At 43.1% G+C, this 115,611-nt stretch overlaps 1 protein-coding gene across 6 annotated transcripts; it reads left to right on the forward strand.

The window, feature by feature from the left end:
* The first annotated feature begins 3,858 nt into the window (after positions 1–3,858).
* On the forward strand, positions 3,859–104,995 carry RASL10B (RAS like family 10 member B). 6 transcript variants are annotated; one of them, XM_075853017.1, is made up of 7 exons: positions 3,859–3,937; positions 46,603–46,723; positions 47,072–47,164; positions 87,917–88,362; positions 90,013–90,359; positions 92,477–92,601; positions 103,575–104,995. In XM_075853017.1, exons 5-7 carry the CDS (start codon positions 90,144–90,146, stop codon positions 103,843–103,845), a joined length of 612 nt encoding a protein of 203 aa, XP_075709132.1. In that variant the 5' UTR covers positions 3,859–3,937; positions 46,603–46,723; positions 47,072–47,164; positions 87,917–88,362; positions 90,013–90,143; the 3' UTR covers positions 103,846–104,995. The 6 variants fall into 6 exon arrangements, with proteins under 6 accessions (XP_075709132.1, XP_075709134.1, XP_075709129.1 ...); XM_075853019.1 differs by lacking the exon at positions 47,072–47,164 and having other exon boundaries at positions 87,917–88,159; positions 88,252–88,362; XM_075853014.1 differs by lacking the exon at positions 47,072–47,164.
* Positions 104,996–115,611: the final 10,616 nt, after the last annotated feature.

Here is a 115,611-nt window from a genome sequence, read left to right on the forward strand (position 1 = left end):
ACAGCTGTACCCTCAGATTTGTATTTTTTAAATGCCCTTTTTTTGTCATGTATTGCCCCTTTCACAGAAGGTGTAAGCCATGTGGGGTTTAATTTGAGTCGTTTATACTTATTACCTGTAGGAATAAATTTTGCACTATAATAACTCAAAGTAGATTTGAAAATCTCCCATTTATCATTTGTTCCATTATTTGACATTAGTTCTTCCCAGTCCATATCCTGAATTGCAGCCCTCATCCTGGGGAAATTGGCTTTCTTAAAATTAAATGTTTTTGCCCTCCCAGCCTGCGTTTGTTTTTTACAGTATAGGTAAAATGTAACTATATTGTGATCACTGTTACCGAGGTTTTCACGAACATTGACATTCCCAACAAGATCTGCATTATTAGAAATGACCAGATCCAACAGAGCTTCACCTCTAGTCGGGTCTTCCACAAACTGGCCCATAAAATTTTCCTGCAACAGGTTGAGGAAATGTCTCCCCTTTGCAGTTGAAGCCGAACCATGACACCAATTAATATCCCGGAAATTAAAATCTCCCATTATCACTACAGTACCCGCCTGTGCAGCCCGCTCCATCTGTTTATATAGCTGAACTTTCATCTCCTCAGTTATATTGGGGGGTCTATAGATTACACCAAAAGTAATTTTTTCAGTGTTTACCTCCCTTTCTAGTTCCACCCACAAGGTTTCAACCTCCTCACAGTCTTCACCCACTATTGTCTCTTTCACACTCGCCTTCATATCACTTCTCACATACAGACATACACCACCACCTTTCCTATTTGTCCTGTCTTTACGAAAAAGTGTAAAACCCTGTAGATTTACAGCCCAGTCACACGACCGATTTTTTGACGGCCAGGGAAACCTGGCCGTCAAAAAATGGGACATGCCCTATTTTCGGCCGTTTACCCGGCTGCCCGGCTCCCATAGAAGTCTATGGGGCTGGGTAATACACGGCCATCACCGGAATGTGTCCCGAGTGACGGCCGTGTCTTCCGTCGCTCGCGCTCTCTCTCCTCCTCCTCCTCCTCACAGTGCAGAGTGATTGTGAGGAGGAGGGTCTTTTTTTGCTCCCTGTAGGAGTCGGAATCCCCAATCCCCGGCCAGGGATTGTGGATTCCGCTAAAAGAGAAGTGAGTGACTACACTGTCCATATATGGACACAGCGACGTCACTCACTTCTGAAGCGGAATCACCAACCCTGTGGCCGGGAATTCCTCTCCAGGAGAAGTGAGTGACTACACTGTCCATATACACTACCGTTCAAAAGCTTAGGGTCACTTAGAAATATCCTTATTTTTTAAAGAAAAGTACAGTTTTTTTCAATGAAGATAACATTAAATTAATCAGAAATACACTCTATACATTGTTAATGTGTTAAATGACTATTCTAGCTGCAAATGTCTGGTTTTTAATGCAATATCTACATAGGTGTATAGAGGCCCATTTCCAGCAACCATCACTCCAGTGTTCTAATGGTACATTGTGTTTGCTAACTGTTTTAGAGGGCTAATGGATGATTAGAAAACACTTGAAAACCCTTGTGCAATTATGTTAGCACCGCTGTAAACAGTTTTGCTGTTTAGAGGAGCTATAAAACTGACCTTCTTTTGAGCTAGTTGAGAATCTGGAGCATTACATTTGTGGGTTTGATTAAACTCTCCAAATGGCTACAAAAAGAGAGCTTTCATGTGAAACTCGACAGTCTATTCTTGTTCTTAGAAATGAAGGTTATTCCATGCGAGATATTGAAGATTTCCTACAACGGTATGTACTACTCCCTTCAGAGGACAGCACACACAGGCTCTAACCAGAGTAGAAAGAGAAGTGGGAGGCCCCGCTGCACAACTGAGCAACAAGACAAGTACATTAGAGTCTCTAGTATGAGAAATAGACGCCTCACAGGTCCTCAACTGGCAGCTTCATTAAATAGTACCCGCAAAACGCCAGTGTCAAAGTCTACAGTGAAGAGGCGACTCAGGGATGCTGGCCTTCAGGGCAGAGTGGCAAAGAAAAAGCCATATCTGAGACTGGCTAATAAAAGGAAAAGATTAATATGGGCAAAAGCGCACAGACATTGGACAGAGGAAGATTGGAAAAAAGTGTTATGGACCGACGAATCGAAGTTTGAGGTGTTTGGATCACACAGAAGAACATTTGTGAGACGCAGAACAACTGAAAAGATGCTGGAAGAGTGCCTGACGCCATCTGTGAAGCATGGTGGAGGTAATGTGATGGTCTGGGGTTGCTTTGGTGCTGGTAAAGTGGGAGATTTGTACAAGGTAAAAGGGATTTTGAATAAGGAAGGCTATCAGTCCATTTTGCAACGCCATGCCATACCCTGTGGACAGCGCTTGATTGGAGACAATTTCATCCTACAACAGGACAATGACCCAAAGCCCACCTCCAAATTATGCAAGAACTATTTAGGGAAGAAGCAGGCAGCTGGTATTCTATCTGTAATGGAGTGGCCAGCGCAGTCACCAGATCTCAACCCCATAGAGCTGTTGTGGGAGCAGCTTGACCGTATGGTACGCAAGAAGTGCCCATCAAGCCAATCCAACTTATGGGAGGGGCTTCTGGAAGCATAGGGTGAAATTTCTCCCGATTACCTCAGCAAATTAACAGCTAGAATGCCAAAGGTCTGCAATGCTGTAATTGCTACAAACGGAGCATTCTTTGACGAAAGCAAAGTTTGAAGGAGAAAATTATTATTTCAAATAAAAATCATTATTTCTAACCTTGTCAATGTCTTGACTATATTTTCTAGTCATTTTGCATCTCAAATGATAAATAAAAGTGTGAGTTTTCATGGAAAACACAAAATTGTCTGGGTGACCCCAAACTTTTGAACGGTAGTGTATGTACATTGAAGTCAGTGACTTCTCCTGGAAGGGGGGGGGGGGTGAATGCAATCTACAGGGGGCTGTTTGGCATTACCTACAGGGGACTTGGTGGCATTTCATACAGGGGGCTGGGTGGCATTACCTGCAGGGGTCTGCGTGGCATTACATACACGTGGGCTGGGTGGCATTACCTACAGGGGGTTGGGTGGCATTACCTACAGGGGGGCTGGGTGGCATTACCTACAGGGGGCTGGGTGGCATTACCTGCAGGGGGCTGCGTGGCATTACATACAGGGGGCTGGGTGGCATTACCTGCAGGGGGCTGGGTGGCATTACCTGCAGGGGGCTGGGTGACATTACCTACAGCGGACTTGGTGGCATTACATACAGGGGGCTGCGTGGCATTACCTGCAGGGGCCTGGGTGGCATTACCTACAGGGGGCTGGGTGGCATTACCTACCAGGGGGGCTGTGGAATTATCTACAGAGGGCTGTGTGTGGCTACAAATTGAAATGAAATTCATCCGATTTTAAAACGGACAGGGAAAAAAACGGATGCAAAACAGGTCAAAATCGGCCGTTAAAAACGACAACACGGCCCGGAACGGATGCAAACCGGCCGGAAAAAACATCCGTTTGTATCGGGCGACACTCGGACCCTGTCGTGTGAATAATTGTAAGGACGACCATCCCATGATATGATGGGTTAGTGCCATCCAGGTCAGTTGTTGTCAAAACCACAGTTGCTACCGCCTACATAGGATGATACATTGCACTTTGCAACTGGTCATCGTGTTGACAAGATGTCATTGAGCAGAATCCTCCACCATGGATACCATAAGGGCAATGCGACCTGAAAGGCAAAAGCTTATCAGTGTTTACCAATGCTCTGAGAGCTGACACACACCATGTGGTGGAAGAGTTGTCAGGAATTCAGCGCCTCCATAGGACCGCGCGCCCTAGGAGGCTGATCAGGCCACGCCCCTTTGCCTGCCTCGTACTCAAGGGTGGGCGGGGGCTCAGCTTAGATGGTTAAGGACACACAGAGGCAGCAGGTGCGGCTGGAGCGGGGCTGATGTGACTGTTCCAGGTAAGAGCGGGGTTAACCCCTTCGCGCCCTGGAGGGGCTGGTGCAGAGCGCGGAATGAATGGGAATATTTAGCTAGATTTCTAGGACTTTAACCTTACAGCAGTGGCTATGTGTGTACTAGGGATAGTGGCGCTCATTCCCGGGCGCTGCAGTGCGTGTAACCCTTGCAGTGCTGGACATCCCCCCGCACACATTGCTGCCTGGCTGGAGCGGTACATGTGCAGCCTTGTGTCGTTATCCGGAGGCTCTGGCAGAAAACATTGATGTGTAGCTGTCCATGTAGCCGTGGTGCTGATCGCTACAACACTCATCATCCCCATAGCGATCACTTGACGGAACCTATAGTGTGGTGTTGTCGTTCTGTCCCTACGAGCAGTATATAGTGTACGTGCCTACTGTATGTGTATACTGACTATTGTTTACATAGGGGCTGACATGGCATCGTATATTGTTGTTAGGATCCTTGTGATGAGCCCACAGACCTGCGCTCGTACATCACAGATAATGTCATGTGTAAGCATCCTATGTGTAATCCCTTCTAGTAGATGAGCTGATACATCTGTGCCTCACCAAGTGCAGCATAGCCCTCATACACCAGTCAGTGCCACCTGTCTACAATGTCACAGAGCTCTGGATGACTGGCTCACCTGCCCCATAGCAAAGTGTCACCTTATGATATATGATGCCCACTATTTACACCATAAACAATGGATCTCAGTAGGTTGCTTTATGTTCTGCAAGTGGCTGTGCTTTATACCTAAAAAATACTTTCAGCAGCAAAATGGTTAAATTATAACCTAACTAATTAATGACCAATGACTGCCAATATTCATTTTTATGGTGGTCATTAAGGGGCTGCCTAATGACAGATGGGTTCCTGCTTTAACGGCCGGGATTGGACAAATCTCTGATTCCAGCCATTCAAACTTTAGATGCCACAGTCAATAGAAACCACGGCATCTTAGTGGTTTCAATGGGAAAGGGCTATCTCTGTTACCCCCCGCAACCCAATTGAATGGTTTCCATGGCAGCCAGGTTCCTAACAAAGCCTTGAGTTCTGCCTATTAGGCCATGCCATTTGATCGCCATAAAGAAAAAAAAACTACAATGCCTGTTGTTTTTTTATTTGTTTACCCCGCCTTCCAAAAAATGCAAAAAGTCGTACGTACCCTGAAATGGTACCACTAAAAACTTCAAGTCGTCTGGCAGGAATATGGTGACACACCAAGAATTTTTGGTTTCCTTGTGGAAAAGTAGTAAAACAAAAAATAAATGTAGTATCCCTATAGTCGTATAGGCATCAATTTAAAAGGAAAAAAAAATTTGAAATTACACCATTCTTTTTTTGCAATTTTCTCCCCAAAAAAGTTAATAAAAGTTAATCAATAAATTATATGTACCATAAAATAATGCCTTATAAAAAAAAAATGTCGACCAAAAAAATGTTTCTAAAAGTATGAACCAGTGTTTATCTTTTGGGGCTGTGCATAATATCCAGCATGGCGGGCACATAAGCACTTTCTGTATATAAAATATATACAATAAACTAAAGCATACTTCTATGGGGATCTAGGGGTCAATTTTTTTTTAAATTGTAAAGTTATAGTTCTGCTATTATATTTTAAACTATCGTGTGATGTAGTTGATATTTAATGTTGCATTATAAGACCTCTATTAGGCCACATGCACTCCACCATGCCTGTAATCACAGTCCGTGATTACGGGCACTGACGGCCGCGGACAGCCACCCGTGCCGTGCTCCCGTATAAAGTATGGGAGCACGGTCCGTAAAAAGCAAAAAAATACGACATGTCCAATCTTTGGTGAAGCCTTTCTACGGAACGAACACCTTAAATATACAGGAAGGTGTCTGTCGGCCGCAGAAATGAATGGGTCCGTCATTACGGACGATATCTACGGTTGTGTGCGTGGGGCCTTACACTCTGCAGCGGCTGTACTCTAGTGTAGACAAGCAAAGGTTTCTATGTGAATATATTACCAGATTCATTAATGATGATACACACTCCTATTTGCGGCTGTCAGTGATCCATCACACATGCATGCGCTGGATCATGTGTTGCTATGCATAGTTGGAAGCCGTGCTTTGATGGCTGGAAGCTGTTTTCTTGTTATAAGGAATATTCTATGAAGGGGATGAGCTGTGATAAAACAGTCTTTTTTTTATTTTCCGTCATGTTAATTCATGTAGCTTCCAACAATATCACTTGTGTTATATATCTATAAATGGCTGTCTGATCAGGATATTTACACATAGTTCATAGTATTTGCTGAATTGTACACACTATATGGACAAAAGTATTGGGACACACCTCTTAATCATTGAATTCACGTGTTTCATTCAGTCCCATTGCCACAGGTATGTAAGATCAAGCCTCTAGCCATGCAGTCTGCCTTTACAAATGTGTGAAAGAATGGGTCGTTCTAAAGATCTCACTGAATTCAAGCGTGGTACTGTAATAGGATGTCACAGTTGTAACAAGCGGGACGAAACACGCTTCTCTATCTGGCAGTCTGATGGACGAGTCCGGGTTTAGCGAATGCCTGGAGAATGTTACCTGCCCGACTGCATTGTGCCAACTGTAAAGTTTGGTGGAGGAGGCATAATATTATGGGGTTGTTTTTCAGGGGTTGATCTAGGCCCCTTTGTTCCAGTGAAGGGAATTCTTAATGCTTCAGCAGACCAAGACATTTTGGACAATTTTTTGCTTCCCGCTTTGTGGGAATAGTTTGGGGTTCAGCCCTTTTCTGTTCCAGCATGAATGTGCACCAGTGCACAAAGCAACGCCCATAAAGACATGGTTGGTTGGGTGAGTTTTTGGTGTGGTAGAACTTGACTGGCCTGTCCCTGACCTGAACCCTATAAATCACCTTTGGGATGAACTAGAACAGAGATTGCGAGCTAGGCCCTCTCATCCAACATCAGTATCTGACCTCACAAATGCGCTTCTGGATTGCTGGGTGGGTGGGGGGGGGGGGGTAAGCCTTCCCAGAAAAGTGGAAACTGTTTTAGCTGCAAAGATGTGACCAACTCCATATTAATGCCTATAGATTAAGAATGGAATGTCATAAAAGCTCCCATATGTGTAATGTGTAGGTGTCCTAATACTTCTGTCCATGGAGTGTATATGCAACCCAGCCATAAACAGCAGAGATACTACTATACATGTCTATGCTTTGCTTTGACCAAATAGCCCTTTAAAACTCTCTATAAGGGACTCCTTGTATAAACTACCTGTATGTACTATGTAAACAGGTCATTCAAAATGGAACAATAGTAAAAAACACTTTTTGAACTATCCTTAAGAAACTTTCTGAGCGTACTGTATATATTGCCTGTTTATAGAGTCTGTATCTGCTGTATGTACCTCCTATACTGTACTGTTTATACTGTGTGTTTGTATTACGTAATCTGATTACCCAAACTGCAATATTGACAAAGAAATACAAAATTATTACAGAATTCCGATTCCTCTAGTCTGTAAATAGTCTCTTTCTGTTGGTTTCATATTGCTATGTGCCTGTTAGATACAGTAATAGAATTTGTTTATTCATCATGTGAATGCTGACTACTACCGTGTATAATCTGTATGCATTCTGGGCTGAGTAGGGAAATCTTTGCTATTTCGTACCCGGTCCGATGTCTGTATTGGATGAAAGTTCTGTGTATCAACCTAGTGATTCACATGCTTACGGCTGGAGAGATGCTGACTCACTATTCCGTTCTCCAGGTAAATGAAGTCTGAGTCATTGCTCAGGTAATAGCCATTGGTAAGACAATCTGGATATGTTCTACGGGACTTTTCTAGAGCGTATCTGACCCAGAAATCGCAGGGAAGTTTGGCTGAATAGTCGCACCTAATGGTGCTTTAATCTGTTGTGGATATTCAACCGGATTGACTATTGCGGAGAGCCAGCGAACGTACAACCGGCCAACGTACAGCCGGCCTCCTTTGATGATGTTTCATCACATGTGACCACTGTGCTTGTGATTGGCTGCAGGGGTCACATGTTATCACGGGACGCTGACTGCACATAGAGCAGGCGGCAGTGCCGTACGCCATGGGAGTACCAGGAACGGTGAGTAAAGTATTTTTTATTTTTTTTTGAACATGCAGAATGCAGAATTTTCTGTAAATGCGCAACGTAATCGCAGCAAATTTGACAACTATTAGCATTTGTTACAGATCAATTTATCTACATATTCTGTGCAGAATTTTTCCACATCGTGTGGATGAGATTTGGGAAAATCTCATCCATTTTTCGTCTATTGTAAAAGCTGCAGAATTTCTACAAGAAATATCCGGTCGGAAATTTCACAGCATATCTGGCCCTTGGGTACATGTCCTTAAGGTTTATGTAGAAGAAAGCATAGTGTCCTTTAGAGCAGCGTAGACGGAATCCAAGTATTACTATGTAGACACTGGGAGGTAAAAGGAGCTAAAGGTTTATGGAGCTGCAGACTGCAGAGATTAAAAGCTGCATGAAGAACAGCCTGGTGCCTTGCCCCTAGAGATGGTTGTTTTCAGGGAAGGAATATGTATGTGAGTGGCAATAATAGGATTGCATTGGCCCCTGATAAGCATACTGTAATACAGTCTTCCCTTACCTGGGGTAATTTTCCTAAATCAAAACTTAAATCTTTCCTGACAAGTATGCTCCAGATCACAACATACTGAACTAGGGTGAATGAATAATTCACCTCCTATCCCTGTATTTAAAAGACGGAGCCTTGGCATAGTCTCAGGGGGTCCGTTGTTTCTCTGTGGCACAGTTATGCAGCTTGGATGCCATCTACAATGTGTTATATTGTTATGTATTGATCTGGTAAGGATTTCTTAATTTATTGTTTCTCTGAAGGTCAATCTAAGGTTGACCTGTAACAGGCAAAATGTTCGGGTTATTTTCATCTAAAGGATACATAAACAAAATCCAATATATCATTATAAATTTTCCTTCGTACTCACCTACAAAACGAATGTTTACGATGTTTCCAGGGAGCCACACTGGATTTGGGTGACGGGCCCATCTGGCCTTCGTTGTCATACGACACCCTCAAATAGAAAACTGAAATGACAAAATATATTCAATATAACATACAAACATATCAACCTATTCTAAAAATCTCAAACACACATCAAGATTCCATATAAACCACCCAATCCAAGAAAAAATTAGCCCTCTAATAAGATCAACACTCACTCGCAAGTTCTTATAATTACAATACAGGACCGGACTACCATTTCCGGCTTGCGTTCCAACAAACCTCAACGATGACACGCACAGAACAATCAGCTGACCACATTGACTCAGTACAAAACCTGACAGCGCGCGCTATTCAAAATCATTACAGCCAAGTTTAAGGACGCGGCAGTCGTCCGAAACGCGTAGGCCCCGAGGACATTACCTATACTTCTTACCTACCCAGGACTATCCACAACTGGACTTCCTTTTAACCATATGCCATTAAACTTGGAACAGAATATCCATTTTATACATTCACTCAGCGCTGGATCCTACTCCTTCCCTTGTCTCTTCTAATTCACCGTGTGCCGACACGAGAATCCGAGCGCTATCCACAACACACCGGAGTGTGTCAGGTGAGCTGGAGGCTTCCTCCCCTGGTTCCATTGACATAACTCAAGCTATGGCAGCACAGGTCAGGGGTTGCTGCTTACTTATCCATTGTTAAAATTCCTGAATTTTTCTTATCAATAAACTCTTGTTCATAGTATTTGTCATAATGCCAATATTTCAGTCTAATTCATTTTGTATCCTATATGATATGAGTGATATATAGGTACACTAATATAAGATATTCAAACACTCCACATATAATTTTAGTTTGACCTGCAAGTGTATACATGCCCTAGAAAATCGGCATAGCTAGGGTTTGGCTGGCGGGTGGGCTCCAACAAGCCACTCTGCCTTGCCCAGTGCATTGAGAAACTGGTCTAGGGCAATGAACTGAATCATTGCCCTAGGTGAAGGCGAGCCTGGATGCAACTGTCCTAGAAGCAGACCATGCAGCTGCTTTGGGGCTTGTGGAGACGGGCTGTGGTCCTCAACTTCTCCTCCATCAATGATGTAACATGCACAGGGCCCCCACTTCCACAGGTGCCACAACATTAGATATATGAGAGGTTTTCAAAGGGATGGAAATGTAAAGATCAACAAGCATCAGGTGGGGTGATGTAGCACCATAGGAGGCCTCTCTACTCTAATTATACCCATGCTAAATAGGCATACTTGCATCAAGTGTTACCACCCCATTAAGGATTTAATTTTTCTTTACTTTGTATTTAATTCCATGTACTGTACTCAGGAAAAATCAGGAGTAATCATTTCTTTCTTATTTTTAGTATAGGGAATTGAACAAATGTGCAACAATCTGATATCATGCAAATGGAATATAGTTAAGCACATCAGCAGAGGCATAGCTTAGAGGGATCATCGAACTTGTTAATTTTAGCTACAAATGTGCTGTCTGTGTTTATTTATAAGTGGCCAACATGCGACCGCTGCACAGAGGCCTCAGCGGTAAAAGAGCGATGGGCGCCCTGATGCCATGGATACAACACGTCACCACTGTGGCCTCTGATTGACTGGAGTGGTCACATGCTGCTCGCGTGTACACAATACCTGGAGGACTGCCAGACCGTTAGCAATGGATCGCCGGGGGAAAGGATAGATGAGTAATATTTTTTTTTCTTTTAGGACATCCACGTAGGATAACCCCTTTAAATAGGTTGTCTGAGAGTTTTACTAATTAAAATAAGTGCAGAAAAAGGGATCAAATAAAAAAAACAAAAGTTACTGACCTGTTAAATTCCCCACCGATGCTCTGGTGGTCCCCACTGGTCTTTGTTTACTTTTCCTGCGGTGATGATGTGCCGTACATCCACGTGACGGCTGCAGCCAATCGCTGGACGCTAAGGCTAGCATGTATGGTACGAGACAGCTAAGGCCAGTCACTGACTGCAGTGGTCACGTGGATGTATGGCTCGTCATCACTGCAGGAAAAGGAAGCAAAGACCGTAGGACCACCAGAGCATCGGCACTGGAGTGGTGGGGATTTAACAGTAACCTTTTGTTTTATTGTTTTATTACATTTATTAAACCTTTATTAACGTTTAATTAACCTTTGTTTTACTGCAATTAGTTTCATTTGTAAAACTCTCGGACAAGTGGTAGGTAAAAGTCTTTCAAACTGAAGCTGGTGGTCTGACCCTATCTAGAGTAGTCTTAAAAAATAAAGACTGGCAGCACTTCACATGCAGTAAAGAAACAGATCCAAAATGTACATATATATAGAAATATTTATAATATTTTCCATGAAGTTATGTTAAGAAAAATATATTTCACCACTTGATTACTATTCTAAGTCTCTAATGTAGTACATAGTAAATTATCATGTTAAATAACCACTTAGATCAGTACTGATATTTCCACTTAGATCAGTATTTCCCAGATCTGTCATTTAGGAAGCCCAACAGAACATGTTTTGAGAAGGTTGCACATATGTTTTCTCTATGGAAAATCCTCAAGATATGGCCTTTTGGGGTTCCTTGAGGACAGTTTTGGGAAATACTACCTTAGTTTGTTCAGTTGTGCTGTGGGGAGCTTTACTGGTTATCCTATGAGACACTAGAAAGTGCCCTGCATGGCTGAAGGTGAAGTCTCATCATAGTGAGTAAAAACAACAACGGGTAAATACTGTTGATAGATAGATAGATAGATAGATAGATAGATAGATAGATAGATAGATAGATAGATAGATAGATAGATATGAGATAGGTAGATATGAGATAGATAGATATGAGATAGATAGATATGAGATAGATAGATATGAGATAGATAGATATGAGATAGATAGATATGAGATAGATAGATAGATAGATAGATAGATAGATAGATAGATATGAGATAGATAGATATGAGATAGATAGATATGAGATAGATAGATATGAGATAGATAGATAGATAGATAGATATGAGATAGATAGATAGATAGATAGACAGATAGATAGATAGATAGATATGAGAGAGAGAGAGATAGATATGAGAGAGATAGATAGATATGAGAGAGAGAGAGAGAGAGAGAGAGAGAGAGATAGATAGATAGATAGATAGATAGATAGAATAGTAATGTATATTACTCCAGTGCTATGTATTTAGACCAGTGTTTAATTTGCTTATGTATAGTGGCTTTTTATTTTCATTATGATGAACTTCTAGACTAAATCCTATATGTTTGTGCTTACTGTGTATTTTAGATATACATAAAATGTGCTTATTTTCCAATGTGCTACTGATATTTATTTGTACGCACAAAGCAACCATTTTACTTGCTGGGATATCGTGTTGGTTTACAAAAAGCGGCTCCCAGCAAGAGCGAGGACAGCTGTGCATGCTATCTCAATAAGCCTTGTATCCCGGCACAGCTTTCGGTAGGCTGGTGAAGAAAACTTTTGTCATGTACAATGCAGGTGCACTTATCCTGCAATTGCACGTTATTGGCTTTTGTGATACTCTTAGGTATGAAAAATTATTACAAACTAGGTCATCCCCAAGTGGAATCTTATTTCTATTGTTCCCTATAGTATTTGAATATTAGAACTCTGGGAATATGAATACAAAACCAATTATTCTGATTTTCTGAAATACAATTCATAAGTGACTTTGGAAAAAAAGACCTAAATAACATTGTATCCTTACTACAAGTTATACATATCCTCTCTTGTGTGCAGAGTCACTAAGAAAGGTCTATTTTTTCATTATGATGATTATTATTATTTATTTCTCAAATGTGTTTTTATTGAAAAATTGTAGCACAAGCAGTACTAAAAAAAAAATATATGCAGTTTTTGTAATTGAGATGAGGTTAACCACTCAGCCACAAGACTAGATCCTGAGAGTAAGAAGAGATGGTACACCGGGGTATGCTAATGAAGTTAAATTAGAGGTGCGTTGCTTCATGTGAAATTCTCTCCAAGGCCTCCAAGTCTCCAAATGTTTAACATGGCGTCCCGATTCCAAACTAGCAAGCTCCTCCATTCTCGCGAGCTGATATACCCTATCCCTCTATTGTTCAATCATTGGGGGTTCAGCTGATTTCCATTTAGAGGAATAAGTAGTTTTGCTGCCGTGAATAGAATAGTGGGTAGGTTATTCCCAGAGGGGTGAAATTGAGAACTAGAAAGCCATAACAATATTCAGGAGAAAGCGAGAACGTGAACTTGCATACTAGTGAGATATATTGCTGTATTTCATTCCAGAAGGGCTTAATAGAATCACAGTGATACCAAATGTGTGATATAGTGGGGCCGTGCAGACAGTTCGTGATTTTTACGCAGCGGTTGTCCGCTGCGTAAAACTCACGTCATGTCCTATATTTCTGCGTTTCTCGCGCATCACGCACCCATTGAAGTCAATGGGTGCGTGAAAATCACGCGCAGCACACGGAAGCACTTCCGTGGGACGCGCGTGATTCGCGCAACAGCAGTAAAAAGTATGATTTACAAAGCTGGGCATGGCACCTGGACCACGTACACGTACCAAAAGTGCAGAGTTCCCGAATAAAGAAACGTACAGTATTACATCGCTATTTGGACGCAGTAATGTTGTTTTTGAGAAAGTCCAGTAGGTTGTTAGGGCCACCACTTATCTTAGAGAGTATAGATAAAAATTAGAGCTGTGCTCTCCAAAACAATGCAGATTTTTATGCTGAGTTATTAGTGTGGTTTTGCATTATCGCCAAACAGTACAAAAGGGGGGGGGGGGGATGATGTGTGGCACTTACTTAATAGTTAGAGAACGCCGACATCAATAGGCACTGTTGACCAAGAGTTGTGGGTGTTATACAGGGTCTGAAGCAGAAACGTGGCAGTTGTGACTGAGGCGTTGTCTGCTAGGTAAGTCCGTTTGCAAATTTGATCCGGGGATCCGCGCCTCCACCGGGCTGCAGAGTAAAAGGGAGTTATCCGGATTACCTATATTGGTACCTGGATGCCGCCGTCAGCATATATGGGAAAGTTCGTCAGAAAATTGAGGCAGCGGCTTCTCTCCCCCGTAGGCCGCCAGTTGGAATGGCCGGATTTTAGGTGCCAAGTACTGGAGAATGCGAGTATCTCGGCAGGACTGAAGGAGCGGTATGGTAATCCACTCTTTAGAAACTTGGTCCGTGCAGCAAGCGAGATTGGGCAGAAATTGAGGCCGCGGTCTCGCATCTTCACTAGGCCGCAAGATGGATAGGCCGGTTAGTGGCGCGAAAAAGTCCCAGGACGTCTCCACATAATTAGCGGGACCTGCTGAAGCTGAATCCATTGGATAGATGAGCTGGATTTGTACAAAATCATGCAGATTCACTCGGATGGGAGTCGTTGCAAATAGAGCCGCCGGTCAGTACGTCTGCTGAAGTCGGCATTCAAGCCACCCCCCGATTATTATTATTTTTATCAGTGTGCCATTAAATTAAACAAAAATATATATTATATTTCATATAACTGTTCTTTGCATCAATTTTTACATTTATTCAAGCATCCTCCATTTGCAGCAATTACAGCTGCAGTTGTTTTGGCATTGTAATTGTCAGTTTTTATTCATATAGATATGGGCAAATAAAAAACACTAAAAACAGTGCAAACAGAGCTGCTGTTTGACCAAGGCCCCATGCACACGACCGTGTCCGTAAACACGGCCTGCGACTGCGGTATTACGGTCTGCGGTTTTACGGTCGTGTGCATGGGGCCTGACACTGGTTTCAGATAGCCATAATGTTGTCATATGTCCGCATCCTTATTACAGCCGCAACACCTGAACCTCCCATGGTTCTATTGGACCAAATGTAGATCACCATCGAACCCTATAGTAGTTTAATATTAGTTCACTAGAACCATCAGTGATCCTACAATGGGAAACTGTCCAAAAAAAAAGAATTCAGTTTATTTTTAAACAAATTTTAGAAAATGACAGTGGTACTTGTACTGTGCTTAGGTATTTTCCTATATAAACTATAAAGAACTCTATTCAAGCATATAAAGAAAACATTCATTTTTATCGCCTTCCTCTGGGTCAACAAGGGTGAACCAAGTTTCCTTTTTTGCACCTTTACTCTAGGCCACTTTCCCCTTCTCTGGTTATACTTGATGGACTTATGTCTTTTTCAACCATAATAACTATATATCTATAATTATTAAAACCGGTATCAAGCTGTGACCCTTGTTTTGTGTGCTGGTCACATCTTAAACCCCATGGGTTTCTAAATGTTGGCCATTTTTATTCATAGTGATCTATCTCTACTGAAAGTCTAAAAAGCACAAAGAGATAACTGTTTGGTAATATGTCCTTGGTTGACCTGTGCAGTTAATCTAACTTTTGATCATTTGTTCATGAGATCTACCATGCTGAAGGTATAGCTGCTTTATCTAATGACAGAAGCAGCCACTCTCCCTTTTATTAACGGAGACTTCAAGGTGGTCACATCCCTGCCATTTATTAGCAGTACTGAAGAATTCATGTGCTCGGCCTGTACGATGGCACGTGTAGTCCTTTATGGCTTTACAAAACCATAGACTCTGTGTGTCGCCGTATGGTGCCTCTGTACAGTATCGTATTATGGTGTTATTCACCTCTAGAAACAATATATAATTCGGTATATGGCATATTTTTTATATGAAACTCTGCAGAGGAACTGTGCAGCCAAAGACAACTCTACCAGCCGAGAATCGAAGGAAAGGAACCTGCATGACTTTACCAATAATCCAAAGCTTGGTCTGTCAATGAAAGTGCTAAACATTGTAAATTCTCTGGCACCATAGTAATAAGAAACATAGGACGCGATAGCAGAAAAAATGTGGGCATGCTTAGCGGTCTCACAGAAGCCCATTAATAAAGTGGATCAAATGATAGGTCTTCTACCCAAATTGTGTTATGATATCATATTAGATGTGTGTTATGGTTTTATAATTAGTTCTAAGTTGCTGCTAGAATGGAAATGAATTTCTGATGACCTAAGCATTTCTGATCTATTCAAGTCATTACCATTATATGACATACCCAGACTTCTGAAAAACTTTGATCTGTAATGTTTAAACAATCCTGATAGCAACGATCTCCTTAAACAGTGGATAAGGGGCAAATGTCATTTTGATTTGCATTAAGGGACTAGTAAACATTTAATGTATGTTTTCACATATAGATATAGTAGTAGCAGCAGCATTTATAGGTATAAAGCCTCATGGCATTGCGCACCTACAGCCTCTGATGGAAGAGATGGAATTTATTTTCTCACTGATTCTGTATGAAGGTACAGTATAACCCCATAGATTTCTATGGGTGTCATATTTTACAAATTCATACTACTTGGATCCGTAATAGGGCCATTTACATGAGCCCTAAGGGTGCGTTTGCTCTTGAACTTCTTATATGCATCTTGTTATGTTAACAGAGCATATTATGACACCTGTCTTCCGCATTTGCATCTCTAGGATATGTAATTTTTTGTAAATCAGTGGGTATCCGACTTCTGGGACCCCCAACGAACCTCAGAACGAGAGGATAGGGGCTTCAAAGTTTTGCCCTGCACAGCAGGTGGTCGCGAGCACCAATGAATTATAAAAAACGGAAGGGTCTTTTCTCTTCACTCTCAGATCACTTGTGGTGTCGTCTGTACAGCTGAGACCTCGCTCTAATGGCCGGATCAGTGTAATACTGACAGGTATAATACATTGTAATACAGAAGTATTGCAATGTATTTTAGAAGCGATGAGGGGATCTCATGTTCAGGTCCCATAGAAGGACTAAAAAAAAAACTTTTGGCTCTCCCAGAGGGCAGGGCATAATAGAAGTCGGTAAGAAACACCGTATAATTAAATACATCAGTATTGCAGTATATTGTGCAAGTGATCCAAAGGCCACTGGTTCAAGTTCCCTAGGGACGCTAATAAAAAAATAAAAAATCATTTAAATAAAGGGTTTTTTTTGTACAAAAAAAATATTAAAAGTATTAAAAGTAAAAAAAAATCATTTTGCCATTTTTCCTCAAAAGCAATGTCATTTTTTAAAAAAAAATACATAATTGGCATCGCCGTGTAATTCAACTTGGACAGTGAACGCTGTAAAAACAAAAAAGTGATCAAAAAGTCTTATATAGCCCAAAATAGTATCAGTAAAACTTCAGCTCGCCCTGCATAAAACAAGCCCTCCCACCGCTCAATTGACAAAAAAAAGTTATGGCTCTCAGAATGTGGCAACACAAACATTTTATTTTTAACAATTCAAGGTTTTTTTTCATAAAAAATTTTAAAATATAAAAAAAAAGTATATCAATTTGATATTGCCATAATCAGATTGACCCACAGAATAAAGTTAACGTGTTGTTTTTACCACCTGGTAAACACGGTAAAAACGAAACCCAAAAAACAATGGAGGAATCGGTTGTTTTCCAGTTTCCCTGTGCATTATATGGTAAATAAATGGTGCCGTGGAAAACCTCTAACTTGTGCTACAAAAACAAAAACAATTTTATTTAAAAGTTATGGAAGGTGGGGAGGGAAAAACAAAAATGAAAAAAACTAAAAATGGCTGTGGAGGCAAGGGGTTAACAAGGCTATAGACAGTCTATGAAAAAGGAGCACAGTAAACAAATATTTAAATACATTTCTTTAACCCCTTAACGACATGTCACGTACTAGTACGTTACAGTCATTAGGGGGAAGTATGGAGCGGACTCACTGGCTGAGCGAGCACCATACTCAGCGGGTGACGGTTGTGTCATACAGCCGACACCTTACTGCAACGGGCGTATTCAAAGATCACTTGGATTCCGCCCGTTTAACACCTTAAATGCCGCGGTCAATCGAGACCGCGCCATTTAAATTGTTAGAATCAGGTGGTTGTCATGGCAGCCTGGCGGCCTAATGAAGGCCCCCAGGTCTGCTATCTTTGTACTCCTTTGAAAGAAGAGTGTCAGTATCACGATATACTGCAATACATTAGTATTGCAGTATATGCAGTATGTCATGCAAACAATCCAATGATCGCTGGTTCAAGTCCCCTAGGGGGACTAATAAAAAAAACACTTAAAGTTTTTTTAACGTTCCAAAAAAAAAGTACTAAAAGTTAAAAAAACAAACCATAGTTTCCCATATTTCCCCTAAAGCAATGTTAAAAAAAGTTAACATAACTGTTATCGCCTCGTCTGTAAAAGTCCAAACTATCAGAATATAGCATTGTTTAACCAACCCGGTGAACGCCGTAAAATAATATATAAAGTATGCAAATTTCTGTTTTTTGGTCACCTTAGCGCTCAAAAAATATAGAATAAAAAGTGATCACAAAGTCAAACGTACCCCAAAATGGTATTGGTGAAAACTACAGCTCACACAGCAAAATTTCACACTGCTAAATTGATGGAAAAATAAAAAAGTTATGGCTGTGAAAATGTGGCGACACAAAACATTTTTATTTTGTTTTAGCAAATAGTTTTATTTTTCCAAAAGTGGTAAAACCTAAAACAAAACATATAATTTTAGTATCGCCGTAATTGTATCCACCTGTAGAATAAGGTGCACGTGTAGTTTTTACCGCCTGATGGACAACGTAAAAACAAAACCCCGCCAAAAAATGGGGTAATCACAGATTTTTTTTGCCCATTTCACCCCACAAATAATTTTTTTCAGCTTCCCAGTACATTATGTGGTATAATAAATGGTGCCATGAAAAAAAACTACAACTTGTTCTGCAAAAAAACAAGCCCTCATACGGCTATGTCAACGAAGAAATAAAAAAGTTATGGCTTTTGGAAGGCGGGGGAACGAAAATGAAAAGTGTGTTTTATTTTGTAACAGTGTAAAGAAAAGAAAAATATATATATGTATGGTATTGCCATGATTGTAACACCTGAGGAATAAATTTAACTTGCATAGTGAAAGACGTAAAAAAATGCAAAACTAACGTGGAAATAGCTTTTTTTTCACCCTGCCCCCACAAAATATTATTTAAAGTTCATCACTAAGTCCCTTATACCCCAAAATAGTGCCCGTGAAAATGACATCTTGTCCCACAATAGTACTAAAACATAAAAAAAACAACATATTTGTTATTTCTGTAATTCTACTGACCCATAGAATAAAGATAATAAATTATTTACATCACTCGGTGAACGGTGGAAATTGAAACCGCGAAAAACAATGGAGGAATCGCTGTTTTTTTTTCCATTCCTTCTTCAAACATTTTTTAAACTTAATAAAAGTTAAATTCTATGTATCCCAAAATGGTGTCATTTAAAGATACAGCTCATCCGGCAAAAAACAAGGTAGGGGAAAAAAATAAAAGTTATATCTCTTTGAAATAGGCAATTTTTTTAAGCCTTTTTTAATTTTTATCTTTTACAAAAATAAAATTTAAAAAAGGCTTAAAAAAATTGCTACGATTTGCACAGTAGCGCCGAAGGGGGAGTTTTACTAACTCATTGGTGTAAAAATGCAGATAATTGAGAACATTAGATTGCAGTTGCGCTCTGTTATACTGGGTCTAGAAGGTTATATCTAGGTATGCGTTTGTTCGCATATATTGTAGGTTATTACTAGTCGTTATTATATGTAATACTGTAATGTTTATTGCAGCTATACTTCTCTTAGTTATGAACACATATGGATCTGGTTACAAAAATTGGAAGCTCAAGTTTATGAACTTGGTTTAGATTCAACTTTTTTGCTCTTGGGCTTGAAGTCTCTGAGGGACAGGTACGTATGGGGTCAAAAATAACTGTACTGTTGGGTCTAAATTTTGTAAATTACTTTAAGTCCCTGCTCCAGTCAAGAGAGAATATTTCCTAGTTACCATGGAAACTGGGTAACTGCAGTTTGTCCGGCTCTCATTAAAACTATAAAACAAGTGGTGTTTTTTTTTTTTAGCATCATGTTTTTTAAGAATGCACAATTAGAATGGGCCTCAATACAAAATCAAATGCATTATATAAAAGTATTATTTGTATGCGCAGCGTTCACAAAGTTTGGTGTTTTCTAAGGCCTAATGCACACGACCGCGGTGATTTTGCGGTCCGCAAAACCACGTATCCGTTGTCTGTATTAGAGGTCCATTTGTCCACAAAAAATCTTTTATAGTGCATCTGTTTGTCATCAGTATTCACGGAGCCACAAAAAAAAAAAAAAGGCTGGAATTGATGTCACCAGTTTGTCCCAACCACCCCGAGTAGGTCACATGATTCGCAAATATGGACAGTAAAATTACATCTCCTAAGTTTTTGCGGCCGGACTCGTAGCCGTCACGTGGATCTGTGAACATCACAGTCCATATAAATGAATGGGAACGTGTTCTATGCGCAAAATTGCGGACAGCACATGGACAAATATACCACGATTCTGTGCATTAGACCTAAAAATTTGGGTATAACATTATATCTAAAGCCATTGGGTCTTATTAGTGTCGCTAGATGATTTATAAGCAACTGTAGACCTTCTGAGAGCCCTGTACACCCTGCCGGAAATCTCTCTTGTATTCTGGCATGTGGTAGATCTGGCTGCGCTTTTGTTGATATTAATGCTTACAGGTTCAGTTTCATCTATGGTTGTGTGCCATGTAAACACAAGGGCACCTGTAGCTGCCATCCTTAAGTTTTTCCCCCAGGGACTGATTTGTTATTCAAGGTGTTCAGAGTTTTCACATTTCAAAAAATTGCATTTTAGTGACATTTTCTGGCACTGAGAATCTAACACAACGTTCTGAGCACATTGCCATTGATTTGAATGGTTCTTTGCTTAGAATGTTGTGACAGATTTTCAGGTACGGAAATCTCTGGGCAGTTTCAAAGGGGTTTGAGTTCTCAATAAAGCTTTTTTTGTTCTGGAAATCAGTGGGTGCCCACAGTGGCGGATTAAGTGTACCATGGGCCCTGGGCTGTTGACACAACTTGGGCCCCCTCCTTCCCGCTCACACGCAATTCAACCCCCCAACCTGCTGACACTGTACCCATCAGTGCCACTGACCTGACGGATATAGGTTTTAGCACTAGATACAGCTGCTCTGTATTCAGGATATAAAGCAGCTGTATCTCAAAAAGTAAAAATCATTTTTAATAAAAAGTATTTAGAAAGTTGCACCAAACACACTGATGTTTCTGTAACTACCATTCAGTTATATGGGACTTACGGAGACAGTGTAGCTCAGCGTGCTACGCTGTTTTCGTAACTCCCGACCATGAAGTCAGAAAGTGGGCGGGAGGCAGCGAGAGCAGAAAGAGGTAGAACGGGGTTTGGGTGACCCTGTTCTAGAGATAGGTGTGGGCCCCAGAGGTGGGACCCGCATCTATCTGACATTTATATGGATATGTCATAAATGTCCCTAATGGGAAAACACCTTAAAGTATTCAGACACCCCTCCCCTTGTAATAAAATAACTACTGAGGGCTGTATGGAGAGATTATATTGCAAGAGGAGGCCAGATTGTCTTACTGACAGCTGAGGGCTCTATAGAGGGTTTGAGTGTCTGACTCTGACGTCTCCGTGTGGGGGGGGTTCCCTCCCATAGGTACCTCTGCAGTTAGTCGCTCAGACGCCCCCTATAGAGCCCCCAGCAGTCAGTCAGACAACCTCCCCTTGCAATATATTAGTAACTACTGAGGGCACTAAGGGAAGGGGGGGGGGATTATACTGAAAGGGTGTCTAACCATATAAGAGACTGCAGAGGACTCAATGGAGGGGGGAGTAATCCCCCCTCCCCATAGAGTCCTCAGTATTTATTATACAGCAGGGGGGTTTGAGAGTCTGACTGCTGAGTGCTCTATGGGGGGATATTATTATCCCCCATAGAGTCCTCTGCAGTGAGTTAGGTGGACCCCTACTGGCTATATAATTAATCGAATCCCTCCCTAGCGTTGGCTGATCAGTTTAAAGTTGGCTGCGGCAGGAGGCGAGTACCACACTAACCTCACCACATGACCACCGCCCTGATTTCCTGTTCGTCTGTGGCGGTGCGTGCATCGTCAGAGAGGCGTGTTCTAACTTCTACCACTATCAGACGTGCCTATTGTGATGCACGTCTGCTAGCCCTATCCTGCCCCTGCAAATGCTGTCCCTCCCCCCGGGCCGATTCTAGCTTTTCTGCTGCCTCAGGCGAAAATTGAAATGGCCCCCCTCCCAGATTTTGATTGACATCCCCCTGGCTGTTCTACATCACTAGCAGCCTCCTCCAACTCTTGCAGATGTGCCGTTGCCTTGTACTGGCATGCGCGGTGCAGCCGCGCAGAGTACACCTCGCTGCACGTTGCGTGCACAAGTAGTACAAGGCAATGGCACATCCCAGAAAGTAGGAGGAGACTGGTAGTGATGTATAACAGCCGGGGGGATGTCAACCAAGCATGGAAAGGTGGGTTTGGACTATGTGACTCTTCAGGATAGCGGTACCGCCCCATTACCCTTTAATGAGTAATTAACACATAGTGTGTGCCATTTTAAAAGTTGATATTATAGATTTTGCTGCATTTGAAAAAAACATACAGCAGAATGTTTGGAAATATTGTCAGGTTATGTATCACCACATGGTGGCGGTTCAAGGGCTTAAAACAACCCCTGAAAACCATTCCATCTGCCCTGCAATTTTGTTATTATAAATATATTCTATATAATTACAGCTCCAGAACCAAGCTCTGACATATATACAGCACCCGAACCAAGCTCAATACATGTCACGTAGGGTTCATGGACCCACTGGGCCGTACTGCCTTGGCGGTATGGCAGCTGGCCAACAGGGTGCAGGTCAGAGTCTATAGTTCATATTGGGTACCTGTGGCAGCTCAGACAGTAGCAAGGCAGGCTTGGCTCGGACTAAGCAGCATGTAGACATCAAGCGGGGAGAGGCAGCACAGACGTGGTATACAGCACAGCACGGCACTAGATCAGGATACAGGATACAGGAACAGGGAACACTGGGAGCAGGAAACACTAGGGGACCATTTGCAAGACAAACTTAGAATATAACAACAATGCTCAGGCGTGGGAGGATGGGGCTGGGACCTTCTTATAGCCCAGGGTGCTCTGGGAGCAATCAGCTCAATCTCCAACATGCATGCGCTCTGGCTTCTTAAATCCGGACTGAGCTTGCGAGCGCACCCTGGTGGTCACTGTGGAACAGGACGGCCATATGTGCAGACATCTCTGGAGAGAAGGGCGTCGACTGGATGGAAGGAGTTCGTAGTCAGCGATCACGGACGTTACAATACATGTATACAGCCTCAGAACCAACCTCAGTACATATATATAGCACCAGTACAAAGCTCAATATATATATATATATATATATATGTGTGTATATATATATATATATATATATATATATATACAACACCCGAACCAAGCTCAGCACATAAATACAACACCAGAACGAAGCTCACTACATATACACAACACCAGAACAAAGTTTAGTACATATATGCAACACCAGAACCAACCTGAGTACATATATACAACACCAGACCCAAGCTCAGTACATATATACAGCACCAGAACACAGCTCAGTACATAAATACAACACCCGAACTAAGCTCAGTAAATAAATACCGCACTAGAACAAAGCTCACTACATATATACAACACCAGGTCCAAGCTCCGTACATAAATACAGCTCCAGAACCAAGCTCCCCACATAAATACAGCACCAGCACAAATACAGCTCAATTTAGTGCAACCCCTGACGTATAGGTTTGTACGGATAAAACTATTTATGGCTTGGCCCGAACAATGGTAAGGATATGATGGGAGTTGCTGTTTCCCCCAAAAAAGTATCATACCACCCATCATCACGCTGCAGATCATACAGTGGCTACATTACTGATTAGAGGCAGAATAAACATTTACATTAAGTGACTTCATTTCAGATTCTAGTTCTTCTTTTTCTCTTTTCTTCTCCATCCGGTCCAGACCTCTATGATGACTTCTACTGGCCACGACACATTTCTGCAGTTTTCCACTCAGATGGAAAACTGTTCGTCAGCTTCCCACTTTTCAAACATTTCTTCATCTATAAACAAAGATAAAGTTATCATGGTGCCGCACAATACATCCCTACATATAATAGCCCCATACACTGCACCTCTAATTATAATAATAAAATACACTGTGTCCCTGATTATAATAGCACCATACACTGTGTCCCACACACAGTGCTCCCTGTAGATAGTGCACACATTGAGCCCACTGTAGATACTGCTCCCATAGATAGTGCCCCCATAGAGCCCCCTGTAGATAGTGCTTCCATAGATAGTGCCCTCATAGAGCCCCCTGTAGATAGTGCCCCACATATAGCTCCCTGCTGATAACGCTCTACATATAGCCCCCTGTATATAGGCTCTACATATAGCGCCCCTTGTATATATTGCCTTACATATAGTCCCCCTGTAGATTGTGTACCACATAAAGCCTCCCCTGTAGATATAGCGCACCCTGTATATAGTGCCCTACATATAATCCCCCTGTAGATTGTGTCCCACATAAAGCCTCCCCTGTAGATTAGGTCCCACATAAAGCCTCCCCTGTAGATTGTGCCCCACATATAGCTCCCCCTCCTGTAGATAATGCCGTCCACACTTTTTAATTGAAAACAACAAACTTTACATACTCTCCGTGATCCCGTTCCCACGCCGTCCTGTGTCAATGCAGGCGTGCTCTCTTCTGAGCAGGTCTGCTGGGGCTGAGCGAAGCAAGCGGTGCGATGTTGCATCCGCGCCGCTTGCGTCGTTGAAAGGCGCTGATTGGCATGGCAGAATGACATCCCCCATCAATCAGCGCCCTTCAACAAGGAATTTGACGTCATCGCGCTGCTATCGTCGTTGATTGGCAGGGAGGAATGACTTCCCCCACCAATCAGCGCCTTTCAACAAGTGTAAAGGCGCTGATTGGCGGGACAACTCATTCTGCCCTGCCAATTAGCGTCATTGTAAGGCGCTGAAAGCTTGGGCATGGAATGTACCCGCCCATTCAGCGCTTATGCATGTAATTGTACCTGCGTTCTATAGACGCAGGTACAATTAGTGCATGAGGGGGTGGCGGCGGCTGGTTTCGGATGCGCCATCGCCCCCTCAGAGAGGCAGCAGGACGGACGGTGCGGCCCTGCCCTCCCCATTAGCAGCGGCCCTATTCCCTCCTCCCCATTAGCGGCAATAGCGCACTTCAATGTGATTTTTTAAAATTATGTGCGGCTGCCCGAACCGCCCATATGATGATCCGCCACTGGTTGCCCGAGATTATACACTTTGCTAATGTAATTTTCTTTTATGTGAAAAGATCATTTTGACTGAATTTCCCCTTTAAGCAGGTTAGAGATGTGAAATATAGCACAGGCGTGGGTGCTCCTGAAAACAATCCTAAGGCCCTTTTACATGGACCAATTATCGGGCAAACAAGTGTTTATATAAACGCTCCTCCCGATCAGCCGATGAACGAGCAAACGCTCATTCATCGACTGATTGTATAGTATAGCTGTAATGTCGGGGTAGGGAGACAGACAAGTGAGCCCTAATCTACCCGCCACTCAGTCCCTGCCTACTTGCAACGACCCGCCCTAGGCGACGGGGTACAACTGGGTGACGGTCCCTACACTCAATAGGTGCACGACAGACAAACAGACAAGGGTACAAGAAGACAGGGAAATGGGAAAGTTGCCCACGGGGACACCGTGAGCAACAAGCGAAGTGAACGAGTCGAGTCAAACCAGGAGATGAGCGAGGTACAAAAACGCAGAGCAGAAGAGTGGTCAGTAAAGCCAAGGTCAAACACAAGCAGAGGATAAGTAGATCAGAAGCTGCAGCAGGGCCAGGAAACCAGCAGAGAAGAATCACAAGCAAAGGAGGAACAGGAAAGGCAGGTATAAATAGACAGAGGGCGGGAGCTAGCTCCGTCTGGCCAGGCTGCGATAGGCTCTCCCACTCCTAAGCCTGCCATCCTGAGTGGTGGAAGATGGAGTCAGTCTCACAGACATAGAAGCAGGTGCAGACTGATTACCTATGGGCGTCGACACAGAAGTTGTGTCTGGCAGATCCTTTACAATAGCTGTATAGTTTATACTGAAAGAAATATTATTGCAGCGGCAGATGTGCTGTCAACATGATAGAAATGTATGGGGACGAGCGATCGGAGTAACGATTACTCGTCCCAAAAGTGAAAGGAGCAAATGAGTACCGATCATTGAGATGTCTTGTTGATCGGCGCTCGTTTACACAGCCCGTGTCGTGCCGTGTAAGATGACCCTTAGGATCTTCTTTATTGCTGGACCTATACCACATATACAGACTATAGGTCTAATTATCAGTTAATCCGGGTGAAGGCAATAACATACCCTTGTAAGACAAAATACAATGTGCTTTAGGTTTGCCATGAGATGTTTGCTTAAAGACCTCATCAATTTAGCCCTTGACATCTGCATGGAGGAAACATGGATCAGACATTTTAGATTTCAAGTCATTGTTTTCCCCGAAATAATAAGTACCCCACAGGTGTCTTAGTGCACTGCAGCCCCTTGTCCTGCGCTTATCAAGTTAGCATGTCTGCTTGGTTGACCCCTGGTCTTCCTCATAAACATAAAGCTTGGATCAGCCTAGTGTGCATTTTTATTGAGGTAGGAAGCTAGGGATAAACAGCTGCCGGACACATCTGTAGAAACATAAGATCGGGCATTTTAAAATCCAACATGCCTGATGTTAGCTTCTCCCATCAGCAGATACCAGGCTGCCCCCATACGCAGTTGGAGGGATCCCCAACAATTATCCAATCTGTATGGCCAGCCTCAATGTAGAATTTTCTCCCTGACCCTCTTCTGGCAGTTGGACACATCCCTGGTCAACATTCTACTTTTACAGATTTCTTTTGGAGCATAGTCCATACCTTTATGGTATTCTAGGTAAGGTCACACTTCACACTTTACTATTAGTGACAAGTAGTGGACTTCCTCTGTGTGGACGGAACTGTTTCCAATGTCTGAGCATATACCATATACCCATTCTTCTAATAATTCTGAATCACAGTCTGTATCATGTGTCAACTGTAATGTCCGTGGCTGCGGGCTGTCAGCTCCAGCCTCCCGCTGACAGCCGCAGCCACGAGTCGGAAAGCGCTGTCCCCAGCCTCCTCCTCAGGAGACGCCAGCGCTTGCATCCACTCACCTCCGCCGGAGCCCGCAGGAGTCTTGAACGACCTTTGACCCGTGAGTACCCTGGGCTATAAGAGGGGTCCAGCCCCCTAGTTCGATGCTTGAGCATTGTTAGTTTTCCCAGTCTGTCTTGCAAATGGTCCCTTAGTGTTTCCCGTTCCTGTTGTTACCCGTACCTTGTTCCTGTTTCCCGTGCTTTTCCCTAGTATCTAGTCGTGCCACGTCCTGTGTCATCTGCCACGTCCAGAGGAATCTGCCACGTCCTGTGTCATCTGCCACGTCCGGAGGAATCCGCTACTTTCTGTGTCATCTGCCACGTCCGGAGGAATCTGCCACGTCCTGTGTCATCTGCCACGTCCGGAGGAATCCGCCACGTCCGGAGGAATCCACCACGTCCTGTGTTATCTGCCACATCCGGAGGAATCCGCCACGTCTGGCGCAACTTGCGGCTCCTGTGTCATCCGCCATGTTTGGCGCCATCTGCTGCACCCATCTCATCTGTGCCAGAGCTGCGGCCACCATCTGGACTATTCAGGTACCCTTGTGCGGGACATTGTATTTCTGAGGTGTCCTGTTGTTTGGCCAGCTGCCTCCCCGCTGCGGCGGTACGGCCTAGTGGGTCCACTAACCCGCTTCGTGACAGTACGCTCAGGCCATGGACCCCGCTGGTCAACCTGAGACGTTGACTACACAAGCCATGCTGGCTGAGATGGAGGATCTCCAGTCACGACAAGACCAGCTCCTCCTGTCGGTGAACGCCATAGCCCATCGGCTGCTTGCTCCGTCCACAGTCATCACCGCACCCGTTCCTGCGGTTCCGCCTGCTACACCTCCTGTCTGTACCGGTACCAACCCCCTGTGTTTCTTGCCGCTACCTCCACGCTATGACCGAGATCTGAGGTCCTGCAGGGGATTTTTGAATCAGTGCCTGATCCATTTCAGACTACATGCCAGGTCCTTCTGCTCGGATGACGTCCGGATCGCCTTTATCATCTCTCTCCTTACCGGCAAAGCCCTGGCATGGGCCAATCCTCTGTGGGAACATCAGGGACCTGAGACCCGGGACTTGCAGTGCAGACCTTCCGCTCGATCTTTGAGGAACCTGGGAGAGTTTCTTCGGCTGCTGCATCCTTGCTGACCCTACACCAGGGAGACCTCTCCGTGGGCGAGTATGCCATTCAGTTTCGTATCCTGGCTGCTGAATTGACCTGGAACAACGAGGCTTTGGTGGCTACATTCTGGCAGGGACTGTCTTCAGGGATCAAGGACGAGCTGGCTGCTCACGATCTGCCATCTACCCTGGACGATCTTATCCTACTCGCCTCCCGTGTCGACATGGGGATCCGGGAACGTTCCCAAGAGGTTCTCCGGGAGAGAGAACTTCCTAGGCTGGATTCTGCTGTCCCGCAATCCTCCTCAGTCGTCCCACCAGAGTACCCGATGCAGAGTAACTATGTTAAATTGTCTACCCAGGAGAAACAACACAGACGCACTTCTGGACTTTGTTTGTATTGCAGCCATGGAGGCCATATTGTGCGTCTGTGTCCCCAGAGGCCGGAGAAACCCCATTGCCTAGGATTGGTTGGAGAGACAACACTAGGTGGAACAGAATCTAACAGAGGATTCGCTTCCAAACTGACTATTCCTGTGACCCTGGTATCCGGCGACAGGACGCATCAAGTCTCTGCCTATCTTGACTCTGCTGCAAATTTCATCCAGAAAGAGCTTGTGGATCATCTTCAGCTGCCCACAGTTCCCCTGGAGACATCTTTGGCTGTAGCCTCAGTTAATGGACTGCCTCTGCCTGATCCCATTATCTCTAAAACCAAGCCGTTGAAGCTCCAGGTTGGAGTACTTCACTCTGAATTTATTTAGTTCCTTGTTTTGCCCAAGGCCATCAATCCTGTTCTGCTGGGCCTGCCTTGGCTTCGACTTCATGCCCCAGTCCTGGACTGGAATTCTGGAGAGGTTCTCCAATGGGGCTCCAAGTGCCATGGTCGTTGTCTGTTGCAGATCCATCCTGTCAAGCCTTCTCTGCCTCAGTCGCTGTCGGGACTGCCTCCCCATTTTGCTCAGAATGCAGATGTTTTCAGCAAAAAGGAGGCTGAGACGCTGCCTCCACATCGCACCTATGACTGCCCCATTGAACTGGTTCCTAATGCCTCTCTTCCCCGTGGACGGGTATATCCTCTATCCATGTCGGCCTATATAAAGGAGAATCTGGAGAGGGGTTTTATACGAAAATCTTCCTCCCCGGCCGGGGCTGGATTCTTCTTCGTTAAAAAGAAGGATTGATCCCTTCGTCCCTGCATTGACTACAGGGGCCTCAACCTGATCACAGTCAAGAACAAATACCCGTTGCCACTCATCTCTGAGCTATTTGATCGCATACGAGGGGCCAAAATTTTTTCTAAGCTAGACCTGCGTGGGGCTTACAATCTAGTCCGGATTCGTCGGGGTGACGAATGGAAGACAGCATTTAACACCCGGGACTGGCACTGCGAATACCTGGTGATGCCCTTCGGACTGTGTAACGCTCCAGCAGTGTTTCATTAGTTCGTTAACAACATCTTCCGAGATCTACTCTATGTCTGTGTTGTCGTTTATCTCGATGATATTTTGATTTTCTCCCCAGATCAGACGACTCATCGGAGGCATGTTCGTCAGGTTCTACTACGATTGAGGGAGAATCATTTATACGCCAAGCTGGAGAAGTGCGTCTTTGAGAAGAGTTCTCTTCTTTTCCTGGGCTACATTATCTCGGATCAAGGCCTCAAGATGGATCCTGAGAAAGTGAAGGCTGTCCTGGAGTGGCCACGTCCCCAAGGCTTAAGGGCCATACAGCGGTTCCTGGGATTCGCCAATTTTACCGGCAGTTTATTCCTAACTTCTCTTCTCTGACGTCTCCCATCTCGAACCTTACCAAGAAGTGTGTGAACGCCAAAGTGTGGACTCCAGAGGCAGAGTCTGCATTTAATAGCCTGAAGAGTGCCTTCACTTCAGCCTCGATCCTCCATCATCCTGACGTATCTCGGCAGTTCTCACTGGAAGTGGACGCTTCCTCTGTCGGTGCAGGTGCACTTCTGTTCCAGAGGAGCTCCAAAGGAAAGGCTGTAGTATGTGGCTACTACTCTAGACTGTTTTCTTCTGCTGAGCGCAATTATTCCATTGGAGATCGGGAGCTGCTGACCATCAAATTGGCCCTGGAGGAGTGGAGACATCTTCTGGAGGGCGCTGCTCACCCCATCCTGATCTTCACCGACCACAAGAACCTCACTTACCTTCAGTCCGCTCAAAGACTTAATCCTCGTCAAGCCAGATGGTCGCTGTTCTTCACCCGTTTTCTGTTTGCGCTCCACTACCGTCCCGCGGACAAGAATGTGAGGGCAGATGCCCTGTCCAGATCGTTTGAGACGGAAGACACGGTGGAGTCCCTTCAGACCATCATAGACCCGTCCTGCATCGTCACTGCTAATCCTCTGCAGGTTAGAGACATCCCTCCTGGGAGGACTTTTGTTCGGTTAGCAGGCAGGAGAAGGATTCTCCGCTGGGGACATAGTTCTAAACTTGCTGGGCACGCCGGTGTCCGTAAAACCCAAGACCTGATCGCTCGTCACTTTTGGTGGTCCACGCTACATAAGGATGTTCTGGACTTTGTCTCTTCTTGCACGGTGTGTGCCTCTAACAAAGTGACTCACAGCAAGCCTGCCGGCCTTCTTCAACCTCTGCCTGTACCCAATGCCCCCTGGCAGCACATTGCGATGGACTTCGTCACAGACCTTCCCCCCTCAGCAGGATGTAACACTGTCTGGGTGGTGGTGGACCGGTTCTCTAAGATGGCTCATTTTATCCCGCTGACCGGCCTACCTTCTGCTCCTCGTCTGGCAAGTCTCTTCATCCAGCACATCTTCCGCTTGCATGGCTTGCCTCTTCACATTGTGTCCGACCGGGGGGTTCAGTTTACCTCTAAGTTCTGGAGAGCCCTCTGTAAACTCCTGGATGTGAGATTGGACTTTTCCTCTGCCTATCACCCCCAGTCCAATGGGCAAGTTGAGAGGATCAACCAGATCATGGAAAATTATCTCCGCCATTTCATCTCTTCACAGCACGATAACTGGGTACAGCTTCTACCATGGGCCGAATTTTCTTACAACAACCACACAAGTGAGTCCACCACTTCCTCTCCGTTTCACATCGTCTACAGTCAACATCCCAGAGTCCCTCTTCCTGTGTTGACTTCATCCCAGGTTCCCGCTGCTGACTCTGCATATGGGGACTTCCTGCAAATCTGGCAACAGACCCGGTCCTCTATTTTGCTGGCAGTAGATCGCATGAAGCGAAAGGCAGATACTAAGAGAAGAGAGCCGCCTCAGTATCTTCCGGGTACTAAAGTCTGGCTGTCCTCTCGGAACATTCGCTTGAAGATGCCCTCATACAAGTTCGCTCCCAGGTTCCTTGGACCATTCGAGGTCCTGCAGCAGATCAACCCTGTCGCCTACAAGCTTCGGCTGCCTCCTACCCTCAGGATTCCCAACTCCTTCCACGTCTCCCTCCTGAAGCCTGTGATCCTAAACCGCTATTCCAAGACTCCCAGCCCTGCGGTTGCTCCCAGCGGCTCCTCGGACATCTTTGAGGTAAAAGAGATCTTGGACACCAAGAGAGTGAGAGGAAAGACCTTGTATTTGGTGGATTGGAGGGGGTTGGTCCCGAAGAGAGGTCCTGGGAGCCAGAGGAGAACCTCAATGCCCCTACTCTTCTAAAGAAGTTTCTCTCTCGCTCCGGTCCCAAGAAGAGGGGGCGTAAGAGGGGGGATACTGTAATGTCCGTGGCTGCGGGCTGTCAGCTCCAGCCTCCCGCTGACAGCCGCAGCCACGAGTCGGCAAGCTTGCATCCACTCACCTCCGCCGGAGCCCGCAGGGTGCGCGCGCACGCTCGTCCCCGCTCTTAAAGGGGCAGCGCGCGCACCGGACATCTTGAACGACCTTTGACCCGTGAGTACCCTGGGCTATAAGAGGGGTCCAGCCCCCTAGTTCGATGCCTGAGCGTTGTTAATTTCCCCAGTCTGTCTTGCAAATGGTCCCTTAGTGTTTCCCGTTCCTGTTGTTACCCGTACCTTGTTACCCGTTCCTGTTTCCCGTGCTTTGCCCTAGTATCTAGTCGTGCCACGTCCTGTGTCATCTGCCACGTCCAGAGGAATCTGCCACGTCCTGTGTTATCTGCCACGTCCGGAGGAATCCGCTACTTCCTGTGTCATCTGCCACGTCCGGAGGAATCTGCCACTTCCTGTGTCATCTGCCACGTCTGGAGGAATCCGCCACGTCCTGTGTCATCTGCCACGTCCGGAGGAATCCGCCACGTCCAGAGGAATCCACCACGTCCTGTGTTATCTGCCACATCCGGAGGAATCCGCCACGTCTGGCGCAACTTGCGGCTCCTGTGTCATCCGCCACGTTTGGCGCCATCTGCTGCACCCATCTCATCTGTGCCAGAGCTGCGGCCACCATCTGGACTATTCAGGTACCGTTGTGCGGGACATTGTATTTCTGGGGTGTCCTGTTGTTTGGCCAGCTGCCTCCCCGCTGCGGCGGTACGGCCTAGTGGGTCCACTAACCCGCTTCGTGACATCAACTACGTACTGAACAGTATATTCATACTTCTTCTTACATTACACTGTTTCAATGTGAAATATTGTTTACGATTTATCTCTATATAACATATTATCTGTTGGAATAAGAGCATATTAACTGTTTTTGGTAAATTTTTAGAAGCTGCATTATGCTTTAGAGCTTGGCAGATGACAATTCAGAAAAACTAGGGCAGACTGACTAAAATGCTACACAAGTAATCTTCTTATATTTTTCCGCTGTATTATGTTGTCGGCCAGCACACAAAAGGTTGATTGAAGGATAAATAGACAATATTAGTGGCTTTATTTATGAAAGCATTTTGATGTACTCTGCCATGTTCAAGTGTATATTTCTGAGAGCGCAACCATTCAAAACAATATATTTAAAGAGGCTCTGTCACCAGATTTTGCAGCCCCTATCTGCTATTGCAGCAGATCGGCGCTGCAATGTAGATTACAGTAACGTTTTTATTTTTAAAAAACGAGCATTTTTGGCCAAGTTATGACCATTTTCGTATTTATGCAAATGAGGCTTGCAAAAGTACAACTGGGCGTGTTGAAAAGTAAAAGTACAACTGGGCGTGTATTATGTGCGTACATCGGGGCGTATTTACAACTTTTACTAGCTGGGCGTTCTGATGAGAAGTATCATCCACTTCTCTTCAGAACGCCCAGCTTCTGGCAGTGCAGATCTGTGACGTCACTCACAGGTCCTGCATCGTGTCGGCACCAGAGGCTACAGATGATTCTGCAGCAGCATCGGCGTTTGCAGGTAAGTCGATGTAGCTACTTACCTGCAAATGCTGATGCTGCTGCAGAATCAACTGTAGCCTCTGGTGCCGACACGATGCAGGACCTGTGAGTGACGTCACAGATCTGCACTGCCAGAAGCTGGGCGTTCTGAAGAGAAGTGGATGATACTTCTCGTCAGAAAGCCCAGCTAGTAAAAGTTGTAAACACGCCCCGATGTACGCACATAATACACGCCCAGTTGTACTTTTACTTTTCAACACGCCCAGTTGTACTTTTACTTTTCAACACGCCCAGTTGTACTTTTGCAAGCCTCATTTGCATAAATACGAAAATGGTCATAACTTGGCCAAAAATGCTCGTTTTTTAAAAATAAAAACGTTACTGTAATCTACATTGCAGCGCCTATCTGCTGCAATAGCAGATAGGGGCTGCAAAATCTGGTGACAGAGCCTCTTTAAGAATGTAAACTCTTATGATCTGGGCAATAGCTGGATAAATCTCGTAGCTATGAAACCTGTGCTTTAAGGAAGTGCTTCTCAAACTCGGTGACCATAAACTGCACGAGCCTTAACATGGCTGCACCAATCCCTGGTTCAGCAACATAACTGACTTTGTTTGTGCTTATTTTAATTTTATACTGTGTTCAGGAAAAAAAATAAAAGGTAAATGGATTAATATTTTTTATTTTGACATGGACTTAGACCAGTGTAGAGGCTAAGTTGTCCCCTTGGTAACAGTGTGGATTATAGGGTGGGAAAATAGGGCAACATCCATGGTCCACTACCTCAGTGCCTGTGGTTAACCAAATAACTGAAAACATTGAAAACTATTGCCTAAGGTCTAATTACCATTAGACTTTATTGATGAAATGTCCTTTGTGTACAACGATTACAACAAGGACAATGAGTAAATGAAAAGTGGACATGTACATGTTCTATATGGATGGATGGCGGGCCCACAGAATCATCACCTCTGGTGGGCCTATGGAACCTCTGTTTGACGCTGCACCAGCTTGTTAGGGGCAGTGGACCACCATCTGGGAACACATTTTTTTGTTCTACACTATGATTTAGTGTAAAAGGTCAGATATATATATATATATATATATATATATATATATATATATATATACATAAACTGTTCAGCCTAGGGTTTCACGATGCATCGAAATATCAATACTATTTCGATGCTGTGTACCCTTACAGCTTAGTATTGTAACAAATGAATGTAGTCAGGACAGTGCCGCAGCTGTGTATTACAGCCATTGCCCCACTCCTGACAACAAGTGTGCGTGTGCGGTCAGCATGATGTGATGTGGCCGGCGCTACACTAATGAGCTCCGGCACTCAAGTCCGAGAACATCGCACGCTCTACAAAACCCCTGTGACATGATCAAGGCATATACCATATATGGGCAGACAGCCCAGGGTCCATTAAAGGACCCCGGGGCTGATTTACCACATTTCCTGTTAGGTCATACTTAGGTATGTCCTATCAGCTGCCTGTATACTATCAGTACACAGGCAAATGTACTGGCATATAAAATATATATGCCAGTACATGAAAGTTTTAAAAAATAAAAAGTTAAATAAAACAATGTAAGAAAAAACTATTTTTTTTAAATATTCACATATTTGGTATCGTCATGACCGTAATAACCTGTACAACAAATTTATAGCGTCATTTATGATGTGAATGCTGGAAAAAAATAAATAACAACTGCATTCTTTCACTTATTAACCCCTTCAGGACTATGCCATTTTTTGATTTTTGTTTTTCACTCCCCGAATTCCAAGAGCCATAACTTTTTTATTTTTCCATCAATAGAGTGGTGTAAAGGATTATTTTTTGCGGAAGGAGTTGTAATTTATTTTGGTACCATTTATCGTTCCATATAATGTACTTGGAAACTGAAAAAAAATTCTTTGAGGGCTGAAGTTGGTGAAAACTGTGATTCCTCAATTGTTTTTTGGGATTCGTTTTTACGGCTTTCACCGTGCGGTAAAAGTGACAACTTATCTTCTGTGACTCAATACAATTATGGTGATACCAAATTTATGTTGTTTTTTTCTATTTTACTACTTTTATTGCTAAAAGCCTTTTTGCTAAAAAAAAATAAATTTGTGTCTCCACATTCTGAGAGCGATAACTTTTATACCGATTGAGCGGTGTGAGAACTTACTTTTTGCGGGATGACTTGTAGTTTTTATCGGTACCATTTTTTGGTACGTAGAACTTTTTGATCACTTTTTATTACATTTTTTTTAGAGCTAAGTTGACCAAAAGAAACAGCCATTTTGGCGTTTTTACATCTTTATTTTTTACGGCGTTCACCGTGCGCGTTAAATAATGCAATATTATAATAGTTCAGACTTTTACGGACGCAGTGATACCAATTTTGTTAACTTGTTTTATTTTTTACATTACTTCAGGGAAAAATGGGAAAAGGGGGGTTTTTTGAACTTTTCATATTTTTTATTTTTTTTCCACTACTAAAAACTTTTTTTCACACACTTTATTAGCCCCCCTAGACACTTTATTAGCCCCCCTAGGTGACTTGAACCAGCGATCGTTAGAATATCATCATATTTACAGGCTTCTGTTAAGCCACAGGCAGGGCTTAGCAGAGACAGAGTGAAGGCAGACCTGGGGGCTTTCATTAGGCCCCTGGGCTGCCATGACAACCATCGTCACCTCCCGATCTCGTTGCAGGGGGATGCGATGAGCTGTTGGAGGGGGCCGCCCCCTCTTTTCAATGCCTCAGATGCCTCGGTCCCGATTGACCGCAGCATTTAAGGGTTTAAAGCACGATCGCTGCTCCTGGCTGTTCATCCCGGGTGTCCGCTGTAAAATACAGCCGACACCCGCAGCATCTGGAGCGCGCTAAGCGCTTGAGCGCGCTCCAAATAACATCCCCCGCACCCAGATGTATTAGCACTTCTGGGTGCACGAAGGGGTTAATGTGAGGCACCAGGTGTTATGAATTTAGTACCAAGTGCCTCACATTAATAGTAATTAACCTAATCATGTACCTCACGCTGTCACATTAACCCAATGTTGTCCATTATGACTATGGCAAACACCTCGTGCCTCACATCAGATAATGAAAGAACTTTTATTTTTATTGTTGGCAAAGTATCGCTTTGTTATTGAAAATCAAAATACTACACAAAGTATCACTATGGAAGTCCAAATTCTGGTTTCGTGACAACCCTAGTTCAGCCATAACTTTAACCCCTTGGAGACGCAGCCAATTTTCATTGTTTCATTTTTGGTTTTTCATCGTTGCATTCAAAGAGCCATAACTTTATTATTCTTTCTTCTACATAAGAATAAGCGCAATTGTACCATTTTAATCTACCATATAATGTACTAAGAAACTTTTACTGATTATTTTGTGGGGTGAAATTGTTCACTGTGCATGTTAACATGTTAACCTTATTTTGCGGGTTAATGCGATTTCGGCAATACCAAATTAATATAGCTTTTTCTATCTCTTACTACTTTTACAAAGTTAAAACACTTTGTAAAACAAAAAAAAGTATTAATTTACTATGCAAGTGTCACGTTGCGGGTTTGTGGACCCACTAGGCCGTACCGCTGTAGCAGGGAAGCATCTAGCCAAACAGGGAACCCCAACAATACAATGTCCCGCACAAGGGTACCTGGATAGTCCAGACAGTGGCCGCAGCTCTGGCACTGATGGAGATGGGTGCAGCAAGTAACACCAAACGTGGCGGATGACACTGGTGCCGCAGGTTGCGCCAGACGTGGTGAATTTCTCTGGACGTGGCAGATGACACAGGACGTGACATGACTCCGACACTAGTAGGCACAGGAACAAGAACAGCACGGGATACGTGAATAGGTAACAACTGGAACAGGAAACACTAACGGACCATTTGCAAAACAGACTTGGGATAACTAACAACGCTCAGGCAAGTATCAGAAGGGCTGGGGCCTTCATATAGACCAGGAAATCATGGGCAGTTGATGATGATGATTTCCTCTTGTGCGCACGCTGGCCGTTTAAGGCCGGGCAAGAGCGTTAGCGCGCACCCTACGGGACACAAGAGACCGGAGCGGAAGTGAGCGCTGGCGTCTCATAGGAAGGAGATGGGAACCAGCACTCACGGATCCATGGCTGCGGGCGTCGGGAGGTGAGTAAACCCAACGGCCCGTGCCATGGACGCTACAGCAAGTAGACCATCTCAAGTTGGCTGTCCAGGAGAAACAACGCAGAAGCACTTCGGGACTCTGTCTGTATTGCGGCCTCAGAGGCCATTTTGTGCATCTGTCCCAAAAAGCCAAAAAACTCCAGCGCCTAGGATTGGGAGAGACAACCCTAGATGGACAAGAACTAAATAGTAAACTCTCTCCAAAATTGTCCATTCCTGTGACCATAGTTTCCAGTGAGAAGACGCACTGGGTCTCTGCCTACGTGGACTCCAGGTCTACGGCAAACTTTATCCAACAGAGCCTAGTGGATCAGCTCCAGTTGCCGACGGTTCCCTTGGAGACACCCCTGGCTGTTGCCCCAGTGAATGGACTTCCTTTGCCCGATCCTATTGTGTCTGAGACCATGCCACTGAACCTCCAAGTTGGAACTCTTCACACTGAGCAAATTGTATTCCTCATCTTGCCCAAAGCTGTCAATCCTGTGTTGCTGGGTTTGCCTTGGCTCCGGCTTCATGCCCCAGTCGTGGACTGAAATTCCGGAGAAGTTGTCCAATGGGGCTCCAAATGTCTCCACCGCTGCCTGTTACAGATCCTTTCTGTCCTGCCTTCTATGTCTCAGTCGTTAACGGGATTACCCTCTCATTATGCGCAGTTTGCAGACGTCTTCAGCAAGAAGGAGGCTGAGATGCTTCCCCCACATCGGGCGTATGACTGTCCGATTGAACTGGTTCCTAATGCTTCACCTCCCCGTGAACGGGTATACCCCCTCTCCTTGCCAGAGACTCAGTTCATGTCGGCCTATATTAAGGAGAATCTGGAGAGGGTTTCATACAAAAATCCTCCTCCCCGGCCGGGGTCGGTTTCTTCTTTGTAAAGAAAAAGGATGGATCTCTTCGATTCTGCATTGACTTCCATGGTCTCAACCAGATCAAGGTAAAAAATAAATACCCTTTGCCACTGATCTCTAAATTATTTGATCGTATACGAGGAGCCAGGATCTTCTCTAAACTAGACTTGTGTGGGGCCTACAACTTGATCCGAATCCGTCAAGGTGACGAGTGGAAGACGGCATTTAACACTCGACAGGGGCACTATGAATACCTGGTGATGCGCTTCGGCCTGTGTAATGCTCCCGCGGTCTTCCAAGAATTTGTGAATGATATGTTCCAAGATATCCTCTATGTCTGTGTGGTTGTCTATCTCGATGACATTTTGATCTTCTCCCCGGATCCAACAACACATTGGAGGCATGTCCTTCAGGTTCTGTTGCGACTAAGAGAGAATTGCCTGTATGCCAAGTTGGAGAAGTGCATTTTTGGAAAAAAAGATCCTGAGAATGGCCACGTCCTCAGGGTCTGCGGTCCATACAGTGTTTTCTGGGATTCGCTAACTTCTACCGGCAGTTTATCCCAAATGTATCATCACTGACAGCTTCCAACTCTACCCTTGCCAAGAAAGATATGAATGCCAAAGTGTGGACTCCAGAGGCAGAATCAGCATTTAATAGCTTCAAGAATGCCTTCATTTCAGCATCGATCCTCCATCATCCTGATGTGTCTCGACAGTTCTCGTTGGAGGTGTACGCTTCCTCTGTTGGTGCAGGTGCATTTCTGTTCCAGAGAAGCTTTAAAGGAAAGACTGTAGTGTGTGGCTATTATCTAGACTTTTCTTTCCCGCAGAGCGCAATTACTCTATTGGGGATCGGGAGTTACTGGCCATCAAGTTGGCACTAGAGATATCTGCTAGAGGGCGCTGCTCACCCCATCCTGATATACACCGACCACGAGAACCTTACCTGTCTCTAGTCGGCTCAACGGCTAAACCCCCGTCAAGCCAGGTGGTTGCTGTTCTTCACCCGTTTTAAGTTTGTGCTCCACTACTGTCCCGCTGACAAAAATGTAAGGGCCGATGCCCTGTCCAGGTCGTTTGAAACCGAGGAGACTGTGGAGAGCCCTCAAAGTATCATAGACCGATCCTGCATTGTTTCTGCTAATCTCCTGCAAGTTAGAGACATTCCTCCAACTTTTGTTCGGTTGGCAGACAGGAGAATAATTCTTCGCTGGGGACACAGCTCCAAACTGGCGGGGCATGCGGGTGTTCGTAAGACCCGAGATCCATTTCTGGTGGCCCAGGCTGCCCAAAGATATTGTGGCTTTGTCTCTTCTTGCACTGTCTGTGCATCTAAAAAGGTTGCTCACTCAAAGCATGCCGGTCTATTTCAACCTCTGCCTGTAATAACGGGGTAGGGAGACAGACAGGTGAGCCCTAATCTACCCGCCACTCAGTCCCTGCCTACTTACAACGACCCGTCCTAGGCGACGGGGTACAACTGGGCGACGGACCCTACACTCAGTAAGTGCAAGACAGACAAACAGACAAGGGTACACAGAAGCTAGGGAAACGGGGCACCTGCCCACGGAGACACCGTGAGCAACAAGAGTAGTGAACGAGCCGAGTCAAACCTGGAGTGAACGAGGTACAAAACGCTGAGCAGGAGAGTGGTCAGAAAGCCAAGGTCTATAACAAGCAGAGGATGAGTAGTACAAGCAGTAGCAGCAAAGCCAGGAAACAAGCAGAGCAGAATCACAAGCAAAGGAGGAACAGGAAAGGCAGGTATAAATAGACAGTGGGCGGGAGCTAGCTCCGTCTGGCCAGGCTGTGATAGGCTCTCCCACTCCTAAGCCTGCCATCCTGAGTGGTGGAAGATGGAGTCAGTCTCACAGACATAGGAGCAGGTGCAGACTGATTGCCCACGGGCGTCGACACAGAAGCTGTGTCTGGCAAATCCTTTACACTGCCTGTGCCCAATGCTCCCTGGCAACATATTGCAATGGACTTTGTCACTGATCTTCCTCTCTCAACAGGATGCAATACTGTCTGGGTGGTGGTGGACCAGTACTCGAAGATGGCACACTTTATCCCGCTAACCGGCCTACCCTGTGTTCCTCGACTGGCAAATCTCTTCATCCAGCACATCTTCTGCTTGCCTCGTGTCTGATCGTGGGGTTCAGTTCACCTCAAGATTCTGGAGAGCCCTCTGTAGACTCCCGGATGTGAAATTGGACTTTTCCTCAGCCTACCATCCCCAGTCCAATGGGCAAGTCGAGAGGATTAATAAATCATGGAGAATTATCTTCGTAATTTCATGTCCATGCAGCATGATGACTGGGTACAGCTTTTTCCATGGGCCGAGTTCTCATATAACGACCACGCAAGTAAGTCCGCTGCTTCCACACCGTTCTTCATTGTCTACGGCCAACATCCATGAATCCCTCTTCCTGTTTTGGCTACATCCTAAGTACCCACAGCTGACTCTGCATTTGGGGACTTTCTACAAATCTGGCAGCAGACCCGGTCCTCTATTTTGCTGGCAGTCGATTGCATGAAGTGAAAAGCGGATACAAGAAGAAGAGAGCTGCCTCAGTTTCTTCCGGGTACCAAAGTCTGACTGTCCTCAAGAAATATTTGCCTGAAGTTTCCTTCGTACAAATTTGCTCCCAGGTTCCCTGGTCCTTTTGAGATCCTGCAACAGATTAACCCTGTCTCCTATAAGCTTTGGCTGCCTCCTACCCTCAAAATCCCCAACTCCTTTCATGTGTCCCTCCTGAAACCTGTGGTGCTGAACCGCTACAGTAAGACTCCTAGTCCTGCAGTTGCTCCCAGCGGTTCTTCCGATGTGTTCGAAGTAAATGAGATCCTGGACTGCAAGAAAGTAGAAGGAAGGACTTTTTATTTAGTGGACTGGAGAGGGTTTGGTCCTGAGGAGAGGTCCTGGGAGCCGAATGAGAACCTTAACGCTTCTACCCTCATTAAGATAATCCTCTCTCGCACTGGTCCCAAGAAGAGGGGGCGTAAGAGGGGGGGATACTGTAGCGTCCGCGGGGTCCTACTCACCCCCCGACAGCCGCTACCGCAGACTCTCTCTACTGCAGGCCGGCATCTTCTTCCTAGGAAACGCCAGCTCTCACGTCAGCTTCGCTCTGCAGTGCCCTCTAGGGTTGCGCGCGCTCATGCCCGGCATTAAAGGGACAGTGCGCACATGAAAAATTGTACTAATTAGCCCTAATCACTTTGGACTATAAAAGGGGCTCTGCCCTTTCACTCCTTGCCTGAGCGTTGTCTGTATTCCTATGTTAGTCTTGCAAATGGTCCCTTAGATGTATCCTGTTCCCAGTGTGCCCATGCCCGGCTACCTGTATCATGTATTCCATGCTGTATTTGTTCCTGTGCCCTCTCTAGTGTTGGAGTCGTGTTGTGCCATCTGCTATGCCTACTGCCATACGCCATGTCTGGTGTCATCTGCCACGCCTGGAACCTCCTGCCACGTTTTGCATCATTGCCATCAAAGTACCATGTGTGCCTAAGCCTCTGCTACTGTCTGGACTATTACAGGTACACTTGTGCTTGGACTTTGTATAGACTTGGTACACTATATTGTTTGGCCAGCTGCTACTCCACTACGGCGGTGCGGCCTAGTGGGTCCACATACCCACAAATCGTGACAATAGGAAAGCGTGGCCACCACTGCTGGACCGCGAGGTGGCCGTATACATTGGTGATGGAACGAAACAAAGAAGGATACTGGTTTCCCAAAAACACTTGCCCTATTTGTTTATACTCTACCCCATGAAACATTGAGGATCATGGTTTGACCTGAGTATAGAAAAGAGTGTTTAAAGGGGTTGTCCATTTTATGAAAATTGATGACCTATACACCGGATAGGTCATCAGTATATGATCGGTGCGTGTCCGACATCCGGACCCTGCACCGATCCGCACCTCCGGCTCGTCCGTGCACCGGATGGTTGAAATGGTATGCAGTAGTTGGAGCCGGAAGCACTTGAATAGGAGCAGAGCTGCAATACCGCCGAACAGCTGCTACTTTTTGACAGGAGCCATCTGCTTCCGGCAACATCGTGCGGCGCCAGGAGGCAGCCGGAGTGCCGGATCGGTCCGGGGTCTGGGTGTCGGACACGCATCGATCATATACCAACGACCTATCCGGTGGATAGGTCATCAGTTTTCAGAAAGTGGACAACCCCTTTAAGATAATTGTGCCATGGTATAATTTATTTTTATTAATCCCTGACTAAAATGACCTTGTTGACTTCACTCCATGAAATCTTTTCATGTGTGGGCAGCTTCATCTAGATAACAGGCAGCTTCTCTGCAGACATGACAGCTACAATACTCTTATTTCGTGTCTATTTCTCGCTCAGTGGTTCCCAGGAGAGAACTGATACTGATTTTGAAATATGTTTTACGGCAAGAAACAGGTGCAGGTAACAAGGAGGAAAACATTCGACTGACATATTGATTATATTGAATCCTGAATGCATATTTGTTATACACATTTTAATATTGTCCGTACATATGTAAATTGTTAAAGCTTTGCTCAGGATATATGATATTCGCCAGTGTCTATTATCACTATTATGATATTGGAATGACCATAAGTCACCATAAGCCATTTGAATCTGTAAATTATAAAAACATGGCGAACAGGCATTTGCAAGGTCACCATTATCAGATTTTTGGTTTTACAACGACCAACATATTTTATTAGGGTATGTTCACACGCAGTGTTTTCTGACGTTTTTTGTGCCGTAAACGTCCCGAAAAACGACTGAAAAATCGGAAGCAGAACACCTCCAACATCTGCCCATTGATTTCAATGGGAAAAACGGCGTTCTGTTCCGACGGGACGTTTTTTTTCGTGGCCGTTTTTCAAAACGGCTGCGTAAAAAAACGGCCGCTAAAAAGAAGTGCCTGTCACTTCTTCAGCCGTTATTGGAGTCGTTTTTCCATAGACTCTATAGAAAAACAGCTCCAAAAACGGCCGTAAAAAACGCTGCCAAAATCGCGGGTGGCTTAAAAAACATCTGAAAATCAGGAGCTGTTTTCTCTTGAATACAGCTCCGTATTTTCAGACATTTTTGAGTTTGTGTGTGCACATACGCTTACTCTTGAGACAATTTTAAGGGTGCAATTGACTTTTTAGATATTTGCAACCAATGACTGCTTCATGGTATAGCCCCATAAGAGAGATTTGTTTCAGAAATTTCTGCTACTGAAAAATCTGTCCCATACATGGAACTGTTTCTGCAGCATGCGCATGGATTTTTGCAATCCCCATTAAGATGAATGTGACAGTCAGAAATTCCTCCAATAAATCTGCCGTGTGTAAATAAATCTTGACTATATCTTACCTAGACATTAATGTAAGTTTGATTTAAATTGTGAGTCTGGTTCAGGGGTACTCAGACTAAACTGTTAAAGAAGTGCGTGATCTGCAATTGGCAAATACACTCTTAACTGCAAGATCTAAAATGTGAGTCTGAAGGTAGAGCAGGAAAGCCACACAAAAATCGAATCTTGCAGACCATCAACCGACTAGACTATTTTATAATAGAAGAAGCGCTGTGCGCGCGAAACAGGCTGTAACCCAAAGCTCTCTGCATTGTCCTCCCTCGAAAGCTTCCTTGTGCCACAATAATGAAGAATTTTATACTATTTGGGTGACGCTTTTTCAATTTCTCCCTCCGTTCAAACTGATGATTTACATTTTTGCTGAGCACCACCAAATAAATGGATATGGAACCCTTGTTATTACAATCTGTTGATGTGAATGGACAGTTCTCCTTGCAGTAGTGCCAACTCCGTCTCCCCTCTAGACTATTTTATAACAATATAAAATAGTTTGTCAATGCGATTCAAGGTCAACTGCATAGAATTAGATTTTCCTGTGGTTGTCCTCTAGTTTGGAATCATTTCAGCTTGCAGCAGAAGCAGTTGTTCTGCTAGAGAGATGTATTAGAAAACAGCAGATATTGCAGTTCCCGTAAAGGGTCACTACCATTGAAACTTTTTTTTTTACGCTTGAACTTCTTATTTATAGAATGATCTCTTTCTATTATAAATTATTAGAAAATTCTGACTCGGTAACTTCTATTTTTTACTCTGTATCCTCTGTTGCTAACTGGCATTCTCCTAGTAAACAAATCCTCTGTTAGCCGTCTCTATGTAAAAGCTGTATACAGACTAGCTATCAGGGTATACAGATGTCTTGCTCTCCTCCCGAGCATGCGCGCTCCCGTGCTTTCCCGAAGTACTGACTTCTTGTGCTTCGGAAATGTCTGCCATTACTCTGTAGCCTTCTGACATCATATTTAAAGGCGGGCTACTCACGCTCACCCTTCACTTGCTGTCATTGCAGTCCTCACTCCCGATCTGGTGCAAAAAATGCTGGGTGCTAAAGGAGCACAACGTACTGGCAGAAAACTGAGAGAGTTCCCACCCCTCAGACATTCAGCTACAAGCCTTTTTCAAGCTCCAAACTGCGTTTGCATATAAGTAAAAAAGTTGTGAAGAACAGGAAAATAGGTAGTACAACTGGGCAGAATGCATTGCGCCAGAATAATAAGAACATGGGTGTCCTTTTTATTTTTTGGGTGGAAATGATAGGTACACTTTTATATATTAGTCTATGACTTGCCAAACCGTAGTCACATTTTAACATCACCCAAAAAATATCCCACAAACACCAATTACAACGTCTTTAAACTTTTTTTGTTTCCAGCCCATAAAAAGGCAGCAATTTTCCTACATTTCATGTCCGTATGCCATCAGTGTGTGTTGCATATTGGCGCATCAGTGTGCTTTGCGTGTGGCATGTGTTTTTCACGTCCATGCAAGCACTTCTTTCTTTGCATTTCTTTGTACTGATGCGTGAAACACTGACAGCACACAAATGTCGTCCATATGCTCTCCGTGGTTTTCACGCACCCATAGACTTCAATGGGTGACCAGGTGCGCAAAAATCGCACCAATATAGGACATGCAGCGAGTTTCACACAACAGACTCTCGCTGCGGGAAAACTCAAAGCATGTGTGAATAGCCCAATTGAAATGAATGGGTCCGTGTGTTGTGAGTTATTTCAATGCATACCACACGGACGAGGAACACGCTCGTCAGAATGAACGCTAAGAGAATTTTATTACATTTATAACCCAATTTATGAATTATGACTGCATTTATGTAAAAAGTTATCCAATACACATATCACCGGTATGAAATAGTAAGGCTGTGTTTATACGGTGAGGATTTGCACTAGGTAAATCCTCTGTCGATATTCAGGATAACTCTTGGCTGAAATCTGCAGCTCAAACTCAGATTTCTGCCGCAGTTTGGCCTGCGGATCAATAGAGATAATTAACGGCTTTCCAGCGTGGAATCTGCATCACTAGAGAGCATGCAGTGAATTATAAATTCTGCGACACGATCATTTTTTTGCAAGTCATAAAATAACCAATTAAAATGCATTGCTGGTGGAATTGTTGCGGACTCTGTCCAGATTTAGGCACGGATCCCAACAGAATCTACAACGTGTACCCATTAACTGTCCACTAAACGTAATAAATGGTTGTACCTTCATTGTCAGTAACTGCAATTAAAGGATTGCTACTTTCATATCAGTATGTAATAAGTCTTTTCAATTTAAACTTTATCGAGCCGTAAGCTTGATTCACACTTTGTTTGGAAATTACATATGGCGTCACATTTCAAATGGTCCCGCCGAACGTATTCTCCAATGTAAGACACTGTATGTCTAAACTGTATACCGCACGGTATAGTTTTTTTTTTTTATACAGTTGTATTAAAAAACATTGCCAATTACCTTTTTTAACACAGTTGAGGTTGCGGGATCTTGACATATCCAGCCATAAGTTTGATTATTACTGTCTATGAATGCTTTAGCGTGTACGTCAGTTTTTGGTGTTTGATTGAAATTGCTACTGGTAAGGGCGTGCAACCAATTATGTTTAATGTGGCAGCTACTTTTTTCGATTCTTGATATGGTTGTTCTATAACTTTTGTTGCTTAAACACATAGAGTAGTATTAAAAAAATCTGTTTTGTGTTTCCTCAGGTTCCCCTTTGTTTTACATGACATTTTTCAGATCAGAAACCATTCAGCATGGCATATATGCAATAACCGGATTTCCACAGCACTCTATTCTATATAAGAAACGCAATTTAGCTTCATTGAGGTATGATGGTACAGATGTTTAGTTACTGCCGTCTGTAGAGTTTGCGTATCAAAATTCACTTTGTGTAATAGAACAGACAAGAGTGTTTTCTAAAAACTCAGCAAATCTAGGGCAGTGTATTTAAGCGCAATTCCTGCTCAACGCTGAACATTGAACTGTCACATGGCATATCCCAGTTATGTAACTAATTCTTAGAGTCTAATCTAGTGAGAAGAGAAGCTCCTTCCTGCTTTTATGTACTATTTAACTTCAAGTGTGCCAAACCGCTTTGCAAAATCAATAATTTTGTAAATATATACATTTATGTTCCTGATGTTGTTTTTTTTTTTTTTTATGTTTTCACTGCAGGGGTGTCCTGTATTTTCAATGCTGCCTATGATTTTACAGCTCATTAAAAAAACAAATTGTCCATCTCCGCAGGGTTTCCATGTTACTGAGAAGGTAGGCGCTGGTCTTGCCTTGCTGCAATAGAGGAAGGTGGGCTCTGGTTAGTAGGGACAAGAACAAAATGTTAGATCGGAAGTGTGGGCAGCAAGTGCCTGCTTAACCCCCTCCCGACAGTTGTCTTAAGTATACGTCATGGAAAGCTAGTGCTTCCTGCAATTTGTCGTATCCTTAGACAAATTGATGACACAGGCCCAGAATGCCTTGATGGGTGCAGTTTCCAAAATTGGGTCACTTCTCAGGGGTTTCTTTTATTATTTCACATCAGAACATCTGCAATTGGGAACCAATACTTTGTAAGACGACAAATTAGGCTTCAATTTCGCATGGTACTATTTTACTCCTGAGCCCTGTCGAATGTCCAGGCAAGAGATTAGGGCCACGTGTAGGGTGTTTTTAAAATTGGGAAACACTGCATAATAATCAGAGAGCTGTCTTTTCATGGTGACACAGGCTGGGCACCACATATTGGCATATCTATGGAAAAAATCCCATTTTCACTCTGCAACATTGAGTGCACACTAATTTTTGAAAAACTCCTGTAGGGCCAAAATGCTCACTACACCCCTAGATAAATTCCTCAAGGTGTGTAGTCTCCCAAATGGAGTCCGTTTTGGGGAGGTTCCACTGTTTTGGTGCCACAGGTGCCAAAGAAACCGATCCAGCAAAATCTGCACTCCAAAAGCCAAATGGCACTCCTCTTCTAAGCCCAAACAGCAGTTTATGACCACATATGGGTTATTTCCATACTCTGGAGAATTTGCTTTACAAATGTTGGGGTTCTTTTTTTCCTTTATTTGTTGAGAAAATTTTGAGCTAAAGCTACATCTTATTGAAAAAAAAAGATGTTTTTTAATTTTCACTGCTCAATTCTAATAAAAACTATGAAACACCTGTGGGTCAAATGCTCACTACACCCCTAGATGAATTCCTCTAGGGATGTAGTTTCCTAAACTGAATCAATTTTGGGGAGTTTCCGCTGTACTGTTAGGGGCTTTTCAAATTTGACATTGTGCCGAGAAACCAATCCAGCAAAATCTGTACTCCAAAAGCCAAATGGCGCTGCTTCCCTTCTGAGCCCTGCCCTGTGCCCAAACAGCAGTTTATGACCACATATGGGGTATTTCGTACTCCGGAGAAGTAGCTTTACAAATACTGGGGGGCTTTTTCTTCTGTATTCCTTGTGGAAATTGTTGTTTTTTTAGCTAAAACGTCATCTTATTGGAAAAAATTTAAATTTTTCACGTCCAAATTCTAATAAAATCTATGATAAACAAAATGCTCACTACACCCCTAGATGAATTCCTTGTGGGGTGTAGCTTCAAAAATTGGATCTATTTGGGGATTTCAACTGTTTTGGCATCACAAGGCCTCTTCAAACCGGACATGGTGCCTAAAATATAATCTAATAAAAAGAAGGCCCCAAAATCCTCTAGGTGCTCCTTTGCTTCTGAGGCCTGTGCTTCAGTCCATTAGCACTCTAGAGCCACATGTGGGATATTTCTAAAAACTGCAGAATCTGGGCAATAAATATTGAGTTGCATTTCTCTGGTAAAACCTTCTGTGTTGCAGAAAAAAAATTGATTAAATATGAATTTCTACAAAAAAATATGTGCTTGAGGCCTAACTTATTACTTTTTTTTGTAGGTTCCAGCCAGATACAACACAGCAATAGCAGCCTAGCATTACAAGGGTAGGAAGGGCCACGGTTTTTGACCCTTCCCAGCCTAATAATACTAGCCTGCGGCCGCCCCAGTGGCCGGCCATCACAACAGATGGTCGGGTACTGGATCGTACACGGCTCTTCCCGATACCCGTGGAGGCGGTGGGTAACGGGGTAATAATGGGGGTTAGTGCGAGCCTTTTTACTGGCTCACACTAAGCTCCGCCTTAGTAATGGACGTCGTCAAACAGACAACTGTCATTACTAAGGCGCTAATAAAGTATTAAAAAAACACAGTGACATAAGAAAATATTTTTATTTAAATAAAAACTCCCCCACAAAACCCTCGCTAACCATTTTATAAAAAAACAAACAAAAAAAACATTGATCGTCGCAGTAGTCCACTGAATCTATGATGCAGTCCAATAGGTCCAGCGGAACATGCAAAACAAAAACAAAAAAGTGGTGCCTGCCGCTGATTCTTCAAAACAGCTGATAAGCGGCTTTGAAGAATCAGCGGCGCCCGTGCATACTCTGCTGCACAAAAATAGGACAAAGCTCTGCTACACACACACACACACACACACACACACACAACCCTGCTGCACACTCACAGCTCTGCTGCACACGCACACACACACACACACACACACAGCTCTGCTTCACACACACACACACACACACACACACACACACAGCTCTGCTACTGTCACACACACACACCCCTTACCTGAAGTGCGGCCGGTCTTCAAAATGGCGCCAGATTTCCCCCTACAACCAGATTCTATTCTGGGTCGCCCTGAGCTGCGCATGCGCTGTACAGAGCGAGACGGCAGAGGCACAGGATGTAAGGAACGGGTCCTGTTCGTTATGTCCTATGCCCTGTAGCTGCCGTATTTCATCTGTGTATGTGTCAAGAATTGACACATACACATATGACAGAAAACATGGCAGCCCCAGTAAAGTAAGAAAGTGTTAATAAAAACAAAACATTGTGTGTGAAAAAATAAGTAAAGTAAATGGAATATTTTATAAAATAAAAACACATAAATTATTTAAAAAAATTAATTCATGACACATTTCCTTTAAATTTGTAAATTTCACCTACATTGCTTTAATTCTTATGAAACGCCTAAAGGGTTAAAGAGGCTCTGTCACCTGTTTATTAATTCCCTATCTTCTAACTAATCTAATAGGCGCTTTGCTGCTAATAACTACAGTGTGATTTGTTTTTAAAAAATATTTATTATTTGCAAAGTTATGAGCATTTTTCTAAATATGGTAATTTGGCTCTAATAGACAAATAGGAGGTGACTCTTTCTTTTTTCACTCTGGGCGGTGTAATGTTTTCTGTATGATGTTGTCCAGTCAGCATACAGCTTCTCCCCCTTCCCTAACCAGCAACACGTGATCATATAGTGTACAGCTTCCATTCCCGTTTCAACTGGTATTCATATCTCCGGTTGTGTCACAGCTAGAATTATGATCCTGGTGCCATATGAAAGATTATAATCTCCTCTTTCATATGCCACCAGAACTGTGGTCGCTGTTCTAGGTGGTCCACAGCCGGAGATATGACTATTTTAATTGATCCCTCTTCCCTCCAGCCTCAGTCTCTCACACTGTGTAAAGCAGCTTCATGCTGATAGGACCATGTTAAAGCCTGTGAGGTGACTCCACCTCAGGAGAATCACTGGTATTACCTCCCAGTTGTCAAATATAGGCTCATTTGCATATTTAGAAATAAGCTCATAACTTTTAAAATAATAAACTCTTTGGGACACAATTTTCACTAGCATTATCAGTGTGACAGCGCCTATTAGATTAGCTAGGAGATAGGGCATTACTAAACTAGTGACAGATCCTCTTTAAGAAAATGTCTAAATGCTGTTTTGAACATTATGTGGGAGTGTTTAAAATGGGGTGATTTATGGGTTTTGTATTGTATGGGCCCCTCAAAACCACTTCACAACTGAACTGGTCTCTGTAAAAATAGCCTTTTGAATTTTTATTTTTTTAAAATGTGAGAAATTTCGGCTAAAGTTCTAAGCCTTGTAACGTCCTAGAAAAATAAAAGGATGTTTAAAGAACGATGCCAATCTAAAGTAGACATATGGGGGATGTTAATTAGCAACTATTTTGTGTGGTATTACTATCTGTTTTACAAGCAGATACATTTAAATTGATAAAATTGCTAATTTTTGCAGTTTTTCGCAAAATGTTGTTGTTTTTCACAATTAAATAGTAAATGTATCGACCAAATTTTACCAGTAACATAAAGTCCAATTTATCCCAACAAAACAATCTCAGAATCGCTTGGATAGGTAAAAGCATTCCGAAGTTATTACCACATAAAGTGACACATGTCAGATTTTAAGAATAAGGCTCTTGTCAGGAAGGTCAAAAGTGGCTGCAGCGGGAAAGGGTTAAAAATAAATAGGTGGTCTTACCTCACCTACCTCGGTAGTCATAGAAAATTATATAATATTTACTTGAGAACAAGAGCCATAAAGAAAGATACTATGACTTTGTTTTTTTTAATCAGATTATTTTTCTAGTTGGTTATTTCTACACTTCTGGTGGTGACCTGGAGCAGGTCTTGTAAAGTTACACATGATATTGCAGCTTTGTGCTGGAAACAGGTGCTAGATTATTAGACTTTCTCAATCACAATTAAAACTAATAAATATCTTGGCACAAATTTACCAAATAATTCCTAAATAAACCAGTAAAATGTCTCACTTGTATTACTTCAGATGATCATTATAATTACTCGGATTACAAATTATATGAGAACCAAACACCCACATCTGTAGATGACTCAGTTTTTATACTCATGTGGAATATTAGCCTATTGTAATGACGGGGTAGGGAGACGGACAGGTGAGCCCTAATCTACCCGCCACTCAGTCCCTGCCTACTTGCACAGTCCGTCCTAGGCGACGGCGTACAACTGTGCGACGGTCCCAACGCTCACTATGTGCACGACAAACAAAACAAGAAAAGGGAACACAGAAGCAAGGGAAGAGGGGCAGTTGCCCACGGAAACACCGTGAGCAACAGAGTAGTGAACGAGCCGAGTCAAACCAGGAGAGTACGCGGTAGCAAAAGCAGAACAGGAGAATAGTCAGTCAAGCCAGGGTCAATATGAAGCAGAGGTCAATGGTAATAGCAGGAACAGCAGAGCCAGGAAACACAAGAATCACAGGCAAAGGACAAGCAGCAAATGAAGGTATAAATAGACCAAGGGTGGGAGCTAGAACCGTCTGGCCAGGCTGTGATAGGTTCTCCCACTCCTCAGCCTACCAGCCTGAGTGGTAGCAGATCGAGTCACTCTATCAGACCTAGGAACAGATGCAGACTGATTAACCATTGGCGTCGACACAGAAGCTGTGTCTGGCAGATCCTTTACACCTATACTATACTTCAGGGGTGGGGAACGTCCGGCCCGCAAGATCATTTGGTCCGGCCCGACCTCACTCAGACCGCATCATTTGCTACTTGGCTCCATCTGCTCTACTCACTCACATTTAGGAGCAGAAGAAGGGCGACAGAGCCAAGTATGGCGGCGGCAGTTTGAATGCGTTCGGTGCGTGCCGGCCCAAGAGTGGACCAGTCCGGTCACCTGACCTCAGTCAGTGACACGAGGTCAGATGACTCAGGTCAGGTGACCGGACTTGTCTGGGATCCGCACATATCTCTAGAACGGGGCCCCCTATACCCCGTTCTATCTCTTTGTGTTGTGACTGACTCGTGTGATTTCCGCTTATGAAGAAGAAAACAACGTAGCTCGCATGCTACGCTGCTTCCATAACTGCCATTCACTACTATGGGAGTTACGGAAATAGCTCAGCGAGCTACGCTGTTTTCTTCTTCGTGGTCGGAAATCAGCTGAAACACAGAGGTAGAACAGGGTTTAGTGGAAAACCCCTTTAAGTAACGCTGAACAACTATACTGGTTTCGCACTTCCACTTCCTGGTGACCTAGCTAATAGTTCCCTATTGTCCTATCCAGGAGAGTTCTGATTTAATAGAACTTCTGTGTGATCGAGGGGGCACCCAGGCGAAAATTGAAATGGCGCCCCCCCAGCCTGTTCTACATGACGAGCAGCCTCACAAAAATAAATACCACCCATCATCTCGCTGCAGATCATAGTGTCTACATTACTGACTAGAGGCAGAATAAACATATACATTAAGTGACTCACCGGTGAGTGTTCTTTTTCTCCATCCGGTCCAGACATCTATGATGACTTCTCCCGGCCACAGCCCATTACTGCAGTTTTCCGCTCAGCTGTCTTCAGCTTCTCACTTTTCAAACATTTCTGCACCTATAAACGAAGATACAATTCTTATTGTGCCACACAGTACGCCCCTTAATATAATAGCGCCATACACTGCACCTCTAATTATAATGGTACCATACACTTTGTCCCACACACACACACACACACACACACACACACATACACACACACACACACACAATGCCCCCTGTAGATAGTGCCCCCATAGAGCCCCCTGTAGATAGTGCCACACATAGAGCCCCCTGTAGGCAGTGCCTCACATAGAGCCCCTTGTAGACAGTGTCCCACATTGAGCCCCCTGTAGATACTACCCCACATAGGGCCCCTGTAGATAGTGCTCCACATATAGCCCCCACCCCCTGTAGATAGTGCTCCACATATAGCCCCCACCCCCTGTACATAGTGCTGCACATATAGTCCCCCACATACAACCCTACCCCTGTAGATAGTGCTGCACATATAGCCCCCACATACAGCCCTACCCGCTGTAGATAATGCTGCACATATAACCCCCACATACAGCCCTACCGCCCTATAGATAGTGCTGCACTCACACTTTTAGCAAAAAAACAACAACTTTACATAATCACCTAAACCCGTTTCGTGCAGTCTTCTTGCAATGCAGGTCTGCTGGGGCTGAGCAACGGGGCGCTGAGTGACAGGGCAATTTATTCTGCCCAGCCAATCAGCGCCTTTCAACATTGCGTCGTTGAAAGGCATGATTGGCAGGCTGCCTTGCCCAGTCATTCATCATGCCGCTTGCGTCGTCAAAAGGCGCTGAGTGGCAGGGCAAGTCATTCTGCCCAGCCAATCAGTGCCTTTCAATGTTGCGTCATTGAAAGGCGCTGATTGGCAGGCTGCCTTGCCCTGTCGTTCAACGACAGCAGCGGCGCAATGACGAAATCGCGCCGCTTACGTCAGTGAAAGATGGTGAATAACAGGACACGGAACATGTCCCGCCATTCAGTGCTTATGGATGTAATTGTATCTGAGTAGCTATAGATGCAGGTACAATTATAGTGCAGAAGGGGGAGGCGGTGGCTGGTTTCGGTGGTGTCGCCGCCCCTTCAGAGAGACAGCAGGGCGCCGCCTGAGGCAAGATGCTCATCTCGCCTCATAGACGCTGCGGCCCTGGGGGCACCACCACACATTAGATCTCCAAACATCACAGGCCTGGTGTTTTCCTCTTCGTTTTGCACCGGAAATCAGATTGATGGTGCAGATTAGTTAATAAGTATTAAAGCACTGCTAAATGCACATGTGTATAAATAAAAAATTGGTTTGTGTTCAGCTGAGGAAGCCCGCAGGCCAGTGGTGTAATAATTGTGTCATGTGGCGGGTTCCCTCAGGTGCCAGATGATGTACAGTTACCTCTATTAAGTTATTATTTTCTGTAGCAAATGGCAGATTTATATTATGAGCATCATCCATGTGTTTAACCTTCCCGTCTTAATTAGCATAGTGTTATTTCAGGAAGGCTAGCACGTTATCAATTTTACCTTCCTAAAATAGCTCCTTTTAATACCTCGCCTTCATTGCAAAAACAGTGTTCCAGATTGTAAATGAGTGTAACACCAAATGATTGAAAGTAGGTATTTACACATAATGTAATGGTTCTACTTTCCACATGAACATATTTTGAATAATTTTCTAATGAGCTCATTTACAGTTATTCATTTTATAGGAATATTTTGGTGTACACAACATTAATTTGAGATCATTATAATAGTCCTATTTTAGGAAATCTAGTTTATCCCTGCTTAGTGGAGTCTAATGAAGCCGGTATAAATCTCTCCCGATTCACAATCTGTCTCTTTTTTTATGTTTTGTAACCATGTCTTTTTTTTTTCTTCTACATTTTTCCTGCTGTCTGATTTTTCAAACCACTGTCTTCTCCTTCTGAATAAGATCCTCCTATCCACCGCCTATTCTATATTGTATTTAACAGGTTGGGGAATGAGATAGTTGGGGAAGTCACGGGAAAAATATGTAATCCGCAAAAATACGTAATTTATAAGACACGAGGAAAACTCTATCCCCTTGATATTAAGGAAAGAGCGAATTGAGAGGGATGGCCAGGAGAGAGTATCAAAGGCCTTCCTAATGTCCAGTAATATCCTTAATGCCATGGATCTTACACTGGTATAGCCAATAGGCAACCCATCTTGTAAGATCTAGAAGGGACAAGGTCGCCTTGGTCCTTCCTCAGCAGAATTCCAAAACCCTTATTGGGCTTAACGTCTATGCTAATAAGAGAAATACGCCAGTAGTCGGCCCAATCTAGAGAGTTTTTATCAGGTTTTGGGATCATAGAAATGGAGGCTAACTATGCAGATGGATTTAAGATGGTGTCATCCACAAGAAAAAAAAAGAGGTCAGATGTCGGGCTAATATGGCCCCACAGCCAACGTGGACAGGCGAGGTATAATGACAGCAGACAAAAGCAAGGTCCAAGTTAAGGCGTAGGTCAGGGCAGGCAGCAGACGTTTAGCAGTGCCAGAGGTCAGGGCAGGCGGCAGACTGTTATGGTTAACAGGCAAAAGGGCAGGGCAGGTGGCAGACAGGGATGATCAAGTTCAAGCAGGGTCAGTAACAATAAATTCAATAGTTATCACAGAAGAGCCGTACTAGTAAGCTAGATTAAAGATCCTAATTGCTCAAAGAGTAATGCGCGTGGGTTCCCGTCACAGCCATTTTTTCTTATTTTCGTTTTCAAATTATTTGTGGGGTGGAAAAACACAGTGACTCCTCAAACTTTTGAGGGATTCGTTTTTCCGGCTTTCACCGTACGGTAAAAATGGCATGTTAACTTTATTCTACCAGTCAATATGATTAAAGCGATACAAAATTGATATCGTTTTTTTGTGTTTTACTACTTTTACAAGGAAGAAACTAATTGTTAAAAATAAAATTTGTATTTTGTCTCCATATTCTGAGAACGAAATATTTTCTTTTTCTGTCGATTGAGCGGTATGAGGGTTTATGTTTGCGGGGCAAGCTGTAGTTTCTATTGGTACCATTTTGTGCTACCTGAGAAATTTTGATCACTTTTTTTTTTCTTCCTTTTTTCGTGGAATATGAAGGAACCAAAAAGAAGCGATTCTGGCGGTTTAATTTTTTACGATGTTCACCGTGCGGGTTGAATAATGTTATATTGTAATAGTTTGGACTTTTACGGATGCGGCAATACCAATTTTCTGGGTTTTTTTTATTTCATATTTTTTATTTTTTTCTACACTACTAAAAACTTTATAAAACTTTTTTTTACAGTTTTAGTCCCCCTGGAGGACTTGAACCAGCGATCGTCAGGTACAATACACTGCAATATTAATGTATTGCAGTATGTTGTCACTTTTATAGATGAAGAAAGGCAGTCCTGGGGGCCTTCATTTGGCCCTTAGGCTGCCATGACAACCATTGGCACCCCAAAATCGAGTCGCGGGAGGGGTAAGCTGTCGGGGTGCCCCCTCTTTCTAACATATTGGATGCTGCGATCGTGATTGATCGCAGCGTTTAAGGTGTTAAATGGGCAGGAACAGCACGATCCCTGTTCCTGGCCATTAGTCCTGGGTGTCAGCTGTAAAACAGCCCGCTCCATACATCTCTCCCACACCATGACGTGCTATTCTGTCGTGGTGCGGGAACAGGTTAAAGGCCAAATTTTAGATGAATGTTTTGTGGTTTTAAGCAACTTTCCAATTCACTTTTATTAAAAAATATTTTTGCTTTCTAAAATACAGCTTCTATGTATCCTTTATACCTAGAAGCTGTATCGTTCTAACTCAACCAATTCCGTCAGTTCAGCTGAACAGACGGCTCGGTTGACAGCGGGCCCTGCGTGTTTCTTACACACAGGATATACCTAATTTTGAGGAAATCTAAGTTTCTATCGCGGCGCCGGCCTTAAGCCAGCAGACTGGTGAGTACATGGTGGCGTTACTTAGACTTTAGCATGTACTGTCTATGACATGTAAAAACTAAAGGTGTCTGTTCCCAGCAAGATTGTTAATGTAGGCACAGGCAAGCCACTATTTTTGGAGAGAAAATCACAGCTAACGAAATATTTTTTGCATCTGTGTCACAGGCCACAGAGACATGTAAAAATGCTCTACAGTGTGTAAACCCTACCAATTGACTCTGTGTATCTCTGATTTCTAGACACTTTAAAGGATATGTACACCTTAGCCATTTTTATTTAAAAGAAAAAAAATGATTTCAATCAGTGTGTTTGGTGCAACTTTCTAAATACGTTTTATTAAAAATGATTCTTACTTTTTGAGATACAGCTGCTTTGTATCCTGTATAAAGAGCAGCTGTATCTTGCTCTTGAGACCTGAATCTGTCAGGTAAGTGGCACAATTTAACTAAAGGGTTATTGCAAATGTAAATATCTAAATTAAATCACAAAAAGGATGGGAAACACTTGGGGTAGGTATACTATTTGTTAAGAGCACGGGTTTTAAATATACAGTCAAGTCACATTATTATGACCCAGCTTATATCCAGAGTAACCGCCATGTACAGCACGGACAGCAGCTAGATAGGCTGGGAGTGATTCAATGTTATGGCCGTGGTCGCGGACCGCCTTTATTACTCAGCTGCCGATGGCCACGACCGCGGAACCACAAGCTTATGCCGGCATCTCCCTCCTCTGAGACGCCAGCATAGTGTACTGTCCTCGGCTGCTGCTAGGGTGCGTGCGCGGTCGCTCGCTCCCGGCCTTAAAGGGCCAGCGTGCGCTTGCAAAAAGCTCCCTATTCAATCCCTATTCTCCCTGCTTTATAAAAAGGACCCTGCCCTATTGCCGCTTGCCTGAGCGTTGTTGTTGTCTACCCATGTTCGTAAAGCAATTTGTCCCTTAGTTGTATCCTGCTCCCAGTGTTCCCGCATCCTGACTCCCGTATCCCGCTGAAGTCTAGTGTTGGAGTCGTATTGTGTCATCTGCCACGTCCAGTGTCGTCACGCCAATAAAAAAAGATAAAATACACAGCGCCACATAGTGAAGATTACCAGATTATGTGATAGACAGTTTGAGGAACCAATAGGGAGTGGAAAATGTATTAAGAACAAGACTGGTATAGCGGCAGGTAAAAATTTAAAAGTACGTCAAAGAATAGTAACATTATTGGTTCCCCAAACCTAATCAATTATAACTTTTTTTGTCTTGCATGATATCATGTGTTGTTTTTTGTCGGTTCTCTTTATTTTTGATCATGTCAGTTGTACTTGTCTCACTGTGTATGTAAGCTGTGTTATACCTGCTCTTTTTTATTTCACTGATGAAGACACAGGTACTGTATCGAAACACGTAGCCTGCAAACAATAAATACGTTATTATTTATTCAATCTTTTTGTCCATTCTACCATTGATGTCAGTAGCGCTCACCATCTGTATCCCATTGTTTTAAACCTGCTTTTCTCGTCTGCCACGCCAAGCATCATCTGCCACGCCAAGCATCATCTGTTCCACAAATCATCTGTGCCAAGGCGTCTGCTACACCTCGTCTCGGTCTGGACTCTTACAGGTACTCTTGTGCTAAGGCTTTTGCATAGACTTGTTTGGCCAGCTGCAACTCTGATACAACAGAGCGGCCTAGTGGGTCCACATACCCCGGGATCATAACACTACGCTCAGGCCATGGATTTCACTGGTCAACCTAAAACCGCGATCCAGTTGATTCAAGAGGACATGTGTGACATCCAGGTACGCCAGGATAAACTCTTACAGCCCGTGTACTCTGTCATTAACTGTTTGGATCGTCCTTCTGCTACCGTTGCTCCACCACCTGCTATCCCTCCTGCCTGTCCTGGGTCTACAAATTTGTAGCCTCTACCTCCTCGCTACGACGGGGATCCTAAGACCTGTACAGGCTTTATCAATCAGTGTATGATCGATTTCAAGTTACGTGCCCATCTCTTCCCCTCTGACGAGGCGAAGGTCACTTTTATTATTTCTCTCCCCTCTGGCAAAGCCCCAGCATGGGTGAACCCTATCTTGGAACGAGAGGGTCTGGAATTCACTGATTTGCTACTGTTTCTTGAGACTTTTTGTAAGGTGTTCAAGGAACCAGGTCAAATATCCTCTGCAGCTGCCTCACTGCTGACCCTCAATCAAGGGGAGCTAACTGTTGGGGAGTACGCCATCTTTCTCACGCTGGCAGCGGAGCTGGCATGGAATAATGAGGCCTTAGAGGCAACTTTCTGGCAGGGCCTTGCCTCATATAAAGGATAAACTGGCAGCTCGAGAGTTTCCTGCTACCTTGGATACCTTGATACTGCTAGCAACTTGAATTGATATGAGGATCGTAGTGAAGTTCGCCGGGAGAATAGATCTTATCAATTGGCACCTAAGTTTCAAAGACCTCTAATGCCTTCTCCTGTTGTACCCCTGGAGGAGCCAATGCAGTTAGACAGACTTAGATTGTCCAAACAAGAGCGGCAACGTTCTTCTGGATTGTGTCTATACTGTAGTCACAAAATACATTTTGTGCGCCAATGCCCTTTGAAACCTGGAAATCTCCAGCACGTAGGCTTGATTGGAGAGACAACTCTAAGTGAATCTACCCCTGCTACTAAATCCTCTCCCAGACTGTCTATTCCTGTGTCTATTGTCACCAGTGAAGGATCACACAGTGTGCCTACTTACTTGAAATCCGGAACGGCTGCAAATTTTATCCAGCAGGACCTGGTAGACTGTCTCCACTTGGCCACTATCCCTCTGGAGAAATCTCTGGCAATTGCTTCAGTTGATGGACAGCCTCTGCCGAATCCTATTCTGTCTATCACTAAGCCACTGAGACTACAGATTGGAGACCTCCATTCTGAATCAATAGTCTTCTACATCTTAAAGGGAATGTCGCAAATTAAACCTTTTATTTTTTTAAGTAAGTTACTTATTTCTATTATTTTTTAAGTTTTTTGTTGTATATTTTTTTTCTTCCACATTCTGGGGGGGGGGGTGCTCGCCGCTGATTCTTCAAAACAGCTGATAATTATGACACTGTCCCTTTAACTAAAGCTATTAACCCCCTCCTGCTGGGATTGCCATGGCTTCACCTGCACGCTCCAGTGCACGTGGAGGCGTGTAACCTGATCTGTATCCACAGGGGTGATTAATGGAACACTGCATTTAACACTCGAGACGGTCACTATGAGTATCTCATAATGCCCTTTGGACTGTGTAGTGCTCCAGCTGTGTTCCAAGAATTTGTAAATAACATCTTCCGTGATCTTTTGTATGTCTCTGTGGTGGTATATCTGGATGACATCTTAATCTACTCACCTGATCTGATGACGTATTGGAAGCATGTATGCCAAGTCTTGTTGCGGTTAAGGGGGAATAGACTGTACACGAAACTGGAAGTGCGTATTTGAAAAAAAATCCTTGCCCTTCCTGGTGTATATTATTTCTGATCATGGCCTTCAAATGGATCCAGAAAAGGTGAAGTTTGTCTTGGAGTGGCCACGTCCTCAAGGTCTCTGAGCTATCCAAAGATTTCTCGCATTTGCTAATTTCTATCGTCAGCTCATCCCAAATTTATCATCTCTTACTGCCCTCAGTCGGCATTCTTCAACCTCAATATTGCCTTCACTTCTGTCTCTGTTCCTCATTATCCTGATGTGACTCGACAGTTTTCCTTGGAGGTTGTTGCCTCTTCCATTGGTGGTGGAGCACTCCTGTTTCAAAAGAATACCAAGGGTAAGGCAGTATCATGCAGATTTTTCTCCAAACTCTTCTCTTCTTCTGAGCGCAACTACTCCATTGGGGACCGAGAATTGCTCACTGTCAATTTGGCCTTGAAAGAGTGGAGAGACCTGCTGGAGCTAATCATCCCATCATCATCATCTACACAGATCATAAGAATCTTACATATTTGCATTCCGCACAGCGACTAAATCCTTGTCAAGCCAGATGGTCGCAGTTCTTTGCTAGATTTAGATTTCTTCACTTCTACTCTGCGGACAAAAACATTAAGGTCGATGCCCTGTCCTGGTCATTCGAGACAGATGACTCTGAACAAAATCCTCAACACATCATTAATCCTTCAAGGATTATTTCCGTAAACACTCTACAGATCAAGAACATTCCTCCTGGAAATTTTTTTGTCCATTCTGCTGACAGGAAAATAATTCTCCGCTAGGGGCATAAATTCAAAATGGATGGGCACTCTGGGGTCCATAAGACCTGGGACTTTTTTGCTCGTCACTACTGGTGGCCCACTCTACCCAAATATGTCGTGGACTATGTTTCTTTGTGTATAAACTGCAGGCCTGCTCCTACCTCTGCCTGTTCCTGATACCCCCTGGCAGTACATCGCTTTGGACATTGTTACTGACCTTCCTTCTTCTGCTAGATGTACTACTGGCCGGGTCGTGGTGGACCGCTTGTAAAAGATGGCACATTTCATCCCTTTAACTGGTCTTCCCTCTGCTCCTCATCTGGCAAGTTTGGTATCCAAAACATCTTTCGTCTGCATGGCCTCCCCCTCCATATTGTGTCAGATCGGGGTGTACAATTCACATTTAAGTTCTGGAGAGCCTTGTGTGGACTTTTAGATGTGAAGTTGGACTTTTCTTCCGCTTATCACCCGCAGTCTAACAGCCAAGTTGAAAGGTTCAACCAGGTACTTGAAAATTACCATTGTCATTTTATTTCAGCTCAACAAGACAATTGGGTACAGCTTCTGCCATAGGCCGAATTCTGTTACAATAATCATACTAGTGATTCTACTGCTTCTTCTCCGTTCTTCATTGTGTACAGTCAACATCCACATGTTCCTCTTCCTTTGCCAGCTACTTCTGAAGTGCCTGCAGCCAATTCTTTTCGGAGGTTTTCCCAACATCTGGCAGCAAACTAAGTCCACGATCCTTCATGCAGTTGATCGCATGAAGAGATTTGCAGATAGGAAAAGAAAAATTCCTCATCAGTATTCTCTCGGAGTCTAAGTCTGGTTGTCTTCAAAAACATACGTCTGAAGATTCCTTACCGCAAATTTGCTCCCATATTCCTTGGTCCCTTCGAAATACAGATACACCCTGTGTCCTATAAGCTTCGGCTACCTCCTACCCTCAAAATTCCCAACTTATTCCATGTGTCCCTCCTAAAGCCTGTGGTCCTGAAATGATTCAGCAAATCTCCTAGTTCTACAGTTGCTCCCTGCGGTTCTTCTGACATTTTTAAGGTAAGAGAGATCCTGGATTACAAGAGGTTAGGAGGGAGGACCTTCTATCGGGTGAATTGGAAATTGTTTGGTCCTGAGGAGAGGTCATGGGAGCCTGAAGATAATGTGGATACTCCGGCCCTCAGCAGGAAATTTCTCTCACACTCTGGACCTAGGAAGAGGGAGCGTACTGTAATGGTTGTGGACCGCCGGCATTACTCACCCGCTGACGACCGCAGACTTCCGAGCTAATACCGGCGTCTCCCTCTTCTGAGACACCAGCACACTGTACTTTCCTAGGCTGCTGCTAGGGCTCCTGTGGATAAGTCACAAATTTCCCTGATGGAAAAACCCCTTTAAGGCCCTCATTCCCGATTAATTGCCCTGTGTATACTGGGCAACGATCATGACCCAGCAAACGTTGATTGCATCGTTTTAAGTGCATAAACTTTTATTGTTGTCGGCAGCACGTCGGCTGCCGACATGATAGAAATGTGCTGCCAACATGATAGAAATGTATGGGGACGAGCGATCGAACTAACGAGAGCTCGTCCCCATACTAGCTCCTTGTCTCGTTGATCGGTGCTCGTTTACAAGGCCCACGTCGGGCCGTGCAATACTACTTTTACTGTTATAAGCTAGAAGTTCTAACCATGTGGTTAATCTGCTTTTTCCAGAATGTCATATTTCTATAAACAAAAAATAAAAAAATGTAATACCATTGCTATTATTATACACAGGAACTTGTTGTTCTGGATGGGGTTGATTGATTTTTTAGCATATGCACATTAACAATTTGTATTTAGCTAATGTGGAACTCGTACACTTACTCTTGTAGATTTCAAAGGCACAGAGGTGATTCTACAAATTAATATAATAAGAATGACAGTGGGACAAGGAAATAAGGGAAAGTTTACCGTTTAGTATATCATATGGCGTAAATTATTTCATACGGATATATATCAAATAGCCCTTTCAGAGATTCTATTTTATTAGGAAAACAATACTTTGTATGCTGATGAAAATGTCAGATTGCAAAATTAACTGGTCACACATTCATACTGAGAAATGGTTTTATTGTGGCATATTATCTATTAATCACCATGAAGAGGACATTTTATAATAAATATATATATATATATATATAACCATAAACAGAAATCCTTCATCTTATGGAATATTTGGAGAAAGCAGGGTGAGTCTTGATGTAGTCTTCAGACAGCAAGATTGTGTTAGCAATTGCACCCCAATATGCAGTAAACAAGCATAAAATGTCTATATTCCCATTTCATGTTGCTCCTAATAGTTGCTATCATACATAATTACAGTTATGTTGAAATTATACAAGTCTGTCAAGTTCAACCAAGCTACATGCATACATTTATTGTGCCTGTCTTATAATAGCAGTTATTTACCAGTGAATTACAATCTGAAATAGATGGCGTTGTGTTCAACCTTTTATACATCTATATAAAAATTTGGCAGAGCCTGTTTTGATGTTGAAAGAGCACCTATCACTAAAAAAAATAAAATTAAATAATTAATCACCTCACCACTCCTCTTCTCCACTCCGATTCCCTCAACCACCCCAGCGCAGCTCATACAATGTAATGACGCCGGGCAGTGTCAGAACGTTGTATGAGACGCAGCACTAATGACGTTGAAGTGCTGCGTTGCATACAAGGTCAGGGCGCTGCTCGGTGTAAGGACCTTGTATGAGCGCCGCTGGAGTGTTGAGGGAGCTGGAGGAGAGAAGAAGAGGAGCACTGAGGTTAGTATGTGTGTGTGTGGGTTTTTTTTTTTTTAAAGTTTATCAGTGATTTTGGGGGAATTGATGGTGTGCTAAATGACAAACTCATTCCGCAAAAACCAACACTTTAAAAGCGGCCTAATAATAAAAAAGTTATGGCTGATGGAATATTGGGAGGCAAAAAGTGAAAAATTCTTGGGGTCCTAAAAGGGGTATTCCCAACCAATATTTATGGCATATCCACAGGAAACCCTTATGAAACCCTTGTTATCGATATACACCGCATTCCAAATTATTATGCAAATGTTATTTTTCACTGATTTTCCTAAATAGTCGATGCAAATGACAGTCAGTATGATCTTCAAGCCATCAATCGTTGGAGTATAATGCGAATTTTATTGAACAAATCTCATAATGATAACTGATTTTTTTTAGAAGTAAAAACTCAAAATGCACTGTTTCACATTATTATGCACAACAGAGATCAAAACATTTTAAAGGTTGTAAAGAGAACTAAAATGGTAATTTGTTGAATTTGCAGCATCAGGAGGTGATATTTACAGAAATCAAAAGCTCTTTCAATAAAAAAAAACTTAGCAGGCCAAGTTACATGTTAACATAGGACTCCTTCTTTGATATCACCTTCACAATTCTTGCATCCATTGAATTTGTGAGTGTTTGGACAGTTTCTGCTTGAATATCTTTGCAGGATGTCAGAATAGCCTCCCAGTGTAATGATGGGGGTAGGGAAACAGACAAGTGAGCCCTAATCTACCCACCACTCAGTCCCTGTCTACTTGCAACGACCCGCCCTAGGCGACGGGGTACAACTGGGCGACGGTCCCTACGCTCAGTAAGTGCACGACAGACAAACAGACAAGGGAACACAGAAGCAAAGGGAAATGGGGCAGTTGCCCACGGCAACACCGTGAACAACAAGAGTGGTGAACGAGCCGAGTCAAACCAGGAGTGTACGAGGTACAAAACGCAGAGCAGGAGAGTAGTGAACAAGCCGAGTCAAACCAGGAGTGTATGAGTTACCAAACGCAGAGCAGGAGAGTAGTCAGTAAGCCAGGGTCATATGAAGCAGGGTCAAATAGTACAGAAGCTGCAGCAGGGCTAGGAACCCAAACAGAAGAATCACAAGCAAGGAGGAACAGGAAAGGCAGGTATAAATAGACAGAGGGCGGGAGCTAGCTCCGTCTGGCCAGGCTGTGATAGGCTCTCCCACTCCTAAGCCTGCCATCCTGAGTGGTGGAAGATGGAGTCAGTCTCACAGACATAGAAGCAGGTGCAGACTGATTACCTATGGGTGTATACACAGAAGCTGTGCCTGGCAGATCCTTAACACCCAGAGCTTCTGTTTTGATGTGAACTGCCTCCCACCCTCATAGATATTTTGCTTGAGGATGCTCCAAAGGTTCTCAATAGGGTTGAGTTCAGGGGAACATGGGGGCCACACCATGAGTTTCTCTCCTTTTATGCCCATAGAAGCCAATGACACAGAGGTATTCTTTGCAGCATGAGATGGTGCATTGTCATGCATGAAGATAATTTTGCTACGGAAGCCACGGTTCTTCTTTTTGTACCACGGAAGAAAGTGGTCAGTCATAAACTCTACGTACTTTGCAGAGGTCATTTTCACACCGTCAGGGACCCTAAAGGGGCCTACCAGCTCTCTCCCCATGATTCCAGCCCAAAAAATGACTCCGCCACCTCCTTGCTGACGTCGCAGCCTTGTTGGGACATGGTGGCCATTCACCAACCATGCACTACTCCATCCATCTGGACAATCAAGGGTTGCACGGTACTCATCAGTAAACAACACGGTTTCAAAATAAGTCTTCATGTATTTCTGAGCCCACTGCAACCGTTTCTGCTTGTGAGTATTGTTTAGGGGTGGCCGTATAATAGCTTTATGCCCACTTGCAAACCTCTGGAGGATCCTACACCTTGAGGTTCGTTGGACTCCAGAGGCACCAGCGGCTTCAACTACCTGTTTGCTGCTTTGCAATGGCATTTTAGCAGCTGCTCTCCTAATCCTATTAATTTGTCTGGCAGAAACCTTCCTCATTATGCCTTTATCTGAACGAACCCGTCTGTGCTCTGAATCTTTTCACAGTACGATGATCACGCTTAAGTTTTCTTGAAATATCCAATGTTTTCATACCTTGTCCAAGGTATTGCACTATTTCACGCTTTTCGGCAGCAGAGAGATCCTTTTTCTTTCCTATATTGCTTGAAACCTGTGGCCTGCTTAATAATGTGGAACGTCCTTCTTAAGTAGTTTTCCTTTGATTGGGCACACCTGGCAAACTAATTACCACAGGTGTCTGAGAATGATTACAATGATCCAAAGAGCCCTAAGGCTGGGTTCACACGACCTATTTTCAGGCGTAAACGAGGCGTATTATACCCTAAGGCTGGGTTCACACAACCTATTTTCAGGCGTAAATGAGGCGTATTATGCCTCGATTTACGCCTGAAAATACGGCTCCAATACGTCGGCAAACATCTGCCCATTCATTTGAATGGGTTTGCCGACGTACTGTGCCGACGACCTGTAATTTACGCGTCGTCTTTTGACAGCTGTCAAAAGACGACGCGTAAAATTACAGCCTCGTCAAAAGAAGTGCAGGGTACTTCTTGGGACGTTTTTGGAGCCGTTTTCTCATAGACTGTATTGAAAACCGCTCCAAAAACGGCCGAAAAAACGGCGCGAAAACGGCGCGAAAAACGTGAGTTGCTCAAAAAACTTCTGAAAATCACGTGCTGTTTTCCCTTGAAAACAGCTCCGTATTTTCAGACGTTTTTGGCTCAGCGTGTGAACATACCCTAAGGGTATGTGCACACGATAGCAGGCATTTACGTCTGAAAAGACAGACTGTTTTCAGGAGAAAACAGCTGCCTCGTTTCAGTCGTAAATGCTCCTCGCATTTTGCGAGGCTTCTCTGACAGCCGTAAATTTTGAGCTCTGCTTCATTGAGTTCAATGAAGAACGGCTCAAATTACGTCTGAAAGAAGTGTCCTGCACTTCTTTTGACGAGGCTGTATTTTTACGCGTCGTCGTTTGACAGCCTAAGGGTATGTTCACACACACTAATTACGGACGTAATTCGGGCGTTTTTGCCCCGAATTACATCCGAAAAATGCGCCTCGATAGCGTTGACAAACATCTGCCCATTGAAAGCAATGGGCTGACGTTTGTCTGTTCACACGAGGCGTATATTTACGCTCCGCTGTCAAATGACGGCGCGTAAATAGACGCCCGCGTCAAAGAAGTGACCTGTCACTTCTTGGGGCGTAATTGGAGCCGTTATTCATTGACTCCAATGAAAAGCAGCGCCAATTACGTCCGTAATTGACGCGGCGTTCAAGCGCCTGCACATGCCGTTACGGCTGAAATGACGGGGATGTTTCCTCCTGAAAACATCCCCGTAATTTCAGCCGTTACGGACGCTATCGTGTGAACATACCCTAAGGGTTTTTCGCGGGGTTTCTCGCGCCGTTTTCGCGCCGTTTTTTCGGCCGTTTTTGGAGCTGTTTTCAATGCAGTCTATGAGAAAACGGCTCCAAAAACGTCCCAAGAAGTGTCCTGCACTTCTTTTGACGAGGCTGTAATTTTACGCGTCGTCTTTTGACAGCTGTCAAACGACGACGCGTAAATTACAGGTCGTCGGCACAGTACATCGGCAAACCCATTCAAATGAATGGGCAGATGTTTGCCGACGTATTGGAGCCGTATTTTCAGGCGTAAATCGAGGCATAATACGCCTCGTTTACGCCTGAAAATAGGTCGTGTGAACCCAGCCTCAGGGTATGTTCACACGAGGGCGTCCGTAACGTCTGAAATTACGGGGATGTTTCAGCCTGAAAACATCCCCGTAATTTCAGCCGTACCGGCATGTGCAGGCGCTTGAATGCCGCGTCAATTACGGACGTAATTGGCGCTGCTATTCATTGGAGTCAATGAATAACGGCTCCAATTACGGCCAAAGAAGTGACAGATCACTTCTTTGACGCGGGCGTCTATTTACGCGCCGTCATTTGACAGCGGCGCGTAAATTACGCCTCGTGTGAACAGACAAACGTCTGCCCATTGCTTTCAATGGGCAGATGTTTGTCAGCGCTATTGAGGCGCTATTTTCGGACGTAATTCGGGGCAAAAACGCCCGATTTACGTCCGTAAATAGGCCGTGTGAAAATACCCTCAGACACAATACCATCCATGAGTTTAATTGAAAAACGAATAATTAAATGCTTATGACAGTTAAATCCAATGTGCATAATAATTGGGAACACGGTGTATATAGAGCTGGAGCCTGCATCCATCATCCTGCGGATATGCCATAAGGGCAAAAATGGGCCCTATCTCGCCTTTTCAAATCATTTTTTTAAACTAATTTACAATAAGAAAAAAATTATTTTTTTCAGAGGAAAGTGTTATAACTTTGTGTTTAAGACACAAGACTTTTAGATCTTGATTTTGTACTTCCTGAGAGTACACTAAAGAAGAAGCTGCGCAATCCAGGTGCTGCTCCTACAGGGTTGCGGATTCCACACCTAAATCCTGACAGAATCTATTCAAATATGAACATATGAAAGGAATATTTTATACTCTAATAACATGCTCAGGATAATATCTGCACGGAATAATGAACGCGCTGCAGATTTCGAAAGCTTCAGATTAACTCTATTGAATTACAATGGGGCTAACCCGCATACCGATCTGCTACCAGTCCGCCACAGATTTATTAAAAAAAATCGATTCTGTATTTGTCATATTCAAATTCGTGACTTGAGAACATAGCCATAAAGTGTTGAGTCACTAATCAAAAAAGGGTCTTGGTTTACTTGTATATCACAGATTAAAGGGCAACCAAACTTTAAAAAAACTTTTGACTTGTCATTGTGACATGTCAGAAGTTTGGATCTGTGGGGGTCCGAGCACTTAGACCCCCACCGATCGCTAAAACGAAGTGGCAGAAGCGCATGGGTGAGCTACCTGGTTTCTGATCGGCTTTTCTTGGAAAGCCGAGTAGTTGGTGTACAGACTGAATAGAAACTCTGACTCCGTACACCAACTGCTTGGCTTTCCGAGAAAAGCTGATCAGAAACAAAGCGGAGCAGCGCCCACCCGGGAACTTCTGTAGCTTCATTTTAGCGATTGGTGAGGATCTCTGTGCTCGGACACCCACCGATCAAACTTTCTGACATGTTGCTATGACATGTCAGAATTTTTCTGAAAGTTTAGTTATTCTTTAAGAAGGCCATCAATTTTAAAATCCTGGATGACCCATTTAAGACTGGTCCAAATCAAAAGTTATGTGAGCAGATGTTCATCTTTGTCACGTAGGGTTCGTGGACCCACAGGGCTGTACCGCCTTGGCGGTATGGCAATTGGCCAACAGGGCGCAGGTCAGAGTCTATAGTTCATATAGGGTACCTGTGGCAGTTCGGACAGTAGCAAGGCAGGCTTTGCTGGGATTAGGCAGCAGGTAGACATCAGGTGTGGAGTGGCAGGACAGGCGTGGTATACAGCACAGCACGGCAACAGCTCAACACAGCACTAGATCAGGATACAGGTTACAGGAACAGGGAACACTGGGAGCAGGAAACACTAGGGGACCATTTGCAAGACAAACTCAGGGTACGACAACCACGCTCACTCGTGGGGGGAAGGGGCTGAGACCTTCTTATAGCCCAGGGTGCGCAGGGAGCAATCAGCTCAATCTCCCAAATGCGTGCGCTCTGGCTTCTTGAGTCTGGACTGAGCTCGCGAGCGCACCCTGGTGATCACTATGGAACAGGACGGCCGTATGTGCAGACATCTCTGGAGAGAAGGGCGTCAACTGGATGGAAGGAGTTCGTGGTCGCGGACGTTACAACCTTGAGGTCATCCAAAAGGAAAGATGGCATACCCTCTGACTGGAGGAAAAAAAGGACCAGTCACCAGTGGTGAAAGTGTTTTTTTTACTGTCAGATCAGTGAAGCTGAGGAATAGTCTAGCGGAAACAGCTGATTGGTTCAAGAAAGGTGTTTACATGTTTTTCATGAAATATATATATACAGATAGAGGTTAAGGAGGAACAGTTTCATTTTTAGGGCAAATGCGGCTATGAATCAACCAGGGTTAACTTTAATCATAACCGCCCACCCCTGAGTGTGTACTTTTAGACTTTCTATTGATTGAATGTGAGGGTCATTAAACAACCATCCTATAATATTGGGCCCTTTAATTAAGACCTAAAGAAAGAAGCATGTGAAATCAAAACTTAAAAAAAAAAAGAAAAAGCAAGACACCCTCCCTGCTACTCAACTTATATGAGATGCTGTCTTAGAGCATATGGACAGGAGTAGCCCTAATGGTCATACCCTTTATCTTTATTAGGGTACATGGGCATCATAGAGGGTGGTCCCCATGCTCAGGACTCCCACTACTAGCCAGAGCATAGAACTACTGTAAAGAGTAATTTACTTGAATGGATACCATCTAATCACACATTTTTTGGCTGCCCGCTGCTTTCACAGTTGATAACAGCTGATTGCTGCAGGTTTCAGCTGGTGGACCCACGGTAATCAGCTGATCGCAGTGGGTCCTCTTTTAAAGAGGTTGTCCAAATTGCAGAACCACTTTGCAATGCTATCACAATTTAAAGTCAACTTTCAGTGTTTTGTTTATACTATTTTCAGGGTGTAAAACTTTTGACCACATCATATCCAATAAAGGCTGAAGGCGATTTATCAAAACTGATACAAAGGAAAAGTGGAGTAGTTTCCCATGGCAAATAATAAGTTCACTACTATAATTTTCCAAAGGGTCTCTGAAATAAAAGGTAGAATCTGATTAGTTGCTATGTGCAAATGCTCCACTTTTCCTCTGCAGCAGTTTTGATTAATTTCCCCCATTCCAATGAGCTGCGGCCTAATTGATTATAGAAAGGGCCACTATCAGGAATTTCTGGGCCCCATACAGCCAAAGACTCCAGAGCCCCTCCTTCACCAGGAGGGGGTAGACACAAAATGGCACTGTTGGGTGAGGGACAGGAGGGAATTTACAAGGTGGCAATGTTTAACAGATACAAATGGATTGTAATCCACGTATCTAAAAACGGAAAAGAGGAATGGCCTTTATATCTTCAAGTTTTATTCATGGGTGATAACACTGCGGAACTAGATGCCCGTCATAGAAACAATCCCCTCACTGAGCTGCACATTGTCCGCATGTTGCAAAACATGTTGCATCGGCACAACCATACCAGTAGCAAACAAAGTTTTTAACCACACACACAACAACAAATGAAATAGGCCCGTGCATAGTTGGGTAATTCTGCTAGTACTCAATAAAGATAACAATTACATAGACACATAAAATTAATAGCCATTTTATTTGAAAGACCCATCTCGTAGGGCGATGGAACTTCTTTGGCCTTCAGAACAACTGCAATTCTGTGTGACATTGATTGCACTAGGTGTTTAAATCATTCTGCAGGAAAATTGGTCCATGAGGACACCATAGCTTCTCGCAGTTGCCACCAAAGTGTCCTTCTGCCATAGGGTAAACAGCTGCCATGAAGAGATGAACTCAGTCGGCTACAATGCTTAGGTAAGCCCTACTGTTCAAATGTCCATCCACGGATTTTAGAGGACACAGGGTGTGCCTAAAAAGCATTTCCCACACCATTACTCCACCTCTACCAGCCTGTACTGTAATATCTGACAGGAAAGGTTCATCGATTCATGCTGCTTGCACCAATTTTTGACCCTACTGACATGGTGCAACAGAAATCTGGATTCTTCTGAACAGGCAATATTTTGACTACGGCTCAGTGATCCAATTTTTGCGCTCTTTTGCCCACTGGAGTCTTGCTTTTCTGTTTTCCTTAGCAGCAATTGCACCCAAATTGGTCGTCTGCTCAAATAGCCCATCCGTGCTAAGGAACGACGAGTTGTGCATTCACACACGATAGTTGGAGGGCCAACGTTGAATTTGGCTGCAATTTGCTTGACTATGCACCGCCTGTGTGTCAGAACTATTCTTAACATCCGCCTCTGACCCCATTAGTCGATTTACATCCACAGGATCCCCTTTCGCTGGATGGTTTTCCTCAATCTTGCCATTCTCGGTTTACTTTGGACACTGTTGCACGGGAAAACCTTTTAAAAAACTGGCCCCAGTTCCGATGACCATGCCTCTTTCGAAATCACTCAATTTTCCCATTCTAATGTGAATTCACAGTGAAACTGATTCACGGAAACGGGACCACGTGTCTAATTTCCTTACAGGGAAGCTCCAATCCTGAAAGGGCAGGTGCCTGTAATAAAGTGGCCATTCAGTATATATCCATGTACAGACTTGCACACATTCAAATATGTATGCACATCTAACCCGCTGCAAAGCTCCTCTTGCTAAATACAGGGCTGGCGGCTCCCATGAAAACTACCGCCACCTGCAGTCAGAAAGGGATGCCGCCTGAGGTGGATTGCTCACCTCGACTCATGGACTATGTGCCTTGTCAATAGGGTTGTCTGCTTTAGAAAACAAACCTATTTTTAAATACCTATTATGGAATGTCAGTTAATAAATGGGAGTCAGCCATTCAGGATTGTCATTTATTAGCCAGAGCCGAGAGTGGCTAAATAAAACATATCCCAATCTAGAGGACCCGGTATCCATATCGCCATCAGGGCAGTACAACTGGTACTGCCATAGTGAGCCAAGAGACGGAACCAGAGATGGAACCCATTGACTTTAATGGCTTCTGTCAGATTTCCGTCAGGGTGTCCGTTGTTTTAATGGAAGTAATAGTGCAGCCTGCTGCGGTATTTCTTCCAGCTTTTTTGACCGGATTTGCGACGGGGGCCCTTAACGGAGCCTCTGACACAGACGCGAACCTAGCCTTAGGCTTTTTAGATTTGATCAGTATTTTCCATTCGTTTTTTAAAGCCAAACACCAGGAGTGGAACCTAAAAACAGAATAATAAAATGGAAACATTTATACTTCTCTGTTTTGCATTCACTCCTGATTTTGTCTTTAAAAAAAACCAGATGCAAAATACTGATCAAACATGGAAGTGAGAATGAGGCATTTGTATGGTATGCATCCATTAAAGCTGGATTCACACTAGCATGTTCGGTCCGTAAAGGACGCAGCGTATTTCGGCCGCAAGTTCCGGACCAAACACACTGCAGGGAGCCGGGCTACTAGCATCATAGTTATGTACGATGCTAGGAGTCCCTGCCTCTCCGTGGAACTACTGTCCCGTACTGAAAACATGATTACAGTACGGGACAGTTGTCCCGCAGCGAGGCAGGGACTCCCAGCGTCGTACATAACTATGATGCTAGGAGCCCGGCTCCCTGCACTGTGTTCGGTCCGGGACTTGAGGCCGAAATACGTTCCGTCCTTTACGGACCGAACATGCTCGTGTGAATCCAGCCTAATACATTGCTTTTCAAAGGCTATGAGGCACCCCTCAGTTCTTCATGAGGTGCAGCATGCCTCCCAATCCCTCAGATTTAAGCTTGCTTCACACGGCCATGTGTGATCCGTGAGATATGGACCGTTTGTCGGCGGCATTTCCTGGACTGATCACAGTCCAGGGAGCCGGACTTCTAGCATCATAGTTATCCATAGACATGACACTTCTGTCCCAGCAGAGACCATCTATCACAGATTGTTTGATCTAAGATGCAAACTTGTAACTTCATTGTTCTTGCAGAAGAGGTAGCATTATTCTGAACAGTGACTGGTACTGGGGAACATAGTCTTGCATCGCAATTTACACTGTTAGGCCGGATTCACACGAGCATGTGCGTATTGAGCGTGCAAAAAACGTGGCGTTTTGCGCGCGGAAAAGGTCCATAAAAGCTCCGTGTGTCATCAGCATATGATGCGCGGATGCGTGATTTTCGCGCAGCCGCCATCATTATGACACTTTGTTTTTATGTTTGTAAACAGAAAAGCACGTGGTGCTTTTCTGTTTTCATTCATAGTTTTTACTGCTGTTGCGCCAATCACGCGCGTCACACGGAAGTGCTTCCGTGTGCTGCGCGTGATTTTCACGCACCCATTGACTTCGAAAAACGCACAAATATAGGACATGTCGTGAGTTTTACGCAGCGGACACACGCTGCGTGAAAATCACGGACTGTCTCGTTGACTTACACTATTACAATCACTATTGAATATGACAATGGCGGATTGCATCTCTGTAGAGAATTCTGGATCAGAAGTAATGTTTTCATTCAGAAGTTAAATGCTCATGGTCCGTTCGTTATGTCCTATGCCCTGTAGCTACCGCATTCCATCTGTGTATGTGTCGTTAAGGGCTTATTCAGACGAACGTATAATAGGTCCGTGCAACGCGCGTGATTTTCACGCACGTCGCTTGGACCTATGTTAGTCTATGGGGCCGTTCAGACTGTCAGTGATTTTCACGCAGCGTATGGCCGCTGCGTAAAACTCATGACGTCCTATCTTTGGCCGTTTTTCGCGCATCACGCACCCATTGAAGTCAATGGGTGATTGAAAATCACACGCACCACACGGAAGCACTTCCGTGTGACGCGCGTGATTCGCGTAACAGCAGTAAAAACTATGAATGAAAACAGAAAAGCACCACGTGCTTTTCTGTTTACAAACATACAAACAGAGTGTCATAATGATGGCGGCTGCGCGAAAATCAAGCAGCCACGCATCATACAGGGCTGACACACGGAACTGTTAAGTACCTTTTGCGTGCGCAAAACGCACACGCTCGTGTGAATCCGGCCTGAGAGACGCATACACTGATGAAATAAAACATGGCAGCCCCCAGTAAATTAAAAAGGTATTAACAAAAAAAACATTTCATGTGAAAGAAGAAATAAAGTGCATGTAAAATTTTATTAAATAAAAACACAGAAATTCATTAAAAAAAAATCAAAGGTGTCATGATTTTTTTTTAATGAATTTCTGTGTTTTTATTTAATAAAATTTTTCTTCTTGCTTTAATGATTTAACTGAGTGTCGCCATTGATTCCACTTGTTATTGCTGTTCATTCAGCTGAGATTTCTAAACCTCTTCTAGTGAACTGCTTCTGCATTAGCTAAGTGACGGAGAAGCTTGTGCCACAGTCACAGTTTCATATTTAGTATCTGAACTCCTGCCTAAGAGGCGATTAGACTTGGGACTTGTTGTTTTTTGGTTCATACATTAGTTTTATAAGCAGCAGTTTTGAAAGTCCACAGACTGATTATTTTTTATTCTTCTATAAATTATTTTTCCACCGGCTTTTGCAGATTATTTTAATCCTGCTTTGTACAATTTATTTCAGCACTTTTCCAGTTCAGAAAGCAGCAGTTTTGTGCATTATTTATAAAGCTGGCCAAGCCATCTCCCAATAGTGTAGCCATCCACTTTTTCCATAACAAAGGGGAAAGATCCAAAGATCACATAATTGGAAGATGATTTTTCTAACACGTTGTAAAATCTTTGTGCAATTATCAATCTTCCTATCGCTAGAAACATTTACTATCTGACCGTACACGATTGTCTGCCTGATCATTGCAGACAGTAGTATTACAGCGTGTAGATACAGTGGATGTACTTGGAAAAGTTCAATAATATGTTCAGTGTTGTACATTTCCATTTATTTTTGACCCATTTAAAGAGTAGCTCTGAAATGTCCCTTGATAAGTTAATACTTCTTAGAGCACGTTTCCAGGGATTGGAACATCATTTGTGCTGGGTACAGTATGTATCCTACGGGCACAGTAAAACTGCTACATTTGTTTCTTTTAATGCAGTTTTATCGGAAGTTTCCAGATGTATTGATTTAAAAAAAACTAAATTACGGCTTTGTTCACATTAGTATTATTGCTTCATTTCTTAAAGGGGACCTGTCACCAATTGCAAGCTGATTTGAACACACTAAGAGTATGTTTACACGATTAGCAAAAAACATCTGAAAATGCGGAGCTGTTTTCAAGGGAAAACAGCTCCTGATTTTCAGACGTTTTTTAAGGCACTCGCGATTTTCGCTGCGTTTTTTGCTGCGTTTTTTACGGCCATTTTTGGAGCTGTTTTCTATAGAGTCAATGAAAAACTGCTCCAAAAACGTCCCAAGATGTGACCTGCACTTCTTTTTCGCGGCCCGTCGGAACAGAACGCCGTTTTTCCCATTGAAATCAATGGGCAGATGTTTCGAGGCGTTCTGCTTCTGATTTTTCGGGAGTTTACAGGCTGAAAAACGGCCGAAAATAGGCCGTGTGAACATACCCTTAGGCTCCATGCACACGACCATAAAATCGTCCGTAATTACGGGCCCATTCATTTCTAGGGAGACGGACACCTACTCGTATACCTACGGGAGAGTGTCCGTGCCGTAGAAACCGGCCGAAAAAATTAGGACGTCCTATTTTTTTATTTTATGGACAGTGCTCCTATACTTTATAGTAGGAGCACGGCCCGTAAAAACAGCCGGCTGCCCGCGGCCGTCTGCTGCTGGTCGTGCTAGTAATTACGGGTCGTAATTATGGGCACGGTCATGTGCATGGAGCCAAAGTGTTTGGGCATCCACTTGGCAAATGAAGTTTATTGTAGATAAATGTAAAGTTATGCATTTGGGTACTAACAATCTGCATGCATCATATGTCCTAGGGGGAGCTACACTGGGGAGTCACTTGTTGAAAAGGATCTGGGTGTACTTGTAAATCATAAACTAAATAACAGCATCCAATGTCAATCAGCTGCTTCAAAGGCCAGCAAGATATTGTTGTGTATTAAAAGAGGCATGGACTCGCGGGACAGGGATGTAATATTACCACTTTAGTGAGGCCTCATCTAGAATATGCAGTTCAGTTCTGGGCTCCAGCTCATAGAAAGGATGCCCTGGAGTTAGAAAAAATACAAATAAGAGCAATGAAGCTAATAAGGGGCATGGAGAATCTAAGTTATGAGGAAAGATTAAAAGAATTAAACCTATTTAGCCTTGAAAAAAGACGACTAAGGGGGGACATGATTAACTTACACTGCCGTTCAAAAGTTTAGGGTCACTTAGAAATTTCCTTATTTTTGCAAGAAAAGCAAATTTTTTTTCAATGAAGATAACATTAAATTAATTAGAAATACACTCTATACATTGTTAATGTGCTAAATGACTATTCTAGCTGCAAACGTCTGTTTTTTAATGTAATATCTACATAGGTGTATAGAGGCCCATTTCCAGCAACCATCACTCCAGTGTTCTAATGGTACATTGTGTTTGCTAACTGTGTTAGAAGGCTAATGGATGATTAGAAAACACTTGAAAACCCTTGTGCAATTATTTTAGCACCGCTGTAAACAGTTTTGCTGTTTAGAGGAGCTATAAAACTGACCTTCCTTTGAGCTAGTTGAGAATCTGGAGCATTACATTTGTGGGTTCGATTAAACTCTCAAAATGGCTAGAAAAAGAGAGCTTTCATGTGAAACTCGACAGTCTATTCTTGTTCTTAGAAATGAAGGCTATTGCATGCGAGAAATTGCCAAGAAACTGAAGATTTCCTACAACGGTGTGTACTACTCCCTTCAGAGGACAGCACAAACAGGCTCTAACCAGAGTAGAAAGAGAAGTGGGAGGCCCCGCTGCAGAACTGAGCAACAAGACAAGTACATTAGAGTCTCTAGTTTGAGAAATAGACGCCTCACAGGTCCTCAAGTGGCAGCTTCATTAAATAGTACCCGCAAAACGCCAGGGTCAACGTCTACAGTGAAGAGGCAACTCTGGGATGCTGGCCTTCAGGGCAGAGTGGCAAAGAAAAAGCCATATCTGAGACTGGCTAATAAAAGGAAAAGATTAATATGGGCAAAAGCACACAGACATTGGACAGAGGAAGATTGGAAAAAAGTATTATGGTCAGACGAATCGAAGTTTGAGGTGTTTGGATCACACAGAAGAACATTTGTGAGACGCAGAACTTCTGAAAAGATGCTGGAAGAGTGCCTGACGCCATCTGTCAAGCATGGTGGAGGTAATGTGATGGTCTGGGGTTGCTTTGGTGCTGGTAAAGTGGGAGATCTGTACAAGGTAAAAGGGATTTTGAATAAGGAAGGCTATCACTCCATTTTGCAACGCCATGCCATACCCTGTGGACAGCGCTTGATTGGAGCCAATTTCATCCTACAACAGGACAATGACCCAAAGCACACCTCCAAATTATGCAAGAACTATTTAGGGAAGAAGCAGGCAGCTGGTATTCTATATGTAATGGAGTGGCCAGCGCAGTCACCAGATCTCAACCCCATAGAGCTGTTGTGGGAGCAGCTTGACCTTATGGTACGCAAGAAGTGCCCATCAAGCCAATCCAACTTGTGGGAGGGCCTTCTGGAAGCATGGGGTGAAATTTCTCCCGAATACCTCAGCAAATTAACAGCTAGAATGCCAAAGGTCTGCAATGCTGTAATTGCTGCAAATTGAGCATTCTTTGACGAAAGCAAAGTTTGAAGGAGAAAATTATTATTTGAAATAAAAATCATTATTTCTAACCTTGTCAATGTCTTGACTATATTTTCTAGTCATTTTGCAACTCATTTGATAAATATAAGTGTGAGTTTTCATGGAAAACACGAAGTACAGTAAAAAATAGTGTAGTACCGTGTTAGCCAGAGACAATATGAAATGTTAAATACTTTTGTGTCAAAAAAGACAAAAGTATAATAGGTATGATACCTTTATTGGCTAACCATAAAAGTTCTATATGCAAGCTTTCAGAGCACAGAGGCCCCTTCTTCAGGCATTTTACAAATGAATGACTTAGAAAAAAGCACAACATTTAGATGTTACACAAAGACAATTAGTACATGAGGTGATACATCATTAAGATAAGCCGGGGCAATAAAACTGAGGTTATAGGGGTGATGACTTAGGAGTTAAGGCATCTGGAGTCAGTCTGATGGGGGACGTGACGTGTGTCCATGTAGTGGCTCATAAATCCTGGTGTTAGATTGAGGCCTTGTGTCAATGACTGGAATTTTATCATCATCTTGAATTCCCAAATTTTTCTTTCTCTGTTGTTTTTAAAGTGTAAACACGCAGCAGCACTATAAAATCACTGGCACGTTCACCTGTACATCCTCCAATGTAGTGTACATGATCCTGTGTACAAGGTGCATCAATAAAGGAATCTACATTGGAGAAACAATACAAAAACTACAAACCAGGATGAATCTTCACAGACATACAATAAAACAGGAGGTGGATACACCCGTGGGAAAACACTTCTCTGGACCTGATCACAGTTTGGCAGATTTAAAGGTACTCATTCTGAAGGGTCATTTTAAAAACAACAGAGAAAGAAAAATTTGGGAATTCAAGATGATGATAAAATTCCAGTCATTGACACAAGGCCTCAATCTAACACCAGGATTTATGAGCCACTACATGGACACACATCACGTCCCCCATCAGACTGACTCCAGATGCCTTAACTCCTAAGTCATCACCCCTATAACCTCAGTTTTATTGCCCCGGCTTATCTTAATGATGTATCACCTCATGTACTAATTGTCTTTGTGTAACATCTAAATGTTGTGCTTTTTTCTAAGTCATTCATTTGTAAACTGCCTGAAGAAGGGGCCTCTGTGCTCTGAAAGCTTGCATATAGAACTTTTATGGTTAGCCAATAAAGGTATCATACCTATTATACTTTTGTCTTTTTTGACACAAAAGTATTTAACATTTCACATGGAAAACACAAAATTGTCTGGGTGACCCCAAACTTTTGAACGGTAGTGTATATAAATATATTAATGGCACATACCAAAAAATATGGTGAAATCCTATTCCATGTAAAACCCCCTCAAAAAACAAGGGGGCACTCCCTCCATCTGGAGAAAAAAAGGTTCAACCTGCAGAGGCGACAAGCCTTCTTTACTGTGAGAACTGTGAATCTATGGAATAGTCTACCGCAGGAGCTGGGACAGTAGATGGCTTTAAAAAAGGGTTCGATAATTTCCTAGAACAAAAAATTATTAGCTCCTAGGTGTAGAAATTTTTACCTTCCCTTTTCCCGTCCCTTGGTTGAACTATGTGGACATGTGTCTTTTTTCAACCGTACTAACTATGTAACTATGTAACTTCTACTGACATGTCTATTGTAGTAAATGCCTGTGTTCTCCATGAAATCACAATTCTGGAAGATATTTTCTTATAATTCTGTGCTGCACTGTTCCTCTTTTATTCTGCCTAGAAATGTATAAATAAATGAACAACTATTCTTGTCAAAAGGGTGTATACAGTCTCCCTCTGTGAGCACTGATTGGACATTGTCAGTCAGTGTAGGGACACACCCCCAACTGGTAACACCAAGTTGTCAATTTATTTATAAAGTTTTAGGATGAATAACAGAGGAACGACACAACATAGAGTACTAATAAAAGATGCTCCAGAATTATTATGTCATGGGGCACACAATAATATAGTAAAACAGACATCTCAGGTGAGGTGACAGATCCTCTTTAACCACTTCCTGACCAGGCCCATTTTCAAGTTTTAGCCATGTGCCATTTTAAAAGCAAATTGTTCTTCTATTACTCTTCCAACCCACATGTATTTTATCTTGTTTTTTTTCAGAACATGTTGGGCTTCCATATTTTGTAAAAAAAAAATAATAGATATATTTTAATTTTTAAAAAATTTAAAAGGGAAATAAATGTAGAAAAAAATGTGAATATGTGAATTTAGATGATGTTTTTTGACATCTGGTGCATGCCACTAGGTAAACACACCTGAAGATATATTTGGCAACTTTTGCCGACTTCAGCGATACTAAATGTGTGCGCATTTCTTACACACTGGGCGCAAGGCGGAGCTTAAAATGAAGGGTGCGCAAACTGGCTTTTGGAGAGCAAATTTTACAAAACTGGTTTGCTGACACCATACGACCATTACAGATGTTGTAAAGTGCTAAAACACTGTTAACACCCCCAAAATGACTAATTTAAGAAAATGACACCCCAAGCTATTCGATTAGTGACATATAAAAGATTTTATCCCTCTATCTTCTTCCAGACAATTCATTGACATTGATGGAAAAAATTAAAACTGGCATTTTTTTTCCAAATATGTGAATTCAGGCGAACTTTTCTGACATCTGGTGCATGCCACTGGGTAAACACACCTGAATACATACTTGTAAACTTCTGCCAACTTCAAAGATACCAAATATGTGTGCATTTCATACACGCTGGGCGCAAGGCGGAGCTTACAATGAATGGTGCGCAAACTGGCATTTGGAGAGCAAATTTTCCAAATTCTGGTTCCAAAGCGATCTTTGTGTATGCGACCAGTGTCGCGTACAAAGTCGCCGTGTAGCCCCATCCTAAGGACCCCTGCACACGGCCGTGCCCATAGTCACTGAGGCCTTTAGCAGTTCTGTACAGAGGGTGTTATCACACACTGTCCCCTGTGAAGCCCACAATCTATCTTTCCTATTTATCTGTATATTCTGCTTGCGTTGGTTTCCTCCCACACTCCAAAAACAAACTCCATGCAGATGTTGCCCCTGGTCAGATTTGGACCCAGGACTAACCACTAAGCCATCACACTGCCCATGGGCACAGAAACTTGCGGGTCGCAAAGTGGCCACTTACCCTTACATTACGCACTGTTCGCAGTGCAACACAGTGATCTTTGGAAGCGTGACCTTTGTCACAGGCAAAGTTGTCATGTGTTATCTCTGGTTTTTTCCAAAAGTAAATGACAATATCAGATCTGCAACATGGATAGTGGGTATATATAATAAAGAACAGCAGTATTTATACACAGTTGAGAAATTGTAAGGGCCTGTTCACAGCAGCGTCTAGTTCTGTTTGGGGTTCCCATTCATCTGTTCTGTAAGAGAAACTGATGAACGGAATGCAGAACAGAAACGGAAACCAACTGAAACTGAAGCATTACCATTGAAATCAATGGTTTTGCAAACGGTAGCTATAGTTTCCGCTCGGCTTTCCATTCATCTGTTTCTCTGACGGGAAATAGATGAACGAAAACCCCAAACAGAACCCGACGCCGATGTGAACAGGCCCTTATGAGGTTCTCAGAGCTGCTGTGTGAACAAAATATAGTTATTATTTCCAAAAGCAACAGTTTAAAATTACATCAGTGAATAAAGTTACCATCTAGCAGGCGTTCTGCTAGTACAAGCTAGAGAATTTCAGTCCAGCTCAGCCACTAAAATCCAATTAAGTATTACAGACCAACTGTTGTGTACTTCCTGTTTGTGTTCGGTTTTTGGCTTTCCCTTTGTCTGTAATGAAATCATCATGTTCTTAAATATATGTTGGCTTTGAGCTGTGACTATGAAAAGCTGTCATGACTCGCTTTAAGTGACCTGGCATCAGCCACCAGTGACCCGACTCTATTCTATGCCAGCAAGCAAGAGCCCAGAATGTGGTGTTTACTGAATGACAGAGCTGTACATGTAATTTCCAAGTATTATTATCCTACTCGGCACACTGTTTCTAGTGATTAAAAAGTGTTTCAGCTATATCACAACACACACAGATGATAAATTCTAAAAATGAATCTGGCTAATGTCAAAGCACTGCTCCCTAATCTAGAAATGCAGTTTAAAAACAATTACAATTAAGTTATATAAATTAGGGGCTGTATCCAACCAACACATTTTGTATTTAATCTCATTAAAAAAATTATCCAGTGAAGATTTATTATATTTACTTACATAGCATGGCGCCAAATGGTATTCAAAGTATGTAGCAATGTGCACATCCAGGGGTGGGATCCGGCCGGGGTGAAGTGGGAAACCACAACCAGTCCCCTGCACACAATTCTATCTGCGTCCTTAGGACACGGATACAATTGGGTTGCCTACAGCTGCCCTGGTGAAGTACGGAATGCTTCAGCGCTTTTACGATGATGCAGTCGGTGCGATGACGTCATGGTGCCGCTCGCCACTACGTCGTTCCGCTGGAGGAGGACTGGCATCGCTGCAGGACTGTGCGGGAATGGGATAGGTAAGCATATAATTATTTCTTTTTTGGGGGCCTTATCTATACGGGGCACTATCTACAGGGGACTATATAGGGGGCACCAACTACAGTGGCCTATATAGGGGCACTAACTACAGGGGCCACCAACTACAGGGGACTATATAGGGGACACTAACTATAGGGGAATATATAGGGGACACTAACTATAGGGGGCACTAACACTAACTACAGGGGACAATGTAGGTGGCACTAACTACAAGGGACTATATAGGGGCACTAAATACAGGGGACTATAGGGGCACTAACACTAACTACAAGGGACTGCATAGGGGCACTAAATACAGGGGACTATATAAGGGACACTAACTACAGGGGACTATATATGGAACACTAACTACAGGGGACTCTATAGGGGGCACTAACTACAGGGGACTATATAGGGGCACTAACTACAGGGGACTATATAGGGGCACTAAATACAGGGGACTATAGGGGCACTAACACTAACGACAGGGGACTACATAGGGGCACTAACTACAGGGGACTATATAAGGGACACTAACTACAGGGAACTATATATGGAACACTAGTTACAGGGGACTATATAGGGGACACTAACAACAGGGGACTATATAGGGGGCACTAACTACAGGTGACTATATAGGGGCACTAAATACAGGGGGCTATAGGGGCACTAACACAAACTACAGGGGACTACATAGGGGCACTAACTACAGGGGACTATATAAGGGACACTAACTACAGGGAACTATATATGGAACACTAACTACAGGAGACTATATAGGGGGCACTACTTTAAACGACACAGGGGGCCCTATCTACAGGAAAAGACAGGTGGAACTATCTACAGGGAATGCCACAGGGGGCCTTACCTACAGGGTACGCTACAGGGGGCACTATAGAGGGAATGCTACAGGGGGCACTATCTACAGGGAACGCTACAAGGGGCATTATCTACATGGAAAGCTACAGGGGTCACTACGGAGACTGCCACAATGGCCCTGTCTACAGCAAACGCCACAGGGGGCCATATCGACAGGGAACGTCACAAGGGGCCCTATCTACAGGGCATGCTACAGGGGGCACTATACAGGGCATGCCACAGGGGGCCCTACCTACATGGAAAGCCACAGGTGGCCCTACCTACAGGGAACGCCACAGGGGGCCCTACCTATAGGGAACGCCACAGGGGTCCTACCTACAGGGAACGCCACAGGGGGCCCTACCTACAGGGAATGCCACAGCGGGCCCTACCTACAGGGAACGCCACAGGGGGCCCTACCTACAGGGAACGCCACAGGGGGCCTTACCTACAGGGAACGCCACAGGGGGCCCTACCTACAGGGAATGCCACAGGGGCCCTACCTACAGGGAACGCCACAGGGGGCCCTACCTACAGGGAATGCCACAGGGGGCCCTACCTACAGGGAACGCCACAGGGAGCACTATACAGGGTACGCTACAGGGGATACTATACAGGGTACGTTACAGGAGGCACTATACAGGGAATGCTACAGTGGGCACTATACAGGGAACGCTACAAGGGGCACTATACTGGGAACGCTACAGGGGGCCCCATCTACAGGGAACGCTGCAAGGGGCATTATCTACACAAAAAGCTACAAGGTGCATTATCTACAGGGAACGCCACAGGGGGCCCTACCTACAGGGAACTCCGCAGGGGGCACTATACAGGGAACGCCACAGGGGGCACTATACAGGGAACGCCACAGAGGGCACTATACAGGGAACGCTACAGGGGGCACTATACAGGGAATGCTACAGGGGGCACTATACAAGGAATGCCACAGGTGGCACTATACAGGGAACGCTACAAGGGGCACTATACAAGGAACGCTACAGGGGGCACTATACAGGGAACGCTACAGGGGTCACTATCTACAGGAAATGCTACAAGGGGCACTACAGGGACTGCCACAGGAGACCCTATCTACAGGGAATGCCACAGGGGACCTATCCACAGGGAACGCTACAGTGGGCCCTATCTACAGAAGACGCTAGAGGAGGCCCTATCTACAAGGAGCACTTTCAATAGGCAACGCTACTATCTACAGAGGGCTCTATGGGGAGCACTATCTACAGAGGGCTGTATGAGGGGCACTGTCTACAGGGGGCTCTATGAGGGGCAATATCTTGACACAATTTTATTCAGGGGCACAGTTTATAGTACTATTATATTCAGGGGCACAGTGTATGGTACTATTATATTCAGGGGCACGGTGTGTGTAGCACTATTATATTCAGGGCATGATACTTAGTGGCATAGAGTGTGGCACCATGAGAATTTTTTCTTCTCTATAGGTGTGGAAATGTTGGAAAGTGAGCTTCCGAAGACATCTGAGCGGCAAACTCTGCAGAAATGGGTTGTGGCCAGGAGGCGTCATCATAGAGATCTGGACCGAATGGAAAAGAAAAGAGAAAAAGGACGACTCCAATCTGAGAAGATGTCACCGGTGAGTAACTAAATGTAAATGTTTATTCTCCCTGTGACTGATCAGTACTGTAGTCACTGTATGATCTGCAGCGAGATGATGGTTGTATCATTCTTTTTTGTGAAACCGCAACTCCCAGCATATCCTTACCATCGTTCTGGCTATACTGGGAGCTGTAGTTTTATGCCGTATAAACTTATATGACAGGAGTTAAACTGAATTTGCAAATGATCTCTTTACTTAGCTGTATTTATGCTTGAGCTGTATTTAAGTACTTAGCTTGGTTCTGGAGTTATATACATCATAACAACCCAGCTCAATACATATATACAGCACCAAAGAGAAGCTCAGAACATATATACAGCACCAGAACTAAGCTCCGCATATAAATACAACAACAGAACTAAGCTCAGTACATAAATACAGCACCAGAACAAAACTCAGTACATATATACAGCACCACAACAAAGCTCAGTACATAAATACAACACCAGAACCAAGCTCAGTACATATATACAGCACCACAACAAAGCTTAAGTACATATATACAGCATCAGAACCAAGGTCAGTACATAAATACAAGACCAGAACCAAGCTCTGTACAAGTATACAGTACCAGAACCAAGCTCATTACATATATGCATAACAACCAATGTCAAAACATATATACATGTACTGAGCTTGGTTTTGATGGTTCTGTATTTATGTACTGAGCTTGGTTCTGGTACTGTATATATGTACTGAGCTTAGTTCTGGTGCTGTATTTATATGATGAGCTTAGTTCTGGACTGTATATATTTACTGAGCTTCTCTTTGGTGCTGTATTTATGTACTGAGATTTGTTCTGGTGCTGTATATATGTACTGAGCTTAGTTCTGGTGCTGTATTTATGTACTGAGCTTTTTTCTAGTGCTGCATGTTTGTACTGAGCTTGGTCCGGGTACTATATATATGTACTGAGCTTTGTTATAGTGCTGTATATATGTACTGAGCTCTGTTCTGGTGCTGTATATATGTACTGAGCTTTGTTCTCGTGCTGTATGTATGTACTGAGCTTGGTCCTGGTATTGTATATATGTACTGAACTTTGTTCTGGTGTTGTATTTACGTACTGAGCTTGGTTCTGGTGTTGTATTTATGTAATGAGCTTTGTTCTGGGGCTGTATATATGTACTGAGCTTGGTTGTGTTGTTGTATTTATGTACTGAGCTTCATTCTAGTGCTGTATATATGAACTGAGCGTGGTTCTGGTGCTTTATTTATGTACTGAGCTTGGTTCTGGCACTGTATCTGTGCATTAGCCGGGAGATTTGTCACGGCTTACTCTGCACGACGCACTGTCCTCCACCCTTCTCACAGTTGACAGCCTCACTAAACAGGCTGAGCACTCTTAAGATATTGAATGTGCGCATATATGTCTATACGTAATGGGTGAGCTCAATATAACAAGTGTAGGTGGGTAGGTATGTACGCTTATGTAATTATATACATAGTGTGGAAATACAGTTAGACATTCTGGACGGGGAATTTCTTTATTTAGAGTCCACTTTAATATAGGGTGTATTTGGCATATTGTAATTATTTTATTACTAAAATCGAAATATGCCGCAAAACACATCGAGCCCCCCCCCCCCCCCCCCCCGCCGCCGCGTATGTCTTTGTCCGCAATATAGGGAACCTGTTGTTAAAAATTTGAATCCCACCCCTGTGCACATCGACCTAATGAGCTGAGGGCTGGTAGGCATGCTCAGTCACTCTCCCTACAGAAAGGTCTCTGCATTGCGATCCTCTATTCATTACAGAGCAGTCAATAGAAATAGTTTCTGCTTGTCAGGAAAAGAGCATAGCCTACGCAGTAGCAGGCAGTATAGCGTAGGAGTCTCCTTCGGCGTTCTACACTACTCTCCATTCATTTAGTCAGCACATAGGGATCCTTTTAGATCGCTATGTGCTGTCTTATACTAACACATTAACGATACTGAAATGTTGAGACAGTGAATAGACATTCCACAGGATGTCTATTCACAATCTCTGCACTTCGTTAATGTTTCTGTGGTAGTTACAGCAGAGCAAGCATAATCTCGTTGTAACCTGTCATTTACAACGTGATCTCGCGAGATTACGCTTGCTCTGCTGTAACTACCACAGAAACAGTAACGAAGTGCCGGGATTGTGAATACACATCCCGTGGAATGTCTATTCACTGTCTAAACACTGCTGTATGTCACCAGTTGACAGCTGGACTAATTTCTGTATTTTCAGCATTGCTAAGAAGAAATTGGGGACATTTTAAGTACCAATGATAGATATTTAAACATAATCCAAGAATTACTTTATTAAAATAATTTACATGCATGACTATTTTAATGGCTTTAGTCTGTTTTTATGTCTGAAATAATATTTCTTCTCTTCTCTACAGAACAGTTGGTGCTCCACTGTTTTTGGACTTTTTCCTACTCCAATGTTAAATGTGAAGTATTGCATTATCTGATACATCTGGATGTGAGGATCAGCCTGCAAAATACAAAAGGAACCAATCTTTATGGGAATCAATGTCAGAAGTGTAAGCAGATACTAAGAGTTATTTCAGGAACATGCTAAGACCCATACATGAGGACTACACCACTATGTATAAAGCAATAAAATAAGTCTTCTGCTTTAGGTTGGTTTATAATTTGAGTCATACTGAAAGTCTGCTGTATGAGGCATTACACTTCTAACAAAACTAATGGAACTCATGCCCTCATTTGACAGCAAGATCCTTTGCCATATTTTGATAAGAATTCCCCATGCTTTAAAAGGCATTCATCCAGTCGACTGACCACCTTGGATTATTGTCACTAGTTTACAGTTATATTTGCAATGGTGAGTCCACTTTTTACTGTTGTTCTGTCGTTCTATTTTGTTTCACTTGAATAAATTTGATCTTCTATTTAGTTTTATTAAAATTCTTCTTTTCCTTAATAAAGTTGTCCAGTAGTATGTTATAATAGTTATCTCAGGATGACAACCCCTGTCCATATGCCCTCTCTCTTTGAGTGGTCACCATGTAATGCTACAGTATGCTTCAACTAGGCTTTCCCTGAAAGAACAGCTGGGGTTGAGTGAAGCCGCACAAGCATCGAACAGCTGATCGCCGCACCGACTTAATTTTAAAAAGTAGTTGCTTTCATGAGGCAACCTCTTTATTAAAGCCTAAAAAGTTTGTCTGGTTTAGAAACCCATTTCCAAGTATTCAATAAAAATAATTTATCAATTATCCACAAAATAGGTGATAAACGTATGATTGCTGCATGTACGACCGCTAAGACCCCCATCGATCACGAGAGCACACTACTGAGACATTCATTCACTATGGGACTGATGGAAATAGCCAATCGCTGTCATCGACTATTTCCATCAGTCACATAGAATTAATGGAGTGGTAGTGTCCACGTGTGACCGCAACTCCAAACAGGGGACACATAACCCTTATTGTCGCGATCGCTGCACCTCGTTCTCCCAAGGGTACCATCGATCGGACTCGCAGCAGTATGGCAGGTGACAAATGTTTTTCGTGGGACTATCTCTTCAAGTAATTGTGAGGTAATAGAGGGGGATCCCATTTTCAGGGTCCTCATATATTAGACAGGGTGAAATGCAGCTGCGAAGAGCATCTCTCAGTCTGGAGAAGCCAGAACTTCTGTGCATTACATGGTAAGCCCATTAATTTCAATGGAAACTGTGTAATGCTTAATTTTCCCTGTGATGGCGCTGCAGAGGAATTGAACACTTGATGCTGGACTCTCCAACAGATTAAACTTGATCGCTGGGGATCCCAGCAGTGGTATACCCTGTGGTCAACCCCTTAAACAATTGTATAATAAAAGATAAGCAACTTTCTAATATGCTTTGTGTATATGTATATCTTGAAAATGGGGAGAAATTACCACTTTGTAGTTCCTCCTATCAGTAGCCTCTATGATATTAACTAACCAGAGACAGATCTACTTAATATTATATGTGATATGGGACAATCTGCTGGGTTGGCTACTAGGTGTGCTTTGCACAATCTTGGTAATAAGATCCATTGTGAAAAGTTTACTAGTTTGGTTTCAGTCAAATAAACAAATGGCTTAACGTAGAATACAATATATTGAACACAAACATGTGCTATCTATTAATTATTTTATTACAATTTCTTAGGGCTTTTTCTTTTTTGTGGTAAAGACCCACAAAATATAACCATGACTCTTTATAATAAATAATAGCAGTAAATGATTGTAAGACCAGGAACAAATAAAATCAGTAGACCTTACATGGAAGGGTGGCATTTCTCTTTAATGCACATCAATGAAAAACAAAAACCTTTTACGTTGGAAGTATTTAAAAATTCATTGACTTACAAAGTGCATTTCATTATAAGTGGTTTTCATACATGACTACAATTGTTTCATGCTAGTGTATTTTATGAATTTGATTAAGGAATATAAATGAATTAGATTTTGAAATATAACTTTATTATTGCTTTTACAGCCTCCGTTTCTCCAAGGAGATGCTTCCTGAATGTGGCTGAGCCTGCAGCCTCTGGAATATGCCGCAGTGCAACCATCTTGCCAACGCCACGGACCGTGTGAGGGAATTACCCACCACCGGCCCAGGGAGGCATGGTGACGACCTTCAAGATTGCGGTACTTGGGGCCCAAGGAGTGGGCAAAAGTGCAATTGTGCGTCAGTTTATGTACAACGAGTACAGCGAGACCTGTGTTCCCACCAAATCTCGGCGTGTCTTCCTTCCAGCTGTTGTCATGAATGGCCATGTCCACGAACTTCAAATCATGGACTTCCCTCCCATATCATCTTTTCCAGTCAACACCCTACAAGTAAGTTCAGTTACATATGTTCGTAACATCTGGGCCTACTTTATTGGTCATTGTCATTATCGGAAATGTAAAAGACAAACACAATGGTTATTGAAACCAATTGAATCAATCCAAATATCTATGTAGGTGGCTTAATTGTGTTAGTTCCATCTTTGATGGTGCATTTTATAGTTTACTAGTTTATTTTTGCTATTCATTCAATTAAAGAGGTATTCTCAACTTAAACATTCATGAAATATCCATGGAATAAGCCATAAATGTCTGAAAGATGTGGGTCTCAGCTCTCCAATCTCCAAAACTGGGGTTTCCAGCCACTGCATCAAGGCGGAGAATGAAGGAAGAGTTGGCCCCTCCATTTTTTTCTAAGCCAGCGGCCACCTCACCAGGCGGCTTGGGGCATTGAGTGACCTCCAATCTGGAGATAGATGCTGATCCCAGAGGTGGGACAAAATTAGATTCTTTGGCAACCTAGCAAATAAAAGGTTATGACCATAATTCCAGTATAGATTAAAAAGATGGTAATGTATCTGGTCACTAAGCCTCAACATATGTTGGTCATAAGGGGTTAAATAAGATGGTGACATTTGTATTATTATTATTATGTGATCACAAAGATGGTGTCATCTAATAGAATTATTTAGGTAGTATCTAAGTATGCAGAGTATGATCAAGCATCCTAGTTCAATTGAGGCCTTCCCTCCAAAGGAATGCAGCAATGTAGAAGCTGTAATAGATACAAGTAGAAGCAGTATATATATATATATATATATATCTACATATATATATATATGTATGTATATATATATATATATATGCACACACCACGCACCTCTATATCTGTTTTCTTACAGTAAGCGTTGCCTCTGCTGTGACTACCCTCTACGTTCTTTTCTCTCTCGCCCCCTGTAATATTTTCCTAAGCTAGCTTGTCTGTGATCTGACTGGTTACATAACATTTTCAGATTCAGGCAGGGGGAATCCCGCCACAGGCATGTCGCTTCGCACTCTTTGAAGTCACCACCCCCGTTTCTCTATCCCTCAGCAACTTCCCACGCTGAGATGTGTGTGCTACAAACCCTGAGGCAGAAGGGATGACCCTTTCCCTCATCAGCATGCCTGTTAAGGAGGAGTGCGTGGGATCTAGTGACAGGAGGAGTGAGTGAAGAAAAGAATGATGTAGGACACTTTCTATAATTGCATAGCAGTTTAGATTGGAGAAATGTAATAATCCAATATTGTAGGATTTCTGCTGTTGTGAAGGCAAAGTAACCGGTTGAGGTAGCGCTTATGTCCTACAAATACAGTAAAAACACCCATATTTGAAATACACGTGCAGGATCCATCACCGTCCCACCGTTCTCTTATGTGACCAGGCTCTCTCATATTTTGCGTTGCAGGCCATTGAGTTTGACACACTCTTGTCACACACGGGGAGGAAGGGATGGTTACAACTCTTGTGCAGTAGACAGGGATGTATCTATGCATTTTAATATTAACCGCCAGCCGTTCAGAACTATATACTCACCAGCCAGATAAAATAGCGGCCAGGCTGCACTCAAGAACCAGTTTATTCGGCTTTGATCCCGAGAACATGTGATTTATTTTAATCGTATCCAGCCATTATTGCAGCGTGTAAATGACCTGTAGTGGTTGACAATGATTGTTATCATAATCAAAATTTATCTGGCACAATAAAAATGTGTTTTGTCAGACTGGTCCTTAAAAGAAGGCATAGGAATAAACTGCCTTTTATTGTCCAACTCTGTTCAGCGTAGGGTCTCATGCCCATGGACACAGGAGGGTATATAGCTCCATTTTTTTTCTACTATGGTTTTTACTTTATTTTACATCTGTAGTATTCCTTTAAATTTGGTACCGGCAGTGATCATGTGTATAATATGAAAAAAAATTTTTTACTGTAAAATGACTAATGGATTTTCAATCCTTACAGGTAGTTCAGCTACATACAACCTATGACTATTGTTGAACAATTTGGATAATTTATTTTAACTATTTACTTATTTTTCTTTATGTGAATATAATTTATAGCGGTGGCATAATTTGTTTAAAATGTGCATAACATGGCAAGGTATAAGTCATGGTGTTTTATGTTGCAGGAGTGGGCAGATTCCTGCTGCCGAGGACTCAGAAGTGCACACGCTTACATCCTCGTCTATGACATCTGTTGCTTTGACAGCTTTGAATACATCAAAACCATAAGGCAACAGATCTTGGAAACAAGGTGGGTCACAAATACCCAAGAAACCTTCAAATGCTGTTTGATATTGTATTACTGCATAATGCAATAATGTTTAGATATTATATGGCACACGTGGCTGCTCTCGAAATACATACTAAAAAGCAGTTATATCAGTTTCTGTTAAAAACATTTCTAGCGGCTCATATGCAAATTATTAATTTCTAACAATGTAAATTATCTTATACCGAGCAAGCAGCACTCAACTAGTTCCATAACTCTAGTAGACTTCAATGGAGAAGCCACCTCTTCATTGAACGGAAAGGGATATGTGTAGGTTGGGAATCAGGGAGCGAGGGATGGCCACCGCAACTATCTGGCATTTATGCCATATTCCGATTTGCCATAAATGCTTAAGATGAGAATACCCCTTTAAAATCAATTCCACCCTTGGCGTTTCTTTAAATAATATAAATAATATATTGGGGAATTGGATAAATAAGAATTTCCTAATATAACGTTGTTATTACTCCGATTAGCCACAGGTGTAATATGATAATAACCAGCAGAGCTGCAGAGAATTGCCAATTCCACGTTTACCGCACAGGAGCCTTCGGCTGAATTTAAAAGCTCTTATGGTGGCTTATCTCATGTTTATTGACAGAAATCAGTTGTCTACATTCTGCTGTTGGGTCTACAGGGCATGTGTGGGGATATGAAATTCTTAACAGCCATGCATAATAATATTAATGAATTGTTATTTATGCAATTTATCAATATATTATTTAGAATTACTTAAAAATTGCTGCGATATCTGATGCTGCATGTGTAACATTAGTATAAACGAATGCAAAGAAAGGACAATTTGTAACATGGAAAGTCTCGTGATATAAGGCCCAGTTCACACAGCATTCTTTGGTGTTGATTTTTAAGCGGAAACCATAAAAAAAAAGTCCCTACATTTTTAACTCAATGTGAGGTAAAGACGTTTTCCTTCCGTTTTTGACCTCTCGCGGGGAAAACAGCGCCATGCCCTATCTTGGAGCAGTTTCTGCCTCCCATTAAAATTAATGGGAGGCAAAAAAAAGTATCATTAATTTGAAACGGTTTTTGATGTGTTTTTTTGTTTTTTTTACCGAAACCCACCTGCGATTTTTGTATTTGCTTTAAAAAAAAAAGCTTATTAAAAAGACAAAAAAACAAAACAAAAAAACTGTGTGAAGATACCCTAAGACATGAGATATTGGCCACTTTCATACGGTACTTGCGTCAGCATTTGTAAGGAAAAAACAGTAGCAGGTCTAAGGCCCTATGCAAACGACCGTAAAAAATCTCCGTAATTGCATATCCGCACGGTTCTATTGGCCGTGGACACCTTTCCGTATCGTACGGATAGGTGTCCGTGCCGTAGTACTGTGCCGGGAATTATGAAGCATGTCCTACGTTTTGTTTTTTACGGGCCATGCTCCCATACTTTGTATGGGAGCACGGCCCGAAAATGCGGCCGCTGGCGGCGGGCCGAGCCAGCCGAGCCGGCATTCGCGTGCCATGATTACGGGCACGGCCGTGTGCATGAGGCCTAAGACATGGAAGAGATGCAAATCTTTCCATTATACTTTTCCTCTTTGTACGTTCCACTTCTGGTTTTGGCTTACAAATACTGATGTAAAATTCTGATTTACGTACACAATCATGAATTTGGCTTTTAGCCTTATGCACACAGCCATTTTACAGCTATGTTATGTACAGAGCAGTATTAGGGCTCCCATTGTAGTGCATGGGGCCTTTACTATGCCTCTGATTCCGTAAAATCCAACAAAAACAAAAAATTCAGGACATTGTCCATCGGCTTTTGTATGTATGGAGGTATTCTCACCTAGAAGCATTGCTTCTAGAGGAGAATACCTCCATATGTGCGCAAGTTCACAGAGCCTGCTGTGTGCATTAGCCCTAATATGTTGCCATAGACTGAGAGTTAGATAGCAGAAGATTCAGTCTCTGGGCTGCCTTTATAGTACACCTGTAAAGGATCTGCCAGGCACTGCGGGGTTAACTCCCAGAACTAATCAGTCAGCACCTGAGAATACATCCCTGAGACTGACTCCTGCTTCCACCATTCAGGCTGGCAGGCTTAGGAGTGGGAGAGCCTATCGTAACCTGGCCAGACTCAGCTAGCTCCCGCCCTCGGTCTATTTAACCCCTTCCCGACATTTGCCGTACATGTACGTCATGGAAAGTACTGACTTCCCGCATCTTGCCGTACATGTACGCCAAATGTTTGGGACCGGCTCAGAAGCTGAGCCGGTCCCATCATCACCGGATCTCAGCTGTATCTTACAGCTGACATCCGACTGTAACGGCGGGGACCGAAATTAGCTTCGATCCCCGCCATTAACCCCTTAAGTGCAGCGCTCAAACGCGATCGCTGCACTTAAGGTGTTTGCAGCTCATCGGAACCCCAGTAATGAAATTGCCGGGGTTCCGGTGGCTGCAATGGCAACCGGAGGCCTAATACTGGCCTCCCGGTCTGCCTAGCACCGAAGCCGGTCAAGATCCGCCCGGCGGCGGAGCCTGATCGGCTTCCGTAGCTGTCGGCAAGATGGCGCCGGGTCAGGAGCTGATCCGGCGTCATCAGCGGTGGAAGTCAGCTGTACTGTGCAGCTGACATCCACCTGTAACGGCAGGAACCGGAGCTAGCTCCGATCCCTGCCATTAACCCCTTCGATGCAGCAATCGAAAGCGATTGCTGCATCGTAGCGGTTACTAGCAGATCGCCAGCCCTGACAGGCAATCGGGACTGGCGACTGCTGTTATGGCAACAGGAGACACAATGGTCTCCTGCTCTGCCATTACGGAAGCCGATTTAGGCCCCGCCGGGAGGCGAAGCCTAATCGGCTTGCTGTCAGTGAATGACTGACAGATCTAATACATTGCACTACATAGGTAGTGCAATGTATTAGAAAAAAAAAAATCTGACCGTTGGAACTTCAAGTCCCCTAGTGGGACTTGAGAAAAAGTGTAAAAAAAGTATAAAAAAGTGTAAAAAAAAGTGCACAAAATAAAAGTTTGAAAACAGTAAAAGTTTCAAGTAATCAAATAAAACACAATCCCCCTTTTACTCTTATCAAGTCCTTTATTATTGAAAAATAATAATAAACCATATGTATTTGGTATCGCCACGACCGTAACGACCGGAGGTATCAAAATATTATATTATTTATTGCACGCGGTGAACAGCGTAAAAAAAACCGTAAAAAACGTTACCAGAGTTTCTGTTTTTTGGTCACTTTGCCCTACAAATATTAGAATAAAAAGTGATCAAAAAGTCGCACGTATCCAAAAATGGTACCTATAAAAACTATAGCTCGTCCCGCAAAAAACAAGCCCTCATACACCTCCGTCGACAAAAAAATTAAAAAGTTATGGTTCTCACAACTTGGCGACAGAAAAAATACATTCTTTTTACAAAAGTAATTTTATTGTGCAAAAAAGTTGTAAAACATGAAAAAGTTCTATAAATTAGGTATCGCCGGAATCGTACTGACCCGCAGAATAAAGTTAACATGTAATTTATAACGCATGGTGAACGCTGTATAAAAAAAACCCGAAAAAAGCTGTGCCAGAATTGCGTTTTTTTGTTTACCTGGCATCCCAAAAAATAGGATAAAAGGTGATCAAAAAGTCGCATGTACCCCAAAATGGTACCAATAATAACTACAGCTCGTCCCGCAACAAACCAGCCCTCATACCGCTACGTCTATGAAAAATAAAATTAGTTATGGCTCCAATAAGTCAGGAAATAAAAAAATATGCAGTTGTGCCCGAGGGGAACATTTCTTCAGTTTCAAGAGGCGATTTTTCAAGGACCTAAAATTAGGGAACCAGGAAAGGGAGGGCCCAAACATATCCGCTGGAAGCGACGGTGCCCGTATTATACCAGGACAACACTTCCCAGCAAAATTCCCCAAACTACAAAGGCGCGGAGTGTGGACCAAAAGGGGGATAAGAAATGACACCATTTATCAGTGCGACACCGGCCTGTGCAGAAAGGATTGCTTCACAGCGTAACACACATCTATGGATTATTTTATTGTTTTTTTTTACCCCGTTATTATACCACCTGACTATGCCCCTTATATACTCCGCCCGGCTTACATATGCCCTACATTATAAACGGAAACACCAGTAAGACTCCAAACAAAACTACTACCAAGCAAAATCCACGCTCCAAAAGCCAAATGGCATTTCCTCCCATCTGAACCCTACAGCGTGCCCAAACAGCAGTTTCCTTCCACATATATGGCATCGTCATACCCGGGAGAACCCTTTTAGCAATTTTTGGGGTGTGTGTCTCCAGTGGCATATGCTGGGCACGACATATTTGCCACTGAATGGCATATCTAGGGAAAAATATAAATTTTTAATTTGCACCATCCACAGCGCATTCATTTATGGAAAAGATCTGTGGGGTGAAAATGCTCACTACACCCCTTAATAAATGCCTTGAGGGGTGCAGTTTCCATAGTGGGGTCACTTCCCAGGGGTTTATTTTTATTATTTCACATCTGAGCCTCTGCAGTTGTGAACCAATACTTTGTAAATCGCCAAATTAGGCCTCAATTTTACATGGTACGCTTTCACTCCTGAGCCTGGTCGACTGTCCAGGCAAGAGATTAGGGCCACATGTAGGGTGTTTCTAAAACCAGGAAACCCAGCATAATAATTAGAGAGCTGTCTCGTTATGGTGGCACAAGCTGGGCACCACATATTGTCCACATATCTGTGGAAAAAATCCCATTTTCACTCTGCAACATCGAGTTCACACTAATTTCTACAAAACACCTGCAGGGTTAACATGCTCACTACACCCCTAGGTAAAAGCATTGAGGGGTGTAGTTTCCAAAATGGGGTCACTTCTGGGGGGTTTCCACTGTTTTGGGCCCACAGGCGCCCAGAAACCAATCCAGAAACATCTGCACTCCAAATGGCGGTCCTTCCCTTCTGAGCCCTGCCGTGTGCCCAAACAGCAGTTTATGACCACATATGGGGTATTGCCGTACTCGGTAGAAATTGCTTTACAAATGTTGGGTTCTTTTTTTTCCTTTATTTGTTGCGAAAATGAAAAAATTTGCGCTAAAGCTACGTCTTATTGAAGAAAAAGGATTGTTTTTATTTTCACTGCCCAATTCTAATAAATTCTATGAAACATCTGTGGGGTCAAAATGCTCACTACGCCCCTAGATGAATTCCTCAAGAGGTGTAGTTTCCTAAATGGTGTCACTTTTTGGGCGTTTTCATTGTTTTTTCCCCTCAGGGGCTTTGCAAATGTGACATGGCCGCCGCAAACCATTCCTGCTCAATGTGATCTCCAAAAGCCAAATAGCGCTCTTTCCCTTCTAAGCCAAGCCGTGTCTCCAAACAGCCGTTTATTACCACACGTGGGGTATTGTTTTACTCGGGAGAAATTGCTTTACAAATTTTGTGGTGCTTTTTCTCCTTCAGTCCTTGTGGAAATGAGTAAAAATAAGCTAAACCTACATTTTCTTTGAAAAAATGTTGATTTTTATTTTCAGGGCCTACTTCCAATAATTTCTGCAAAAAACATGTGGGGTCAAAAAGCTCACTATACCCCTAGATAATTTCCTCAATGGGTGTAGTCTCCAAAATGGGGTCACTTGTGGGGGGGTTTCCACTGTTTTGTCTCCTCAGGGACTTCGTAAATGTGACATGGCCTCCGTAAACCATTCCTGCTAAACTTGAGCTCCAAAAGCCAAATAGCGCTCTTTCCCTTCTCAGCCCTGCCGTGTCTCCAAACAACCGTTTATTACCACATGTGGGGCATTGTTTTACTCGGGAGAGATTGGTTTACAAATTTTACGGTGCTTTTTCTCCTTCAGTCCTTGTGGAAATGAGAAAAAATTAGCTAAACCTACATTTTCTTTGAAAAAATTTAGATTGTCATTTTCAGGGCCTATTTCCAATAATTTATGCAAAAAACCTGTTGGGTCAAAACGCTCACTATACCCCTAGATAATTTCCTCAATGGGCGTAGTTTCCGAAATGGGGTCACTTGTGGGGGGTTTCCACTGTTTTGTCCCCTCAGGGGCTTTGTAAATGTGACATGGCCTCCACAAACCATTCCTGCTAAACTTGAGCTCCAAAAGCCAAATAGCGCTCTTTCCCTTCTCAGCCTCGCCGTGTCTCCAAACAACCGGTTATTACCACATGTGGGGTATTGTTTTACTCGGGAGAGATTGGTTTACAAATTTTACGGTGCTTTTTCTCCTTTAGTCTTTGTGAAAATGAGAAAAAAAATCGCTAAACCTACATTTTCTTTGAAGAAATGTTGATTTTAATTTTCACGGCCTACTTCTAATAATTTCTGTAAAAAAGCTGTGCGGTCAAAATGCTCACTGTACCCCTAGATAATTTCCTTGAGGTGTGTAGTTTCCCAGATGGGGTCACTTTTGGGGGATTTTGACTGTTTTGGCACCGCAAGAGCCCTTCAAACCTGACATGGTGCCTAAAATTTATTCTAACAAAAATAAGGCCCCAAAATCCACCAGGTGCTCCTTTGCTTCTGAGGCCGGTGCTTCAGTCCAGTAGCACGCTACGGCCACATGTGGGATATTTCCTAAAACTGCAGAAACTGGGCAACAAATATTGAGTTGCATTTCTCTGGTAAAACCTTCTGTGTTATAAAAAAAATTGTACTAAAAATTTATTTCTGCAAAAAAATATGAAATTTGTAAAATTCACCTCTACATTGCTTTAATTCCTGTGACATGTGTAAAGGGTTAAGACATTTTCTAAATGCTGTTTTGAATACTTTGAGGGGTGAAGTTTTTAAAATGGGGTGACTTTTTGGGGGTTTCTAATATATAAGGCCCTCAAAGCCACTTCACAACTGAACTGGCCCCTGTAAAAATGGCCTTTTGAAATTTTCTTGAAAATGTGAGAAATTGCTGCTAAAGTTCTAAGCCTTGTGAGGTCATAGAAAAATAAAAGGATGTTCAAAAAACGATGCCAATCTAAAGTAGACATATGGGTGATGTTAATTAGAAACAATTTTGTGTGGTATAACTGCCTGTCTTACAAGCAGATACATTTAAATTGAGAAAAATGCTAATTTTTGCAATTTTTCGCTAAATTTTGGTGTTTTTCACAATTAAATGCTGAACATATCGAGCAAATTTTGCCAGTAACATAAAGTCCAATGTGTCACGAGAAAACAATCTCAGAATCGCTTGGATAGGTGAAAGCATTCCGGAGTTATTACCACATAAAGTGACAGATGTCAGATTTGAAAAATGAGGCTCGGTCAGGAAGGTCAAAAGTGGCTAAAGAGGGAAGGGGTTAAGCCTGCACTTCCTGTCCCTCGGTGCTTGTTATTGCTTTTGTTTCCTTCCTTGTGGTTCCTGGCCCAGCTACAGCTCCTGCTATTTTTGATCCTGCTCCATACCGACCCTGGCTTACCGACTACTCTTCTGCTTTTCGTTTTGTACCTCGCACACTCCTGGCTTGACTCGGCTCGTTCACCACTCTGGTTGCTCACGGTGTTGCCGTGGGCAACGGCCCCTTTTCCTTGCTTGTGTTCCTTGTATGTTTGTCGTGCACTTACTGAGCGCAGGGACCGCCGCCCAGTTGTACCCCGTCGCCTAGGGCGGGTCGTTGCAAGTAGGCAGGGACAGAGTGGCGGGTAGATTAGGGCTCACTTGTCCGTCTCCCTACCCCCTGCCGTTACAACACCAGGTAGTAATGCAAACCCATGCATGAAGACGTTGACTTCTTCATTTGCATAGTCCTTCATATAGAATTCTGAAACAGATACATTATGTATAAATTTATTGTTTTATTGAGTATAAACATCAGTGACTAGGAGACAAATAGGCAAATTCTCAGTTTTATTTTTGTCTGCCATTTATATAGTAATCTGTTTGCTAATTTGAAACAACTGTTATACAGCACCACCTAGAGGCAGCATCTCCGCCTGTTTCAAGTCTAATTGTTATTTTTGTACATGAAAAAGAATGATGCACTTCATGATCAGTCAAGAGTGATCCTACATGTGAACTTCTATTCAGTAAGAAATGGTATAATCTAGAAGAATTGCCTACCTGTAAACTAGTAATTATAGGGGTTTATACAGTCATGAAAAACTGGTGGCCTATCCTCAGGATAGCTCCTCAATACCTGATTGGTGCGGGTCCGACTCCCGGCACCCACTGCCAATCAGTTGTTTTGAAGGGACCATTCACAGTGTTACTGCCTTCTGCAATTCACTTAAATGGGAGAAGCCTGTAAGGCCCCATGCACACGACCGTAAAAACTCTCCGAAATTGAGGACCGTAATATTGTCTGCAATTATGGATCTATTCAGTTCTATTGGCCGCAGACACCTTTCCGTATCGCTACGGATGGATGTCCATGCCATAGAAATGTTCTGAAAATGATGGTTCATGTCCGTTCTTTTGCATTTTACGGGCCGTGCTCCCATACTTTGTATAGGAGCACGGTCCGAAAATGCGGGCGGCCGTCGGCATGGGCACGTGGTTACGGGCCATCGGCATGTGATTACGGGCACGGCCGTGTGCATGGGGATTCATACTGTAAACCGCCGCTACAAGTGCTTCGGTGATTCACAGTACGAGCAGATAAGGAGTGTCGCGGCCTCTTCAAAACATTTGATTGGCAGTGGGTGCCGGGAGTCAGACCCCCACTGATGAGGTATTGATGGCCTATCCTGAGGATAGGCTATCAATTTTTCATGACTGGACAACCCCTTTAACTATATACTTCTCAAGGGTGTAACTCAATGGTGTAACTGCTCAAGGGTGTAACCATATACTGCTCAAGGGTGTACCTGGGCCCTGGTTCCTGAGGGACCTAATTTCCCCTTTCCTCATAAGAGGAATTCAGTATGATAACTGACACGGGTTAGTTTGAAGACCCTGGTGCAGATTTTTTGCATCCAGTCACAAAAGCTTCAAGTCTTGCCTCTGTTACTGCTTGCAGGAGATATAAGCATTTTTATTTTATTGACACTAAGTTTTTTCACACGTTTTTTTTGCCGCAAAAAAACACTGCGAAAAACGGCCGAAATTGACTCCCATTGATTCCAATGGCAGGTGAAGGCGATTTTTCCCACGAGCAGAAAAAAATGCTCGCGGGAAAAAGAAGCGACATGCCCTATCTTGAGGCGTTTTCCACCTCAAAAACCCCATTAAAATCAATGGAAGACAAAAAAAAAAAGCCTCAAACGGCCGACACGTTTTTTGATGCGTTTTTTGACGCGTTTTATGGCAAAAAACGCTTGCGGAATTTTCCTTTGCCTGTTGAAGAAAGAGGTAAAAAAAAACACGGCAGAATTTGCAGCAAAAAAACGGGTCAAAAAAACGCCTGTGGTGCAAAACCAGTTCAAAAAAATCTGAGCTGATTGTTACAGGCAGAATTTGAACAGGACCTTATATTGAATAATAAGAGGGATTTTTAATACCATGTAAAAATGCTTTTTTATTTTTTTTTACAAATGTCTTCATAAAAATATGTAAATCCTAGAGAACAGAGTTCCCCTAACAAGGGCAATCTTGTCTTCACTCAAGTCCCACTAAATTCCACCGTTGTGCTGAATAATATATTTTAATTTGACATTCCATGGGGTTGATAATATTCTAGGATTTTTAGGCTTGGTTGCATACAGTTACAAATTTAAAATATTTATTATTATTATTAAGTGGTTGATTAAGTGGCTTATTAAAAATATACTGAGATGCTGATAAGATTAGGTACTGACACGTGTTCTTATAATTGTTTGAAGTTATTTTCCTCTACTAACCTACATATAAGTTCATGTGTATTTTTTTACACTATTGCAACATGGAATTGTAGCTTTGTTATAAGACCAACCAAAGATGCCTCTCAGCGTGCCTGACACAAATACCCCTTTGTGGAGTGCCCCCTTACTGCTCCTTCTTGGTGGTGATGGTGCCCCACCATTCTCTCTTAAATTAGAAGTTCGCACCTGAATCTGAACCATCTTAAGGCTATGTTCACATGGAGTATTTTGACAAGTTTTTTGACGCGGAAACCGCATCACAAAACTCGTCAAAAACGGCCCGAAAATGCCTCCCATTGATTTCAATGGGAGGCGTCGGCGTCTTTTTTTCCCGCGAGCAGTAAAACTGCCTCGCGGGAAAAAGAAGCGACATGCCCTATCTTCGGCCGTTTCCGCCTCTGACCTCCCATTGACTTCAATGGGAGGCAGAGAAAGCGTATTTCACTGTATTTTATGCCCGCGGCGCTCAATGGCCGCGGGCGAAAAACTCTGCGAAAAACTCTGCGAAAATCGGCGTGCAGGGAGAGGAAAATCTGCCCCAAACTTCCAAACGGAATTTTGAGGCAGATATTCCTCCTGCAAAATACTCCGTGTGAACATAGCCTTAGACTTCGTAGATGGGAGCCGGGCCTACACAGGAGCGAGATGTATCGACATCAGCACCCATAGAAAATACCGTCTCCGCAGAGCGTGCATGCGTACTCAATAGAGAGAGGTGAATAAGCCGCTGCCATACACTTTTGGCAGCAGCTTATCTCCAGTGAGAACAAAGAAGCTGACACGTTGAAATCCAACATGCCCAATCTTTGTTTCCCCAAAACCTGCTGTCATGGGGAGAGTCAGGGCATAACTTTATATTGGTAAGTGGTCAGATTTTATATTACACCTACATTTCTGATTTTAAAAAAAAAATCGTTTTACCACTAATGTATCACCTTTCTTATGTGAGGTATCCAATTGTTGTGTTGCTGTGCTTTTTTATCTACAATTGGCGTGGTTTGTTATGTAGAATTTAATCCAGTACGCACATTTCAGTAATCTTCATTTTTAATACCTGTGCTTAGTTGTGTGCGCATTGAATTTTTTACTACCTTAGTTCATTGACTGACCTGAATTTATACTGAAATACACAAATGAAACTGAGAACAATTCTGATTCAAGTTTATGTTTCCTATTTTCCCAGAGTGATCGGCACATCTGAAACTCCAATTATCATAGTTGGGAATAAGCGTGACTTGCAACGAGGCCGGGTTATCCCACGTTGGAACGTGTCTCATTTGGTGAAGAAGACCTGGAAATGTGGCTACATTGAATGCTCTGCCAAGTATAACTGGCACATACTGCTACTTTTCAGTGAACTACTTAAGAGTGTAGGCTGTGCAAGATGCAAGCATGTACATGCTGCAATACGCTTTCAGGGGGCACTTCGTCGCAACCGGTGTTCTATCATGTGATGGCACAGCATTTACTTTCATGGAAGTGGTTCACTGTCGTTGGTTTTGAAATTTATTATGACCGTTGACCACTTGCCCAAGAAAAGGACTTTGACCCAAACCCAGTGACCACATTCTAGACATTAAAAGTGATGTCATAGCATAGCTTGTTTTCCGTGGGATATAGAGATATAATGACCTCTTCTGTAATTACTTTTTTTTTTTTAACTCTTTGACGTGTCATTACCAGAATAATAATGGCATAATACTTGCTTAGTTATTCATTTAATATTAAATGACAGATGAACTTAGATGGAATAGCAGAACTCAACTTAACTTCCAGTGTGGGGGTCTATGTCCTATTTGGTATGGATTCCAACATTGACTTCAAATAAGGATTTTTTTTTTTAAGTGGAGCCATTTGTAGCTAAATATTAAACCTCAGGCAGATAGACTCTCATTCTTGGGTCTCTGTATATCTCTGGCAACCTGTGCTGTTGTTTTGATCTCACTCATTCATTTCTTATTACAGGGTACAGTACATATAACTGATTGTACATATCGTACAGTCGTTAAAGTAACCCCCATAGATGTCTCCGAGATAACATGTTTGGTCATAAATTTTGCACTTTGCATTACATTTCTCATTTTATTGTTAATACATAAGCACATTGTTCATACAAAGCATCAGCATTAACATGTCCACTTTTATTCCGATAGACAAACCCTATTGTTATTGTATTTGTTAAAGTCTTGTCTTTGCCAGAAGATCAGGTAGAATATTGCTATCAGATGTTTTACAGTTCGATCTGGCAGCAGAGGGCTCATTTGTGGTGAACTTAGGCTTCGTTCACATCTGCGTCAGGGCTCCGTTCCGACTGACTGACACAAACGGAACCCATAGATTTACGTTTCCATCACCATTGATTTCAATGGGGACGGATCCGCTGCCAATGGTTTCCGTTTGACTCCGTTTGCAAGCAAGGGTTCTGTCGTTTTGACAGAATCAATAGCGTAGTCTACGGAACGTCGCAATGGAGACCTGATGCAGATGTGAACATAGCCTTAAGTGTATTTTGTTTCCTTTTCTTATAGTCACCTATAGAAATATATATATATATGTATAATAATTTGTATCAGCACAACAAAATAAAGCCACCTTTCAGATCCAGCCGTGGTGATCACAGTGCAATCCCTTGTGCTTATGGAATGTGTCGGTATCGTATTTTCTTGTCTAATGCATCTGTGGATGACTTTGTCGGACATTTCAATAAGGAGAGTAGTGGGCACCACAGACTGATATTAGAAAAGTGCCAGTCAACGTGTGCAATGAAAATGTAAAAAATTTTGTAAAGCAAGGACACGCTTATAGCAGACTGCAAATCTGAATATAAATTAAATCACTTTATTATCACAATACAAAATACAAAAAATGCAAAGTATAAAGCAAACAGACATCATCTAAAAACACTTAAAAAATGCACAAATGTGTGCTGGACCCCAGTCCTGGACACTGGTTAGACCACGGGACGATCACTCATGGGAAAAAGACTCATTATATAGCATACACCACCGATCAGATAGCAAACAATGTATGAGATATGCATCAGTGTACACAAACATGTCTCCCTACAACGATGTATGAGGCTAAAACCCCCTATGACAATGCAAGGTATCAAACGCATATACAATGCATATCAATTGCATATATAATGTACTAATAAAGTATACCAAAATGCAACCGTGAGAGAGAGGGATGGTGGCTGGTATTTCAGCTATATCTTACCGCTCACTTTTACATATCACAAACAGATAAAGAATAATTTACATGTAATAAAAACTGCACAACAATGATCTAGAAATGTATAAAATCCAAACCACCTCTTCTGTTACGCCTAATCTTTTCATCCACTCAGTACTAAAAATGGCTTGGGCGCCGACCAGTTTCTGCACATCTTAATGTGTCTTCATTGTGATTGCTCATCTGCTATTTGTTCTGTAAATCGTATGGTTTCCATCATCCTCCAGCTGTATAAATTGCTGTACGGTCTTCATCACATTCGGTACTTTTGCAAATTGAAATAATTTGTAATACTCAAAGCTTGACTACATATCAGATGGCCTACAGCTCTTCAGAAGTCAAATCAGCTCCAACTATCTCTGTAATACTGATGGATGAAAGAATTTTCTACTTCGTTTTATCAAAAGAGGACTAAAAGATTATTACATGGATGGCCTATGACACACAGTTTGAGGGACATCTCCAATGTCACTTGCCCTGCTCTCAATCCTTAGTAGCATTATTCTTTTTAGGGTAATCAACATAAGATAGGTATAATATGAACTGTAATATTTTACTAATTGTAAACTTTCAAATTAGAACATTTTGTATTTATGTCTTGTTTTCATTCGCAATTATGTTAGTTGTTTCCTCAAAAGTTGACTTGAGCGAAATCCCAGTGTCTCCTTACCATACACATAGCTTGTATAATATGTATTTGTTTCCATTTTTTACAAGTAGGGCATAAGTTGGATTGTTGGCACATCCACTTAAAAAAGGGTTTGTCTGGGCAAGGGATGGTTTTTCATACTGATGACCTATCCACAGGATAGGTCATCATTAGTATATGATCGGTGAGTGTTTGATACCTGGACCCCGCACCGATCAGCTATTTCGGCTGCCTCCAGGCACCGGATGTTATGCAGTGTCCGGTGTCGGATGCAGATGGCTCTGTACACTACATAGTGGCCATACAGCAGAACTGCAACTCTGCTCCTATTCACTTGAATAGGAGCAGAGCTGTAGTATTGCAGCACAGCCTTTATACTGTGACCGGAGCTATCTGCTTCCAGCACGGACATCCGGTGCGGGATATGAGTGTTGGACCACCACGATCATATACTGATGACCTGTGTACAGGTCATCAGTATGAAAAACCGCAGCATGCCGTGACAATCGCTTTAAACTCCATTCACACAGCAGAGTTATAGGCATTTGTTGTCTTTGTGCCCACAGTTTCTATGGAAGAATATGTCCGTTAAATGGCATTTTGTTGAATTCCACATTATCCGACCAGAAAAAAAACTCCATATGTCTCAATATGAAATGAGAGGCATACGAAAATACATTAAGAGCCCACAGACTGCTTTAGGTGCCATGTGACGGCTCTAGACAACCCCCATGAAGATGGAATGATTGTTTCATTAAGCTAGTAATGGAGGTAATTACATGTAGACATCACTTCGTTTGGTCTTCATCAGTCACACAAATTTTCAACCCTAAAAAATACGTCTACAATCAAATGACATTATAAATGTATGTGTGTAAACCTTTGTAGATTTTGTATTTATTTTATGTAGTGTTTATAAACATTTTTCTAATAATGTTTATAAACACCTAACACGTACATTAAATAATAATCATAAAGACTACAAATGTTTACAAAGCCTTTAAGGGCAGCCCATAAGTTATGTTTTCCATGAATGCCCCCCTTTATAAAGTCTGTATATTCTATGTCTCAAATAATTATTTTACTTCAAGTGAAAAAACAACATTGGTTTCTCGTTCTTTAACAAAATATCCATAATCTACCTGCATATTCGCAGGGCTCCACAACATTTTCCTATTGTTTTATGTCTGTTTTTTACCAGACCACGAGATGGAGTATGGGGAAACTTGTTTACATGGTAATGTTTTATTTTTTGTTTTATTGACTAATTAGTATAAAGTTTATTTTACTGTATGCAGTGCCACCTTCTGGTTAAGTTTAATAGGACAGATTTAGATCCAGTCGTTATTTTTTAATGTTCTCTATAATTATTATTGTATTATTGGTCATAAAAATGCTATGGGCCATGGCAAGGTTTATAAAACAGAATATCCTTTGCTCACTGGTATATACAAGTTTATCATGTACTGGTGAACAGATATTAAACTAAATTTATAGCACCCATTGTTTTTTTTATACAATTATTGAATGCCCAATATTATGTTTTAGTCATTATTTATGGGAATCTCAATAAGTATAGGTAGGCTACAGTTTCCTGTTTATCACTCTGTGTCTCATAAATGTTCTCAATAATTGAATTCTTCTGCCTAATTTCAGCTTTTACCACCGACGTCATTTGAACTGACTGATACTATAGTGACTATAGTGACTAAATTCACAACAGCGTTAAACTCAGTTTAGGACTCTTCCGTCAGAGAAAGAGATGAACGACAGTCCAAATGGAAAGCATTGCTTCCGTTACAATTACTATTGATTTCAATGGTATTTCTTTTGTTTCAGATGCATTCCGTTTGCCTCCGTTCGCCAGGTTTCCGTTTTCTTGACGGAAGCAAAAGTGCAGTCTGTAGTGCTTTTGTTAAAAAAACGTAAACCTAATGAACGGAGGCAAACAAAATGCATCTGAAACAAAAGAATTACCATTGAAATCAATGATAATTGTAACGGAAGCAATGCTTTCCATTTGGACTGTTGTTCAGCTCTTCCTCTGACGGAAGAGTCCTAAACTGAGTTTAAGGGCCTGTTCTCATCAGCATTGGCTTTCCGTTCCGTCAGAGGTTTCAGTCAGGTGAACCCCGCAACGGAAAGTCAAACTGAAACCACAGCTTCCGTTTCCGTCACCATTGATATCAATGGTGACGGAAACATTGCTAATGGTTTCCGTTCGTCACCATTCCGTCCATTTTAACGACGGAATCAATAGCAGAGTCGACTGCGCTATTGATTCCGTCTGAAAAATACCCATTTGGAGTAGACATAGAGCCATATTATGTAGTGGCTGAAACTTTTTTATCGCATTCTAAGGCCGGACTGACACGAGCGTGTGCGTTTTGCGCACGCAAAAAACGCTGCGTTTTGTGCGCGCAAAAGGCACTTAACAGCTCCGTGTGTCATCACCATATGATGCGCGGCTGCGTGATTTTCGCGCAGCCTCCATCATTATGACACTCCATTTGGATGTTTGTAAACAGAAAAGCACATGGTGCTTTTCTGTTTTCATTCATCCTTTTCACAGCTGTTGGGCTAATCACGCAGGTCGCACGAAAGTGCTTCCGTGTGGTGCGCGTGATTTTTACGCACTCATTGACTTCAATGGGTGCATGATGCGCGAAATATACACCCAAAAAACGGACATGCCGTAACTTTTTCGCAGCGGACTCACGCTGCGTAAAAATCACGCAACTGTCTGCACTGCGCCATAGACTAATATAGGTCCGTGCGTCTGAATAAGCCATTAAAGGGAATGTATCATGTATTTATCTATTAATTATTACATGAACATAATTTTTTTTATTTGGAAGTTTCACACGTGTATATTTTAGTCAGTATTTTGCATCAGTCAGGAGTGGGTCTATAACACATAAGGCTGGGTTCACACACCCTATTTACGGACATAATTCGGGCGTTTTAACCTTGAATTACGTCCGAAAATACGGCTCCAATGCGCCGGCAAACATCTGCCCATTCATTTGAATGGGCTTTACGATGTTCTGTGCCGACGGTCATTTTTTTTTACGTAAAAAAGACGCCTGCGTCAAAGAAGAGCCTGTCACTTCATGGGACGTAATTGGAGCCGTTTTCCATTGACTCCATAGAAAAACAGCTCCAATTCCGTCCGTAATGGACGCTGCGAAAAACGCCTGCACTTGCCTTTATGTCTGAAATTCCGGAGCTGTTTTCTCCTGAAAATAGCTCCGTAATTTCAGGCGTATCGGACGTGTACGTGTGACCATACCCTCAGAGTTACAAATCTTTCTATTATGCTTTTCATCTGTGTTCCACTCCTGGTTTTGGTTTACAAATCCTGATGTAAAATACACAAGTGTGAAAGTAGCCAGTAGATCTTCCTCCCCCAGAGACCAGGGTGTGACAGGTAAGATATATATATACATGCACCTTGTGTATATAGTGCATAGTATTACGATCCTGCCCTCCAGGAGTACAATAGAGCTGTCATCAACCCCTTCCCACTATGCACCATAATAGTACATCGCGACTTGCTGTTATTTAACGCAAACCACTGTACTACTACGACGCTGTACTATTACGGAGCTGAGCCCACACCATCACTGGAGCGTGGTTATTTTGTACAATACCCCAACTTACCATATAGCCATGTCCCATGGTACAAAAAGCTGTCCGTGTTCATCATACAGATGGAGATGTAGAACTCTTGTCCCGATATGCAGGCCAGATGGGAATATTCCTTCAGCTTCAAGAGGTGATTATAAAGGCCCTAATCAGAGGCGTAGCTGGCGGTGGCACCCGGCCCACTGAGATAGTGGGGCCCAGGGCTGGCTCCCCAGTGCGGGATTTATACTGGCTGTGGGGGGCACCTGTGTTCAGGCATTGTGCTGGCTGTGGGGGGAAGCTGTGTGGGCATTATGATAGCTGTGGGGGCATTGTACTAAATATGGGGGCAACTATGAGGGCATTATACTGTGTGGGGGCATTATACTATGTGTGGGGAACTATAGGGGCATTATACTGTGAGGAAGCTTTATGGGCATTATTCTGTGTGGGGGCCACTATAGTGGTATTTACTGTGTGGGGAGGCACTATAGGTGCATTATACTGTGTGGGGCCAATATAGGGGTATTATACTGTGTGGGGAGACACTATAGGGGATTATACTATGTGGGGAGCCACTATAGGGGCATTATACTGTGTGGGGAGGCACTATAATGGGAATGGAAGTTACGTAAAAAAAAAGTAGCTCGCTATGCTACGATGTTTCCGTAACACCCTTTCACTTCTATGCAAGTTTACAGAAACAGAGTAGCACAGCAAACTGCGCTGTTTACGTAAGCCTGACCCTGTCGGATGCGCCTCTGCAGTTGTAAACATGCGTTAGGGAAGCCCACTGGGTTGGGGCCCACTCAGATGTTTTTGCCCCCCTGTGCTAAACCCCTAGCTATGCTTCTGGTCCTGATATTTGGAAACCAGGAAGGGAAGGACACAAGCACATCTGTTCCAAAACGTCTCCGCTGGAAGTGAGACCATCCGTATTGTACTAGGGCAACAGTTTCGTAGCAATGTTCCCCAAACTGCAAACAAGGAAGGGAACCAAAAAAGATGCAGAGTGTGTTCCAAAAGAAGAATAAGAATATACACCATTTATCAGTGCGACACCTTTCCCCAAAAACCTAGCCTGTGCACAAAGGATTGCTTCAAAGTGTGCTACACAATGTCACTAACATTGCACAGCCCCAGAGCCTGTGCCATATTGTTATGGCATACATCTAACATAATAGTACATAGTATGTTGCCAAGGGGTTAATAATTTGTGTGGTATCATTATCCATTTTAGAAGCAGAGGATTTAAAATTTAGAAACATTTTAGGCTAATTTTTTTAAGTTATCTTTACATTTCTAGTTTTTTTTTCTAAATAAAGAGTACACATACACGTACCAAAATTTATCTCGGACATAAAGTACAATGTGTCACGAGAAAACAATCTCAGAATCCCTTGGATAAGTGAAAGCATTACAAAGTTATTACCACATAAGGTCACGTCAGATTTGAAAAATGGTACTGCGTCCTTAGGTCTAAAATAGGCCATGTCCATAAGAGGTTGTAGGTTTCTTATGGTTTTATGTAAATAAAGCTTAATTACAATATCAATTAAAAGTTATACAACTATCTAATATACTTTGTATTTTCATTCCTCACCACTAGTTTGCTGTAAGTAAATGTGAACACACTGAGGCTGGATTCACACGAGCGTTGCGTTTTTGCGCGCGCAAACAACGCGGCGTTTTGCGCGCGCAAAAAACATTTGACAGCTGCGTGTGTCATCCGTGTCTGATGCGCGGCTGCGTGATTTTCGCGCAGCCGCCATCATAGAGATGAGGCTAGTCGACGCCCGTCACTGTCCAAGGTGCTGAAAGAGCTAACTCTTTCAGCACCCTCGACAGTGAATGCCGAACACAATATCGAAAAACCCGTTGAAAAAAAGAAAAAGTTCGTACTTACCGAGAACTTCCAGGCCGTTGCCTTGGTGACGCGTCCTTGGTGACGCGCCTCTCGACATCGGGCCCCACCTCCCTGGATGACGCGCCAGTCCATGTGACCGCTGCAGCCTGTGATTGGCTGGAGCTGTCACTTGGCCTGAATTGTCATCCCGGGAGGTCAGACTGGAGGAAGACGCCGGGAGTTATCGGTAAGTCAGAACTTCGTTTTTTTTTACAGGTTCATGTTTATTGGGATCGGAAGTCACTGTCCATGGTGCTGAAACAGTTTAACTCTTTCTGCACCATGGACAGTGACTATCTCCTGACGTCGCTTACCGTTAATTTTTTTGCCGGGTTCGGCCAAAACGAGTTCGGCCGAACCCGGTGAAGTTCGGTTCGCTTGTCCGGCTTCGCTAATCGCAAAGACACTCCGTTTGGATGTTCGGAAACAGAAAAGCACGTGGTGCTTTTCTGTTTACATTCATCCTTTTGACAGCTGTTGCGCAAACACGCAGTTCGCACGGAAGTGCTTCCGTGCGACATGCGTGGTTTTCACGCACCCATTGACTTCAATGGGTGCGTGATGCGTTGAAAACGCTGAATCAACGGACATGTCGTGGCTTTTTGGCAACGGAGCAACGCTGCGCAAAAACCACGCACATGTCTGCACGGCCCCAAAGACTAATATAGGACCGGGCAACGCGCGTGAAAATCACGCGCGTTGCACGCACGTATTTTACGTTCGTCTGAATAAAGCCTTAGGCTAAGTTCACATTTCGTTTTATGCACACGTTTGTGGTATACGACAAAGTATAAGTTTTTAAATTTACAAAAACGTATGCATTTGTAACACATGCTTACGTTTTTTTGTAGTATATGTTTTTATAAGTTTGTGCCCGTTCTTATAAAAACGTATACTTTTTTTGCTCTTTAGCTAAATCAAACTTTGTAAACTCAAGATTTTCCATATATGGTTACAAAAACGTATACGTTTTACATATGCAAACGTAGGGTTTCAGATTGCATACGTCATGATTGACTTCAATACAAATAAAAACATACGTTTTGTAAAAGTACTGAAAAGTGTAGTAGACTACGCTTTTCAGGAGATGGGAAAAAAAGGGATACGGGAAACGTAAGCACACGAAACGTATGCACAAACTACACCATTAGGGCATCCGTCCTGACCTTAGAAATCAATGTACACACTGTGGTGCACCTGCTGGCACTGTTTTCTCATGTCAAAACGTGCATGTCGGACGTACAGTAAAAACGAGATGTGAACTTAGCCTTATTTACATGCAGAAGATGCAAACCCATAGCTAGTCCTCCCCTCAGAGTAGAAGTGGATACAATTGTATCCAGTCAAGGCAATGCTCTGTGAGCTAAACACATCAGCAGAAGCTAAACAAATCTTTCTACTAGACTAGTTACAATTGTATCCACTTCTCAGGTGAGTACGGAACTAGGTATGTACAGACTTGCAGCCTCTACATGTTAGGCTATGTTCACACACAACAAAAAACGGCTGAAAATACGGAGCTGTTTTCAAGGGAAAACAGCTCCTGATTTTCAGCCGTTTTTTAAGCAACAAGCGTTTTTTACTGCCGTTTTTGGAGCTGTTTTTCTATTGAGTCAACCAAAAACGGCACCAAAAACGGCCCAAGAAGTCACATCCACTTCTTTTTACGAGGCATTTTTTTTACGCAGCCGCCTTTAAAAACGGGCGCGTAAAAAATGCTCCCTGGTAACGGAATGCCGTTTTTCCCATTGAAATCAATGGGCAGATGTTTGGAGGCGTCTGAGAATAGCCCGTGTGAACATATCCTTAGAGTGTTCTCATTCACTAGCAGCAAACAAATATCTTTAAAATATTGGGGAATGAACACAAAGTATATACAGGGCTAAGGCTAGCGAATTGAATCTTTGCCTCAGATGAAGGACAGTCGAGTTATGACTCAGATAGATATGAGACTGGTAGATAGATAGATAGATAGATAGATAGATAGATAGATAGATAGATAGATAGATAGATAGATAGATAGATAGATAGATAGATAGATAGATAGATAGATAGATAGATAGATAGATAGATAATTATTGAAAGCTTCACATGTAAAAATTCCTAGTAAAATCCGCAGTAAGAGCACATACTTTACATCACAGATTTCCTTTCAGATTTCACATCTCACAATAGCATAGGTGAACAGAAAAGAGCACGCTATGGATTTGAAAATTTGCTTCGATTTTTTTTGTCTGCCACGTGTACAGAGCATGCATCATAGTGTACAGTGTAATATGCCATATGTGAACACATCCGTACTATGGTATTTAGATTACCAAATTTCTATTTGTTATTAAAAACATGAAAATATTTCTGATTCACAGTTGATTTTATTTTGGTGTTGTAAAAAATTAGTTTGTACCAAAGCAAAATGATATCTTATTTTAGACAAAAATTCATAAATATAATACAGCCAGTGTTAAATTCAATAATAAACAGTATACAATTCACACCTAAATCATATTCCATATTAACAGAGAAAATACAGACTGTACCACAGTCTTGCATGATGCAAATATTGAGACAGAGATATAGAGATTTTTGTATTTAATCTCATATTTTGTGAATATAATGAGCAGGTTAAATGATATAAACCAATTAGGCAGAATTTAATTAAATACTGGATAAACCTTGCCCACATCTGCATCTGAGGCTCAAGCAAGCAGCATTATTTTTCCTGTTAAAACACCTCTGCGGAACCTCGCGGACCCCACAACGATAGATACAGAAATGTGTCAAGGCTTCTGTTATAAATGAAAACCATGATGCAGATGTGAATAGAGCCTTAGAGGACTTCTGATGGTAAGCAACGTGGTATATAAAATGGGATTGTAATTCTATATGTGGTTTTCAAGAAGTTCCAGAATGGAAGGTCATAGATTAAATGTATTTACTCTGTAGACTGTGGTTTAACCACTATTGCAGGGGGTATGGCCACAACGGGGCCTGGAAGGGAAAGGCATGTAGGCTGCCACATCAGGCCCCGGCACACAACATGGCAGGGTCAGAATGTTGTATGCGATGCAGCACACAATGTCTGCCCCTGGCTTTTCTTCAGGGTCTTTCGCCCCATGCTTCTTCACAAGGTTTGTCCCATGGTGCATAGAAGATCCTGATGCTGGGCAGCGTCAGGATGTTGTATGCAATGCAGAACACAACGTCCAGCATCAGGACATGGTATGGTGCGTCACATATAACGTCCTGACACTACCCGACATCAGGACCGTCTATGTGCCGCGGCATAGACCATGTGAAGAAACCTACAGTGGGTGGAACCTGAAGAGAAACCAGGGATGGGCAGACCCTGAAAAAAAACAGTGGCGGTGACTTAATGCCTTTTTTTTCTTAAATGTCTGATCCAAGGTCTGATCGGGAGGTCCCCATTCAAAAGTGTGGAATAGGGCCGTCCCTCTTTAGTCTCTATAAACAAGACCATATGTACCAGAAAGGCAGCCCATGTGGTTGCAATGGCACCCTTGGAAATTGGGGGCCCAGCCCTGGTTGGTACCATTTCCTTTCCTATTAAGTGGCAAGAATCAATGCAGGACTCACCTCTCCGAGGGAACTTCGTAAACAAGGGGATGGGGAATTGGTCTGAGGGTTTTGTTTCCCACTCTTTCTGTTCTGGGTGGAAAACCTGGCATCATAAGGGAGGCCCGTTATTATCTGTAAAACCCTATGTCTTCTATGCACCCCACTGTCTGGTAGTAAGTTTAACTCATGAAAGAACTGTAAGCCATGGTTGAAGTAGAAATAGATCAG

The sequence above is a fragment of the Rhinoderma darwinii genome, chromosome 2 (assembly GCF_050947455.1).
Source record: "Rhinoderma darwinii isolate aRhiDar2 chromosome 2, aRhiDar2.hap1, whole genome shotgun sequence".
Taxonomy (NCBI): domain Eukaryota; kingdom Metazoa; phylum Chordata; class Amphibia; order Anura; family Rhinodermatidae; genus Rhinoderma; species Rhinoderma darwinii.

Bases quoted from the DNA above. Each gene is read 5' to 3' on its own strand.
- RASL10B (XM_075853017.1), top strand. From the start codon at position 90,144: ATGGTGACGACCTTCAAGATTGCGGTACTTGGGGCCCAAGGAGTGGGC. The intron at 90,360-92,476 runs GTAAGTTCAGTT...TTTATGTTGCAG, and splicing joins TTCCAGTCAACACCCTACAA to GAGTGGGCAGATTCCTGCTG. The intron at 92,602-103,574 runs GTGGGTCACAAA...CTATTTTCCCAG, and splicing joins CAACAGATCTTGGAAACAAG to AGTGATCGGCACATCTGAAA.